At 39.9% G+C, this 144179-nt stretch overlaps 2 protein-coding genes and 1 long non-coding RNA gene across 3 annotated transcripts; all 3 read left to right on the top strand.

The window, feature by feature from the left end:
• Positions 1-35204: 35204 nt before the first annotated feature.
• Positions 35205-100538, top strand: LOC140862318 (uncharacterized). Its single transcript, XM_073265331.1, has 8 exons — positions 35205-35420; positions 35472-35764; positions 36317-36481; positions 36664-37183; positions 99212-99372; positions 99786-99867; positions 100221-100303; positions 100433-100538. The coding sequence occupies exons 1-8, from the start codon at positions 35205-35207 to the stop codon at positions 100536-100538; spliced, it is 1626 nt and encodes a 541-aa protein (XP_073121432.1).
• An 876-nt stretch (positions 100539-101414) lies between these two features.
• LOC140862317 (uncharacterized) lies at positions 101415-103880 on the top strand. Its single transcript, XM_073265330.1, has one exon. The coding sequence runs from the start codon at positions 101415-101417 to the stop codon at positions 103878-103880; it is 2466 nt and encodes an 821-aa protein (XP_073121431.1).
• A 4823-nt stretch (positions 103881-108703) lies between these two features.
• Positions 108704-109157, top strand: LOC140859843 (uncharacterized). Its single transcript, XR_012143545.1, has 3 exons — positions 108704-108806; positions 108883-108952; positions 109030-109157. It is a non-coding gene; the product is annotated as an uncharacterized lncRNA (long non-coding RNA).
• The last annotated feature ends 35022 nt before the right edge of the window (positions 109158-144179 follow it).

Raw genomic sequence — 144179 nt, 5'->3', positions numbered from 1 at the left:
GTACGAGGAGAGATTAAGATCTCCTTCCTTTTGATATGTAATTTTTGTGTCACATGAGTTAGAACGAAAGATGATTTGAATTATGACTGAAATTAGATGGATTTTCTAACGAGGATGAGATGACTTTTGATAGACGGACGGAGTGTTGATGAAGTAATCGACTAGAGTTTCTGACTTTCTCTATTTTTTGAGATACCGAATTGATTGAGATGAACGATTCAGAGTTAGATTGGAAGCAGATTCTGGACTTAGTTCCGAGATGTAAATTCTTATTGCAGTCCTATGATTCAAGCCTCGACCTTGTGATAGAATCATGTTTGATTTCGAGGACGAAATCGATTCTTAAATGGGGAGAATTGTAATGCCCCAAAATTATCTTAATGAACTTTATTTGAGATAATCAGAGATTTTAGAAGTCGAGGGCCGATTTTTTTTGATCAGGGACTATTTTGCAATTTTTGGAAATTTCAGGGACTAAAATGCAAATTGTGGATTTGTTATAACCTAGAGACTTTGACTAAGTCTCTCATTCCCTTCCATCATCCCTCCCAAGCGTCTCTCCACCATGGAAACTGCCCCATTTCATTTCTCAAGCTTTGGGATTTCCATTTTTGATCGATCCGTCCGATAGAATTGATTTCTGACTGGATATCTACGATCACAGCGACGAGTGCTCCGTTTGGAAGTAAGTATATCTTAATTCTGAGAAGTTTGAATTTTTAGACGTTGTTAGAATTGATTTATATTCGGAGAGGATGATTATGAGATAGCTGTGATAGTATATCTAAGACGATTCGAAGATCTAACGACGATCGGAATTGATATGAATTTTCTAGTTATTTTTGAAAATTGGAGTTTTAAGATGTGTTGGGATTGGATTAGAAATGATATGAATTGATTGAATTGAGTTTATTGAAATGATATATTGCTGTCTGCGTTTTCGGTTTGATCAGTTTATAGCCGTTATGCCGTCAGTTTGAGTTTTGGATATCATTTCGATGTTTTGATCGTATCGAGTTTGATTGAGCTTTTGATGTCGATATTGATCCTTATGACTTCTTCTGATAGATTGAATTGAAGTCAGCAGAGTTGTGAGATAACAGCTTTGGTCAGTTTGGAAGATTGAAGTCGGTACAATATCGATTTTCTTTTTATCGATTGAAGAAGTTGATTGAGTTTTGAATGAGTTTGATTGGATATTGACTATTATCCTTGCTATTTGATTTCAGATTGAAGTACCTTCGAAGTGAATAAGGTAAAAGACGACTTAGACTTGAATGGAATGATTAACTCTAATTAGACTGGATTCGAGGGTTCCAAAGAAATCACATACTTGCATGATTGAATGCTTATTTGAAATCATGATTGAATGCTTAGTTGAAATCATGATTGAATGCTTATTTCAATTGGTTATTGAATTTATGATTGAATGCATGAGATGACATATGCATTCATATTGAGCCGAATGATTATTCGTTTTGAATTAGACGATCTGGTGATTATAGTTGAGTGGCCTTGTAGGCGAATTACTACATGTGCGGAAATAACTCTCTATAATGCTCCGTAGTCTAGATGATTAAAATATGCCTCGTTCACCTCGAGAGGGTATTCGGTGTGATTGTTGGATATTTTAACCTCGGGATCCCAAACCGAAGAAAGAAAGAAAGAAGAATTCCATTTGATTATCTGAGTCTGATAATCCAGAAGTTTTACAGACATGCATATCATTTTAATTCAGTACTTGAATAAATTACTTGAATTATATCTGAAGTTGATATACGAGGTGAATTGATGCTGTAACGCCCCGTTTTTATCTTAAATGATTTTATTTGAGTTAATCGGAGATTTCAGAGTTCACGAGCCGATTTGATTTTGATCAGGGTCCTTTTTGCAAATTTTGGAAATTTTAGGGACTAAAACGCAAATTTAGAGTTTTATATATTATCTACACTTAGAATTCATTTGACTAAGTCTCTTATCCTTCCTCTCCTTCCCTTCCATCGGCTAAACTCCATTGAATACGCCTCTTGGAGCTTTTGAGCTACCAGAATTCAGTCTGAGCTCGATCCGGCCGTTGGAAATTATTTCTGAAGGCAGTTTAGCGATCACGGCTGCGAGAGCTTCGTTCTATCGTAAGTTTTTCTACGATCAGATACATTCTAGTTTTTTGATGTTGTTAGAATCGTTCTAGATTCGAGTATGTTGTTCTCTATAGAGTTCTGATCGTTTATTATCTGTCGGTTTTGAATTTGAGCAACGTTCGGAATTGTTATGATTTTGGAAGCCATTTTCGAAAATTATGATTTGAGATTTGTTGGGATTGCCTTGTTTTGGTTGTCTTAGCATTGTTATGAGGTAATATCAGTATTGAACTGCTGTCTGAATTTCCGGTTTGTTCAGTTTATAGCCGTTATGCCGTCGGTTTGAGTTTTGGAGATTTGAACCATTTTTGAAGTTGTTGAACTCGAATTGTAAGTTGATCTTGGTTATTGATCTTGTATTTCATCTGGACTGATTCTTTTGGAGTTTGTCAAGCCAGAGTTAACAGCGTTTTGTTCGTCAAGATTTGGACGAAGATCGGTAAAGAGTTTTCTTTGATCCGTCGTTTGTTTTTAGGTTGTATAGATGTTGATACAATCTTTTGTTAGAGCGTTTCCAGAGTTGGAGCTACTTACCTTGAAAGGTAAAAACAGTCATCGTCGCGGGATAGCATACTTGAGACAGTTGGTTCTCGAGTTTTCCCTTTCAAATCACATATTGCATCAATACTTGTTCTAGCTTGTGGAACTTGTATTTGTTGGTTGATTGAGTTTCGTTATGTGAATTTTGCTTATATTTATGCTATGCATTCATCTTGAGCCTACTTTGTTTACAGCGGGCAGAACCGCCCTTTTTGTTTTAGACGTTTGGGAACTATGATTGAGTGGCCTAGGTCGTAGTCCTTTCGCCTAGTGCTAGAATACTCATTATGGTTGCTCAAAGTCTAGAGGAGTTGGATACGTGGCACCACCTCGATTGGCAGAGTCGGTGAGTTGTTACGTGATCTCATCCTCGGGATCCCAAAAGCACAGCAGCAATCCCTCGTTTATCAGATTTGATAACCCGTTTTAAAGACATGCATTCATTACGTTAACATTGATTACTTGTTACCTTGAAAGCATGTTTATTGAATTTATTACTTGCTATGTTGCTTTTACTGGGAATATCTTTCTCATCGGTTATCCGGCTGTTGCTTTATTTTGTATGTGTACTTGACAATAGGTGGGGCAGGACCAAGTCAGCGTAGGCCTGGCTAGCAGCAAGAGGGAGAGCTAGTAGTGAGACTCGGTTTAGAAAGTTGTGTCAGCATGTCTACCTAGTTGTATTCGAACATGTTTAGATATCGAACTTCGTTTTGTTGTTGTATTGATTATGCGAGCTGTGTTTAAAGATTGTCGTTACAATCCATTACTTTTAAGTGGTTGTGTAACCCTAGAACTTCATGTATTAGTTGGAGAACTTGTGATTGCAATGCATGATATTATTTTGTGGGTTTTGGACTCAAGTTTCTAGCATGAATTCTGTTATTTTTTGCCCTGTTTCTGTCGCCGCTCGATCGGTAGAATATCACCGATCGAGCGAGGGCAAGCGTTGCAGTTCTCTGTTTTAAATTTTATGGCTCGCTCGATCCGCAAGATATTGCGGATCGAGCGAGAGCTGGTTTTCTCGGGCAGAACCTTTTAAGTTTTTGGCTCGCTCGATCGGTAAGATCTTACCAATCGAGCGGAGCACTGTTTCAAAAAAAAAAATATATATATAAATTTTTTTTGCTTTGATTATTGGATATTAGTTTGGACTAATTGGTATTTAATTACCAAGATTAGATGTTTAGAATCGAGGTCTCAAATTAAGTGGTATCAGAGAATTAAGATTCTTGGTCGAACTAGAGTGAGCGGGGTAGATCGAGTCTGCGTGTATTGGCTCCTCGCATGTGTTTGAATTATTTAAACTGCGTACTTAATTCCATGCGAGCATGCTTTATTGTTGAGAATTATTGAATTACATGGTTTTGTGATTTAAATTTATAAAGCATGATCTACTTGAGATATATCTGTTTATGTTATCGACTGGTATCCGGTATTCCAAGCAGTTGTAAGGGCACTGATTGTAGCAATTGAGATATATCTTGTCCTAACCTTTGATTATCAGATGGGTCCTCATCGAGTGATAAACAAAAACACACCGCCAGTTATTCCTACGACTGAGCAAGCTAGCACTGAAGTTGATCAGTTGGATGCTTCAGCGACTCCTATGGAAACCTTGCTGAAGAGGTTTCAGTCTTTCAAACCGCCTTTGTTGTTGGGTTCAGAAAATCCAGTTGACTGTGAGAGTTGGTTGGATGATATGGATCAGTTGATTCCATTGACTACACCGATGACCGCCGAATCAGGTTAGTAATTCATCAGCTACGTGGTGGTGCTAAGAGCTGGTGGATCATGACAAAGAAAGCAATAGAGAGTAGAGGTACGGAGGTTACTTGGACTCTTTTTAAATCTGATTTTTATAAGCGGTTTTTCCCTATCTCGTATCGTAAGGATAAGGGAGCAGAGTTTGCAAATCTGAAGCAAGGGAATCTGAACATCGAAGAGTACGTTGCCAAGTTTGATAGTCTGTTGCGTTTTGCACCGCTAATTACCGGAGATGAGGAAGCTAAGGCAGATCAGTTCATAAATGGGTTGAACCCCGACGTCTTCACGTTGTTTAACACCAACAGGCCTAACAACTTTGCGGATTCCATGAATCACGCAAAGGGAGAAGAAGCAGGCTTGTGGAGGCAAAGAGGTAATCAGGTGGCACCTCAGCAACAGAGGCAGTATCAGAACCAACCGTCTCAGTATCAGAATCAACCATCTCAGCATCAGAACCAGCAGCAGAGGTATGAAGGTGGTAGCAGTGGGGGAAACAGAAAGGATCAGTACAAGGCAAGAGGTAAACTGTTCAAAATGTAGGGGAACAGTTAATCTTGTTCCAGTGGTTCCCGATAGTTTGGTTCAGGACAGAGCTCTGGATCATCATCCTTGTACTGCAACAAGTGTGGAGGAAGACACTCACCGGATCAGTGTGTGAGAGTCTTTGGCAATTGTAACACCTATCATCAACCGGGACACTTCTCTAAGGTGTGCCCACAGCGTAACAGAGATAGAGCTCAGAGTGGGAGTTCGTCTAGACCTGCAGCTCAGCCTGAGAGGCAGTCTTCTGCAGTTCACTCTTTCCAACCTCAGCAGCAGCAAAACAGAGAGGGAGGTAGTACCAGTGCAAATCAGCCTCTGAGACAGCAAGCACGAGTCTTTGCTCTGACAGAGGATCAGGCTCAAGCAGCACCTGACGATGTTATAGCAGGTAACTGTTCGATTTTCGGTTATTCTGCTCATGTATTGATAGATACAGGTGCTTCCCATTCCTTTATCTCTGAGAAATTTGTGTTATTGCATGCTTTGCCTACTGAGTTGTTGCCTACAGTAGTAGCTGTTACTTCACCTTTGGGTGGAGGAATTGTTTCTGTCCGATTAGTCAGGAACTGCGAACTGTGTTTTGAAGGAAATTTGTTAGAATTTGACTGTATTGTACTTTGACTGTCATATTTTGATTGTATTGTCGGTATAGATGCTTTAACCAAGTACAGGGCAACAGTCGATTGTTTTCTGAAAGTTGTCAAGTTCAGACCTGAAATGGCAGACGAGTGGAAATTCTTTGGTAAGGGTTCTCGATCTAGAATTTCTTTGATTTCAGTGTTATCTATGACTCGTTTGCTACAGAAAGGTGCAGAAGGATTTTTGGTGTATGCAGTTGATGTACTGAAATCTAGCCCAGCTTTGGTAGACTTACCGGTGGTTAGAGAATTTGGTGATGTGTTTTCGGAAGATGTTCTAGGTTTGCCACCTATTCGAGAGATCGAATTCAGTATTGATTTGGTGCCAGGTACTCGACCTATTTCCAAGGCTCCATATCGTATGGCACCTATTGAACTGAGAGTGTTGAAGGAACAGCTCGAGGATTTGATTGCCAAGGGATACATTAGACCCAGTGTGTCACCTTGGGGAGCTCCTGTGCTGTTTGTGCGGAAGAAGAATGGTTCGATGCGGCTCTGTATCGACTACCGCCAATTGAATCAGGCTATAGTTAAGAACAGGTATCCTTTACCCCGAACAGATGACCTTTTTGATCAACTGCAGGGTTCTTCTATCTATTCAAAAATTGATCTGAGGTCAGGTTATCAGCAGTTGAGAGTGCGAGAGGAAGACGTTCCTAAGACCACATTCAGAACGAGGTATGGTCATTTTGAGTTTATAGTCATGCCGTTTGGTTTGACTAACGCTCCAGCTGTTTTTATGGGTTTGATGAACCGTATCTTTCAGCGTTATTTAGATGAGTTTGTCATTATCTTTATCGATGATATTCTTATCTACTCGAAGAACCGTACTGACCATGCAGAGCACTTGAGTATTGCAGATTTTGCGAGTTGAGCAGTTGTTTGCCAAGCTGCCGAAATGTGAATTCTGGTTAGATCGAGTTGTTTTCCTCGGTCATATTATTTCTAAAGATGGGATTTCTGTCGATCCCAGCAAGATCGAAGCAGTAATGAATTGGCCTAGACCAACGTCAGTATCTGAGATCCGATGCTTCATGGGTTTAACGGGTTATTATCGCAGATTCATAGAGGGTTTCTTGTCTATTGCCAAGCCAATTACCCACCTGACTCAGAAGAATGCGCCTTTTGCCTGGACATCAGATTGTGAGGCTAGCTGATATGAATCTTATGTATGAAAGACAACACGATTTCAACGAATCGCACCTCAATTCGATAACAAAAGAATTCAATAATGTTGTCCCGACTTTGAAACAAGTAACAGATTTTGGAATCTCCACCTCTAGTTGAACCTATAACTAGCAACAAAGAATTCACGATAGAAAACAATCAAAGATTCAATTAGACCTTCAAAGAAACCTGTCTTTGACAACCCAATTGAAAATCGATTGACAAACGCCACAAAGCTATCAAACTTTGATAAGTTTGATTTTGGGTAAAGCAAAAGCTTTGATAAAATTCTAAAGAGAATTTTTCTATTGAATAATCAATAATCTGAAAATCTTAGTTATTCTTAAAATAATGAATGTTGTAGTATTTATATTACAACCCAAAATATTGAAAGATAACGCAAAATAAATCAAAAAGATATCAAAAATATCTCCTAAAGTTTCCTAGTAGGAATAAAAGACCTAAAATAAACAAAGTAAATCCAAAATAATAAAAATCCCAAACACACACACAAACACCTTCGGTGCATGTAAAAGGACATGGCGCGGGCGCACTAGGGAGAGGCGCGGGCGCACCGACGTTGCACAGACAATGGCGCGGGTGCGCCGAGAGCTCGCAAAACATCGTCAATTTGGCATCCGTAAGCACGGGCGCGCGATCATGAGGCGCGGGTGCGCTTCTTCTTCGCAAAATAATGGCGCGGGCGAGAGAGTCTGGGGCATAAGCGCGCCTTGGCTTTGAGCAGGGTCTTCCATTTCTTCACTTTCTTGACCTCTTTTGACCTCAATAAGATTATAACTTCCTCCAAATTGAATATCAAGAAATCCAATGCCCTCTTGTGTCTTCAACAACAAAGATTGAAGTGCTTCCTTAAACTTCTGAGCTCGGCCTCTCATAATCGGTCCTTGTGGTATCTCCAACGGATCCTTAGTCACTTGATTAGCATGCCAGCCATCCATGATCGCATCATCCTTCCCTTCTTGAAAAGGATTTGTCCTCAAATCTTGATCATCACCTACATCAAACGGAGATAAATCAGAAACATTAAAAGTAGCACTGACATTATACTCACCTGGAAAATCTAACTTGTAAGCGTTGTCGTTGATGCGCACCAATACTTGGAACGGTCCATCGCCTCCAGCTAGGAGCTTTGAGCACCGTTTTTCAGGAAACCGCTCTTTCCTCAAATGCAACCACACCCAATCTACTGGTTCAAACACAACTCTCTTCTTTCCCTTATTTTCTTGCTTTGTATACTTCAAATTCTTTTTCTCAATGTTCGCCTTCACTTTTTCATGCAAATTTCTCACAAATTCCGCCTTTTTCTTACCATCCATGTTAACCCTTTCACTCATAGGAAAAGACATCAAATCCAACGGGGTTAAAGGATTAAAACCATACACAATTTCAAAGGGTGAAAAATTTTTAGTAGAATGCACGCTACGATTATATGCAAACTCAACAAATGGCAAACATTCTTCCCAACTCTTCAAATTTTTTTAATTATAGCATGCAACAAAGTTCATAACGTTCTATTAACAACTTCAGTTTGACCATCCGTTTGAGGATGACATGTAGTCGAAAATAGTAGTTTAGTACCAAGTTTGCACCATAATGTTTTCCAAAAGTAGCTCAAGAAACGAGTATCTCTATCAGACACAATACTCCTAGGCATTCCATGCAATCTAAAAATTTCATTAAAGAAAAATTCAGCAACATGAGAAGCATCATCAGATTTATGACAAGAAATAAAATGAGCCATCTTAGAAAATCTATCAACCACAACAAAAATTGAATCCCTCCCCTTCTTAGACCTAGGTAGTCCTAAAACAAAATCCATAGAGATATCTACCCACGGTTCACTAGGAACGGGAAGTGGAGTATACAAACCATGTGGATGTTGTTTAGACTTTGCTTTCTTACAAGTCACACATCTTTCACAAATTTTCTCAACATCATGCTTCATATGTGGCCAATAAAAATGTTCATGCAAAGTTTCATAAGTTTTAGCCACTCCAAAATGTTCCATTAAGCCACCCCCATGTGATTCCCTCACAAGTAATTCACGAATAGACGACTTAGGAATACATAACTTATCCTCCTTAAACAAATACCCATCATGCATGAAGAATTTATCTTTTGGACCATGCAAACATGACGCATATATCTCACCAAAATCAAGATCACTAGTATATAACTCTTTCACATACTCAAATCCTAAGAATTTAGAATCTAGAGTAGATAAAAGTACATACCTTCGTGATAGAGCATCCGGTACCACATTTTCCTTACCTTGCTTGTATTTGATAATGTAGGGAAAAGTTTCCACAAACGCCACCCACTTAGCATGCCTCTTGTTTAGCTTTTGTTGTCCTTTGAGATGCTTCAATGATTCATGATCCGTATGAATCACAAATTCCTTTGGCCTCAAATAGTGTTGCCATGTCTCAAGTACCCTTACCAACGCATAAAACTCCTTGTCGTAGGTAGGATAATTCAAGGACGCCCCACTAAGCTTCTCACTGAAGTAGGCAATCGGTCGCCCACCTTGCATCAAGACACCTTCAATTCCTACACCTGACGCATCACATTCAATTTCAAAAGTGTTAGTAAAATCAGGTAATACAAGTAAAGGAGCATTAATTAATTTATGCTTGACAATATTAAAAGACTTCTCTTGCTCCTCGCCCCAATGGAATGGAACGTTCTTCTTGATCACTGCAGTCATAGGTGCCGCCAAAGTACTGAAATCTTTCACAAATCTCCTATAGAAACTTGCAAGACCATGAAAACTTCGAACTTGACCAATAGAAGTAGGCGTTGGCCAATCTCGAATGGCACTTACCTTGTCCTCATCAACTCTGACACCTTGGGAACTCACAACAAAACCAAGAAACACAAGTTCTTTTGTACAAAACACACACTTCTTCAAGTTAGCATACAATTGTTCAGCTTTTAGTGTGATTAACACAATTCTCAAATGTTCGACATGCTCATCCAAATTTTTGCTATATACCAAGATATCATCAAAATATACCACAACAAATTTTTCAATATAAGCACGGAACGCATGATTCATCAATCTCATAAAAGTGCTAGGTGCATTAGTTAGTCCAAAGGGCATAACCAACCACTCATACAAGCCGTATTTGGTTTTAAAAGCAGTTTTCCACTCATCACCTTCTCTCATCCTAATTTGATGGTAACCACTTTTTAAATCAATTTTACTAAAGATGCTAGAACCATGCAACTCATCCAACATATCATCTAGTCTAGCAATAGGATGCCTATACTTGATGATAATGTTATTAATGGCCCTACAATCCACACACATTCTCCATGAACCGTCTTTCTTAGGAACTAAGAAAACAAGCACAGCACACGGTGACATGGACTCACGCACAAAACCTTTATCTAAAAGTTTACTTACCTGTCTTTGCATCTCTTTTGTTTCCTCCGGGTTGCTCCTATACGCTGGACGGTTTGGCAACGCACTTCCAGGCACAAAATCAATTTGATGTTCAATCCCCCTCAAAGTTGGTAAGCCTTGAGGCAAATCCTCCGGAAATAAATCTTCAAATTCCTGCAAAAGAGAAACAACAGTGCTCGAAAGATTTCCGGCTATATCACTTGTGTTAAGGAGAAACTCCTTATAGAAAATCAACACAAGTGGAGTATGCACATGTAAAATCTCTCGCAACTCACTCTTTTGGGCCATAAACATTTTTTTATCGGCCTCTTTCCTCTCAATTTTTTTTTCATCTTTTTTTCTCTCAATATTTTTTTCTAAGGCCATCTCACTTTTTTTTCACTCTTTTTTTCGGCATCTTCTCTCTTTTTATTTTTCAAATGGTCCTCCAACACTTGCTTTGGAGTCATAGGTAACAATACAATAGGCTCCTTTCTCAAGGTAAAAGAATAACGATTTTTAAAGCCGTCATGTATCACCTTCCTATCAAATTGCCACGGCCTACCCAACAAATTATGACAAGCTTGCATAGGCACCACATCACACAACACTTCATCTACATACTTACCAATGGAAAATGGTACTACCACCTGCTTATGCACTTTCATCTCCGAACTATCATTAAACCACTGAAATTTATAAGGTTGAGGATGTTTTATAATAGGCAAACTCAACTTTTCCACCAGCTCATAACTCACTACATTAGTGCAACTCCCACTATCAATAATAACACTACATACTTTGTTATTCACAAAGCATCTAGTATGGAATAAATTCTCCCTTTGAGTTTCTTCCTCCTCCTTTTGTTGTATATTCAACACTCTCCTGGTCACTAGCAATTCTCCAACCACCGCATCATATCCCTCTTCATCAGGATCCTCCAACGCAGGCATACTATCATATTTCTCATCCTCACTCTCCGACTCAATCTCACCACCAGAATTCATAATCATAATTTTTTATTAGGACACTGACTGGCAATATGACCAAGTCCTTGACATCTAAAACATTTAATATCCCTAGAACGAGTATTAGTAGTTTCAGGTGTACCTTTACCCACTTGTTTTGGTGCCTCCAATTTGGTGTCAAATTTTGGCTTGGATACCGACTTGTTTTCCTCCCGTTTTGCAATGTTTGGATGCCAAGAAGTCGACGATCCTCCACCGGTAGGAAGTTGACCAGCTCCTCTCCTCTTGAGCTGCTGCTCCACCTTCATGGCCATCTGCACCATCTCATCCAAATCAAAACAGTGGCAAAGCAACACTTGATATTGGATTTCTCTATTCAAACCGCACAAAAATCTTTCCATTGTAGCTTCATTATCCTCCTCAATGTTGGCCCGGATCATCGTGGTTTCCAACTCCTTGTAGTAATCCTCCACGCTTCTTGGTCCTTGCTTCAGAGTTTGTAATCGCCTGTACATGTCAATATAATAATAGTTAGGCGCAAAACGCTTCTTCATGACACGCTTCATCTCCTCCCACGTCTCAATAGGCGGCTCTCCACACCTCCTTCTAGTGGTCACTAATTGATCCCACCAGATTAATGCATAGTCTACAAACTCAACCACTGCCAACCTCACTTTCTTAAGGTCAGAATAGTGATGGCAATCAAACACAAACTCCACACGCTTCTCCCATTCCAAATACGCCTCCGGGTCAGACTTCCCATGAAACGTTGGAATTTTCATCTTAATACTACTAATATTTCCATCCTCCTTACTGCACTCCATATGTTTTCCTCGTACTGCTTCTCGCCTATGTCTACCCCCATGAACTCTTCTCTCTCCATCCCAATTCTCATCAAAACTCTCCTCATCTCCCTCAAAATTATTCCCCCTCCTATCTTTAACTTTTTTTCCACTACCACTACTCTCCTCCAATCTACTCATCCGCTCATGAAGAGGTTCCAACTCCGACCTCATCACCCTAGTAAATTGCCCCATCAATGCCTCCATTTGAACCTTGGAAATTCCTTGGTTCACACTTCACTAGCATCTTTATTAGGATTCATGGTACCTGCAAGAAAAAGGTTAGTAGTAAAATTCCTCACACAAGTTCTCATTGATCACTCCAAACGAATCACTCCAACACTCTTTTTCTTTCCACTCAATTTATGTAGGATTTTGCTTTGTGTAAAAGTGAATCAAACTCTCAAGCTCACAACTTTTAGACGCTTGAAGATCGACTCTCGAAGATTGCACAAACACAAGTAAGAAATTTTATGTACAACTTGACTCTGACTCGCTTCAAGGATGAATAAAGACAAAGAAATTGGCCACAAGTTACTTTTCTTCACTTTTTTTTTTTGACCGATTTTTTTTTTTTAAATTTATAACTTGTAGCACAAGACACGAGACTTGGATAACAAGTTTGAAGGAAACGACACAAAAATTTTATAAAGAATAGACTTAAATGAAGAACGAAGAACTCGAAGAACACGAAGAACAGAGATAGATGAAGATAGGTACTTACTTGATTCAAAACCTTGGGCTTTGATACCAAATGATATGAATCTTATGTATGAAAGGAAACACGATTTCAACGAATCGCACCTCAAATCGATAACAAAAGTATTCAATAATGTTGTCCCGACTTTGAAACAAGTAACAGATTTTGGAATCTCCACCTCTAGTTGAACCTGTAACTAGCAACAGAGAATTCACGATAGAAAATAATCAAAGATTCAATTAGACCTTCAAAGGAACCTGTCTTTGACAACCCAATTGAAAATCGATTGACAAACGCCACAAAGCTTTGAAACTTTGATAAGTTTGATTTTGGGTAAAGCAAAAGCTTTGATAAAATTCTAAAGAGAATTTTTGTATTGAATAATCAATAATATGAAAATCTTAGTTATTCTTAAAATAATGAATGTTGTAGTATTTATATTACAACCCAAAATATTGAAAGATAACGCAAAATAAATCAAAAAGATATCAAAGTTATCTTCTAAAGTTTCTTAGTAGGAATAAAAGACCTAAAATAAACAAAGTAAATCCAAAATAATAAAAATCCCAAACACACACACAAATACCTTCGGTGCATGTAAAAGGACATGGCGCGGGCGCGCTAGGGAGAGGCATGGGCGCGTCGACGTTGCGCAGACAATGGCGCGGGCGCGCCAAGAGCTTGCAAAACATCGTCAATTTGGCATCCGTAAGTGCGGGCGCGCGATCATGAGGCGCGGGCGTGCTTCTTCTTCGCAAAATAATGGCGCGGGCGTGCGAGTCTGGGGCGCGGGCGCGCCTTGGCTTCGAGCAGGGTCTTCCATTTCTTCACTTTCTTGACCTCTTTTGACCTCAATAAGATTATAACTTCCTCCAAATTGAATATCAAGAAATCCAACGCCCTCTTGTGTCTTCAACAACAAAGATTGAAGTGCTTCCTTAAACTTTTGAGCTCGGCCTCTCGTAACCGGTCCTTGTGGTATCTCCAACGGATCCTTAGTCACTTGATCAGCATGCGAGCCATCCATGATCGCATCACTAGCTTTGTTGATCTGAAGAGGAGACTGACCAGTTCTCCGATTCTTTCTATTCCGAAGGGTACTGGAGGTTTCACAGTCTATTGTGATGCTTCTAACCGAGGCTTAGGCTGCGTTCTTATGCAGCATAAGCATGTGATAGCGTATGCATCGAGGCAGCTGAAACCGCATGAGACTCGTTATCCGATTCATGATCTTGAACTAGCTGCGATTGTATTTGCTCTGAGGATCTGGCGTCACTATCTTTATGGTGAGTCTTTCGAGATCTTTTCTGATCATAAGAGTCTTAAGTACTTGTTTTCACAGGTAGAGCTGAATATGAGACAGATAAGATGGTTAGATCTGTTGAAGGATTTTGACTGCAAAATCTAGTATTATCCGGGAAATTCAAATGCAGTTGCAGATGCCTTGAGCCGAAAGCTTTGTTCTCTATCTCTTTCGACTATCGGTGTTTCTCAGTTGATCGATGATTGTTGCACTTCTGGTTTAGAGTTTGAAACAGATAGGGATACTATCAGAGTGTTTGCTATTCAAGCCGAGCCGAAGTTGTTTGTTGCAATCAGAGAAGCACAGAAGTCTGAGCCGAGCATTCAGGTTTCAGTAGAGAAAGTCAGATCGGGACATCAGTATGAATTCCAGGTTAGAGATGATGTTTTGTTGGTGAATCACCGTATTGTTGTGCCTGATATTCTGGAGTTGAGACAGCGTATTCTCCTAGAGGCTCATTGCAGTCGGTTCAGCGTTCATCCTGGAGGTCGTAAGATGTACAACGATTTGAAGATTCAGTTCTGGTGGAAGAGAATGAAGAGCGACATAGCGAGGTTTGTATCTCGGTGTTTGAACTGTCACCAAGTGAAAGCAGAGAGGAAACGACCGGGTGGTCTATTGCACAGCCTATCTGTTCCTGAATGGAAATGAGATCACATTTCTATGGATTTCGTCACAAAGCTACCACGATCCGTTCGAGGATGCGATGCCATTTGGGTAGTAATCGACCGATTGACAAAGTCTGCATGTTTTATTCCTTATAGGATGACGTATCGTCACGATCAGATGGCTGAATTGTATGTTAGCAATGTTGTGAGATTTCATGGGGTGTTGAAGTCGATCGTTTCAGACAGAGATCCTAGATTCACTTCGCACTTCTGTCATAGTCTTCAGGAGGCACTTGGTACTCGATTGCATCTAAGTACAGCTTATCATCTTGAGACGGATGGACAGTCAAAGCGGACTATTCAAACGTTAGAGGATATGCTGCGAGCGGTAGTGCTAGACTTTGGTACTAGTTGGCAGGATTCTTTGCCTCTTGTCGAGTTTTCTTACAACAACAGCTTCCAAGCGAGTATCGGTATGGTGCCTTTTGAGGCTTTGTACGGCAAGAAGTGCCGATCTCCGTTGTTTTGGGATGAATTGTCCGAGTCACCAGATTTGGGACCGGATATGCTTCGAGATATGGCAGAATAGGTTAAGGTCATTCAGTCGAGAATGAGGTCCGCTCAGGATAGACAGGCTAAGTATGCGAACGTCAGGCATAGACCTCTAAGCTTCGAGCAAGGAGACCGTGTTTTCCTTAAGATTTATCCGTTCAGAGGCACTGTTAGATTTGGAAAGAGAGGTAAGTTATCTTCGAGATTCATCGGGCCGTACGAGATTCTCGAGAAGATAGGCGATCTTGCCTACAGACTTGCACTTCCTCCGTCTTTATCTAGTATTCACGACGTTATTCACGTCTCTATGCTATAGAAGTATCATCCAGATCCTTCTCATATCCTTCAGCCTGACGAAGCCAAGTTAGACGAGACTCTGAGCTATTTTGAATGACCGATTCAGATCCTTGATCGGAAAGAAAAGAAACTCAGAACCAAGTTGATTCCGTTAGTGAAAGTGCAATGGAGCCGTCACGGTGTTGAGGAAGCGACTTGGGAGACAGAATCTGACATGAGACAGCGATTTCTGGAGTTGTTCGAATGACGTGAGTTCTTCTTACTATCTTTAGTTCTTTATTCTATCTTATGAGTTGTGGTTCTCGTTGATTTCGAGGATGAAATCTCTTCTTAGTAGGGGAAAATTGTAACGCCCCGTTTTTATCTTAAATGAGTTTATTTGAGTTAATCGGAGATTTCAGAGTTCACGAGCCGATTTGATTTTGATCATGGTCCTTTTTGCAAATTTGGGAAATTTCAGGGACTAAAACACAAATTTAGAGTTTTATATATTATCTACACTTAGAATTCATTTGACTAAGTCTCTTATCCTTCCTCTCCTTCCCATGCATCGGCTAAACTCTATTGAAGATGCCTCTTGGAGCTTTTGAGCTTCCAGAATTCAGTCCGAGCTCGATCCGGCCATTGGAAATTATTTCTGAAGGCAGTTTAGCGATCACGGCTGCGAGAGCTTCGTTTTATCGTAAGTTTTTCTACGATCAGATACATTCTTGTTTTTGGATGTTGTTAGAATCGTTTTAGATTCGAGTATGTTGTTCTCTACAGAGTTCTGATCGTTTATTATCTGTCGGTTTTGAATTTGAGCGACGTTCGGAATTGTTATGATTTTTGGAAGCCATTTTCGAAAATTGTGATTTGATATTTGTTGGGATTGCCTTGTTTTGGTTGTCTTAGCATTGTTATGAGGTTATATCAGTATTGAGTTGCTGTCTGCGTTTCCGGTTTGTTCAGTTTATAGCCGTTATGCCGTCGGTTTGAGTTTTGGAGATTTGAACCGTTTTTGAAGTTGTTGAACTCGAATTGTAAGTTGATCTTGGTTATTGATCTTGTATTTCATCTGGAGAGATTCATTTGGAGTTTTTCAAGCCAGAGTTAACAACGTTTTGTTCGTCAAGAGTTGGACGAAGATCGGTAAAGAGTTTTCTTTAAACCGTCGTTTGTTTTTAGGTTGTATAGATGTTGATACAATCTTTTGTTGTAGCGTTTTCAGAGTTGGATCTACTTACCTTGAAAGGTAAAAGCAGTCATCGTCGCGGGATAGCATACTCGGGACAGTTGGTTCTCGAGTTTTCCCTTTCAAATCACATATTGCATCAATACTTGTTCTAGCATGTGGAACTTGTATTTGTTGGTTGATTGAGTTTCGTTATGTGACTTTTGCTTATATTTATGCTATGCATTCATCTTGAGCCTACTTTGTTTACAGCGGGCAGAACCGTCCTTTTTGTTTTAGACGTTTGGGAACTATGATTGAGTGGCCTAGGTCGTAGTCCTTTCGACTAGTGCTAGCATACTCATTATGGTTGCTCAAAGTCTAGAGGAGTGGGATATGTGGCACCACCTCGATTGGGAGAGTCGGTGAGTTGTTACGTGATCTCATCCTCGGGATCCCAAAAGCATAACAGCAATCCCTCGTTTATCAGATTTGATAACCCATTTTAAAGACATGCATTCATTACGTTAACATTGATTACTTGTTACCTTGAAAGCATGTTTATTGAATTTATTACTTGCTATGTTGCTTTTACTGGGAATATCTTTCTCACCGGTTATCCGGCTGTTGCTTTGTTTTGTATGTGTACTTGGCAACAGGTGGGGCAGGACCAAGTCAGCGTAGGCCTGGCTAGCAGCAAGAGGGAGAGCTAGTAGTGAGACTCAGTTTAGAAAGTCGTGTCAGCATGTCTACCTAGTTGTATTGGAACATGTTTAGATATCGAACTTCGTTTTGTTGTTGTATTGATTATGCGAGCTGTGTTTAAATATTGTCGTTACAATCCATTACTTTTGAGTGGTTGTGTAACCCTAGAACTTCATGTATTAGTTGGAGAACTTGTGATTGTAATGCATGATATTATTTTGTGGGTTTTGGACTCAAGTTTCTAGCATGAATTCTGTTATTTTTTGCCCTGTTTCTGTCGCCGCTCGATCGGTAGAATATCACCGATCGAGCGAGGGCAAGCGTTGCAGTTCTCTGTTTTAAATTTTGTGGCTCGCTCGATCCGCAAGATCTTGCGGATCGAGCGAGGGCTGGTTTTCTCGGGCAGAACCTTTTAAGTTTTTGGCTCGCTCGATCGGTAAGATCTTACCGATCGAGCGGAGCACTGTTTCAAAAAAAAAATAAATAATTTTTTTTGCTTTGATTATTGGATATTAGTTTGGACTAATTGTTGTTTAATTACCGAGATTAGATGTTCAGAATCGAGGTCTCACAGATGCATATCATGTATGATATGTTTATTTGATATAGCATGTTGTCTCTTTTACTGGGAATTGTATTCTCACCGGATTATCTGGCTGTTGTCTTTGTTTGTATGTTTACTTGGCAACAGGTGGGGCAGGATCGAGTCAGAGACAACAAGGATAGAACGAGAATGAAGATTAGAAGTGAGACTTCGAATTAGAATTGGAAATGCATGTCAATCTAGTTTTTGTTTTGAAATCATGTTAGAATTCGAATGGGTTGTATTTGATTTTGAAGTATTGAATATTAGAACCGATTTCGATTGATGATTATTGATTATCGAAGATAGTTTGTATGTTGATTGCATGTTGTTGAATTCAGAATTGAGCATGTTAGATTGATATTAGATTGAGGCAGAGACTTGCACAAAATATTGAGGCAGAGACTTGCACAAAATGGTGCGCTCGATCCTGGATTTTTGCCGGATCGAGCGCGACACATATTATTTTCTCGGCAGAGAGTTTCAAAATACGGCGCGCTCGATCCTGGACTTTTATAGGATCGAGCGCAGCACTATTCATCAGAAAAATAATTTTTTTTTGTTATTTATTTAATGTCTTATCTTTTGGCCTTTGATTGATTATCGATAGGACTAACTCTTGATTAGATGATTAGAATCGGGGTCTCACACTCTCGGCTAGCATGTGGGTGGGGGGAGGAAAAGGATAGGTAGGAGAGATATGGTGATAGGATAGTAATAATATAACACTCCCAATGGACTAGTCAACCGACATATTGCAATCCGGTCCCTGAAACTCCAAACTCAATCAATTCAATTCCGGCTCAAATAATTCCCATCAATATAATTTTTAATAATTACTATATTCCGCTAATCACGAAATAATTAATTCCAGGGCCTTACAAACTTCCTCCTAACCCGAGTCACCACATGCTACGTTTTTCTCTCGAGCTATCCATGTTTTCTTTGGCTAGCTTCTGCCCCACCTGTTGCCATGCACACATACAAAACAAGACAACAGCCGGATAAACTCCGATGAGAATATAATTCCCAGTATAAAAGACATATACAAATAAAATCAATATCATATCGACTCGAAATATATCAAATCTTCATATCAAAATAATACTTCAAATCATTCGATTTATATAGCGCGCTTACGAGAATTGATTCATATCAAATCACTGCCAACAAGATTCGTATACGATCTTGACATGGATATCCATCTATCGTAGTTTTCTGACTCGAAAATAAGGTCCATCAAACCTTGACATTAGAATCAATTCAGTTTTCTTCATATCATATATAACTCAATAAAGATCCACTACCTGAGATGAATCCAAAACATCAAATTCTAAATCAAGAATAAAGAGTAACAAGTATGTGTTTATCGGGACAACTCAAGAAGCTTCATCCTTGAGTTTCAAAATCCCTGACTCTTGATGTCGTCTTATACCTGTTGTTCTCAAGTTTGCAATGTTCCATATTTGAACCATCAACACCACAATTCATATCAAACTTCTGTTCAAAACTTCAACTCAATATTCAAGGCTAACAAGTCACAATCCTTGTTCTTTCATCAATAGGTTTCGAAGTTGTCTTCTTAACTTGAAGTCCCATGTTTTCAATCTCAAAACATAGCATATATATCAAAGAATATGAGAAAGAACTCAAAAAATATCCACCTCAATCAACCTAGACTCAAACACTTGCCAATTCTTGACTCGACGGCGTACCGGTTAAATTTTGGCAACCGTAACTCATTGCTATCAACTCTAAACGACCAAAACTGACTTTAATGGTAATGAGATTCTCTCATAGTGAGTTCCTAGACCATCTAAAAGAGAATGAGATTCTCTCATAGTGGACTCCGCTAGGCACACCATAGTTGAATGGTGTGTCAGAGTGTCGTAATCAAACATTATGGATGTGCTTAGATCAATGATGGGATTCATTGAGTTGTTGCCTTTGTTTCGGAGCCATGCGCTTGATACTACGGAAAAGTTGTTGAACACTATGCATACTAAGGCAGGGGATAGAACACCATATGAGATATGGATGGGAAAACATCCCAAATATTCTTAATCTAAGATGTGGGGATGTCTATCTTTCGTGACGTAGACGGTGGGAGACAAATCGGATATTTGATCCACTTTATACTATTTGGTGGGATATCCAAAGAATTATCCATTGGAAACAAAAGTGTTTGTTTCAAGAAATGTCACCTTCTTAGAGAATAAGTTTCAATAAATTCCACCACCTTCTTAGAGAATCACAAAAGAGTTTGTTTCAAGAAATTCCACCTTCTTAGATAAGGAGTTTCTATTGGACAGAAAAGGTGAGATGATTGATCTCGAAGAGGTTCAAGACACACTCGCTATAGTAGAAATATAATTCAAACCCCAAAAACCAGCCAATGAGATACACGCACCAAGGAGGTTTGAGAGAACTATTAGACTGCCTACTAGATACACTCTACTTCATGAAGAAGGTAATGATGAGCCCAACCATGGATGTGATCCAAGGAACTTCAAGGAAGCAATATCTAATGCCGAATCAACTAAATGGCTTGAAGGCATGCAGTCTGAGATAGACTTAATGCATTCTAACCAAGTTTGGTCATTAGTGGACCTACCTAAGGGAATTGTTCATATAGGATGCAAATGAATCTACAAAAGAAAAATTGGAGCAGAAGGCAAGTTGCTGACCTTCAAAGAAAGATTGGTGGCAAAAGGATATACTCAAAGGCAAGTAGTTGATTATGAGGAGACCTTTTCACCGGTCTCTATGTTCAATTCCATAAGGATTCTTCTAGCCATAGCAGCATGTTATGACTATGAGATATGGAAAATTGGACTTGAAGACATCATTCCTTAATGGGACATTAAGGAAGAGATTTATATGTCTTAACCTGAAGTTTTCACATAGGTTGGAAGCGAGCATAAGCTATGCAAGCTTCAGAGATCAATATATGGTCTCAAACAAGCATCAAGAAGTTGGAATCTCGTATTTGATAGCACAATCAAAGAGTTTGGTTTTGTGAAGAATTCAAAGGAACCGTGTGTACAAGAAAGTTAGTGGGAGTGCAATGACATTCATAATTCTTTATGTTGATGATATCCTTCTCATTGGGAATGATGTAGGATTATTGCAATAAACTAAATTGTGGTTACAAAGCATGTTTTAAATGAAAGATATGGGTGAAGCATTCTATGTATTGGAAATACAAATCTATAGTGATAGATCAAATAGGATGTTGAGGCTCACCAAACTACTATATTGATACCATACTAAAGAGGTTCTATTGATGAATCCAAGAGGGAACATTTACCAGTGAGTCATGGAGTTATTCTATGCCCCAGGACTGAGGAGGAAATAAGGACAATCACATATGTTCCCTATGCGTCTACAATTGGCAGCATAATGTATGATATGATATCTGACAAGACTTGATGTAGCATATGCTCTGAGTATCATGAGCCCCTATTAGGAGAACCTCGGTTAAATGCATTGGAAAGCCGTGAAAGATATTCTTAAGTACATGAGAAGGACTAAGAATTTGTTCATGGTTTATGGGGGTGGAGAATCAAATTTGGAAGGCTACACTGATTCTAGCTTCCAAAAAGATGTGGATGATTCGAAGTCAACCTCTGGTTTTGTATACATGTTCAATGGTTGAGTTGTATCTTGGAAGAGTTCCAAGAAAGACACCATAGCGGATTCAACCACTAATGCGAAATACATCGTTGTATCCAATGTAGCAAAAGAGGCAGTTTGGATGGGGAATTTAGTCTAAGATTTGGGCATCATTTCTAGTGGAGTTGATCCAGTCTCAGTGTACTGGGAAAAACTGGTGCCATTGTGCAAGCAAAGGAGCCAAGGTCTCATCAGAGATCCAAACATACACTGATAAAATTTCACATCATTCGGGAGATTGTGGCAAGAAGAGATATATCTGTCGATAGAGTTAGCTCTGCAGATAACGTTGCTGATCCACTAACGAAACCATTGCCAGGTCCATTTTTAGAGAAGCATCACGAGGCAATGGGGAAGTTTATGGGTAGTTGGCTATAGGGCAAGTGAGAGATTGTTAGAGTAGATGTCCTGCAAGCCAATTATTGGCTAGATATTTTACTGAATCATGTGTAATAAACAATCTTTATTTTAATATAATTTATATTTTATATTTATTCTGGAATTTCTTAATCTGTATACCTGTAGTGACCCATACCCAATATAAGGTAATGAAGGGGAGATAATCGCAATTAAGAAAAAACAAGATCGGACGCAACGTTTCAAGACCAGACGCTACGATTGAGATCGGATGATCCGATCAGTGTTCGGACGTTCTGATCGTGACGTCAGGAATGAACTCAGCAAGGTGGCGTCATTGCTTAATTACGACTCATGGGACATCATGTTGGAACACGCATTCTCTGATCACACGGATGTGATACCCGGAGCAGCGGAAGTTTAAAAATTTTATTTTTCGATATGGAACGATTTCATATCGTGGGTATCAAATCCTAACGATTAAAATCTTGAAAGTAAAAATATAAATACACAATTAAATATTTTTACCTCTTCAAGCTAAGGCTTGATTATGGACTCCAATAGAATTTAATCTGCTCTTCTTGTAAATCCCGGGAACCGATGACTATCACGATCAACCTCCGGAATTAAGTCCACGAATAGAAAACTAAAACCCTCTGATTGATTGCACTAGAAATCAATCAGATGTTTTATCGAAGAGAATAAACAGATTTGATCTGTCAATTCAGAATGTATTTTTTCACAAAAATTACAGACTGAATTATCTCAAAAAGAAGCAGAGGAATTCGAAAATTCCCCTTGAAATATTATGCAGTATTTTCGAAAATTGCAAGAGTGAATGCTGTGTAATTTTCGAACACTATACATGTATTTATAGATAATTTCTAGACTAGATTAAGTTATAATTGTATTAGGACACTAACTCCTTAGGGCCCACAATCCATAACTTAAGCCCAACAAGCCAAGCCTGTTATTATAGAAATTAATATAAAATTCATCGTGACTCCGATTGATAAACTGATTTTGCCAATGTGCACAGAAACCATTTCTGCATCTTTTAAAGTCAAGATAATTTTTCTGAATCCGAATTCTGTGATTTCCAAAAATGTCCATCCCTATGTCATTTTAGGAAATTTCACTCCCTTTTAGTTAAGAAGTTCAACTTTTCTTTCATTAAATTTAACTCTTTAAATTTAACTATCTCAACGGGGTTTAGTAATCCATTACTTGTGTGACCCTCAATGGTTCAGGGATACAGCTAGCCGTGGGCTCACAACTCCTTGTGACTCGGAACAACAATTTCCGACTAACACATCGAATCATGGTAAGAGCGCCTAGCAACATCGCCCCATGATTCCCTAGGTATCACTGATAGTGCCTGCAAGAACCAGTAGATTTTGGTTAGCGTACAGTACGGTCCCTTCATCCATATATCCCGATCGAATCAACAACCATTGGTGCATCGAGAGTCGTTCGAGATTCGATAACTATGCATTACATCTTGGAGATCAAATAGTGACATCGCATGTGCTACTAGGAAACCATTTCTTAAAGCACATCATGTACTCTGGCCAGAGATTTGTCACACTAATATCTCCTCAGATCGCATAAGATATCCACACTCGCATGTATGTGGTGAATCCTTGACAAAAAAGCATCGAATCCTATATGTGTCGTAACTGTACCCAATCCCTACACTTGATGACCCCAATAGAGTCGATAAACGAGTCAAAATACAGTACTAGCATATAGAGTCTCAATGATGTTTCAAGTAGTAAGGACTAATGGTGTACAACCAAAACCGCGGACTTATCCACTCAAATAATAATAACCACTTGGAAAGTCCGAATAGAGTAGTTCGATCATTCATCATATGAATATCCATTTGCATGCTTTGAACATTTCCATGTCCATTACCAATGAAACATGGTACTTGGAATCACAAATGCTAGTCTCAATCTCGAGCGATCCTTATCCTTATTAGCGGACGGCTCAATTGACTAGGGACTGTTTAGAATATACAGTGACTATAAGATGTGTTTTATAATAGTGATCTATCTTTATTCACTATCTCATCTTACTTACACTATAATATATTCAAGGTCTTTATCAAAACAAAAATAGTATTTTACAATATAACAATATGAAGAAAGACAAAGAAAATGCCATTAATGAATGTAAATTATATTAAACAAAGATTATTTATACATACAGTCATAAAAGCCCTTAGCCACAAGTTGGCTAACCGGGCACCCACTCTTTCAATCTCCCACTTGCCCTAAAGCCAACTAGTCATACTACGTAATCCCATTGCTTCGCGATGTTTGTCAAACAATGGTCCTGGCAAGGGCTTAGTAAGTGGATCAGCGATATTGTCTGTAGAGGCCACTCTCTCGACAGTGATGTCTCCTCTTTCCACAATCTCCCGGATGATGTGGTATTTCCTCAATACGTGTTTGGATCTTTGATGAGACCTTGGTTTCTTTGCCTAAGCAATGGCACCAGTGTTGTCGCAGTACACCGGAACTGGACCAACAGCTTCAGGAATTACGCCCAACTCTTAGACGAAATTCCTCATCCAAACGGCCTCTTTAGCAGCAGCTGATACTGCAATGTAATCTGCCTCAGTGGTGGAATCCACTGTGGTGTCCTGCTTGGAACTCTTCCAAGAGACAGCACCGCCATTGAGCATGAATACAAATCCAGAGGTTGACTTCGAATCATCCACGTCGCTTTGGAAGCTAGAGTCGGTATAGCCTTCCAATTTCAATTCTCTTCCTCCATAAACCATGAATATATTCTTAGTTCTTTTCAAGTACTTAAGAATATCCTTCACGGCTTTCCAATGCATTTGACCGGGGTTGGCCTGATATCTGCTCGTGACACTCAGAGCAAAGGCTACATCCGGTCTGGTAGATATCATCCCATACATAATACTACCTATGGCTGACGCATATGGTATGTGTGTCATTTTCTCTATCTCTTCGTCAGTCTTGGGACACATAGACTTGGATAGAGAAATTCCATGACACATAGGTAGATGTCCTCTCTTGGACTCATCCATAGAAAACCTTTTTAATATGGTGTCGATGTAGGTCGCTTGAGTGAGTCCTATCATTCTCTTAGATCTATCTCTGTAGATCTGTATCCCTAGAATATAGGAGGCCTCACCCAAATCCTTCATCGAGAATCTACCTGATAACCATATCTTTGTTGACTGCAACATCCCTACGTCATTTCCAATGAGTAGGATGTCATCAACATAAAGCACTAAGAACGTCACTGCATCCTTAACTACTTTCTTGTACACGCACGGTTTCTCCGGGTTTTTGATGAAACCAAAGTCCTTTATTGTTTCATCAAATTTCTGGTTCCAACTTCTTGATGCTTGTTTGAGACCATAAATTGATCTCTGAAGCTTGCATACCTTATGCTCGCTTCCCATGGATGTGAATCCCTCGGGCTGCATCATATAGATTTCTTCCTTAATGTTTCCATTAAGAAATGCAGTCTTCACATCCATTTGTCATATCTCATAGTCATACCATGCTGCTATGGCAATAAGGATTCTTATGGACTTGAACATTGAGACTGGTGAAAAGGTTTCATCATAGTCAACTCCTTGTCTTTGAGTATAACCTTTTGCTACCAATCGTGCCTTGTAGGTTAATACCTTACCATCAGGCCCAAGTTTTCTCTTGTAGATCCATTTGCACCCTATTGGAACAATTCCATCGGGAGGATCTACTAAAGACCAAACTTGGTTTGTATGCATCGAGCCATAAATTCGAATCCGCATCAGAAATTGCTTCCTTGAAGTTTCTTGGATCACATCCAATGTCGGGTTCACTTTGATCCCCTTCAAGAAGAATACCATATCGTATAGGAGGTCTAGAAGTCCTCTCGGATCTTCTAGGAATAGGCGTGTCAATCAATGGTTCCTGAGGTGTAGGATCGTTATTTTGTATCTCGAGTTCTTCTCGAATTTCTTCGAGTTCCATTATCTTGCCTTTCTTATCAAGTAAGAACTCCTTCTCCATGAAGGTGGCATTCCTCGAAACAAACCATTTTGTTTCATTAGGATGATAGAAATAATATCCAATTGAATTCTTTGGATATCCTACAAAATAACATAAGGTGGAATGACTATCCAACTTATCTCCCACTGTCTGCTTCACGTAAGCAGGACATCCCCAAATCCTTAAGTACGAATACTTAGGAGCTTTGCCATTCCATAACTCGTATGGAGTTTTATCCACTGCTTTAGTGTGGACATTGTTCAACAACAATACCGCCGTTTCAAATGCATAGCCCCAAAATAAAGGTAGGATCTCAATGAAGCTCATCATGGATCGAACCATGTCCAACAAAGTTCGATTGCGACGCTCCAAAACACCATTTAGTTGAGGTGTCATATGAGGAGTCCACTGAGAGAGAATCCCATTCTCTTTTAGATAGCTCAAAAACTCGGTACTTAAGTATTCTTCACCTCGATCCGATCGAAGTGCTTTAATACTTCTACCTTGTTTGTTTTCTACTTCAGCATTGAATTCTTTGAACTTTTCAAATGATTCAGACTTATATTTCATTAAATATAAATACACATACCTAGAATAATCATCAGTAAAGATAATGAAGTAGGTGTGACCGAATTTAGTACCATTACTAAATGGGCCGCAAACATCCGTATGAATCAAATCCAATAGATTTTTGGATCGAACCATGTCCAACAAAGTTTGATTGCGACGCTCCGAAACACCATTTAGTTGAGGTGTCATAGGAGGAGTCCACTGAGAGAGAATCTCATTCTCTTTTAGATAGCTCAAAAACTCGGTACTTAAGTATTCTCCACTTCGATCCGATCGAAGTGCTTTAATACTTCTACCTTGTTTGTTTTCTACTTCAGCCTTGAGTTCTTTGAACTTTTCAAATGATTCAGACTTATATTCCATTAAATATAAATACCCATACTTAGAATAATCATCATTAAAGGTAGTGAAGTAGGTGTGACCGAATTTAGTAGCATTACTAAATGGGCCGCAAACATCCGTATGGATCAAATCCAACAGATTTTGACTACGCTCAGGTTTCCCTTTGAAAGGAGATTTAGTCATTTTTCCTTTTAGGCAGGACTTACAAGTAGGTAGAGAGTTAATATAAGACATATCAAACATGCCCTCTCCCACTAGCTTGTTCATCCTCCTTGAGGAAATATGACCTAGCCTAGCATGCCAAAGGTTTGCCGGGTTTTGACTATCGATTTTCCTTTTGTTTTTTGTTACCGGTTTATCAACATAATCAACTGGAACGTCTTTTAATTTTAAGTTATATAGATCATTTTTAAATTGTCCATTTCAAATCAAACATTCATTCTTGTAAATATTGCAAATCTCATTCGCAAATTTTCAAGAAATATCTTCTCTATCAAGAATAGAAAAAGAAATAATGTTTGGTACAAATAAAAACATCTCTCTCAAAATATAGCTTAAAATTGTTTTTGCAAAATTAAACAAATGTTTCCCATAGCTTTTGGATTCAACTCTGGAACCATTCCCGAGCCTTAACTGGGGTCACCCATCCTAAGCTTACGACTTCTTGTCATCATCTGCAACTCATTGCAAATGTGAGATTTACATCTGGTATCCAATACCCAAGAAATAGTATTAATTGAAACATTTATAAAATATATCCTTTGTAGTTCGTAAGTACTCGATATACATTCTTTGCAGTTGCGCTTCCAATAACCGTGTTTCTTGCAGTGATGGCAAACTTATTTAGACTTGTCCATCTTTGCATGTAACGTTTGGCCTTGAGATCATGGTCCTACCATTTCTCTAGTTCGGCCAACTTTTCCGAAGTTACATCAGCCGGGGCTGTTTTCGGAGGAGCCTTTTCTAACACTTATAAAATCTTTTCCGAGCTCAGGACAATCTTAACTTATGGAACCATTCCGTATAGTTTGCGCTAGAAAGTTTGTTTTGTTCGAGAATTGAAACATGTGGATTACGAAGATTCATCATAATGATATACTGAGATGAAACAGACAATAATTGATGATTGCTTAATTAATTTACTAAGACATAAAATATGGAGAAATTTATTTTATGAATTTTACTCCCAATATTTTAACGATTTCACTACCCTCTAGTGAAAACGGGAAACTTGTTTCCTTAGTGGGAACATGGAGTCCAATTGAAAAACTATAGTCCCGAATAATATCAGCCAACCATAATTTTCAAAAGGTAGAGCCCAATTGCTTCAAAAGAAATCCCCATGTTTTTACCTTATGTCCAATAAGGGCCCAATAATATGATGCCTTTTATTATGACATGTCAAGATAACCCATCAATATTAAGTTGTGATGGACGGTCTCCATGTGGATTTCCAATAATATGAGCCAATCCCATGGGAGTTCCACCCAACTTACAACATGTGTCGATCCAATGTACAGCTTTCCGACGAACGGGCCCCACAATAATATGAGCCGGACCGTGCCCGCGGGTAGCATCTCATACATTGATCGTTGATGGAAGGTAGTAACATTTAAATAATATTTAAATTACCTTTTATAAATCTTGATATCAATTTTAAATCATATTTAAAATGAGGGATTTTTAATTTTGAAAATTCGTCTCATCTTTTAAAGTTTGTATGCTTGCGGGATTCATACAATTTAGTCTAAATATGCATACAACAATAATATCATATATTATTTAAAGGATGATCGATCTCAATCACTAATCGACCCGTGGTTGACAATCACGAGTCTAAGTCCAATCCTAGGTTATATGCAAGTATGCAATGCAATCCTATTACATTGAGCTTCCAATTTACATTTCTTTGGTCTTTATTGTCTGCTGGGTCCACCTTTGTCTTTAAATCTTTATCTCCCACTAAGTCTAATAAATTTCGATGACAAGTAGGGGATACATATTTAAGGGTGCGAACGGGCCATAAACCAGGCCCACTTTATATTACAAATGACAATTCAAATTGGGTCATAAACCAAGCCCATTAATGAAACACAACAACAATAAAACCAAATGTAAACAACCTAACATACACCTATAATATTGGTCATGGCAATCGATCATCATTTTATCCAATAATTAATTCAATAATTAAATAATTGGATAACATGCAATGACATCATAATTAAAAAGATAAAATCAAATTTTATCTCATCCTTTCATAAGATCATATCTTATCATCAATTGTACCAAAATAATTAATTTTTATAAAATCTAATTTAACGGATAAAATTTATAAATTTTCCAAAAATTTAAATTTATCCAAAAATCAATTTTAAAAATTTCGGACTCAAACAATTTGATCCGACGCCTCGCGGACCAATTAAAAACAATTTTCGATCGGACCAAAAACTAAAATTTCAAAAAATTAAAATTCTGGAAAAAAATAAAAAATTTAATTTTCCGGGCTGCCCGGGACGTTCCCGGGATGCCCCGCCCCCACGTGGGGCAGGGCAGCCCCTTGGCTGCCCTGGGCAGCGATCTTGATGCCCTTGGGCAGCAACGATTGCTGCCCTTTTGGGCAGCGATCTCGCTGCCCCTGGGCAGCAATGATTGCTGCCCTTGATCGCTGCCCTGGGCAGCAACAATTGCTGCCCTTTTCGCTGCCCCGGGCAGCAACGATCGCTGCCCCGTTGCCCTGTTCAAATTTAATTTTCGTTTTGTTTTCCAACAACCGAGGCTAAAAATTTTGTACAATCGATTAATTTTAATCGTTTGATCAAAGATTACGACCTGGCTCTGATACCACTGTTGGAACACGCATTCTCTGATCATACGGATGTGATACCCGGAGCAGCGGAAGTTTAAAAATTTTATTTTTCGATATGAAACGATTCCATATCGTGGGTATCAAATCCTAACGATTAAAATCTTGCAAGTAAAATTATAAATACACAATTAAATATTTTTACCTCTTCAAGCTAAGGCTTGATTATGGACTTCAACAGAATTTAATCTGCTCTTCTTGTAAATCCCGGAAACCGATGACTATCACGATCAACCTCCGGAATTAAGTCCATGAATAGAAAACTAAAACCCTCTGATTGATTGCACTAGAAATCAATCAGATGTTTTATCGAAGAGAATAAACTGATTTGATCTGTCAATTCAGAATGTAATTTTTCACAAAAATTACAGACTGAATTATCTCAAAAAGGAGTAGAGGAATTCGAAAATTCCCCTTGAAATATTATGCAGTATTTTCAAAAATTGCAAGAGTGAATGCTGTGTAATTTTCGAACACTACACATGTATTTATAGATAATTTCTAGACTAGATTAAGTTATAATTGTATTAGGACACTAACTCCTTAGGGCCCACAATCCATAAATTTAGCCCAACAAGCCAAACCTATTATTATAGAAATTAATATAAAATTCATCGTGACTTCGATTGATAAACTGATTTTACCAATGTGCACATAAACCATTTCTGCATCTTTTAAAGTCAAGATAATTTTTCTGAATCCGAATTCAGTGATTTTAAAAAATGCCCATCCCTATGTCATTTTAAGAAATTCCACTCCCTTTTAGTTAAGAAGTCCAACTTCTCTTTCATTAAATTTAACTCTTTAAATTTAAATCTCAACAGGGATTAGTAATCTATTACTTGTGTGACCCTCAATGGTTCAGGGATACAACTACCCATGGGCTCACAACTCCTTGTGACTCGGAACAACAATTTCCGACTTACCCATCGAATCATGGTAAGAGCGCCTAGCAACATCTCCCCATGATTCCCTAGGTATCACTGATAGTGCCTGCAAGAACCAGTAGATTTTGGTTAGCGTACAGTACGGTCCCTTCATCCATATATCCCGATCGAATCAACAACCATTGGTGCATCGAGAGTCGTTCGAGATTCGATAACTATGCATTACATCTTGGATATTAAATAGTGACATCGCATGTGCTACTAGGAAACCACTTCTTAAAGCACATCATGTAATCTGGCCAGATATTTATCACACTAATATCTCCTCAGATCGCATAGGATATCCACACTCGCAAGTATGTGGTGAATCCTTGACAACAAAGCATCGACTCCTATATGTGTCGTAACTATACCCAATCCCGACACCTGATGACCCCAATAGAGTCGGTAAACGAGTCAAAGTACAGTACTAGCATATAGAGTCTCAATGATGTTTCAAGTAGTAAGGACTAATGGTGTACAACCAAAACCGCGGACTTATCCACTCAAATAATAATAACCACTTGGAAAGTCCGAATAGGGTAGTTCGATCATTCATCATATGAATATCCATTTGCATGCTTTGAACATCTCCATGTCCATTACCAATGAAACGTGGTACTTGGCATCACAAATGCTAGTCTCAATTTCGAGCAATCCTTATCCTTATTAGCGGACGGCTCAATTGACTAGGAACTGTTTAGAATATACAGTGACTGTAAGATGTGTTTCATAATAGTGATCTCTCTTTATTCACTATCTCATCTTACTTACACTATAGTATATTCAAGGTCTTTATCAAAACAACAATAGTATATTACAATATAACAATATGAAGAAAGACAAAGAAAATGCCATTAATGAATGTAAATTATATTAAACAAATATTGTTTATACATAGAGTCATAAAAGCCCTTAGCCACAAGTTGGCTAACCGGGCACCCTCTCTTTCACATCGAACGTTCCGATGTGTGATCAGACGCTCCGATTGGGAATAGACGCTCCGAACGTTTGATCGGACGCTCCGATCGTCGTCTATAAATATGGGGTCCGAGGGTCATTTCTAGGCGCTCACTTCACTCTTCTCTCTATTGTTCCGTAGCCTTTCTAGTTAGATCAAGGGATATCTAGGCATCATATTAGGAATCCAGAAGTAGCAGAGCGATCGCGGCGTCATAGCCGAGTTATGCCTAAGTTTTAAGGCAGTCGCCTTCAACGGACAAACAACGGACGTAGGTATAGCTTTGGCATCCTATAAATATTTAGGAGTATGGAATAGATTAGTTAAGTCTTGTATAGCTTAAATAATGATGCATGGGTATTTGAATTGTAGACACAGTATAGTGGACTTGTAGGCATGGAATCTAGACCTGTGGTGCTAAGATTTGCCTGCAGTGTTAGAAAGGTACGTAAGTACTGACCGAGATAGACGACATGATATATATGCTTATATGTTGCATGAGTATGTGTTATGTGTTTTACCATGTTTTACGGCTTTATCACATGCATGTTTTTACACTGGACTGCATCTGGTATGATGTGAGTCATGACAGTTTCCATCGGTGATGAGTTACTTCTTATGGATTCGTGTCTGGGGATGCTTAGCCTCTGGTTTTGCTATCACTAGGAGCAACCACGACGGTTGAGTAGACGCTATATTTGATAGAGGAAAACACAAGTACCCCGCAGAGTCATTCTCTTTGCACGGTACTGTGTATTTATGGCGCCCTGAGTAGACTATTTTACCCAGTATTTTAAAGTCATTTTGCATGTTGCATATTTGTTTATATATCATTGCTTCAGTACTGAGCATTGTCGCTCACACCCCTGTGTTTGGTGTTCTTGGGATTACCTTGTGGTGGGGAAGGTTTGAGGCTAGACGGTCCAGGTGATTCACAACAAGGTTGAGGTCAGTGTCTGTTGCAGCGAGAGTTAGTGGTAGGGTTTGTTACCCTAAAACTTTCTATTTGGTTGTATAAGAGTATTATACACTTTTGTTCTCGTCGGTTGTAATCTGCCGATTAGATTTGTTATATTTAAATTATCTTCTCTTTTCGCTTTAAGTATTTAATTCATACACCCATTAACTCTGATTAGGTAGTGGATTCGGGTAGGGTCTCTACATTTATTGGTATCAGAGCGTATTGAAACTGGGAATTAGTAAAACGAATTAAGACATTATCTGTTATTATTTGACAGATGATAGACTACGATGAGAGCCACTACAGTGGAGGCGGTGATCGCTGGGGCAATGAAGACGCTCGTAGGCATAGACGTGGACACCGTGAGGAGAGAAGACAAGTCAGCATGCATAGATTTATGCAGGTGAGCCATAATCCATTAGCCGATGGCGAGACACCAGAGGTTTCTGAGTACTGGCTAGAGAGTATGGAGCACTGTTTCACAGAGAGTTCTGTTGCACTGATGAAGAGAAGATGGAGACATTGGGGTTTATTCTAGAGGGACGGACAAAGAAGTGGTGGAGATCTACTTCCCCACCATTTATAGCAGCGAGAGGAGCAGCTACTTGGGCTGAGTTTCATACTACTTTCCAGAGATTGTATTTTCCTCCACCCCTTCGCCAGGAAAAAGCTAGTGAGTTAATGGGATTGCGATGGAGGTAAATGTCTATTAAGGAGTATTAGTAGAAGTTCTTCGGTCTTCTACCTTATTGCCTGCATATTGCTGACAGTTCTGTGGCCAAGTATGATCATTTCCTTCAGGGTCTGAACCCTGAGATACATCAGATGGTTGTTTTTGGTAGCGACATGACCTATGAGGGTTTAGTGGACCATTGTCATCAGGCAGAAGACAATATTCAGAGGAACAGGTCTATGATTTCTTTCGCATCCAGACCAACTAGTTCTTTGGGTCCGAGATCCCAGTCAATCAAGAAGCAGGGAGGCAGTTCTTCTTCTTCTTTCGGATCTGGCGGAGTGCAGCGTTTAAGTTGCCAGGGGATGAGCCGGTGTCGTCAGTGTAGGCGCAAGCATCCACCAGGCCCGTGTCCTAGATTGACTAGCGCGCGTTTTCAGTGTGGACAGGAGGGTCACATGAAGAGAGATTGTCCTACTCTTATGGGGGCAGCTAGTGGTTCCAGAAGTTCCTAGACGTCAATACAGCAGCCGCAACAATAGTATCAGCAGCAGAGCCAGAAGTCGCAGCCATCGTAGTGACAGAATTCTTCCCGTGGTCATTATTATCTATGGCCACGTGTTCAGGGGAAATTCTTTTCACTAAAACAGGAGCAGGCAGAGGCTGATAGTGACAGGATGATTGTAGCTACCTGTAGTTTATGTGGTTTTCCTGCATATGTTTTGATTGATACTAGTGCGTCACACTCATTCATATCAGCACGTTTTGCTAAGAGGTATAGATTTTTGTTTGTTCCCTTAGACGTGTTGTTATTGGTTTCTACTCCGATTGGTAGAGATTTTTTAGCAAAACATCTAGTGGTTGGTTGCCTTTTTGATTTTGAGGGGTATCAGCTTAGTGCTAACCTGATGATCCTAGCTATGGATGATTTCGATTGAATTATTGGGATTGATCTCCTAACTACCTATAGAGCTATAGTTGATTGCTATCAGCTGTTTGTTCAGTTTTGTCCGGTGGATGGCGAGGCGTGGTACTTCTATGGTGAGGGAGCGCGACCCCCGATGCCAGTGGTTTCTGATCTAAAATTCCAGCATGCTTTAGAGTCTTGGGGGGAAGGATACCTTATCTACGCCATCGATGCATCCTTTGAGGGACCATACATCCAGGAGATACCCGTGGTCTGCAAGTTTCTCGATGTGTTTCCGGAGGAGATTCCAGGTTTACCACCTGTGCGGGAGATCAAGTTTGGCATCGAGTTATTGCCAGGGACATCACCGATTTTCAGAGCTCCTTACCGATTGGCTCATTCAGAAATGATGGAATTGCAGAAGCAGCTTTAGGATCTTCTTGATAAGGGCTATATTCGGCCGAGTGTTTCGCAGTGGGGAGCCACAGCGCTATTTGTCAAGAAGAAGGATGGTTCGATGCATCTGTGTATAGACTATCGACAGCTCAATCAGGTGACTTTGAAGAATAAGTATCCTCTCCCGCGGATAGATGATCTGCTTGATCAGTTGCAGTGTACTTCTATTTAGTCGAAGATTGTTCTGCGGTCGGGATATCACCAATATAGGAGGATATCTCTAAGACAGCATTTTGCACATGGTATGGCCACTATGAGTTCTTGGTGATGCCATTTAGATTGATGAACGTTCCTGTTGTCTTCATGGATTTGATGAACCATATTTTCCGCAAATTTTTGGATAAGTTCGTGGTGTTGTTCATCGATGATATCCTGGTATATTCTCGCAGTGTGGACGAGCATGCTTCCCATCTCTATACTGTATTGCAGATACTAAGAAAGAGACTGTTGTACGCTAAGTTGAGCAAGTGTGATTTTTGGATCGACCGAGTTGTCTTCCTTTGTCATGTGATTTCACAAACGGTGTTTCAGTTGATCCTAGTAAGACGAAAGCCATACTGAACTGATCGTGTTCGATGACAGTTTTGGAGATTCGTATTTTTCTTGGGATGGCCGGCTACTACCGTAGATTTGTGAAGAACTTTTCTCAGATTTCTAAGCCGTTGACACAGCTGACAAAGAAAGATGTGTCTTTCGTTTGGACGTCAAAGTGCGAGGAGAGTTTTCACGAGTTGCGGCACCGTCTGACTACAGCTCTTGTATTGGCTCTACCGTCTGGATCAGGTGGCTATGTAGTTCACACCGACGATTCTCTCTAGGGTTTGGGATGTGTGTTGACACAGAGAGGTCATGTGATTGCTTATGACTCTAGGAAATTGAAGACTCACGAGGATAATTATCCCGTACATGGTCTGGATCTTGCAGCCATTGTTTTCGCTCTGAAGATATGGCATCATTACTTTTACGGTGAGAGGTTTGAGATCTTCGCTGACCATAAGAGCTTGAAGTATTGGTTCACTCAGGCTGAGTTGAACATGATGCAACAAATATGGATGGATCTGCTGAAGGACTACGATTGTGAGATCAAGTACATCCAAGCTCTTCTAATCCAGTTGCAGATTCTCTTAGCCGCAAGGTTTATGTGAGTTTCCTTCGTACCAGCTCAGTTGCAAGTGTGGTAGAGGAATGTTGTTCCTTGGGGTATGTTTTTCGTCACAAGAAGGAACGACAGGGAGTTTGCGTTACATCTATACTTGCCGAACCAGCCTTGTATACTCATATACGTGACTCTCAGGCCGTTGATCCGAAGACGTAGAAGTTAGCCCGATGGCTCAAGATGGAAATAATTATGGTTTTCTTTTGCAGAATGATGGTCTATTTTGTCTTTCCAGACGTGTGGTGGTTCCTGATGATTCCACACTACGATAGGAGATTCTGTCACAGGCTCACCATAGTAAATTTTCTGTACATCGAGGCAGCATGAAAATATACAAAGATCTACATAGAGGTTTTGGTGGAAAGGAATGAAGCGTAGTGTTTATCAGTTCGTGTCTCGATGCCTTGTATGTCAACAGGTCAAGGTAGAGTTTCGACGACCCGGTGGATTGCTCCAGAGTTTAGAGATTCCTAAGTGGAAGTGAGAGCATATGACAATGGATTTTGTCACCCACTTGCCTGTGTATTCCAGGAATTGCAATGCAATATGGGTTGTTGTGGATCGATTGTCGAAGTCCGCGCATTTTCTGCCGTATAATTGGGACTTTAATTTTGACAGGATGTCACGTCTGTATGTGCAAGAGGTTGTTCCCCTGCATGGAATTCCGTTGAGCATCGTCAGTGACCAAGATCCGAGGTTTACCTCTAGTTTTTGGGGTAGCTTCTAGCGAGCTCTTGGTAATACACTGAGTCTGAGTACAGCTTATCATCCGGAGACCGACGGACATAGTGAGTGGACTATTCGTACCCTCGAGGATATGCTTCGAGCTACAGTCATGGATTTTGGACCAGCATGGCATGATCATTTGGCATTAACAGCTACCATCGCAGTATTGGCATGGCACCATTCAAGGCTCTATATGGACATCATTGTCGTACGCCTTTGTTTTGGGACGAATTTGGCGAGCGTCAAGTCGAAGGTCCACAGATGATTCAGCAGATGACCGATGTAGTGGAGTTGATCCGCCGTAGGATTAAGGTTGCCCAAGAACGACATGAAAGCTACGCTAATACTCACCGTAGACCATTGCATTTTGAGGTAGGAGTGCATGTGTTCCTGCGAGTGTCACCTTTCCGGAAGGTGATGATATTTGGACTCAATGTCAAGTTGTCACTGAGGTTTATCCGTCCATTCGAGATTCTTGAGAAAGTTGGAGACGTGGCTTATCATCTAGATTTGCCACCTTATATTTTGGGTATCCATGATGTGTTTCATGTGTCTTTGCAGAGGCAGTACGTGGCAGACAAGTCATACATCTTGCATCCAACCGAGGTTCAATTGGATCAGGATCTGTACTATGTGGAAAGACCTCTCAGGATTCTTGATAGGAAGGACAAGGTGCTTCGCAACAAATGCATACCATTGTTTATGGTGCAGTGGAAATGCTGAGGAATAGAGGAAGAAACTTGGGAGTTGGAGAGCCGCATGCGAGCTGAGCATCCAGAGTTGTTTTGATGTTCTGTACTTCCTTTGTAAGAAAGATTTGGACTATGTTCAGTTGTAATAAGAACACTTGTGTTTATTTCTTTACTTTCGTCGGACTTAAATTTTGAGGAAGAAATTTTATAAGTGGGGGAGAATGTAGTTACTCATACCCAGTATAAGGTAATTAAGGGGAGATAATCTCAATTAAGAAAAGGCGAGATCGGACGCAACATTCCGAGTTCAGATGCTCCGATTGAGATCGGATGATCCGATCAATGTTCGGATGTTCTAATCACGATGTCAGGCATGAACTCAGAAAGGTGACATCATTGCTTATGACTGATGGGATATCAGATTTTCTGATGTGTGATCGGACGCTCCGATCGGGAACGAACACTATGAACGTGCGATCGGACGCTCCGATCGTCTTCTATAAATATGGGGTCCGAGGCTCATTTTTAGGCGCTCAATTCACTCTTATCTTTCTCGTTACGTAGCCTTTATAGTCAAATCTAGAGATATCTAGGCGTCCTATTGGGAATCCTGAAGTAGCGGAGCGATCCTGGCGTCGTAGCGGAGCTGTGCCTATGTTTTGAGGCAGTCGCCTTCAGCGGGCTAAAAATGGACGCATGTATAGATCTGGCATCCTAAAAATATTTAGAAGTATGGAATAGCTTAGGCGTGGAATCTAGACTAGTGGTGCTAGGATTTTCCCGCAGTGTTAGAAAGGTACGTAAGTACTGACTGAGATAGCCGGCATGATATATATATATATATGCTTATATGTTGCATGAGTATGTGCTATGTGTTTTACCATGTTTTATGGCTTTAGCACATGCATGTTTTTACACTGGACTGCATCTGGTATGATGTGAGTCATGACAGTTTCCATCAGTGATGAGTTACTCCTTATGTATTCGTGTCTGGGGAGGCTCAACCCCTAGTTTTTCTATCATTAGGAGCGACCACGACGGTGGAGTAGACGCTATAGTTTATAGGGGAATACACGAGTACCCCGCGGAGTCGCTCTCTTAGCAAGGTACAGTGTATTCATGGCGCCCTGAGTAGACTATTTTACCTAGTATTTTAAAGTAATTTTTCATGCTGCATATTTGTTTATATATCATTTCTTCCGTACTGAGCATTGTCGATCACACCCCTTTGTTTGGTGTTCTTGAGATTAACTTGTGGCGGGGCAGGTTTGAGGCTGGACGGTCTAGGTGATTCGCAACAGGGTTGAGGTCGGTGCCTGTTGCAGCGAGAGTTAGTGGTAGGGTTTGTTACCCTAAGACTTTAGATTTTGTTGTATACGAGTATTATAATCTTTTGTTGTCATCGGTTGTATTCTGTCGATTGGATTTTTTGTATTTAAATTATCTGCTCTTTTCTCTTTAAGTATTTATTGCATCCGCAAATTAACTCTGATTAGGTAGTGGATCCGGGTAGGGTCGCTAAAATACCCATGCAAGCTACATAGATAAAATCCTTGAGTATACCCTAGTACAATAAATATGAGGTTGTACATATTTAAGTTATTGTATATTCTAATCAAGATACTAATCAATTAAGCTGCCTAAAAGAAGGAAAAAGGTCGATTGAGCTTGAGACTAGCATTTGTGATGTTGTGTACCACATTTCATTGGTAAGGAAATAGAGATGTTCAAAATACAATATGGGTGCTCATATGATGATTTCACTGAACTACCGTCCCTAGGACTTTCCAAGTGATTATTAATTATTGATTGGTTAAGTCCCTGATTATTGTAGTACACCATTAATCTTTATGACTTGGGACAAACTAAGGATCTATATGCTAGGACTGCACTTTTACTCGTTTACCAACTCCTTGAGGGTCATCAGGTGGCGATATTGGGTGTAGTTGTGACACATGTAGGAGCCAGTGCATTGTAGTCAGGGATTCATCGCTCACTTACGAGAGTGGATATCCTATATGATCTGAAGAGATAATAGTGTGTGAAGTCTCTGGCCAGAGCAATATATGTGATTTAGCGAAAAGAGTGAAAATAGTGTCTCTATTTGAAAATGCGATGCCACAATGTATCTTTTGATTTGTTTCCTATGGTTATCGAATCTCGATCAACCCTTTATATACCAATGGTAGAAGATTTGATCGGGATATATAAGATGAAGGGACCGTACTGACTGTAACCGTAGTCGATTGGTTCTTGCAGGCACTATCAATGATAACTAGGGCATCATGGGGCGATGCTACTAGACGCTCTTACCATGTTTCGTTGGGTCCTATAAAAAATGAGTTCAGACATTTTATGATGAAAGAATTGATGCATATGATGGGATTAATTAGGGTAAGCCCGCATAAAGGATGATGTCATAAATCACAAGGAGTTGTGAACCCACGACTAGTTGTATCCCTGAAATATTAAAGGTCACACAAGTATTGATTTTATTGTTCCCTGAGATAGTCAATTGAAGTAGTTGATGTTGTGGGGACCTCGGGTTCTAATACAATCTTGTAGGGCAATTAGGAAATAAACATAATGAAAATCATCCACAATGTTCAAGCATGGAAGCACATAAACTAACAAACAATTTTTTTTTTAAATAAGAGACCCGAGCATGGCTTGCTCGAGCGCTTTCTTGTGCACTCAAGCGCTTTCTCGTGTGCTCGAGCGAGCGGCTCATGGGTTCCAACCCTCCATGGCTCGCTCGAGTGCACCAGGTGGTGCTCGAGCGAGCTGAGCTCTGCCCGCACTACTGAAAATCTGCTCTTTTGCTGTCATGTGTTCATTTCTGATACCAGCATGTATAAACAATTGTAATGAAATAGAATGAACTTTAACATCATCAAACAAACTTTAAACATGCATTCTAGATGAACAAACTACAAAACATTAGGTACAAAAGTTCAAGTTACTACATCTATACAAGTTTAAATCTAAACTCTAAACAACTAAGTTCAAAATACAAGTTTGACAGCACTTCTAGATCTTAACCCGAGTCACCACATGCTAATTTTGATCTCGAGCTATCCATGTCGAGTCTGACCATCTCCTGCCCCACCTATTTCCATGCACACATACAAAACACTGCAATAGCCGGATAACTCCGGTGAGAATATAATTCCCAGTATAAACAACATATCATGCAATATAATAAACATGAATGCAATGCAATGCATGTTTCAAAGATAGGCTATCAAATAAATCTCGGTTCTTGGGATCCCGTGGAATAAAACCTCAAACCATCCACCGACTCTCCCAATCGAGGTTGCGTCAAGTATCTCAATCCCCTGACTTTGGTGCCACTATAGTGAGTCATCTATATCTCGAATTAAATCTATCTTCCGTGCCACTCAACTATAGCCCTCCAATCGTAATCTCGCAATCGAGGTCATTCAGCCCTCTATGCTTTTCAAGGTAGAATTCAAGATGAATGCAACATAATCTGAATGCATTACATATTGTAAAAAATCTTGAACATGAAAGTCAAATAATCAATCAAAGCATCAAGTGATAACTAAATCACAAAAGACATATAAACATTCAAGAGTAAATAAGTATGTGATTTCAAAAGGGAATACTCAAAAATCATATCTATTTCGAGCGTTCTATCCCGTCTGGATTTTCTGTCAATTTATACCTTTCAATCTCAATTCTAAAAGTGCTTCAAATCTGAAAAAACATCAATAACAACATATCAAAATTCTGCACAAATTCTAAACTCAATCTCAAGTGCAAATGGCTTCCAACCTCAAGCTATTCTATTCCGATGCGAAGCTGGAAATCTCGAGCTCGGAAAACATCAATACAAGCTGCAAATGAAGTTTTTATATCAGTGAATATATCATCCTATAACTCAAGCATTTCCCAGCTCAAAAAACAATATCAAAATCTTGACAATTCTCGAACTGACGACGTAACGGCTAAAAACCGGCAACCGAAACGATATCAAATGCAATACAACAAACAGATCCAAAATAAATCAGCAACATATCAATATATTCTCGGCAAAACAAACCCCTTCAGAATTTGAAATTTTTGAAATTCACTAGAAAAATCATAATAAATCCGAATAGCATTCTTTCTTTGATCCGTCTTCGAATATACAATGAGTACTAGCTAAGCACATGTATAATCAATAATAATAAAATTACACCATCCCTTCAAAATCAAATATGATATAACATAAGAAAATATATACCAGAACTTAGCTCTCGGAGCGGTAATCGCAGATATATATTCAACTCTGAATTCTGAGGACCGAATCAAGAGAAATCGAAGCTTTAAAGGCTGAAAATGGCGTGGGAATAGTGTTCCGTTATTCTTCCCTTTCCTTAGCTACTTTCACGTGTAAATAATGATTATGCAAGTGGATGAATTGATATATTCAAGTCTAATTGCAATTTAGTCCCTGAACTTTGGCATAATTGCAATTCAGTCCCCGGACAAGAGATGTAAATAAATTTCAATCCTAAATAATTTAAGAATATTAGAATTTAATTCTAAACTCTAAATATACCAAAATTAAATATTTTTAGATTAAAATTAGATAATCCCGGGCCTTTCATTTCTCCCCCTCTAAGACATTATTTCGTCCCCAAAATCGCATGCAATCTGTATACAGATAAGATAATGAAATAATAGAAAATGGAATAACTCACATCAATGAAATAACTCTGAAAATATCTGGCTCATGTCTGATTCAGTCTCCCAAGTAGTTTCTTCAATGCCATGTCTACTCCATTGAACTTTGACCAACTGAAAATTCTTGTTTTTGAGTTTTTTTTTTTTTGCGATCAAGAATCTGTATAGGTTGCTCAAAATAGTTAAGAGTCTCGTCAAGCTCAGCTTCATCATGTCTAAGAATCTGGGAAGAATCAGGCTGATACTTTCAAAGCATAGAAATGTGAAACACATCGTGAATACCAGACAATGATGGAGGAAGTGCGAGTCGATAAGCAAGATCGCCTATCTTCTCGATAATCTCACATGGACTGATAAAACGTGGAGATAACTTTCCTCTCTTGCCAATTCTAACTGTACCTCTGAACGGATAAATCTTCAAGAATACTCTGTCTCCATATTCAAAATATAGAGGTCGTCGTCTGATATTCTCATATTTAGCTTGATTGTCTTGAGCTGTTTTCATTCTTTTCTGAATCAACTTCATTTTCTCAGTCATTTCACGGATCATATCAGGCCCAACATTTGGTACCTCTGAGATTTCATCCCAATACAAAGGTGATCTAAATTTCTTTCCATACAGTGCTTCAAATGGCGCCATCTCAATGCTTGTCTGATAGTTGTTATTATATGAAAATTCCGCAAGTGGTAATGAATATTGCCAACGAAATACAAAAATCTAGCACTAGAGCTCTAAGCATATCCTCAAGTGTCTGGATAGTCCTCTTTGACTATCCGTCTGTCTGAGGATGATATGCAGTACTCGGATGCAATTGAATAACTAGAGCTTGCTGTAAGCTATGCCAAAAGTGTGATGTAAATCTAGGGTCTCAATCTGAAATGATAGATTTAGGCACACCATGCAATCTTACCATTTCTTTGACGTAGATATCTGCCATCTGATCATGTCTATACGTCATCTTGTACGGAATAAAGCATGCTGATTTCGTCAATCTGTTGATAATCATCCAAATGTCATCACAACCTCTTGATGAACGTGGTAGTTGTATAACGAAATCCATGGAAATTTGATCCCATTTCCATTTTCGAATGGACAAACTCTTTAATATACCACCTGGCTTGTTTCTTTCAACTTTTACCTGTTGGCAATTCAAACACCGAGACACAAATTCTGTGACATCTGATTTCATCTGTTTCCACCAATACTATGTCTTCATATCATTGTACATTTTTCTGCCACCAGGATGAATACTGAATCTACTGCTATGAGCCTCTCTCATAATCTGCTGTTTCAAGTCTGAAACATCTGGTACAATGGTTTTGTTATTTACATATAAAACACTATCAGCACTGACCTGATATTCAGATTGATGCCCAGATCTAACCATCTCAATCGACTTCTGAATATTCTGATCAACTTTCTGTGTTTCTTTAATTTTTCTCAACTGTTCTGGCTCAGCTTCAATATCATAAACTCTGATAGGCTGCATATCTGTCTTAAATACTAATCTAGAAATACAACAATCTTCTACTATTTGAGATACACCTATCGTAGACAAGGATAAATAACATACCTGTTGTGACCCGTATCCAGAATTAACGATTAATGAGTATGCTAATTGTGTGATCATGTTTTGATTTATTAATACATGATTAAAGATATTTCAGATTGATTAACAAACTTTATACATGGACTCAGAATGATCAGAAATGGCCCGAAGGGTGACCTAGAACGAAAGTAACGTTGAGGAACGAACGCAACGTTCTGGCCATCTGATTTCATCCGTGATGTCAGCAAGATGATGTCATTTCTTATGACCGTGATGTGACAATCGGACGCAACGTTCATCGAACGAACACAACGATGGCTAACGGACGCAACAAACCCAGACGAACTTTCCGTTCACCGTCTATAAATAGAGGTGCCGAGGATCATTTGCAACTCGCCCCTTTCCTATCTTCTCTCTCTTTTCTTAGCCTTTTAACTTAGATTTAGGAAATTCTAGGTGTCCTATTGGGAATCCAAAAGTAGCGGAGCGATCGTGGTGCCGTAGCGGAGTTGTGCCTAAGTTTTGAGGCAGTCTCCATCAGTGGGCTGACGACGGACGCAGGTATAACTATAGTCTCCTTAAATTATTTAAGAGTATGCAATAGCTTAGTTAAGGCTTTTAGATATTATTGAATTATGCATGGGTATTTGCATTTGTAATGCCCCAAATTTATCGTAATTGAGTTTATTTGAGATAATCGGAGATTATAGAATTTAAGATCCGATTTGTTTTTGATCAGTGTCTATTTTGCAATTTTTGGAAATTTCAGGGACTAAAATGCAAATTTGAGATTTTATATAATATCTAGGCTTGGTTGACTTGTCTTCACTTCTCCATCACCTTCTCCATCTTGCCTTCCTCCATTGTTGAGCTCCAAAGCGCCTTTAAAGCTTTGTGATTTCATTTTCCGGTCGATCCGTCCATTAGAATTTATTTTCGAAGGAAGATTCGCGATCCTGGAAGCAAGAGTTTCGTTCTATCGTATGTATTTCTCCGATCAGTTATACTTCTATTTTCGGATTTTGTTAGAATCGATTGAGTTTTGGTTATGTCATTCTTGAGATAGTTCTTATCGATTATTCTCAGTCGGTTTTGAATTAGAGCGTCGTTCGGATTTGTTATGATTTTCGGAAGCATAATTCAAGAAAGTGAATTTTGAGATGTGTTGGATTTGAATTGTTTTGGATGTTTTATCATTGGTATGAGTTTTTTGCAATGCTGTACTACTATTTGTGTCTCCGATTTGATCAGTTTATAGCCGTTTTGCCGCCGGTTTGAGTTTTGGGATTTTGAACCGTTTGAATTGTTGAACTTTGGCTATTGGGTTTGTTCATCGTTGTTGATCTTCTTTTTTCCTCCGTACATATTCGTTTGAAGTTTGTTGAGCTCAGAGTTAGCAGAAGTTGAACGTCGAAGAGTTGGACGAAGAGCGGTAAAGAGTTTACCTTGAGCCTTTGTTGTTTTAGGTTGTATGGATTTTGATATAACCTCTTTTGTAGCTTATCCAAAGTTGGAGCTATTCGAATCAAAAGGTACAAGCAGTCATCGTTTAAGCGAGATAGAAAACTCGAGACAGATGGTTCTTAAGTTTCCCTTAAATCACATACTTGCATCAATACTTGATCTAGAATGTGGGACTTGTATTTTGTTGTTTGAACTTTTGTTTATGGTTTAGTTCTTGTGTTTCCATATGCATTCATCTCGAGCCTAAATCTTTGATTTCAGCTGGCTATACGGCCCTTTTTGTATATACATTTTGGGGGCTATAAAGCGAGTGGCCTGGGTGGTAGAAGTTCACCTAGATGTCAGCATACTCCTTATAGTCGCACCAAAGTCTAGAGGATGGAGACACGGGGAACCACCTCAATCGGGAGAGTCGGTGAGTTGTTACGTGATCTCATCCTCGGGATCCCAAAATCATAGCAGCAAACCCTTGATTATCAGAATTGATATCCCAGTTTTAAAGACATGAATTTCAATCGTATTAACATTGAATATGCTTCCTTTTTATCATGTTTTTGAGATATTACTTGTTATTGCATGTTATGTTGCTTTTACTGAAAATATCTTTCTCACCATAGTTATCCGACTGTTGCTTTGTTTTGTATGTGTACTTGGTAACAGGTGAGGCAGGATTGAGTCAGCGGAGACTTGGCTATCATCGAGATCAAGGAATAGAAGTGAGACTCGGTGTAGAAGTCGAATTAGCATGTCAATCTAGTTTATATTTGAATCATGTTTAGAACTCGAAATTGTTTGATGTTTGTAGTATCTAATATTCGAATATTGTGGATTGAATGTTGTAGTTGAATATATTATTTTCATCGTTATATATTGAATGAGTATTGGAGTTGATTTGGCAAGTTAAATTCTGGAATTTTTTGTTCAGAAGCTGCCACCGCTTGATCGATAGATTTTGACCGATTGAGCGAGGGAGCTGTAGCATATTCTATGTTTTTGTAAAAATCTTGCCTGCTCGATTGGTTGAACTTTACCGATCGAGCGGAGCTTGTGTTCTTCCGGGCAGCATGTTTTGAAACTTTGCTCGCTCGATCGGTTGAGTTCTACCGATCGAGCGAGGCACTGTTCCTTTAAAAAAAAATTTATTTCTTTTAATCTTGGATCTTGTATGCTTAATTATTGATTATTCCGAGATTAGATGATTAGAACCGAGGTTTCACAGCATTGTAGAGCTGATGGTAGGCTTGGAACCTAGAGTGGGAACCTAGACTGCATCTGGTATGATGTGAGTCACTGACAGTTTCCATAGGGAGCTTGAACTCATTATTGAATCGAGGCGGGGATTGCCAGTTTCCAGATGAACCAAGTGTCCTGTTTTGGATTTGAGTCAGGATTAAGAATACTCAGCCCCTGGTTTTGCTATCACTAGGAGCGACCACGACGGTGGAGTAGACGCTATAGTTGGTAGGAGAATATGGGAGCAGGAGCGGCACCGCGGATTAGCTATCCGGCACAGCCCTGCATATTCTTGGCGCCCTGAGTACAACACTGTTTTACCTTGGTTTTAAATATATTTATATGATGCATATATTTTATGTATCATTGCTTATGTATTGAGCTTAGAGCTCACATCCAGAATTTTCTGTATGTCTGGACATCCCATTCGACGGGGAAGGTGTAGGTGCAGGATTGAGCACCAGGAGCTTGGAGTAGCCAGTGACCAGTGAAGTCACCCGGATTAGCTGTAGGTTTTTACGCTTAGGATTATTTGTAATTCGATTGGGTTGTATATTGGTTTATTTAACTAGTTGTATTTTGCCGGTTTGCTTATATTTAAGTCTTTCGCAGCGATTTATTTTAAATGCATGTTTAATTATGCTCTAACTTTGATCAGGTAGTGGATCTGGTTTGGGTCGCTACATTTGTTGATATCAGAGCGGCATGCAAAGAGACTTGGGAGATAGTAATGAGATTTTTTGGGTTATACTTGAAGGATTGATGAGACATTTAAAGAGACGATGATGAGGCAATTAGGTTGCCCGAAGACTATCATCATCAGCAGGATTTATGAAGATTTGGCTTATGGAATTCTAGCAAGTGCGGATAGGAGCGATGGATCGTGTCCGAACTTTCGAAACTTCTACTCATGTGGATCCTAGCTTTAGATCGAGTAATGGATGCCAGAGGCAGTGGTATAGGATTGGTTGGGACATACTTGATGTTTGCATCTGTACAGTCCATACCAAGATGACACTAATCAGTAGATTCTCCAGTCGTAGTTGGAGAGATTGTCATAAATACCTTCACAAGGGAATTCCTTGAGTGGCTAAGGCATGACTGGGTTCGAGCGTAAGGTCATTAAATTCATGCAGTACATGATTTTATATGTATGCCTGTATCGATGCGTTCGGTAGTCACATGGAAAACTTAATTTTCAAAATCGTGAATTAGTTTCAAGAAGAACGCTGACGGTAGATCGTGAGCAAAAGAGGTCGACTGACAGGAACTAATGCAGAGCATTGCTGGTTAGCGAGCACAGATCATTTCTCCGGATGTCTTTGCAGGAGGACGGGTAGAGAGATTTGGTCATGAGTACTCTAGCATTGATGCGTGTCTCGATGAGAAGCTTCATGCTCAAGAAACGAAGATGAATGCGATGATTTTAAATACTGTATTATTGTAATTTTAAACTGTATTTCAGTTGTAATAAATCATCAGAATGTTGTATCATTTCAAGTTATTGGATGTACATTTTCATTGTATTTTGAAAACTGTATGTATTACATGGATTGTAATAAAGAAATTGTACATAACTTGAAGTAATGATACGTGTATTATTTATCCAGCAATTCGTGAATTATTGCATGAGTTTGCTAAGATTTGCATGGTTCTAGTTGATTAGTGTTCAGCTATTGTAGCTAATGGATTTTGAGTAAGCCAACTGTAACTGTTTGACTTGTGGTTAGTCTAGGCTTTTCCTAAGATTGACATAGTTAGTCAGTGGAATAAGTTAGTGCCAGTGATGAGTTGATCCATTAGAGGTCATGAGTTTGTTCTAGGTTGTTTCCTTAGAACAATATTATGATGACCTTCGTAGGTTGAGACTTCGTGATGATGGGTTTTCATCAGGATGTCAGGTCCAGTATATGCCGAGAGTTGTGGACTATGACCATGATTTAACGTGAGGAGGCGCAACCCTATGTCGATGTACCTGGGAGCCTTTCTGCTTCAGGGGATGGCGGTGGGAAGGATACTCAGTCTAGAGTTTTGGTAACAGTCATGACGAGGTATGACCTTGGATTAGATATCAGGTTTGATATCAATGTTTAGATATCATCTAGGAATTTTCAAAGATAATAGTTTGAATGTTCTGCTGTGAGAACCAGTCTTGGTGGGATTTCCTTGACGAGTGTGTACTTTGAGAAGATAGGTTTTGACCTAGGGAATACTGCTAGATGGATCAATCTAGTAGGTAGACGACTTTCTACCAGCAATGACTAGGGGTTTTCATCAGAGTGACGATTAAGGATTTCCTTGTGACAAGAGTTATCTAATATCCTGGATGGGATGTTGTTTCAAAACTTCGACTCGAATAGGAGAATTGCTCCATGATGATTGACTTCATCAGTAGTAGATTATATCAAGGGCTAAGGACTTCATCGGATCATTCGAGATGAAGGGAAGCGTGACTTATGCCAGTGTACACTTGGTGGTGATTCTAGGTGGGACATCATGGTATGCTACCACAGTCTTGAATTGTTGTACAATCTTAGCAAGGGGTATAATCTGGAGCGTGTCCGGAGTTTTTGCAAATTTTGGGATTCATTAGTCATAATTCTTGGACTCGACGAGTCGTGATGTTTATTCCGAATGTACGAGGCAATGGATAGTGAGTCCAGTGATTGCTCTAAGTACTGCCTGATGTTTTCATGGGTTGAGCGTAGGATTCCAGGAGGATGGAAATGATCTAGGTTGATAGATCACGAGCAGTTCAGGGGCTTAGTTTTTCTTGATGTTCTCCTTGGGTAAACAAGACAGCGATTATTAGTGATAAGGTGGCATGGGAATTGTGCTAATGACCACTAGTGGCTATTGGCTAACTATGTCAGAGTTAAGAAGTTTAAGTCCAGTGAACGAGATAATTGACAGTAGTAAGGCGCGATTGGTGCCAATAGACTACTAATAGCTATTGTTTGGCTATAAAGTATAGGTGTGTTGGAACCAGAGCGAGTTGGGTATTCCAAGTGTTGGGGGTAATAAACCTGTGGCAGCTGAGTAAAGACTATTGATCGAGCCACATAGCTAATCTGATTTGAGTTTCACTTTTGAGCTAAGTGTGAGACACAGTAGAATCTACGAGGTCGATGAGTTGAGCCAATCTGTGATGATCAGGGTGTAGCAATTAAAAAATACTTGGGATAGTATTTTGTCGCGTATTGCTTAAAGGGAATTGTATCTGGTACAATCTCAGAGAAGTCGGCAATTTGGGTAATTTAGAATCTCCAGGGTTGCCGAAGATGAATAATTTGGGATTGCTATAATCGGGGAAGATTGCAATTGGATTTTTATGGTCAAGTTAGGTGATAACTTGATAATGGATACAAGCAAGGGAATTGGTGGTTTCCCAGGATTATGCATTCTTGTTAAGAACAAATTGATATTGATTCCAGCAATTGCTTAGTGATAGCGATCGTATACTCGGGTTGGGTAATGGAAGGGATCAAGTTTCTGCTTTGTGTTAGAGTTGTCCACTAACAAGAAATTATGGGTGTCAACCGAACATTTCGATAAAGTTTTCTTGTGTTGAATCCGAAGAGTGTTGGAAAAGCTAATGGACATTAGCAAGGGAACATAAGTTTTCTGATCGTGTTATGTGACCTTAACTAGGATCTAGTTCTCAAGATCTAGCATGTTATGTCATTAGTCTTCCATCATGCGATGTGTGATGCTGTTGAGTTGACTGAGATAGTCTATGATCGACTTAGTAACCGACGAGGTTTGCCCTTGCAATTGAAGACTTTGCAAGATCGGGAGGATCGAATTCGTTCTTTCCAGTCAATGAGTTACATCTGTGCAGACTATTTGTCAAGGATATTGTGTTTTAGCTATGGACAATGGTCGGATGCATGATAGGTAGCTAGTTATGATGGTGTCATCAAAGACTTCGAGGTGAATTATACCAGGTGCAATGACTGTCGAGTTCCAAGACGGAATAAGAAGTGTTTCCATATGCCAGTGCACCGAGGAATGTATCAGTCGAGAATATTGGTGGGAGCTTTCCTTAGTCTTTATGTGTGCACAGTGATTGCGAGTATATATAAAAATCAAGAGGATGTCCATCGATTGGAACTCATGGGAGAATAACCTATGGTCGAGATTATGTAGATCATCAGAGATACGATGCTTGCCATTGCGGAATATGCGTATGACTTCGCAAACCAATGGTTCAAGAAATGTAGTAGCCCGTACCCTAATTGAGTAATTAAAGGATTAATTCTAATTAAATAAATTGGGTATCAGACGGATCGGAAGCTACGAAGGTATGATCGGAAGCTCCGATGAGCGATCGGAGGCACCGATAATATTACGTCAGGCATGACGTGTGGTTGGATCGGAAGCTCCGATCAGGATCGGAAGCTCCGATCACCCCTATCCGAAGTCAACAAGTGATATTTTGACACGTGGCAGATCAGGATCTTTGGAAGCTCCGATGGCAGGATCGGACGTTCCGATCGAGGTTCGGACATTCCAATCAAGGATCGGAAGTTCCGATCGTTGTCTATAAATAGAGGGCCGAGGCTTCATTTCCAATTGCCAATTCCGAGTATTTCCCTCTCCTTTCTAGTCTATTCGAGTTGTTCTAGCCTTCCGAGGCTTGACCCGGCGGTCGGTGAGGCGTTCGGTAGTCGTAGCGGAGTTGTGCCCAAGTTCTGGAGGCATCGACATCAAAGGGCTAACGACGGACGAAGGTATAGCTTTTGCTTCCTATAAATATTTAGGAGTATGCAATATCTTAATTAAGGGTTTTAGAGCGCTTTAATGATAGTAGTATCATTTGGCAGTGTAGAGCAGACTATAGGCGTGGACCTAGAGTTGGTAAAGCTTGCACTATTTTTGAGGTCCGGAAGTACTGCTCGAGATATCCTGACTGAGTATGCATGTATTATGTGACCGCATGGTTTATATGCCATTGATTTATGCTGCATTCATTTGCATCTTGTTGTATCTCTTTCGAGATGTCTGTTAGTAGAGTTGTACCCTATCCTGTTAGTGGATGGACTTCCATCGATTTGCGTCCGGCGTATCCACGGTTATCTCGGTATGGGAGCCACCTCCTGAAGAGACGGCACAGCGTGCTACATACCAGGGCCCGGTCTATCTCTGTTATCTGATCCTTGACCTCGAGTTTATAGGGAGTTCACTTTGCATGCATGTATACTCATACTCTCGTACTGAGCGTATTATGCTCACGTCTCGTACTTTGTGTTTCTGGACACCCTATTCCATGTGGCAGGTTTGCGATTGGACGAGGAGGGTGGATCCAGGAGGGGCTAGTCAGTGGTTGACCAGCTGGAGCTTCGTCTAGGTTTTATTACTGTTGTTTGGGTTGATACAGCTATTCGATTTGGTTGTATATTATTTGGATAAATTATAGATTCCTTTACTTGGGATTGTAAAACGTTTATGGTTTCCGCAGTTTTATTTCTGATATCTGTTTAATTAAATTAATTGCATGCCTAAGTTCTGTTTAGTAGGTGATCCGGGTAAGGGTCACTACATTTATGGTATCAGAGTATGCAAAAGAATTCTTGGGATTTAGTCTCATCATGAGGTATTTTTGTAGATGGCAAATCGTGATGACCAGAGTTCTCATGGCAGTATTGGTGGGCGTTGGGGTGATGCCGACCGGGAGCCTCGTCGAGAACGGCATCATCGTCATCATGACGACGAGCGTTTCACTGTGCGTCTATTCTTAGCTATGGGTCCTAAGCCCTTAGTTGGAGGTGAGTCTCCGGAGGATGCGAAGAATTGGTTAGACCGCATGGAGACGACTTTTTAGACTTTCCACTGCACCGAGGAGCAGAAGATGGAGACCCTTGGCTATCTTCTGGATGGACGTGCGCGCAGATGTTGGAGGTTTACTTCTGCACCTTTTGTTGCGGCGAGAGGAGTGGACACCTGGGCCGAGTTCCGCACAGCTTTCCAAAAGCGGTATTTTCCTCCTGCACTCCGACAGTCGAAGGCAGGCAAGCTACTGAGTCTGCGACAGGGAGCCATGTCTATTGATGAGTATCAGCAGAGGTTCTTTGATCTGCTATCCTATTGCCCCGAGATTGCTGATAGCTCAGAGATGAAGTATAATCTGTTCCTTCAGGGCCTTAACCCTGAGATCCATGACCGTGTGGCGGTTGGCGACGACATGTCCTACGAGGGTTTGGTGAGCCGTTGTCACCAGGCAGAGGACATCATTCGACGAAACAGGTCTTTCCCTCAGTCGAGGCCTGCTAGTTCTTTGGGTCCCCGTGCCCAAACTTTCAAGAAGTCTGGATCTACTTCTTCTTCCTCTGGCTCTGCTGGTGTTGTCCGTTACAGTAAGAAGGACAAGTGTGATCACTGTAGGAAGAACCATCCATCCGACATGAAAGAGTGGGTGCCCGGTGAGCCAACTTGTGGCTAAGGGCTTTGATGACTCTTTGTATAAACAATCTTTTGTTTAATATAATTTACACTTTTATTAATGGCAATGACTTTATCTTTCTTCATATTGTAATATTGTGATATACTATTGTTGTTTTGATAAAGACCTTGAATATACTATAGTGTATGTAAGATGTGGTAGAACATGGGGATGTCTATCATGAAACACATCTTATAGTCACTGTATATTCTAAACTGTTCCTAGTCGATTGAGCTGTCCGATAATAAGGATAAGGATCGCTCGAGCTTGAGACTAGCATTTGCGATGCAGAGTACCACGTTTCATTGGTAAGGAACATAGAGATGTTCGAAGCATGCAAATGGATATTCATATGATGAATGATCGAACTACCCTATCCGGACTTTCCAAGTGGTTATCACTTATTGAGTGGATATAGTCCGCGGTTTTGGTTGTACACCATTAGTCCTTACTACTTGAGACATCATTGAGACTCTATACGCTAGTACTGTGTTTTGACTCGTTTACCGACTCTATTGGGGTCATCAGGTGTCGGGATTGGGTACAGTTACAACACATATAGGAGTCGATGCTTTGTTGTCAAGGATTCACCACATACTTGCGAGTGTGGATATCCTATGCGATCTGAGGAGATATTAGTGTGACGAATCTCTGGCCAGAGTACATGATGTGATTTAAGAAATGGTTTCTTAGTAGCACATGCGATGTCACTATTTGATCTTCAAGATGCATTGCATAGTTATCGAATCTCGAGCGACTCTCGATATACCAATGGTTGTTGATTCGATCGGGATATATGGATGAAGGGACCGTACTGTACGCTAACCAAAATCTACTGGTTCTTGTAGGCACTATCAGTGATACCTAGGGAATCATGGGGCGATGTTGCTAGGCGCTCATACCATGATTCGATGGGCAAGTCGGAAATTGTTGTTCCGAGTCACAAGGAGTTGTGAGCCCACGGCTAGCTGTATCCCTGAACCATTGAGGGTCACACAGTGTAATGGATTTTTAATCCCCGTTGAGATAGTTAAATTTAAAGAGTTAAATTTAATGAACGAAGAAGTTGGACTTCTTATTTAAGAGTAGAGGAGTAAGATTTCCTAAAATGACATAGGGATGGCCATTTTTGGAAATCACTGAATTCGGATTCAGAAAAATTTATCTTGACTTTAAAAGGTGCAGAAATGGTTTCTGTGCACATTGGTGAAATCGGTTTATCAATCGGAGTCACGATGAATTTTATATTAATTTCTGAACATGCGGGCTTTGCTTGTCGGGCTTGTACTTATGACTAATGGGCCCTAAGCTGTTAGTGGCCTGCATTATAAATAAGTTATTGCAGTACAGAAATTACACACAATAGGTCACAATTTTCGAAAACCCTAAGTATTTTTCTAAAAGGTGGCCGCCCCCCTCCCTCTCTTTGTCAGAAAAATCCAGCCTGTGATTTTGAATTACAGTCTGGTTTAACGAATCAAATTCGTTAATCTCTTCGTAGAAAACTTCTGATAGATTTTCTAGTGCAATCTATCAGAGGGATTAAATCTCTATTCGTGGACCTGATTAAAGAACAGTTCATCCATCGGTTCCAGGGAGATACAACAAGAGCAGAGAAATCCGTTGGTGTCCAAAATCTCGATACGAGATTAAAGGTAAAAATTTTATAATTGTTATTTAAATTTTTACACACACGTAATTTAATCGTAAAGATTTGATACCCAATATGGAATCGTTCCATATAATAAATATTTTTAAACTTCCGCTGCACCAGGTATCAATCATGTTTGATCTGAAAGCCGCGTTCTCCAACAGTGGTATCAGAGCCAGGTTGCTCAGATCAAGCGATTAAATTAATCGATTGTACAAAAATTTTTTAGGCCTCGGTTTTTGAAACAAAATAAATATTTTAAAATAAAAATATTTTTTTTCGGGCAAAAACCCGGGCAGCGATTGGATCGCTGCCCGGCGCAGCGCTGGGCACTGCGCAGGGCAGCGCTCGGCGCTGCCCAGGGCAGCGATCGTCGCTGCCCTAGGGGCAGCCGGGCTGCCCGGCCCGGGAACGTCCCGGGCGGCCCGCGGGAAAAATTATTTTTAATTTTTTAAATTAAATTTTAATATGTTAAAATTCTATTTTTGGTCCGATCGAAAATTTTTTTGATTGGTCCACGAGGCGTCGGATCGAATTGTTCGAGTCCGAAAATTTTAAAATTGATTTTTGGATAAATTTGAATTTTTGGAAAATTTTAATATTTTATCCTTTAATTGAATTTTGAAATTAATTAATTTTTGGTACAATTGATGATAAGATATGATCTTATGGATATATTGAGTAAAATATGATTTTATGTATAAAATATGATTTTATTTGATAAAAAGATAAAATATGATTTTATATGTAAAATAAGATTTTATGTATGAGATATGATTTTATCTTTTTAAATTTAAAATGCCATTGCATGTTATCCAATAAATTAATTTTGAATTAAATGTTATTGGATAAGGATGATCGATTGCCATGACCAATTTTGTAGGTGTATGTTAGGAATTTACATTTGTTTTATTGTTGTTGGTTTTATTAATGGGCCTGGTTTATGGCCCAATATGAATGTCATATGTAATAAAAGTGGGCTTGGTTTATGGCCCGTTCCCACCCCTTAAAAATGTATCCTCTACTTGTCATTGTTATTTATTGTAAATACATTAGATTTAGTGGGAGATCAAGATTTGAAGATGGAGGTGGGCCCAGCAGACAATAAAGACAGAAGAAATGTAAATTGGAAGCAAATGTAATAGGATTGCATTGCATACTGCATATTACCTAGGATTGGACTAAGACTCGTGATTGGCAACCACGGGTCGATTAGAAATGGAATCGATCATCCTATATAATATGTGATATTACAGTTGTATGCATGTTTTAGACAAAATTGTGTGAATCCGACAAGCATACAAAATTTTAAAAATGATGAGACAAATTTTTATAATTAAAAATCCCTCATTTTAAATATGATTTAAAATTGATATCAAGATAAATAAAGGAAATTTAAATTTGTTTAAATGTTCCTACCTTCCATCAACGATCAATGTATGAGATGCTACCCGCGGATACGGTCCGGCTCATATTATTGGGGGGGCCCGTTCGTCGGAAAGCTGTACATTGGATCGACACATGTTGTAAGTTGGGTGGAACTCCCATTAGATCGGCTCATATTATTGGGGGATCCACATGGCGACCGTCCATCACAACTTAATATTGATGGGTCATCTTGACATGTCACAATAATCGGCGTCATATTATTGGGCCCTTATTGGACATGAGGTAAAAACGTGGAGGTTGCTTTGGAAGCAATTGGGCTCTACCTTTTGAAAATTATGGTTGGCTGATATTATTCGGGACTATAAGTTTGTCAATTGGACTCCATGTTCTCACTAAGAAAAACAGTTTCTCGTTTTCACTAGAGGGTAGTGAAATCGTTAAAATAGTGGGAGTGAGATTCATAAAATAAATTTCGCCTATTTTATGTCTTAGTAAATTGCTTAAACAATCACTGATATTTGTCTGTTTCTTTTCAGTATTTCATACAATGAATTCGCGTAATCCACTTTTCTCGATCCTCGAACAAAATAAGTTGACTGGCGCAAACTATACGGAATGATTCCGTAAGTTGAAGATTGTCTTGAATTCGGAGAAGATGCTCTACGTGTTAGAGAAATCTCCTCCGAAGGAAGCACCAGCTGACGTAAGTCCGGAGGAGTTAGCCAAACTTGATACATGGTGGGACCATGATATCAAGACCAAATGCTATATGCAAGCCTCGATGTCTGATGAACTCCAGAGGCGATTTGAGGACACCGTGAATGCTGCTGACATTCACGTTCAACTCAAGGAACTTTTTGGGGCTCAATCGAGGGCTGAAAGGTTCGCTACTGTAAAGGAGCTAATGACGTGTCGCATGCGTGAAGGGACTTCGGTCCGTGATCATGGGGTACGAGTGATTTGGCTCATACAGAAGTTGGTAACCCTTGATTTGGTGTTGGAGCATGAACTCAACGTGGACTTACTACTTCTGTCTCTTCCTTCTTTGTTTGACGGATTTGTGGTAAATTTCAATATGAACAAGATAGAGGCCTCCCTTGAAGAGATGGTCAATATGCTTGTGACATATGAATCCACATTAAAGAAGGATAAACCGGCTTTCTTGGTGGGCTCCTCTTCTTCTGCAAAGAAGGGGCCAAGTACGAAGGGTAAGAAACGTTCTGCCCCACCCAAGAAAATCGAACCCGAGAAGAAGTACAAGACAAAGGCTTCAAACGTGGAAAAATCCAAGGATGTTTGCCATTACTGCAAGAAGCCCGGTCATTGGAAGCGTAACTGCAAGGAATATCTAGAGCAGTTGCGAACTGCAAAGGGTATGTTCTATATTGAAATAAATGTTTCACTTAATACTACTTCTTGGGTATTGGATACCGGATGTGGATCTCACATTTGCAATGATTTGCAGGTGATAACAAGAAGTCGCAGGCTTAGGATGGGTGAGACCTAGCTGAGGCTCGGAAATGGTTCCAGAGTTGAAGCAAAAGCCGTGGGAGATGTTTATTTAATTTTGCAGAACGGTTTTAAGTTACTTTTAAGAGATGTTTTATTTGTTCCGGATTTAATTAAAAACATTATTTCTGTTTCTATGCTTGATAGAGATGGTTATTCTTGCAATTTTGTGAATGGGATTTGCAATATTTACAAGAATGAATGTTTAATTGGAAATGGACAACTTGAAAACGATCTATACAACTTAAAACTAAAAGACGTTCCAATAAATTATGTTGATAAACCGGCAACAACAAACAAAAGGAAAATCGATAGCCAAAACCCGGCAAACCTTTGGCACGCTAGGCTAGGTCATATTTCCTCAAGGAGGATGAACAAGCTAGTGGGAGAGGGCATGTTTGATATGTCTGATATTAACTCTCTACCTACTTGTGAATCCTGCCTAAAAGGAAAAATGACTAAATCTCCTTTTAAGGGGAAACCTGAGCGTAGTCAAAATCTGTTGGATTTGATCCATACAGATGTTTGTGGTCCATTTAGAGTTGGGACTCAATATGGCCACACCTACTTCATTACCTTTACTGATGATTATTCAAGATATGGGTATTTATATTTAATGAAATATAAGTCTGAAGCATTTGAAAAGTTCAAAGAATTCAAGGCTGAAGTAGAAAACAAGCTAGGTAAAAGTATTAAAGCACTTCGATCGGATCGAGGTGGAGAATACTTGAGTACCGAGTTTTTGGACTATCTGAAAGAGAATGGGATTCTCTCTCAGTGGACTCCTCCTATGACACCACAGCTGAATGGTGTATCAGAGCGTCGTAATCGAACTTTGTTGGACATGGTTCGATCCATGATGAGCTTCACTGAGCTTCCACCTTCGTTTTGGGGCTATGCGCTTGAAACGGCGGTATTGTTGTTGAACAACGTCCACACTAAAGCAGTGGACAAAACACCATACGAGTTATGGAATGGCAAAGCTCCTAAGTATTCATACTTGAGGATTTGGGGATGTCCTGCTTACGTGAAGCGGACAGTGGGAGATAAGTTGGATAGTAGATCCAGCTTATGTTATTTTGTAGGGTATCCGAAGAATTCAATCGGATATTATTTCTATTATCCTGCTGAAACAAAGGTGTTTGTTTCAAGGAATGCCACCTTCTTGGAGAAGGAGTTCTTATTGGATAAGAAAGGCGAGATGATGGAACTCGAAGAAATTCGAGAAGAACCCGAAATACAAAATAACGATCCTACACCTCAGGAACCATTGCTGGACACGCCTGCACCTAGAAGATCCGAGAGGACTTCTAGACCTCCTATTCGATATGGTCTTCTTCTTGAAGGGGATCAAGATGAACCCGATGTTGGATGTGATCCAAGAAACTTCAAGGAAGCAATTTCTGATGTGGATTCAAATTTATGGCTTGAAGCTATGCAGTCGGAAATAGATTCGATGCATACAAACCAAGTTTGGTCTTTAGTAGATCCTCCCGATGGAATTGTTCCAATAGGGTGTAAATGGATCTACAAGAGAAAGCTTGGGCCTGATGGTAAGGTATTGACCTACAAGGCGCGATTGGTGGCAAAAGGTTATACTCAAAGACAAGGAGTTGACTATGATGAAACCTTTTCACCAGTTGCAATGTTCAAGTCCATAAGAATCCTTATTGCCATAGCTGCATGGTATGACTATGAGATATGGCAAATGGATGTGAAGACTGCTTTTCTTAATGGAGACATTAAGGAAGAAATCTATATGAAGCAGCCTGAGGGGTTCACATCCATGGGAAGCGAGCATAAGGTATGCAAGCTTCAGAGATCAATTTATGGTCTAAAACAAGCATCAAGAAGTTGGAACCAAAAATTTGATGAAACAATAAAAGATTTTGGTTTCATCAAGAATCCGGAGGAACCATGCGTGTACAAGAAAGTAGTTAAGGATGCTGTGACATTCTTAGTACTTTATGTTGATGACATCCTACTCATTGGAAATGATGTAGGGATGTTGCAGTCAACAAAAATATGGTTATCAGGTAGATTCTCGATGAAGGATTTGGGTGAGGCATCCTATATTCTTGGGATACAGATCTATAGAGATAGATCTAAGAGAATGATAGGACTCACTCAATCAACCTACATCGACACCATATTGAAACGGTTTTCAATGGATGGGTCCAAGAGAGGACATCTACCCATGTGTCATGGAGTTTCTCTATCCAAGTCTATGTGTCCCAAGACTGATGAAGAGATAGAGAAAATGACACATGTACCATATGCATCAGCCATAGGTAGTATCATGTATGGGATGATATCTACCAGACCGGATGTAGCATTTGCTCTGAGTGTCACGAGCAGATATCAAGCTAATCCTGGTCAAATGCATTGGAAAGCCGTGAAGGACATTCTTAAGTACTTACGAAGGACTAAGAATATGTTCATGGTATATGGAGGAAGAGAACTAAAATTGGAAGGCTATACCGACTCTAGCTTCCAAAGTGACGTGGATGACTCGAAGTCAACCTCTGGATTTGTGTTCATGCTCAATGGCGGTGCTGTCTCTTGGAAGAGTTCCAAGCAGGACACCACAGCGGATTCCACCACTGAGGCTGAATACATTGCAGCATCAGCTGCTGCTAAAGAGGCCGTTTGGATGAGGAATTTCGTCCAAGAGTTGGGCGTCATTCCTGAAGTTGTTGGTCCAGTCCCGGTGTACTGTGACAACACGGGTGCCGTTGCTCAGGCAAAGGAACCAAGGTCTCATCAAAGATCCAAACACGTACTGAGGAAATACCACATCATCCGGGAGATTGTGGAAAGAGGAGACATCACTGTCGAAAGAGTGGCCTCTGCAGACAATATCGCTGATCCACTTACTAAGCCCTTGCCAGGACCATTATTTGACAAACATCGCGAAGCAATGGGTCTATGTAGTATGACTAGTTGGCTATAGGGCAAGTGGGAGATTGAAAGAGTGGGTGCCAGGTGAGCCAACTTGTGGCTAAGGGCTTTGATGACTCTTTGTATAAACAATCTTTTGTTTAATATAATTTACACTTTTATTAATGGCAATGACTTTATCTTTCTTCATATTGTAATATTGTGATATACTATTGTTGTTTTGATAAAGACCTTGAATATACTATAGTGTATGTAAGATGTGGTAGAACATGGGGATGTCTATCATGAAACACATCTTATAGTCACTGTATATTCTAAACTGTTCCTAGTCGATTGAGCCGTCCGATAATAAGGATAAGGATCGCTCGAGCTTGAGACTAGCATTTGCGATGCAGAGTACCACGTTTCATTGGTAAGGAACATAGAGATGTTCGAAGCATGCAAATGGATATTCATATGATGAATGATCGAACTACCCTATCCGGACTTTCCAAGTGGTTATCACTTATCGAGTGGATATAGTCCGCGGTTTTGGTTGTACACCATTAGTCCTTACTACTTGAGACATCATTGAGACTCTATATGCTAGTACTGTGTTTTGACTCGTTTACCGACTCTATTGGGGTCATCAGGTGTCGGGATTGGGTACAATTACAACACATATAGGAGTCGATGCTTTGTTGTCAAGGATTCACCACATACTTGCGAGTGTGGATATCCTATGCGATCTGAGGAGATATTAGTGTGACGAATCTCTGGCCAGAGTACATGATGTGATTTAAGAAATGGTTTCTTAGTAGCACATGCGATGTCACTATTTGATCTTCAAGATGCATTGCATAGTTATCGAATCTCGAGCGACTCTCGATATACCAATGGTTGTTGATTCGATCGGGATATATGGATGAAGGGACCGTACTGTACGCTAACCAAAATCTACTGGTTCTTGTAGGCACTATCAGTGATACCTAGGGAATCATGGGGCGATGTTGCTAGGCGCTCATACCATGATTCGATGGGCAAGTCGGAAATTGTTGTTCCGAGTCACAAGGAGTTGTGAGCCCACGGCTAGCTGTATCCCTGAACCATTGAGGGTCACACAGTGTAATGGATTTTTAATCCCCGTTGAGATAGTTAAATTTAAAGAGTTAAATTTAATGAACGAAGAAGTTGGACTTCTTATTTAAGAGTAGAGGAGTAAGATTTTCTAAAATGACATAGGGATGGCCATTTTTGGAAATCACTGAATTCGGATTCAGAAAAATTTATCTTGACTTTAAAAGGTGCAGAAATGGTTTCTGTGCACATTGGTGAAATCGGTTTATCAATCGGAGTCACGATGAATTTTATATTAATTTCTGAACATGCGGGCTTTGCTTGTCGGGCTTGTACTTATGACTAATGGGCCCTAAACTGTTAGTGGCCTGCATTATAAATAAGTTATTGCAGTACAGAAATTACACACAATAGGTCACAATTTTCGAAAACCCTAAGTATTTTTCTAAAAGGTGGCCGCCCCCTCCCTCTCTCTGTAAGAAAAATCCAGCCTGTGATTTTGAATTACAGTCTGGTTTAACGAATCAAATTCGTTAATTTCTTCGTAGAAAACTTCTGATAGATTTTCTAGTGCAATCTATCAGAGGGATTAAATCTCTATTCGTGTACCTGATTAAAGAACAATTCATCCATCGGTTCCAGGGATATACAACAAGAGCAGAGAAATCTGTTGGTGTCCAAAATCTCGATACGAGATTAAAGGTAAAAATTTTATAATTGTTATTTAAATTTTTACACACACGTAATTTAATCGTAAAGATTTGATACCCAATATGGAATCGTTCCATATAATAAATATTTTTAAACTTCCGCTGCACCGGGTATCAATCTTGTTTGATCTGAAAGTCGCGTTCTCCAACACGACAAGTGCCGTAGAGCTTCTGGAGCTTGTTTCCGTTGTGGAGAGACTGGTCATATCCGGAGAGATTGTCCACTATCTGGGGGAGGCGATTCTGGATCTGGTTCAGGATCTGGTTCTCAGGCCACCGTACAGCAGAGGTCGCAGGGACAGCCTGCTGGGAGTTCTCATTGGAGGCCACGAGCTTCTGGCCAGGTGTTTGCCCTGAGACATGATCAGGCAGTGGAGGAGAATGAGAAAGTCATCGCAGGTACATTTCTGCTTTATGGTATACCTGCTCTTGTACTTATTGACACTGGTGCATCTCATTCCTTCATTTCTGAACGTTTTGTTAAGAGGCATAAGTTACCATGCATTGCACTAGACGTAGTGATGTCTGTTTCTACTCCGACGAGCCAATCTGCTTTGGCTAAGCGTCTAGTGATGGGTCGCCCTTTAGAGTTTGAGGGTAAAATTTTGATTGCGAATCTCATGGTCCTGGCGATGGACGACTTTGATTGCATTCTGGGAATAGATATGTTGACTACCTATCGAGCTTCAGTGGACTGCTATCAGAGATTAGTACGCTTTCATCCGGAGGGGAGTGAGAGCTGGTTTTTCTATGGTGAGGGAGCACGAACTCTGATGCCTTTGGTATCAGCTTTGAGAGCCTGTCGAGCTCTAGAGTCTGGCGGGGAAGGCTACCTTATCTATGCAGTTGATTTGTCCGCTGAGAGCATTGGGATAGAGAGCATTCCTGTTGTGGATGAATTTCTAGATGTATTTCCTGATGAGATTCCGGGTTTTCCTCCTATTAGAAAAGTCGAGTTTGGCATAGAGTTGATGCTGGGTACTTTGCCTATTTCTAGAGCACCGTATCGTCTGGCTCCGTCAGAGATGCGTGAGTTGAAGAATCAGCTACAGGATCTTTTGGACAAGGGGTACATTCATCCTAGTGTATCTCCTTGGGGAGCTCCTGTTCCCTTTGTAAAGAAGAAGGATGGGTCGATGCGGTTGTGCATTGACTATCGGCAGCTGAATCGAGTCACTGTGAAGAACAAGTATCCGTTGCCTCGTATTGATGACTTGTTTGATCAGCTGCAGGGCACGTCAGTTTACTCCAAGATTGACTTGAGATCTGGGTATCATCAGTTGAGAGTCCGTGATTAGGACGTAGCCAAGACTGCATTCCGTACTCGCTATGGGCATTACGAGTTCCTAGAGATGCCATTTGGTTTGACTAATGCGCCGGCTATATTCATGGATCTGATGAACCGTGTCTTCAGGGAGTATTTGGACAAGTTTGTCATAGTCTTCATTGACGACATCTTGGTGTATTCGTGTAATACGGAAGAGCATGTTTCTCACTTGCGGTTGGTACTACAGACTCTTCGAGATGAGCAGTTGTACGCCAAGCTGAGCAAGTGTGAGTTTTGGATGGATAGAGTGGTCTTTCTTGGCCATATCATATCCAGGGAGGGGATTTCTGTTGATCCAAGCAAGATTGAAGCGGTACTTAATTGGTCGCGTCCGACGACAGTTGATGAGATCCGTAGTTTTCTGGGTCCAGCAGGGTATTATCGTCGCTTCATTCTGAACTTCTCTCAGTTAGCTCGACCGTTGACGCAGCTTACCCGCAAGGGTGTGGATTTCGAGTGGTCCTCCGAGTGTGAAGAGAATTTTTGTGAGTTTCTACGGCGGTTGACTTCTGCGCCGGTGTTGGCATTACCGTTAGGAACTGGAGGGTATGTGGTTTACACGGATGCTTCTCTTCAGGGGTTAGGTTGTGTCCTAACTCAGAATGGGCATGTGATCGCATACGCTTCTAGACATCTGAAGCTTCACGAGGACAACTATCCAGTCCATGATTTGGAATTGGCAGCCATTGTGTTCGCTTTGAAGATCTGGCATCATTATCTGTATGGCGAGAAATTTGAGATCTTCACCGACCATAAGAGTCTCAAGTATTTGTTCACTCAGGCGGAGTTGAACATGAGGCAGAGACGTTGGATGGACTTGCTTAAGGACTATGATTGCGAGATAAAGTACCATGCGGGAGCTGCTAATCTCACCGCTGATGCTTTGAGTCGCAAGGTGCGACTATCCGCACTTCAGACTTATTCGATGTCTAGTGCGATTAGTGACTGTTGTACTTCGGGTTATACCTTCAAGCATAAGAAAGGTATGCGAGCATCCAGATGTTTGCGATATTATCTGAGCCAACTTTGTATTCGCGGATCCGAGATGCTCAGATGTCTGATTCAAAGACCCAGCATTTAGCTCGTCTAGCTAACGAGGGTAGCTCGTCTGGATTTCATTATCAGTCGGATGGCTTTCTGTGTTTGTCTGGTAGGCTTGTGATTCCGCAGGATGAAGAGTTGCGAGAGGAGATTTTGTCTCAGGCACATCGCACTAAGTTGAGTATTCATCCTGGGAGCAACAAGATGTACAAGGATCTACGTACTCGTTTCTGGTGGAAGGGGATGAAACGCAGTGTTTATCAGTTTGTTTCGAGATGTTTGGTGTGTCAACAGGTCAAGGCAGAGCACCGACGACCTGGAGGATTGCTTCACAGTCTGCCTATTCCTGAATGGAAATGGGAGTTTATCACAATGGACTTTGTGACCCATTTGCCGGTATCCCCGAGGAACTGTGATGCTATCTGGGTTGTGGTGGACCGACTCACCAAGTCAGCGCATTTCATTGCCTATAGCCAAGAGTACTCTGTGGATCGCATGGCACGGAGGTACATTCAGGATATCGTTCGACTTCATGGAGTGCCTGTGAGCATTGTCAGCGATCGGGACCCCAGGTTCACTTCTAGATTTTGGGGGAGTGTTCAGCGTGTGATGGGTACTACTCTCAGTTTGAGTACTGCCTATCATCCGGAGACTGACGGTCAGTCAGAGCGCACTATCCGTACTTTAGAGGATATGCTTAGAGCGTGCGTCATGGATTTTGGTTCAGCCTGGCAGGATCATTTGTCGTTGATCGAGTTCGCGTACAACAATAGCTATCATACTAGTAGTGGGATGGCACCTTTTGAGGCGTTGTACGGGCGATGTTGTCGTACTCCACTCTTCTGGGAAGAAGTGGGGGAGAGACAGGCTGAGGGACCGGAATTTATCCAGCAGGCGATATACATTGTTGATCAGATCAAGAAACGGATTAAGACTGCACAGGATCGTCAGGCCAGCTATGCTAATATCAAGCGTAGACCTTTGCAGTTCGATGTCGGGGAGAAAGTGTTTCTGAGAGTGTCACCTTTCCGCAAGATTCTTAGATTTGGCCTTAAGGGTAAGTTGTCTCCCAGGTTTATCGGACCGTTTGAGATCTTGGAGAGCATTGGAGATTTGGCTTATTGACTAGCTTTGCCACCGCATCTATCCAGTATTCATGACGTGTTCCACGTATCTCTGTTGCGACGGTATGTGGCGGATGAATCTCATATTCTGCAGCGGTCTGAGGTTCAGGTGAACAAGGATTTGACCTATGTTGAGAAACCTATTCGTATCCTGGATTATAAGGATAAGGTTTTACGGAACAAAGTCATTCATTTTGTTTTAGTTCAGTGGCAGCGTCGAGGCACTGAGGAAGCTACTTGGGAGCTTGAGGACAGGATGCGTGAAGACCATCCTGAGTTGTTTTGATTTTATTCTTTAAGTTGTATTTAGTTGCAAACTCTGTAAACGTTTGATTTGAATAAAGAATGTTTCTGATTTCTGTATTGCATTCGGTACTTAAGATCTGATTTCGAGGACTAAATATCTTAAGTGGGGGAGAATGTAGTAGCCCGTACCCTAATTGAGTAATTAAAGGATTAATGCTAATTAAATAAATTGGGTATCAGACGGATCGGAAGCTCCGAAGGCACGATCGGAAGTTCCAAACAGGATCGGAAGCTCCGATGAGCGATCGAAGGCACCGATAATATTACATCAGGCATGACGTGTGGTTGGATCGGAAGCTCCGATCAGGATCGGGAGCTCCGATCACCCCTATCCGGAGTCAACAAGTGATATTTTGACACGTGGCATATCAGGATCTTCGAAAGCTCCGATGGCATGATCGGACGTTCCGATCGAGGTTTGGACATTCCGATCAAGGATCGGAAGTTCCGATCGTTGTCTATAAATAGAGGGCCGAGGCTTCATTTCCAATTGCCAATTCTGAGTATTTCCCTCTCCTTTCTAGTCTATTCGAGTTGTTCTAGCCTTCCTAGGCTTGACCCGACGGCCAGCGAGGCGTTCGGTAGTCGTAGCGGAGTTGTGCCCAAGTTCTGGAGGCATCAACATCAAAGGGCTAACGACGGACGAAGGTATAGCTTTTGCTTCCTATAAATATTTAGGAGTATGCAATAGCTTAATTAAGGCTTTTAGAGCACTTTAATGATAGTAGTATCATTTGGCAGTGTAGAGCAGACTATAGGCGTGGACCTAGAGTTGGTAGAGTTTGCACTATTTTTGAGGTACGGAAGTACTGTTCGAGATATCCTGACTGATTATGCATGTATTATGTGACCGCATGGTTTATATGTCATTGATTTATGCTGCATTCATTTGCATCTTGCTGTATCTCTTTCGAGATGTCTGTTAGTAGGGTTGTACCCTATCCTGTTAGTGGATGGACTTCTATCGATTTGGGTCCGGCGTATCCACGGTTATCTTGGTATGGGAGCCACCTCCTGAAACGACGGCACAGCGTGCTACATACCAGGGCCCGTTCTGTCTCTGTTATCTGATCCTTGACCTCGAGTTTATAGGGAGTTCACTTTGCATGCATGTATACTCATACTCTCGTATTGAGCGTTTTATGCTCACGTCTCGTACTCTGTGTTTCTGGACACCCTATTCCATGGGGCAGGTTTGCGATTGGACGAGGAGGGTGGATCCAGGAGGGGCTAGTCAGTGGTTGACCAGCTGGAGCTTCGTCTAGGTTTTATTACTGTTGTTCGGGTTGATACAGCTATTCGATTTTGTTGTATATTATTTGGATAAATTACAGATTCCTTTACTTGGGATTGTATAAAGTTTATGGTTTCCGCAATTTTATTTCTGATATCTGTTTAATTAAGTTAATTGCATGCCTAAGTTCTGTTTAGTAGGTGATCCGGGTAAGGGTCACTACAAGAAAGGATTTTGTGGCTTGATTGTCATGTGTTGAGAGTTCTTTTAAGACACAGTATTGAGTATACTAAGAAACTTTAACTGTGGTTAGTACTAGACTGGATAGTCTGAGTTCCCAGTAATTGCTTTGGGAAGCTTGTTTTGCTTCGCAGTAGCATGGGAAAGATAATCAGTCTAGGGAATCATGTTAAGCAGTTATGTTGTAGTATGACTTTGTGTCAACTAAATTCTCTTGAGGAGAAATTCAGGATTTACTGTGTCAGCACATTGTGGGTAATGGTGTTTCCTGGCTAGAGGTGTTATTCACCAAGAGCTTTTGGAATCTTTAGATAGTTAGGTTTAGTTAGTGATTCGACGAATGTCATAAGCCAGTCAGGTTATGACTTGGTCTTAGTCAGTCTAAGACTTTTTCTTGGGATGATGATCTCGATCGAGAGGGTATTTGTATCTTTCGTGATCAGAGATATCGTGGTCAAAATGGAATATATATCAGTGTTGTGATACATTAGTGCCAGAGGAGTTCGACTGTCGACAAGTAGCGCAGTAATATTCAATTGGGAGAATGCTAATGCGGTTCTGCATTAATGGAGCTTACATGAATTTAGACAAGAGTATGAGTGTGTCAGAGTTTATTCGACCAGACGCGCAATAACGATTTTTAATACATTCTCGAGGTTTTACCCTTGATTTTTAGGACGAAATCTTTTAAGGGGGGAGAATGTAGTGACCCGTATCCGTAATTAAAGATTAATGAGTATGTTAATCGTGTGATCATGTTTTGATTTATTAATACATTATTAAAGAGATTTCATATGGATTAACGAACTTCAAACATGGACTCAGAATGATCGAAAATGACCCGAAGGGTGACCTAGAATGGAAGCAACGTTGAGAAACGGACACAAAGTTCTGGCCATATAATGTCATCCGTGATGTCAGCAAGATGACTTCATTGCTTACGACCGTGATGTGACAATCGGACGCAACATTCATCGAACGGACGCAACGATGGCTAACGGATGCAACGAACCCAAACGGACATTCCGTTTGTCGTCTATAAATAGAGGTGCCGAGGCTCATTTTCAACTCGCCCCTCTCCTCTCTTCTCTCTCTTTTCTTACCCTTTTAACTTAGATCTAGGAAATTCTATGAGTCCTATTTGGAATCCGGAAATAGCGGAGCGATTTCGGTGCCGTAGCGGAGCTGTGCCTAAGTTTTGAGGCAGTCGCCATTAATGGGCTGACGACGGACTGACCGGCTAAATCGGTATGATAAATATCTACTAGCAAGCGCACTAGGTCAAGTAATAGTAAAGTGGACAAAGAAGTCCAAGTATCGATCCCACAGGAACCATAGTCAAATCTCAAGAATTAATTATTTCACTTAATTTAGACAAAATCATAAAAGGGGGATTTACTTAATTTAATTAAACTAGAAATAAGAAATAAAATAGCTGAAAGATAAATTTAAATAAAAGAGACAACCAAGACACACGTAGGTACCAAACAAATCATGTAACATGTAGTCGATTCAAGACTCAGATTTAATCTTAATTCACGGGAATTCTCCTATCTTGTTCCAAGGACTATTTCTAGAACAATCAAACCTATTCAAATATTGACGGATTAATCTTTCATAATTCTAATCAAATTTGAATGCATGACGAACTGTGAAAATTCAGTTTACACCCAAACCGCATAATGAAATCGAATTCTATTTCAAGTAGGTTTTACAATATGTTGAATATCAAAGTGTTAAAAATCGAATCCTCCTCTGTTGAATTGGAATCAATTAACATGCAAGAAAATAACTGGCCAGGAAATTCACAAGACAAATATAAATTCGATAATCAATAAAATAAAATAAAGTCTGAAAATCTAAAATATACAAATCAAGTTTTCTACATGAATTTGTTCGGCCCAATCATGTCGTCTTGGTTGAAAATAAACTACTCAATAATTAAAACTATAAATAAAAATAAAAAGAAGAAAAGAAATGAGAAATCTTCTCTTCCACGCCTTGTAGCCGCATCCCTTGCGTTGTCTTCCTTCTGAAACTTCGGAACCCTTAAAATAAATTAAGATTTTCTATTTATAGTGCCCGGATCCTGTACCAATTTGTTTCCTTCACGAAATATAATTCTCAAAATATTTTTGACATCGGAACACGCGCGCGCACCTGAAAGGGTCCTCGCACGCGCGCAGTTCTTCAAAATAGTGCTTTAACTTCTCTCGCACGCGCGCGAGATAAGAGCTTCCCCGCGCGCGATCTACTCTCGAATCTTTTGAATTTTGTTATGCGCACGCGCGATGTATAACTTTCGCTCGCGCGCGTTTTATTTTTCTTCATTGCAGCGCGATTGCGCAACACATAGCATGGTTCACCTTGCTTCTTCTTGCGCGTTAGCACAACTCCTTCCACTAATCTCATGCTTGTTTTCACCATCTGTAGCGCTATTGCGCTTGATTTCTCCCGTTTGCACTACATGTTGTGCGTTTGCACTACATTTTGTGCAAACAGTTCTTTAGCGCTTGAGTTTTTTTCTTTTCTTTTCTTTTCTTTTCTCTTCTCTTCAAAACTTTTTTAATTTTCATTTTTCCTACAAATAGAACCCAAAGAATGAAATGCACACAATATCAATAAAACACATAAAAACACACAAAAATAATATGAATGCAGACAAAATAAAAATAAACATATCACGAACTAATGCATACAAAATATACTTATCAGCACCCCCATACATAAATCTTGCTCGCCTTCGAGCAAGAAATGAAAAAACAATATGCACACAAGAACATAAGTAAGGACGATTCATGAGAGTGCACATCCTCCGAGAATTTTAATCCCAAAATAAAATCACCGACATGCTCTCAAATTTTCATAATACACATTTGGTTTAACATGAACGTGTGTGTGTGAAATTTCATTCCAGTTTCATACAACTTAGACCGAATTCGTTTCAAAACTACTTAGCGACCTATGACAAACTAGTGCAAGTTTCACTCTTCAAGTGCTCATTCCTTCCAACGACCTCTAGACTAAACCCACCTCCCTTGAGATAATGAATTACACACGTCCGGATTTTGCACCCGGTATTAAATTAGCCCCAATAATTACCCGCAAACTTAGCTATAACTAAAATAGGATTCAAAAAATTTTCTATATTTTTTTATTTTTTCTAATCCCCTCGTCTATAGCACGGATGGAGCATCAACCCCATTTTACCCGCATACTTAGCCATGAATTTAATCTTTTAGGATTTCAATCCTTTCCAGGCCCAGATGGAGTTGTAATTTTTTTTTCTAGGTGCGCCCAAGATCATAAGTGTAAACTAGAGCCTCATCAAAATTAATAGAACACAATCAAGATCCACAAACCACCTATTGACGTGCAATGGTCAAACAGACAGAAACTTAATCAAATCTTTCGTTACACTCCACTGGTCTAACACAAGTGCTTATAAATATTCACGGTTTAACCTACAGTTTCTCATGTCCATTGAAGAGAAATTTTTTTCAAAAATTCCAATTTTTTTTTCCAAATAAACTTCATAATAATTGGCTATTATGACTCATCCTACTCATGCAAGACAAAACAAACAACAACAAAAACAAAACATAATGATATGCATGAATACGAGCTATATGCAATGAAATAAACCAAATGAATGCAAAACACAATGATCAACGAACAATGAAATAATCTAGTCTACCCCCCATACTTATCCAAATCATTTCCATCCATGCTTCAGAAATAATGAACAAAATGCAAACAAACATACAAATGCAAGACGAACAAAAAACACAAACAAAAACAATATTCCCCTGGTTTTCGATTGTAGTGACCCTTACCCGGATCACCTACTAAACAGAACTTAGGCATGCAATTAACTTAATAAAACAGATATCAGAATAAAACTGCGGAAGCCAATAACATTATACAATCCCAAGTAAAGGAATCTGTTGAAAGAGTGGGTGCCCAGTGAGCCAACTTGTGGCTATGGGCTTTGATGACTCTTTGTACAAACGATCTTTTGTTTAATATAATTTACACTTTTATTAATGGCAATGACTTTATCTTTCTTCATATTGTTATATTGTGATATATTATTGTTGTTTTGATAAAGACCTTGAATATACTATAGTGTATGTAAGATGTGGTAGAACATGGGGATGTCTATCATGAAATACATCTTATAGTCACTGTATATTCTAAACTGTTCCTAGTCGATTGAGCCGTCCGATAATAAGGATAAGGATCGCTCGAGTTTGAGACTAGCATTTGCGATGCGGAGTACCACGTTTCATTGGTAGGGAACATGGAGATGTTCGAAGCATGCAAATGGATATTCATAGAATGAATAATCGAACTACCCTATCCGGACTTTCCAAGTGGTTATCACTTATCGAGTGGATAAAGTCCGCGGTTTTGGTTGTACACCATTAGTCCTTACTACTTGAAACATCATGGAGACTCTATATGCTAGTACTGTGCTTTGACTCGTTTACCGACTCTATGGGGGTCATCAGGTGTCGGGATTGGGTACAGTTACAACACATATAGGAGTCGATGCATTGTTGTCAAGGATTCACCACATACTTGCGAGTGTGGATATCCTATGCGATCTGAGGAGATATTAGTGTGACGAATCTCTGGCCAGAGTACTTGATGTGATTTAAGAAATGGTTTCTTAGTAGCACATGCGATGTCACTAATTTGATCTTCAAGATGTATTGCATAGTTATCGAATCTTGAGCGACTCTCGATATACCAATGGTTGTTGATTCGATCGGGATATATGGATGAAGGGACCGTACTGTACGCGAACCAAAATCTACTGGTTCTTGTAGGCACTATCAGTGATACCTAGGGAATCATGGGGCGATGTTGCTAGGCGCTTTACCATGATTCGTTGGGCAAGTCAGAAATCTTTGTTCCGAGTCACAAGGAGTTGTGAGCCCACGGCTAGCTGTATCCCTGAACCATTGAGGGTCACACAGTGTAATGGAGTTTTAATCCCCGTTGAGATAGTTAAATTTAAAGAGTTAAATTTAATGAATAAAGAAGTTGGACTTCTTAAATAAGAGTAAGGGAGTAGGATTTCCTAAAATGACATAGGGATGTACATTTTTGGAAACCACTGAATTCGGATTCAGGAAAATTTATCTTGACTTTAAAATGTGCAGAAATGGTTTCTGTGCACATTGGTAAAATCGGTTTATCAATCGGAGTCACGATGAATTTTATATTAATTTCTGAACATGCGGGCTTTGCTTGTCGGGCCTCAACTTATGACTAATGGGCCCTAAGGTGTTAGTGGCCTGCATTATAAATAAGTTATTGCAGTACAGAAATTACACACAACAGGTCATAATTTGAGACAGGTTTTTTCGAAAACCCTAGCCTCCTCTCTCTCAAATCGGCCGCCCCCCTCCCTTCTCTGCGTGAGAAATTCCGGTCTGTGATTTTGAATTGCAGTCTGGAATAGCGAATCAAATTCGTTTATTCTTTTCGTAGAAAACTTCTGATAGATTTTCTAGTGCAATCTATCAGAGGGATTAAACCTCCATTCGTGGACCTGATTGAAGGACAGAATATTCATCAGTTCCAGGGAGATACAAGAAGCGCAGAGAAATCTGTGTGGTGTCCAATAATCTCGCTTCGAGATTGAAGGTAAAAATTACATAACAGTTATTTAATTTTTACAAACACAAATAATTTAATCGTAAACGGTTGATACCCACACTATGGAATTGTTCCATAATAAAATTTTTAAACTTCCGCTGCACCGGGTATCAATCGTGATTGATCTGAACGCCAGTTTTCCAACAGTGGTATCAGAGCCAGGTTGCTCAGATCAAACGATTAAATTAATCGATTGTACAAAAATTTTTGAGTCTTGGTTTTTTAAAACAAAATAAATATTTTAAATAAAAAAAAAAAATTTTTCGGGCAAAACCTGGGCAGCGATTGGATCGCTGCCCCGAGCGGCGCATGGCGCCGCCCAAAGGGGGCGCACAGCGCTGCCCACGGCGGCGCACGTCGCCGCCCACGGCGGCGCACGTCGCCGCCCACGGCGGCGCACGTCGCCGCCAGGGCAGCGCTCGGCGCTGCCCAGCGCACGGCGCCGCCCAGGGCAGCGCTGGGCGGCGCTAGGCGCCGCCAGGGCAGCGATTGTCGCTGCCCTAAAGGGGCAGTCGGGCTGCCCCGGCCCGCGCCCACGGGTGCGGGCCGGCCCGGGAGTGTCCCGGGCGGCCCGCGGGAAAAATTAATTTTTTATTTAAATTAATTTTAATGTGTTAAAATTTTATTTTTGGTCCGGTCAAAAATTGTTTTTGATTGTTCACGAGGCATCGGATCGAATTGTTCGAGTCCGAAAATTTTAAAATTGATTTTTGGATAAATTTGAATTTTTGGAAAATTTTAATATTTTATCCTTAAATTGAATTTTGAAATCAATTATTTTTGGTACAATTGATGATAAGATTTGATCTTATGTATATATTAAGTAAAATATGATTTTATCTATAAAATTAGATTCTGTAGATAAAATATAATTTTATTTAATAAAAGGTAAAATATGATTTTATATGTAAAATATGATTTTATATATAAAATATGATTTTATCCTGTTTAAATTTAAATTGCCATATGCATGATATCCAATAAATTAATTTTGAATTAAATGTTATTGGATAAGGATGATCGATTGCCATGACCAATTTTGTAGGTGTATGTTAGGAATTTACATTTGTTTTATTGTTGTTGGTTTTATTAATGGCCTGGTTTATGGCCCAATATGAATGTCATATGTAATAAAAGTGGGCTTGGTTTATGGCCCGTTCCCACCCCTAAAATGTATCTCCTACTTGTCATTGCTATTTATTGTAAATACATTAGATTTAGTAGGAGATCAAGATTTGAAAATGGTGGGCCCAGCAGAAAATAAAAACGAAGAAATGTAAATTGGAAGCTAATGTAATAGGATTGCATTGCATACTGCATATTACCTAGGATTGGACTAAGACTCGTGATTGGCAACCACGAGTCAATTAGAAATGGAATCGATCATCCTATATATAATATATGATATTATGATTGTATGCATGTTTTAGACATAATTGCGTGAATCCGGCAAGCATGCAATAATTTGAAATTGATGAGACAAATTTTTTTATAATTAAAAATCCCTCATTTTAAATATGATTTAAAATTGATATCAAGATAAATAAAGGAAATTTAAATTTGTTTAAATGTTCCTACCTTCCATCAACGGTCAATGTATGTGATGCTACCCGCGGATACGGTCCGGCTCATATTATTGGGGAGGCCCGTCCGTCGGAAAGCTGTACATTAGATCGACACATGTTGTAAGTTGGGTGGAACTCCCATGGGATCGGCTCATATTATTGGGGGATCCACATGGCGACCGTCCATCACAACTTAATATTGATGGGTCATCTTGACATGTCACTTTAAACGGCGTCATATTATTGGGCCCTTATTGGACATGAGGTAAATACATGGGGGTTGCTTTGGAAGCAATTGGGCTCTACCTTTTGAGAATTATGGTTGGCTGATATTATTCGGGACCATAAGTTTGTCAATTGGACTCCATGTTCTCACTAAGGAAAAAGTTTCCCGTTTTCACTAGAGGGTAGTGAAATCGTTAAAATAGTGGGAGTGAGATTCATAAAATTAAATTCGCCTATTTTATGTCTTAGTAAATTGCTTAAACAATCATTGATATATGTCTGTTTTTCTTTTCAGTATTTCATACAATGAATTCGCGTAATCCATTATTCTCGATCCTCGAACAAAACAAGTTAACTGGCGCAAACTATATGGAATGGTTCCGGAAGTTGAAGATTGTCTTGACTTCGGAGAAGATGCTCTACGTGTTAGAGAAATCACCTCCGAAGGAAGCACCAGCTGACGTAAGTCCGGAGGAATTGGCCAAACTTGATGCATGGTGGGACCATGACATCAAGACCAAATGCTATATGCAAGCCTCGATGTCTGATGAACTCCAGAGGCGATTTGAGGACACCGTGAATGCTGCTGACATTCACGCTCAACTCAAGGAACTTTTTGGGGCTCAATCGAGGGCTGAAAGGTTCGCAACTGTTAAGGAGCTGATGACGTGTCGCATGCGTGAAGGGACTTCGGTCCGTGATCATGGGGTACGAGTGATTTGGCTCATACAAAAGTTAGCGACCCTTGATTTGGTGTTGGAGCATGAACTCAACGTGGATTTACTGCTTCTGTCTCTTCCTTCTTCGTTTGACGGATTTGTGGTAAATTTTAATATGAACAAGATAGAGGCCACCCTTGAAGAGATGGTCAATATGCTTGTGACATATGAATCCACACTTAAGAAGGATAAGCCAGCTTTCTTGGTGGGCTCCTCATCTTCTGCTAAGAAGGGGCCAAGTATGAAGGGCAAGAAACGTTCTGCCCCACCCAAGAAAGTCGAGCCCGAGAAGAAGCACAAGACAAAGGCTTCAAACAATGGAAAATCCAAGGATGTTTGCCATTACTGCAAGAAGCCCGATCATTGGAAGCGCAACTGCAAGGAATATCTAGAGCAGTTGGGAACTGCAAAGGGTATGTTCTATATTGAAATAAACATTTCACTTAATACTACTTCTTGGGTATTGGATACCGGATGTGGATCTCACATTTGCAATGATTTGCAGGTGATGACAAGAAGTCGCAGGCTTAGAATGGGTGAGACCCAGCTGAGGCTCGGGAATGGTTCCAGAGTTGAAGCTACAGCCATTGGAGATGTTTGTTTAATTTTGCAGAACGGTTTTAAGTTATTTTTAAGAGATGTTTTATTTGTTCCGGATTTAATTAAAAACATTATTTCTGTTTCTATGCTAGATAGAGATGGTTATTCTTGCAATTTTGTGAATGAGATTTGCAATATTTACAAGAATGAATGTTTGATTGGAAATGGACAACTTGAAAACGATCTATACAACTTAAAACTAAAAGACGTTCCAATAAATTATATTGATAAACCGGCGACAACAAACAAAAGGAAAATCGATAGTCAAAACCCGGCGAACCTTTGGCATGCTAGGCTAGGTCATATTTCCTCAAGGAGGATGAACAAGCTAGTGGGAGAGGGCATGTTTGATATGTCTGATATTAACTCTCTACCTACTTGTGAATCCTGTCTAAAAAGGAAAATGACTAAATCTCCTTTTAAGGGGAAGCCTGAGCGTAGTCAAAATCTGTTGGATTTGATCCATATAGATGTTTGTGGACCATTTAGAGTTGGGACTCAATATGGCCACACCTACTTCATTACCTTTACTGACGATTATTCAAGGTATGGGTATTTATATTTAATGAAATATAAGTCTGAAGCATTTGAAAAGTTCAAAGAATTCAAGGCTGAAGTAGAAAACAAGCTAGGTAAAAGTATTAAAGCACTTCGATCGGATCGAGGCGGAGAATACTTAAGTACCGAGTTTTTGGACTATCTAAAAGAGAATGGGATTCTCTCTCAGTGGACTCCTCCTATGACACCACAGCTGAATGGTGTATCGGAGCGTCGTAATCGAACTTTGTTGGACATGGTTCGATCCATGATGAGCTTCACTGAGCTTCCACCTTCGTTTTGGGGCTATGAGCTTGAAACGGCGGTATTGTTGTTGAACAACGTTCACACTAAAGCAGTGGACAAAACACCATACGAGTTATGGAATGGCAAAGCTCCTAAGTATTCGTACTTCAGGATTTGGGGATGTCCTGCTTACGTGAAGCGGACAGTGGGAGATAAGTTGGATAGTCGATCCAGCTTATGTTATTTTGTAGGGTATCCGAAGAATTCAATCGGATATTATTTCTATTATCCTGCTGAAACCAAGGTGTTTGTTTCTAGGAATGCCACCTTCTTGGAGAAGGAGTTCTTATTGGATAAGAAAGGCGAGATGATGGAACTCGAAGAAGTTCGAGAAGAACCCGAAATACAAAATAACGATCCTACGCCTCAGGAACCATTACTGGACACGCCTGAACCTAGAAGATCCGAGAGGACTTCTAGACCTCCTGTTCGATATGGTCTTCTTCTTGAAGGGGATCAAGATGAACCCGACATTGGATGTGATCCAAGAAACTTCAAGGAAGCAATTTCTGATGCGGATTCAAATTTATGGCTTGAAGCTATGCAGTCTGAATTGGATTCAATGCATACAAACCAAGTTTGGTCTTTAGTAGATCCTCCTGATGGAATTGTTCCAATAGGGTGTAAATGGATCTACAAGAGAAAGCTTGGGCCTGATGGTAAGGTATTGACCTACAAGGCGCGATTGGTGGCGAAAGGTTACACTCAAAGACAAGGAGTTGACTATGATGAAACCTTTTCACCAGTTGCAATGTTCAAGTCCATAAGAATCTTTATTGCCATAGCTGCATGGTATGACTATGAGATATGGCAAATGGATGTGAAGACTGCTTTTCTTAATGGAGACATTAAGGAAGAAATCTATATGAAGCAGCCAGAGGGGTTCACATCCATGGGAAGCGAGCATAAGGTATGCAAGCTTCAGAGATCAATTTATGGTCTAAAACAAGCATCAAGAAGTTGGAACCAGAAATTTGATGAAACAATAAAAGATTTTGGTTTCATCAAGAACCCGGAGGAACCGTGCGTGTACAAGAAAGTAGTTAAGGATGTTGTGACATTCTTAGTACTTTATGTTGATGACATCCTACTCATTGGAAATGATGTAGGGATGTTACAGTCAACAAAGATATGGTTATCAGGTAGATTCTCGATGAAGGATTTGGGTGAGGCATCCTACATTCTTGGGATACAGATCTATAGAGATAGATCTAAGAGAATGATAGGACTCACTCAATCAACCTACATCGACACCATATTGAAACGGTTTTCAATGGATGGGTCCAAGATAGGACATCTACCCATGTGTCATGGAGTTTCTTTATCCAAGTCTATGTGTCCCAAGACTGATGCAGAGATAGAGAATATGACACATGTACCATATGCGTCAGCTATAGGTAGTATCATGTATGGGATGATATCTACCAGACCGGATGTAGCATTTGCTCTGAGTGTCACGAGCAGATATCAGGCTAATCCTGGTCAAATGCATTGGAAAGCCGTGAAGGACATTCTTAAGTACTTACGAAGGACTAAGAATATGTTCATGGTATATGGAGGACGAGATCTGAAATTGGAAGGCTATACCGACTCTAGCTTCCAAAGTGACGTGGATGACTCGAAGTCAACCTCTGGATTTGTGTTCATGCTCAATGGCGGTGCTGTCTCTTGGAAGAGTTCCAAGCAGGACACCACAGCGGATTCCACCACTGAGGCTGAATACATTGCAGCATCAGCTGCTGCTAAAGAGGCCGTTTGGATGAGGAAGTTCGTCCAAGAGTTGGGCGTCATTCCTGAATTTGTTGGTCCAGTCCCGGTGTACTGTGACAACACGGGTGCCGTTGCTCAAGCAAAGGAACCAAGGTCTCATCAAAGATCCAAACACGTACTGAGGAAATACCACATCATCCGGGAGATTGTGGAAAGAGGAGACATCACTGTCGAACGAGTGGCCTCTGCAGACAATATCGCTGATCCGCTTACTAAGCCCTTGCCAGGACCATTGTTTGACAAACATCGCGAAGCAATGGGTCTACGTAGTATGACTAGTTGGCTATAGGGCAAGTGGGAGATTGAAAGAGTGGGTGCCCAGTGAGCCAACTTGTGGCTATGGGCTTTGATGACTCTTTGTACAAACGATCTTTTGTTTAATATAATTTACACTTTTTTTAATGGCAATGACTTTATCTTTCTTCATATTGTTATATTGTGATATACTATTTTTGTTTTGATAAAGACCTTGAATATACTATAGTGTATGTAAGATGTGATAGAACATGGGGATGTCTATCATGAAATACATCTTATAGTCACTGTATATTCTAAACTGTTCCTAGTCGATTGAGCCGTCCGATAATAAGGATAAGGATCGCTCGAGTTTGAGACTAGCATTTGCGATGCGGAGTACCACGTTTCATTGGTAGGGAACATGGAGATGTTCGAAGCATGCAAATGGATATTCATAGAATGAATAATCGAACTACCCTATCCGGACTTTCCAAGTGGTTATCACTTATCGAGTGGATAAAGTCCGCGGTTTTGGTTGTACACCATTAGTCCTTACTACTTGAAACATCATGGAGACTCTATATGCTAGTACTGTGCTTTGACTCGTTTACCGACTCTATGGGGGTCATCAGGTGTCGGGATTGGGTACAGTTACAACACATATAGGAGTCGATGCATTGTTGTCAAGGATTCACCACATACTTGCGAGTGTGGATATCCTATGCGATCTGAGGAGATATTAGTGTGACGAATCTCTGGCCAGAGTACTTGATGTGATTTAAGAAATGGTTTCTTAGTAGCACATGCGATGTCACTAATTTGATCTTCAAGATGTATTGCATAGTTATCGAATCTTGAGCGACTCTCGATATACCAATGGTTGTTGATTCGATCGGGATATATGGATGAAGGGACCGTACTGTACGCGAACCAAAATCTACTGGTTCTTGTAGGCACTATCAGTGATACCTAGGGAATCATGGGGCGATGTTGCTAGGCGCTTTACCATGATTCGTTGGGCAAGTCGGAAATCGTTGTTCCGAGTCACAAGGAGTTGTGAGCCCACGGCTAGCTGTATCCCTGAACCATTGAGGGTCACACAGTGTAATGGAGTTTTAATCCCCGTTGAGATAGTTAAATTTAAAGAGTTAAATTTAATGAATAAAGAAGTTGGACTTCTTAAATAAGAGTAAGGGAGTAGGATTTCCTAAAATGACATAGGGATGTACATTTTTGGAAACCACTGAATTCGGATTCAGGAAAATTTATCTTGACTTTAAAATGTGCAGAAATGGTTTCTGTGCACATTGGTAAAATCGGTTTATCAATCGGAGTCACGATGAATTTTATATTAATTTCTGAACATGCGGGCTTTGCTTGTCGGGCCTCAACTTATGACTAATGGGCCCTAAGGTGTTAGTGGCCTGCATTATAAATAAGTTATTGCAGTACAGAAATTACACACAACAGGTCATAATTTGAGACAGGTTTTTTTGAAAACCCTAGCCTCCTCTCTCTCAAATCGGCCGCCCCCCTCCCTTCTCTGCGTGAGAAATTCCGGTCTGTGATTTTGAATTGCAGTCTGGAATAGCGAATCAAATTCGTTTATTCTTTTCGTAGAAAACTTCTGATAGATTTTCTAGTGCAATCTATCAGAGGGATTAAACCTCCATTCGTGGACCTGATTGAAGGACAGAATATTCATCAGTTCCAGGGAGATACAAGAAGCGCAGAGAAATCTGTGTGGTGTCCAATAATCTCGCTTCGAGATTGAAGGTAAAAATTACATAACAGTTATTTAATTTTTACACACACAAATAATTTAATCGTAAACGGTTGATACCCACACTATGGAATTGTTCCATAATAAAATTTTTAAACTTCCGCTGCACCGGGTATCAATCGTGATTGATCTGAACGCCAGTTTTCCAACATCTGTAAGTATCCAATAATATACAACCAAATCGAATAGCTGCATAAACCCAAAACAACAGTAATAAAACCTGGACGAAGCTCCAGCTGGCCAACCACTGACTAGCCCCTCCTGGATCCACCCTCCTCGTCCAATCGCAAACCTGCCCCATGGAATAGGGTGTCCAGAAAATACAGAGTACGAGACGTGAGCATAAAACGCTCAGTGCGAGAGTATGAGTATACATGCATGCAAAGTGAACTCCCTATAGACTCGAGGTCAAGGATCAGATAACAGAGACAGACCGGGCCCTGGTATGTAGCACGCTGTGCCGTCGCTTCAGGAGGTGGCTCCCATACCGAGATAACCGTGGAAACACCGGACCCAAATCGATGGAAGTCCATCCACTAACAGGATAGGGTACAACCCTACTAACAGACATCTCGAAGGAGATACAGCAAGATGCAAATGAATGCAGCATAATATCATGGCATATAAATCATGCGGTCACATAATACATGCATACTCAGTCAGGGTATCTCGAACAGTACTTTCGTACCTCAAATACCAGGTAGGCACTACCAGCTCTAAGTCCAAGCCTAAAGTCCGCCTACACAGCGAAATGATACTACTATCATTATAGCGCCCTAAAAGCCTTAACTAAGCTATTGCATACTCCTAAATATTTATAGGAAGCAAAATCTATACCTTCGTCCGTCGTTAGCCCTTTGATGTCGATGCCTCCAGAACTTGGGCACAACTCCGCTACGACTACCGAACGCCTCTCCGACCTCCGGACCAAGCCTAAGAAGACTAGAACAGCTCGAATATGACTAGAAATAGAAAGGAAATCCGGAATTGGCAAGGAGAAATGAAACCTCGGCCTTCTATTTATAGACAACGATCGGAGCCTCCGATCCTCGATCGGAACGTCCGAACCTCGATCGAAACGTCCGAACCTCGATCGGAACGTCCGATCCTGCCATCGGAGCTTCCGAAGATCCTGATCTGCCACGTGTCAAAATATCACTTGTTGACTCCAGATAGGGGTGATCGGAGCCTCCGGTCCTGATCGGAGCTTCCGATCCAGCCACACGTCATGGATGACGTAATATCATCGGTGCCTCCGATCCTCATCGGAGCTTCCGATCCCGATTGGAGCTTCCGATCGTCCCTTCGGAGCTTCCGATCCGTCCAATCCCCAATTTATTTAATTAGCATTAATCCTTTAATTACTCAAATTAGGGTTCGGGCTACTACATTCTCCCCCACTTAAGATATTTCGTCCTCGAAATCAGATCTTAAGTACCGAATGCAAATACATAAATCAGAAACATTCTTTATTCAAACAAACGTTTACAGAGTTTGCAACTGAATACAACTTAAAGAATGAAATCAAAACAACTCAGGATGGTCTTTACACATCCTATCCTCAAGCTCCCAAGTAGCTTCCTCAGTGCCTCGGCGCTGCCACTGAACTAAAACCAAAGGAATGACTTTGTTTCGTAAAACCTTATCCTTAAAATCAAGGATGCAAAGAGGTTTCTCAACATAAGTCAAATCCTTGCCTACCTAAACCTCAGACCGCTGCAGAATATGAGATTCATCCGCCACATACCGTCGCAACAGAGATACGTGGAACACGTCGTGAATGCTGGATAGATGCGGTGGCAAAGCTAGTCGATAAGCCAAATCGCCAATGCTCTCTAAGACCTCAAACGGACCGATAAATCTGGGAGACAACTTGCCTTTAAGGCCAAATCTGAGAATCTTGCGGAAAGGTGACACTCTCAGAAACACTTTCTCCCCGACCTCGAACTGCAAAGGCCTACGCTTGATATTAGCATAACTGGCCTGACGATCCTGTGCAGTCTTAATCCGTTTCTTGATCTGATCAACAATGTCTATCGCCTGCTGGATAAACTCCGGTACTTCAGCCTGTCTCTCCCCCACTTCTTCCCAGAAGAGTGGAGTACGACAACGTCGCCCATACAACGCTTCAAAAGGTGCCATCCCAATACTAGTGTGATAGCTGTTGTTGTAAGCGAACTCGATCAACGGAAAATGATCCTGCCAGGCTGAACCAAAATCCAAGACGCACGCTCTAAGCATATCCTCTAACGTACGGATAGTGCGCTCTGACTGACCATCAGTCTCTGGATGATAGGCTGTACTCAAACTGAGAGTAGTACCCATCGCACGCTGAACACTCCCCCAGAATCTAGAAGTAAACCTGGGGTCCCGATCGCTGACAATGCTCACAGGCACTCCATGAAGTCGAACGATCTCCTGAATGTACATCCGTGCCATGCGATCCACATTGTACTCCCGGCTATAGGCAATGAAATGCGCTGACTTGGTGAGTCGGTCCACCACAACCCAGATAGCATCACAGTTCCTCGGGGATACCGGCAAATGGGTCACAAAGTCCATAGTGATAAACTCCCATTTCCATTCAGGAATAGGCAGACTGTGAAGCAATCCTCCAGGTCGTCGGTGCTCTGCCTTGACCTGTTGACACACCAAACATCTGGAAACAAACTGATAAACACTGCGTTTCATTCCCTTCCACCAGAAACGAGTACGTAGATCCTTGTACATCTTGTTGCTCCCAAGATGAATACTCAACTTAGTGCGATGTGCCTGAGACAAAATCTCCTCTCGCAACTCTTCATCCTATGGAATCACAAGCCTACCAGACAAACACAGAAAGCCATCTGACTGATAATGAAATCCAGACGAGCTACCCTCGTTAGCTAGACGAGCTAAACGCTGGGTCTTCGAATCAGACATCTGAGCATCTCGGATCCGCGAGTACAAGGCTGGCTCAGATAATATCGCAAACATCTGGATACTCTGCATACCTTTCTTATGCTTGAAGGTATAACCTGAAGTACAACAGTCACTGATCGCACTAGACATCGAACAAGTCTGAAGTGTGGATAGTCGCACCTTGCGACTCAAAGCATCAGCGGTGAGATTAGCAGCTCCCGGATGGTACTTAATCTCGCAATCATAGTCCTTAAGCAAGTCCATCCAACGTCTCTGTCTCATGTTCAATTCTGCTTGAGTGAACAAATACTTGAGACTCTTATGGTCGGTGAAGATCTCAAATTTCTCGCCATAAAGATAATGACGCCAGATCTTCAAAGCGAACACAATGGCTGCCAATTCCAAATCATGGACTGGGTAGTTGTCCTCGTGAAGCTTCAGCTGTCTAGAAGCGTATGCGATCACATGCCCATTCTGAGTCAGGACACACCCTAACCCCTGAAGAGAAGCATCCGTGTAAAGTACATACCCTCCAGATCCTGACGGTAATGCTAACACCGGCGCAGAAGTCAACCGCCGTCGAAGCTCACGGAAATTCTCTTCACACTCGGAGGACCACTCAAAATCCACACCCTTGCGGGTAAGCTGCGTCAACGGTCGAGCTAACTGAGAGAAGTTCAGAATGAAGCGACGATAATACCCTGCTAGACCCAGAAAACTACGGATCTCAGCAACTGTCGTCGGACGCGACCAATTAAGTACCGCTTCAATCTTGCTTGGATCAACAGAAATCCCCTCCCTGGATATGATATGGCCAAGAAAGACCACTCTATCCATCTAGAACTCACACTTGCTCAGCTTGGCGTACAATTGCTCATCTCGAAGAGTCTGTAGTACCAACCGCAAGTGAGAAACATGCTCTTCCGTATTACGCGAATACACCAAGATGTCGTCAATGAAGACCACGACAAACTTGTCCAAATACTCCCTGAAGACACGGTTCATCAAATCCATGAATATAGCCGGCGCATTGGTCAAACCAAATGGCATCACTAGGAACTCGTAATGCCCATAGCGAGTACGGAATGCAGTCTTGGCTACGTCCTGATCACGGACTCTCAACTGATGATACCCAGATCTCAAGTCAATCTTGGAGTAAATTGATGTGCCCTGCAGCTGATCAAACAAGTCATCAATGCGAGGCAACGAATACTTGTTCTTCACAGTCACTCGATTCAGCTGCAGATAGTCAATGCACAGCCGCATCGACCCATCCTTCTTCTTCACGAAGAGTACAGGAGCTCCCCAAGGAGATACACTAGGACGAATGTACCCCTTGTCCAAAAGATCCTGTAGCTGATTCTTCAACTCACGCATCTCTGATGGAGCCAGACGATACGGTGCTCTAGAAATAGGCGAAGTACCCGGCATCAACTCTATGCCAAACTCGACTTCCCTAGCAGGAGGAAAACCCGGAATCTCATCAGGAAACACATCTGGAAATTCATCCACAACAGGAATGCTCTCTATCCCAATACTCTCAGCGGCAACTGCATAGATAAGGTAGCCTTCCCCGCCAGACTCTAGAGCTCGACAGGCTCTCAAAGCTGATACCAAAGGCATCGGGGGTCGCGCTCCCTCACCATAGAAAAACCAACTCTCACTCCCTTCCGGATGAAAGCGTACTAATCTCTGATAGCAGTCCACTGAAGCTCGATAGGTAGTTAGCACATCTATTCCCAGAATGCAATCAAAGTCGTCCATCGCCAGGACCATGAGATTCGCCAACAGAACGTTCCCTTTGAACTCTAAAGGGCAACCCATCACTAGACGCTTAGCCAAAGCAGATTGGCCCGTCGGAGTAGAAACAGACATCACTACGTCTAGTGCAATGCATGGTAACTTATGCCTCTTAACAAAACGTGCAGAAATGAAGGAATGAGATGCACCAGTGTCAATAAGTACAAGAGCAGGTATACCATAAAGCATAAATGTACCTGCGATGACTTTCTCATTCTCCTCCACAGCCTGATCATGTCTCAGGGCAAACACCTGGCCAGAAGCTCGTGGCCTCAAATGAGAACTCCCAGCAGACTGTCCCTGTGACCTCTGATGTACGGTAGCCTGAGAACCCGATCCTGAACCAGAACCAGAACCACCTCCCCCAGACAGTGGACAATCCCTCCGGATATGACCAGTCTCTCCACAACGGAAACAAGCTCCAGAAGCTCTACGGCACTTGTCGGATGGATGGTTCTTCCCACAGTGATCACACTTGTCCTTCTTACCGAAACGGACAACACCTCCAGAACCAGAGGAAGAAGAAGATCCAGACTTCTTGAAAGTTTGGGCACGGGGACCTAAAGAACTAGCAGGTCTCGACTGAGAGAAAGACCTGTTCCACCGAATGCTGTCCTTTACCTGATGACAACGGCTCACCAAACCCTCGTAGGACATGTCGTCACCAACCGCCACACGGTCATGGATCTCAGGGTTAAGGCCCTGAAGGAACAGATTATATACTTCATCTCTGAGCTATCAGTAATCTCGGGGCAATAGGATAGCAGATCAAAGAACCTCTGCTGATACTCATCGATAGACATGGCTCCCTGTCGCAGACTCAGTAGCTCGCCTGCCTTCGACTGACGGAGTGCAGGAGGAAAATACCGCTTTTGGAAAGCTGTGCGAAACTCGGCCCAGGTGGCCACTCCTCTCGCCGCAACAACAGGTGCAGAAGTAAACCTCCACCACCTGCGCGCACGCCCATCCAGAAGATAGCCAAGGGTCTCCACCTTCTGCTCATCAGTGCATTGGAAAGTCTAAAAAGTCGTTTCCATGCGGTCTAACCAGTTCTCCGCATCCTCCGGAGACTCACCTCCAACTAAGGGCTTAGGACCCATAGCTAAGAATCGACGCACAGTGAAACGCTCATCGTCATGGTGACGATGACGCCGTTCTCGACGAGGCTCCCGGTCGGCATCACCCCAACGCCCACCAACACTGCCATGAGAACTCTGGTCGTCACGATTTGACATCTACAAAAATACCTCAAGATGAGACTAAATCCCAAGAAATCTTTTGCATGCTCTGATACCATAAATGTAGTGACCCTTACCCGGATCACCTACTAAACAGAACTTAGGCATGCAATTAACTTAATAAAACAGATATCAGAATAAAACTGCGGAAGCCAATAACATTATACAATCCCAAGTAAAGGAATCTGTAAGTATCCAATAATATACAACCAAATCGAATAGCTGTATAAACCCAAAACAACAGTAATAAAACCTAGACGAAGCTCCAGCTGGCCAACCACTGACTAGCCCCTCCTGGATCCACCCTCCTCGTCCAATCGCAAACCTGCCCCATGGAATAGGGTGTCCAGAAAATACAGAGTACGAGACGTGAGCATAAAATGCTCAGTGCGAGAGTATGAGTATACATGCATGCAAAGTGAACACCCTATAGACTCGAGGTCAAGGATCAGATAACAGAGACAGACCGGGCCCTGGTATGTAGCACGCTGTGCCGTCGCTTCAGGAGATGGCTCCCATATCGAGATAACCGTGGAAACACCGGACCCAAATCGATGGAAGTCCATCCACTAACAGGATAGGGTACAACCCTACTAAAAGACATCTCGAAGGAGATACAGCAAGATGCAAATGAATGCAGCATAATATCATGGCATATAAATCATGCGGTCACATAATACATGCATACTCAGTCAGGATATCTCGAACAGTACTTTCGTACCTCAAATACCAGGTAGGCACTACCAGCTCTAAGTCCAAGCCTAAAGTCCGCCTACACAGCGAAATGATACTACTATCATTATAGCGCCCTAAAAGCCTTAACTAAGCTATTGCATACTACTAAATATTTATAGGAAGCAAAAGCTATACCTTCGTCCGTCGTTAGCCCTTTGATGTCGATGCCTCCAGAACTTGGGCACAACTCCGCTACGACTACCGAACGCCTCTCCGACCTCCGGACCAAGCCTAAGAAGACTAGAACAGCTCGAATATGACTAGAAATAGAAAGGAAATCCGGAATTGGCAAGGAGAAATGAAACCTCGGCCTTCTATTTATAGACAACGATCGGAGCCTCCGATCCTCGATCGGAACGTCCGAACCTCGATCGGAACGTCCGATCCTGCCATCGGAGCTTCCGAAGATCCTGATCTGCCACGTGTCAAAATATCACTTGTTGACTCCAGATAGGGGTGATCGGAGCCTCCGGTCCTGATCGGAGCTTCCGATCCAGCCACACGTCATGGATGACGTAATATCATCGGTGCCTCCGATCCTCATCGGAGCTTCCGATCCCTATCGGAGCTTCCGATCGTCCCTTCGGAGCTTCCGATCCGTCCAATCCCCAATTTATTTAATTAGCATTAATCCTTTAATTACTCAATTAGGGTTCGGGCTACTACATCGATTCTTTCTCTTCCTCCATAGCAACTTCACTTATCGGGGCAATATACTGCACATATAAAGGCGACAGGTAAGGGGGTGGATTACAAAATAAAATAATAAAAAAACAATAAATAAAAAAAATGAAAAGAGAACACTGGGTTGCCTCTCAGTCAGTGCTAAAATTATAGTCTATAGCCCGACTATGCAGAAGCCACCATCAAAGAGCGACTGCCGCCCATAGTAAGAATCATACGACTCTACGTATGGGTCTAGATTTCCTTCGCCCTCAAGCTTGGCATGATATAGACTTTGTAAGCTCGTCCGTCCAACAAAACTTGGTCTTAAAATTTTCTTTTGGAATGAGACTCCGAATCTAGGCTGAAGCTCATAGAGGATGGAATATGCTGGAGGTGGCGTCAATGGAAAGAAAGAATCTTCTAATGGTGTACATGGAATAACCATTGACGAGGTAAAATATGTAGCCTTGCATGTTTCTTCCTCCTCCATTGTCACTTTTGATTCATCCTCACAAGAAGATTCCTCAAAAATTATTTCCTCATGCTCTGGCTCAATTACTTCACTCTCTTGGTAGATCTCAGAAACTGGTTCTCTATGAAGCGCAATCTGTTCATCCAAAAGACTCAAAAATTTGATGCGGCTTTCGAAGAACTGGTTTGTCTCTTCCTGCCTTTTCACAAAATTCTCCAACTGAGCCACATGATCCTCAAAATACCCTACACACTCTTCTTGATGCTCCGGTGGTTGGTTCGCAAAATTTGTGGAGTTGAATTCTGGAGGATATTTGTGACTCCAACCTTGCAATGATGGATCACAATGCCAATGGTAGTCGAAATCTGCCATATCATTTAACAAGTGCATAGCACTGTCTTCATCTCTTTTGAACAGGTGACTGCCAGTGGCCAAAGCTCCATAATTCACCCAACTTCTTGTAGTCTCATCCAAACCACCATAAAAAATCTGAGTGAGCGTGTCGTTCGAAAATTGATGATATTGAAATCTGTTCGCCAATTCATTGAATCTCCCCCAAGCAGCATAGAAAGGCTCTGAGTATTGTTGGCCAAATATTGTGAATACCCGTTGATTATCCATCTCCAAATATATCACAAGTAAGAAAAATTAAAATTAAAATTAAGAAATAAATAAATGCAGAAAAAAAAAATTGTCTAGTCTCAAACAAATAATCTATCTTAATATTAACTAAACAGTTCCTGGCAACGGCGCCAAAAACTTGACCAGCTAAATCTGTGTGATAAATATCTACTGGCAAGCGCACCAGATCAAATAATAGTAAAGTGGACAAAGAAGTCCAAGTATCGATCCCACAGGGACTGTAGTCAATTCTAAAAAAATAATTATTTTACTTAATCTAGATAAAATCATAAAGGGATATTTACGTAATTTAATTAAACTAGAAATAAGAAATAAAATAGTTGAAAGATAAATTTAAATAAAAGAGACAACCAAGACACATGTATGTTCTAAACAAATCATGTAACATGTAGTCGATTCAAGACTCAGATTTAATATTAATTCACAGGAATTCTCCTATCTTGTTCAAAGTACTATTTCTAGAACAGTCAAACCTTTTCAAATATTAACGGATTAATCTTTCATAATTCTAATCAAATTTAAATGTATAACGAACTGTGAAAATTCAGTTTACACCCAAACTGCATAATGAAACCGAATTTTATTTCTAGTCGGTTTTACAATATGTTGAATATCAAAGTGATAAAAATTGAAACCTCCTCTGTCGAATTGGAATCAATTAACATGCAAGCAAATAACTGGCCAAGAAATTCACAAGACAAATATAAATTCGATAATCAATAAAATAAAATCATGTCTGAAAATCTCAAATAAACAATTCATGTTTTCTACATGAATTTGTTCGGCCCAATCACGCCGTCATGGTTGAAAATAAAATACTCAATAATTAAAACTATAAATAAAAATAAAAATAAGAAAATAAAAGAGAAATCTTCTCTTCCACGCCTTGTAGCCACCTCCCTTGCGTTTTCTGCCTTTTGGAACTTCGGAACCCTTAAAATTAATTAAAATTTTCTATTTATAGTTCCCGGATCCCGTACCAATTTGTTTCCTTCACGAAATATAATTCTCAAAATATTTTTGAGGTTGGAACACGCGCGCGCGCCTGAAAGGGTCCTCACGCGTGCGCAGTTCTTCAAAACTGTTCTTTATCTTCTCTCGCGCGCGCAAGATAAGAGCTCGCCCGCGCGCGATCTGCTCTCGAATCTCTGGAATTTTTTTACGTGCACGCGCGATGTATAACTCTCGCTCGCGCGCGTTCTATTTTTCTTCATTGCAGCGCGATTGTGCAACATATAGCGCGGTTCACCTTGCTTCTTCTTGCGCATTAGCACAACTCCTTCCGCTAATCTCATTCTTGTTTGCACCATCTATAGCGCTATTGCGCTTGATTTCTCCCGTTTGCACTATATGTTGTGCTTTTGCACTGCATGTTGTGCAAACAATTCTTTAGCGCTTGAGTTCTTTTCTTTTATTTTCTTTTCTTTTCTTTTCTTTTCCCTTCTCTTCAAAACTCTTTTAGTTTTCATTTTTCCTATAAATAGAACCCGGATAATGAAATGCACACAAATTAAATAAAACACATAAAAACAATCAAAAACAATATGAATGCACACAAAATAAAAATAAACATATCACGAACTAATGCATACAAAATGTACTTATCACGGACGCAAGTATATCTATGGTCTCCTTAAATTATTTAGGAGTATGCAATAGATTAGTTAAAGCTTTTAGAGCTTATTGAATGATGCATGGGTATTTGCATTTTAGAGCTTATGATAGGATTGGAACCTAGAGTGGGACTGCTAGGAACTACCTGTAATAAGGTTAGTAAGTACTGACTGAGATGGCCAGCATGATATATATTATATGTGTTGCATGAGTATGTACTACTTGTTTTATATGTTTTATGGCTTTAACACATGCATGTTTTTATGGTAGTCTACATCTGGTATGATGTGAGTCACTGACAGTTTCCATGGGGAGCTTGAACTCATCATGGACTCGAGGTGGGGATTTACAGTTTCCATATGAACCAAGTGTCATGTTTTGTATTCGATTCAGGATTGGGGAGACTCAGCCAATGGTTTTTCTATCACTAGGAGCGACCACGATGTTGGAGTAGACGCTATAGTTGGTAGGAGAATATGGGAGCGTCACCGCGGATTAGCTATCCGGCACAGCCCTACATATTCTTGGCACCCAGAGTACACTGTTTTACCTTGGTTTTAAATACATTTATGTGATGCATATATTTTATATATCATTGCTTATGTATTGAGCATAGAGCTCACGTCCAGTATTTTCTGTATGTCTGGACACCCCATTCGACGGGGCAGGTGTAGGAGCAGGATTGAGCACCAGGAGCTTGGAGTAGCCAGTGACCAGTGAAGTCAGCAGAATTAGCTGTAGGTCTTTACACTTAGGATTATTTGTAATTCGATTGGGTTGTATATTGGTTTATTTAACCAATTTTATTCTGCCGGTTTGCTTATATTTAAGTCTTTTGCAGCGATTTATTTTAAATGCATGCTTAATTATGATCTAACTCTGATCAGGTAGTGGATCCGGGTTGGGTCGCTACAATACCTTTTTTCTCAAGGCATCTGCAGCTGCATTAGATTTTCCTGGATAGTATTTAATCTCGCAATCAAAATCTTTCAACAAATATAGCCATCTTTGTTGCCTCATATTCAATTTTGACTGCGAAAACAGATATTTCAAACTTTTGTGATCAGAATAGATTTCAAACTTTTCACCGTAAAGATAATGTATCCAGATCTTCAATGCAAACACAATGGATGCCAATTCAAGATCATGAATTGTATATCTATCTTGTGTGGCGTCAGCTGTCTCGAGGCATAAGCAATAACATGGCCCCTGTGCATGAGCACACATCCTAGTCCCCTGTGAGAACCATCATAATATACAACAAAACCACAAGTACCTGAAGGAATGGTCAACACAGGTGTACTGGTTAATCTCTTCTTCAACTCAAGAAAACTAACTTCACAAGCCTCTGTCCAGACATACGGCATATTCTTCTGAGTCAACTAAGTAATAGGCTTGGCAATGCTGGAGAAATCTCTGATAAATCTGCGATAATAGCCTGCTAAGACCATAAAACTCCGTATTTCTGGAACTGATGTAGGTTTAGGCCAATTGATCACAACCTCTACCTCGCTTGGATCGACTAAAATCCCATCACCTAAAATGACATGCCCAAGAAAAACAACTCTATCTAGCCAAAATTCACATTTAGATAGATTGACATATAATTTCTCAGTTCTCAAAGTCTGTAAAATGATTCTAAGATTTTCAGCATGATCATTAAAATTCTTAGAGTAGATCAAAATATCATCGATAAAGATAATAACAAAGTCATCCAAATATTTCTAAAACACTGTAACGCCCCAAATTAGCCTAATTGAGATTATAGGAGTTTATTATTGATAATCAGATATTGGGAAATTCGAGGGTTGAATCGATATTTAATCGGGATTGAATTGCAAATTTTTGAGGAATTCAGGGACCAAAGTGCAATCTCCCTAATTTTAACTATGTCTTGGATATTTATAAGAGGAATAGGCGTGTGAGTCATCATCTTCTCCTTCTCCTTTTCTCCTTTGGCCGATCCAACATAGCCATGCCCCTTTGAGTTTTCTAATTCAAGTTTTTGCTTGATCTGTCCAATAGAGTTTCAATCTGAAGGTATATTCGCGATCAAAACTGCGAGAGCTCCGTTGTACCGTAAGTTTTTATTCGATCAGTTGTTCTTCGTTTTTTGGATGTCGTTGAAATCGAATGATTTTCGGATATATCGTTCTTGAGCTAGCATAGAACGTGTATTTAAAGACGGATCGGAAAAAGAACGACGTTCGAAATTGTTATGATTTTTGGAAACATAATTCAAAAATGGGGTTTAAGATATTGTTGGATTTTGAATTTTTTGATGGATTATTGGTGTTAGAAGTTGAATTGGATCGTAATATTGATGTCTGTGGTTTTTGGGTTAACCGTTTTATAGCCGTTATGCCACCGATTTGAGATTTCAGAATTCAAGAGTTTGATTAAGTTTTTGGGCTTGATTTGAATTGGATTGTTTGATATTGAGCTCTTTTGTATCTCCGAACAGATATAGTTGAAGATCGTGGAGTTCAGAGTTTGTAGAATCCGAAGCATCGCAGAATTGATCGAGATTTGGTAAAGAGTTTACCTTAATCGTTGAATTACGATTTAATGGAATTTTGATTCGAAATTCTTGTTCTTGTAGCTTGTCCAGATTTCAGCTACATCGAATCGTAAAAAAAGGTAAAAGACGACGTCGAATGGAAAATTTGATGAATACTCGAGTTTAGATTGATTCACGAGTCCCTAAATCACATACATGAATGATTACATGTTTGGTTGAATAAAGGCATTGAGTTGAATTTCTTAAATGTATTACAATTACCATATGCATACATATTGAGCCAATGATTTTTTCACTGTTCGAATTATACGATTTGGGGATTATAGTTGAGGGTCATTGGTAGTTGAGAAGAACTCCAATGACCCGACCAACTCTCTATAGATGCTCCAAAGTCTAGAGGAGCGAGATATGTCGCATTCACCTCGATTGGGAGAGTCGGTGAGATCGCGGCGATATATCTTGACCTCGGGATCCCAATTTACAAAACAAAATTCCTTTGATTATCTTATTAGGTAATCTCGTAACTCAAAGACATGCATTGCATTTTACTGCATTTTGAATTGCATCGTTGTTTTATATATATCATGATTTGATATATTATGTGGAATTATATGTTATGTCTCTTTTTGTAAGGCCCGCAAATATTAAATTATTAATTATGAAATTTGAGAATTAAATTCCATATTATGGGATAATATTGATTCGAGAAGTTATGGAAATGATAGATTTAATTTCCGAGCCGAAAATATTTAATTTGAAAATTTACGGATTTTGAGAATTAAATTTCGAGAATTATTCAATTAAAAGAATAAATATTTGATTTGAATATTTATGGAATTTCAGATTAAATTCCATGTTTCGGGAATTAAAGAAGATTAATTTTGAAGATAAAACCCGATCAGGGACTGAGATGCAAATATTGAAGTTTGAAGGGCTAAAGTGCAAAAGGCCAGGATTGTTTAATTAATCCGATTTTAGTTCATTTTAATCCGAGTATATTTAATTTGGGAATATTTAGAGTTTCTATTTTAATTCTAATATTCTTAAATTATTTTGGATTGAAATTGAATTAAAAAAAAGGCCGAGGACTAAACTGCAATTTTTCAAGTTTCAAGGGCAAAATTGCAATTACTGAATACATATCCGATTTTAATTATATTATTCAGCATGAATACGTGTATTTGTAAGAACACATTCAGAATATTGAACAGAGGAGAGCCAAGAGCCGAGAGTTCTTCATTTTTCTTTAGCTTTCGAAAGTTCAAATCGTCGTAACTTTTGATTCGATTGTCCGATTTCAATTTCGAAAGATGTTCTGGAATCCTTGCGATGAGGGCTTCGATTTCGTGTAAGTATTATGATGTGTTTGATAGATTTCGAAATCAGTTATGAGCAGAGATCAGAACTTGATGTTAGTTTTGTGTTCGTGCATGTTTATTCATTCCGATATTGAAACCGAATTGACGAAAGACTATCGTTTGTATTAGCTATGATTTCCAGCAGATGTTTTGAGTTGTATAGACTTTGATATTGCTGGTATGATGATTATGATGGCATTATATAGCTGATATATGATGTACGAATGATTGGAATAGTTAGAATTGGTTTCGATATTTTGTCGGTTACCGATTTTCAGTTGCTACGCCGTCGATTCGTGTTTTTGGACCGTTTTGATAGCCTATAACTGAGATAAGATATTCATCTAGATGTTATTGATGATATAGCAATTTATTTCTCAGTTTCAGACTACATTTGAAGGCTAACGACTCAAGACTCCGACTTCAAACCAAAGAAGATGAAGTGAGGTTTGAAATGAATTGTATTGAAGAGATATTGATGATTTTGAATTGATATTGAAATGATTGAATATAATGAAGATTGATATGAATGTTTTTATGCTATGTTTCAGATTTGAAGCGTTCAAAACAGAAAAAATACGAAGGTATAATGATGACATCGAGAGTCAGGAATTTTGAAACTCAAGAACGATTCTTCTTGAGTTGTTCCGCCAAAATCACATACGTATTTATTGTTTTGATTGTTTTTAATGTTGTCGATCCATCCCAGGTAGTGGATATTTGATTTTGAGTCGATGTGATTATGATACGAGAATGATACGAATTGATTCTATGCCGAGGTCGGAGGACGACCTTATTTTCGAATTCGGAATGATTTCGATAGATGGATATCCATATCAAGATAGGTTACGAATCTTGATGGCAACGATGATATATGAATCAATTCTTGATCGATCGATTGAAGCGTTAATTACTCTATTTGGTGAGTCGAGTTAAATAGAGTCGATATGATTTATTTAACGTTTTTGATATGTTGCTTATACTGAGATGATTTCTCACCGGAGTTTATCCGGGTTTTGCTTTGTTTTGTATGTGTGCATGACAACAGTTGGGGCAGGAGCTAGTCTAAGACGACATTGATAGCTCGGAAGAGAGATGTAGCAAGTATGGACTCGGGTTTAGCGGAATTTGTGGTCCTAAGATGTTGTCAAGCATGTTAGAAACTATACTAATTGATCATGTTTGAAGAATACTAGTTGAATCTCTTGTCTTGTATAGTTCTTTCATGTTTTAATTTATGAGATGAATGTATTAACTTTGGACTCATGTATGCTAGTTCATAGATGTATTTCCATGTTCTAAACTTTATAGAAGTATTTATAATTAATTTTGACAGTACCAGATCAAGAGCAGATTTTTATTTTTCGAACAGAGTTGCGCAGGATCGATCCTGTGAGTTGGTAGGATCGATCCTGGCACAATGGGATTCTGGACAGAAACTTTGATTAAGGTCCAGGATCGATCCTGGGAGTTCACAGGATCGATCCTGACCAAGATTTTAAAAAAAAAAAAAATTTGTGCTCTTGGTTTATTACTCTTAATTGTTTGATTAATTGTTTAATTAATCATTGTTTGCCCTAAGACGAGATTAGCAACCCGAGGTCCCCACACTTTTACTGGGAATTGGATTCTCACCGGATTTATTCGGCTGTTGTCTTGTCTTTCTTTGTATGTGTGCTTGGCAACAGGTGGGACAGGTTCGAGTCAGAGGCAGCATGACTTGAACGAGTTGGGAATGATAGAGTAAGGACTTGGTGTTTTAGAAGTCGAATTTGTTATTCAAACTGTTTGTATTTTGTATTGTTAAACCTAGAACCAAAGCATGTTCTTCTAGTTTGAATAACTCTAGAACTTCTTGTATGCTATTTTTCTGAATTGGGATATCAATGCATGTTATATTATGTTTGGAGTTGTATTTGGAATTTGAGTTGAGTTTTGGAAGTGAGAGAAAATCCTGGAATTTTGTCCCAGAACCTGTCTCGCCCGAGCGCATGAATTGCTCGCTCGAGCGAGTGAATTTTTTTTTGAGACAGGGCCTGTCTCGCTCGAGCGCATGATATTGCCGCTCAAGCGAGCTACCCTGTGATTTCGGCAGGATTTTGCTCACTCGAGCGCAGCTAGCGTGCGCTCGAGCGAGGCCCCTTTTAAAAAAAATATTTGCAGCATGATGTATTTATGATTAGATGATTAGAACCGAGGTCCTCAAAAACACCCTATTCATCAATCCCATAAATACTGTCGGAGCATTTGTTAAACCAAAATGAATGACTATAAATTCATATTGACCATACCTTGTTCTGAATGCATTTTTAGTGATATCTTCATCTCTAACCCTCAATTGATGATATCCAGATCTCATATCGATCTTGGAATAGATAGCTGAACCCAGCAACTGATCAAAAAAATCATCTATTCTGGGCAATGGGTATTTGTTCTTTACTGTTGCCTTGTTCAATTGACGATTATCAATACACACTACAAGAAAAATGCACAAACACAACCCCTAAAAGACAACGCTTTTAGTGAAAAGTGTTGTAATTTTTTGAAAGACAACGCTTTTTACTAAAAGCGTTGTCGTTATATGTTTTTTATTTAAGAAAGACAACGCTTTATTTACAAAGCGTTGTGGAATAGCATTTTTTTGGGGTCAAAGACAACGCTTTTAAAAGCGTTGTCTATTAGCATTTTTTTTTCATGTATAACAACCCTTTTTAAATAGTGTTGTAGAAAATGTATTATTTTTATTTAAAATAAATCATTAAATAAATCATATTAACCAGATCCGATCCCCAAATCAAAAGCTTCCCGATTCCTTCTCTTCTCGCGTCTGATCCCTAGCCTTTCTCCTTTTCTCTCTTTCAATTGAAAATCCCATGTCAATTTTTGCTCGATTCTTAGACGAATTTTGAAGTGATCTCCGACAAGCCTTCTCCAGGAGCTCTAAATTTGCAATCGATTTCATCGGCTTATTTTATTTCTTGAGGGAACAACCTCCAAGAGTCGCGAAGCCACGGCGAAGGCGACTTTACCGCCACGGCTATGGCCTGCTAATCCCAGCTTCTTCAAGTCTGGATTCACCTGGGGTGGGAGGAAATGGACTAATTTCCTTCCAACTTGGGTTTATATGCGTATACCCACACGGGACTCACCTCCAAGAGTCGCGAATCCTACGCAAGTGCTGGCAAGAATTTGGTGAGTAGAATGCCTTCTATCTGTTTGAGAATTTTACTCTTGTCGCATTTTCATGGTTTCCTCAAAGTATGCGGAAGCCTGTGTTTTTAATTTTTTTCATTTCCACTTTTCTGTTCTTTTATGGAATCTTTTAAGGATCTCTGGCATTATTTTTTCAGGTCGATCTTTAATTGCCAATAGGAAGGGGAAACTCAAGCTGGGCAGAGGAAAATGATTCCAACGACATAGATTTGAGGCCTCGCAGTATTCTCTAGATTTTTTTGATTCCCTTCCTACCAATTTCGTGGTAAATGTGAATGGATTAGAAAGCCATGCCATAGCAGAGTAGCGACAGAGTTTGGAAAGTAATCCACTTCTTGGTTAGGTTGGTGATTTACATAAGGATTTGTACTTGTGATGTTGTGTAGTAAATGTAATTACTGGAGTTCTTCATCTGAATGATGCATGAATATCTTGTGATTTATGAGCTGTGAAATAACTTGTTTTCTTTCAGTTTTAATCTTCACCAATTGGGATGATATTATGAATAATAATATGATCGTATAACCTTTCAGATTGGTTAATATACTTCATCTTTGGTATGAGTGTATTACATATTGGCATATCCCAAGTTATGATCAGATATGATTGAACTTGCATTTTACGATGCTAAGTTATTTTGGGGATTAGTCTATGCTACCCTATGTATCACAAGCTGTTGAACTTGTTAAAACATGTCTATTTCTTGTATAATTTATGTTTAGAACTCATAAATCCGATAGAAAAGTGGTTGTCCTAAGATATAGGTGTTGAAATTGATAAAACTTTGATTTTCATTGTCAAGAAAAATCACTTTTTACTTGATGTTATATGAGAGGTCCTAATGATTTTATCGCACTTTGATCGGCTTGAATCTGGGAGAAGCTCGATCAGTGTGCATACTGCTCCAGATTTTATGGCTTTCAACTAAGATTTTTTCGAAGTTTCCAACACTTGAAGCAGCACTTGCAGAGCACAAGGACTTGTTGTTGTACAGTTCTCGTCCGATAAAATCTCTTAACAGTGACTTGTAAAAGTCAACCCAAAATCCTGTACTACGTAATTCCATTCATATTCAGCTCTTCCCAGCTTCTGAAACGTCAAAATCACGCAGAATCTTGCTTCCTCGCTGCCCATTTGAAGCATGATCGCCATAGATTTCATGCATTTGGGTTTCGTTAGAAGCTGGGGAATTCTTTCATCTTCTTCCGACAACAGAACTGATGAAGAACGCCAAAAGCCTCTTCACAATCTCTAAACGACACGAAATCCAAATTATCGACTAAAATCTGCACAATAATCTTCACAAGAACATCAACTCCTAGCGATCTCTCTTGAAATCCTCCTTCACCTGATCCTATCTCATTTCAACGACATACCTTAGTTTCCTCAAATAAGTCACCTTAAATAAATTATTTAAATTGAAAACATAAATGTGACTTCTTTTTGGAATTTTTCAATCTGACTTATCACTTTAACTGTTGATTCTTTTTCTTTATGATGTCCACTCATTTATATCCATGATTTTCTGTATGAATTCTTGTCTCAAAACCATATTCTTTTTCTGCAGAAAAATCATATTTATACATCAGGAGCTTCATGTACTAATATTGCCGTAATCAGAGGAGCTCTTCGTGCTAAAAAACCAGAGCTGCTCACTGTCATATTGCCGCAGAATTTGAAAAAGCAACCCCCAGAAAGTCAAGAGTTACTGAATCTGCATTTTCTTTGGTAAGAATTGAGGATTTATTGTCATTGGAATTATCAAAACCACAAGGTTTGCTGTAGCTAAAGTTTCATATAGATTTTTTGTTTAAAATATATGTTCCCACTATGCAAAATATCAATCTACTGCTCTAAGATGCCTTCATATGTCTCAGATTCTTCACCCTTTCATGAGTTTATGTGCCTAGAAAGATGGTCTAGGAAAACTTGTACAACAGATGATAATGATGCAATGATTTATGGATTTCCAGGTACAAAATGTGATTAAAAATCAAATTTATGGTCATAAAAATCAAAGTTCTTGACTCATTTTCTTCTCCTGGAACCTGGTCAATTATTTTTTGTCAAAATGTGATTAAAAATAAAATTTATGGTCATAAAAATCAAATTTTTGGTGCGAATGTTGACGTTTATCTCAGTCCTCTCGACAATTCTGACCATTTCGTAGACTCTCCGTACATTAGTGTTCAAACGATGGAGAATCAAATTAAAGAACTAGAGGTTTGGATTTCTCTTGATGGAAGTTTCCTCTTTATTGCTTGCTTTAACATCTGATTTATTTTTTTTAAATTGGATCGTACATGTAGGTCAATGAATTGAATTGATGTTTGCGTTTTGATTTTTACATATCTTCGATATAGTTTTTCTTCTGCTGCTTTGAGTTGAAAATCTTTCTGCATACATTTTCAATATTCGTTGTCGCTCGCTTTTCAGCCTTTCTAATTCTTCTTTCTAATTACATTTCCTCATATTTTCATCTAGCTGCGTGATATATATAGCAAGCATATGCTATCGAAATGAACTGTGGAGGTAAAGATCACTCGACATTTCTCACATTTGTTTCCCCGTTATAGCGTCAAGGTTCTTCAGTGGCTTCTGAAGTCGAATTAGAAAGGCTGAAATACGAGCGACAACGATCTGCTGAAATGATTCGGAAGTAGGAGAGAATGTACAAGGAGCTACATAAAGTTTGTGTCGAAATGATTGTCGATGGTGGTCTCACTGAAGGTGCCAGAATTTCCTCCGATATGAACTGATTTTTTCTGTCAACTTTGTTAATATTTAGGTACGTATCGATCATAGTTTTGTGTTTACCAACTCAAATGTTCCAAGTTCACCATTATCTTGAATCGCTTTATCTCATTTTTGGAGGGCATGGTGGCACATTTTAGAGTTCTTTACACAATTAATGGTTTTATTCCGGGGGTGTATTTTTGGTTGATGTAAAAATATTTCTTTCGAAGCTGCCTCTGATAATACTTAGCTGTCTGAGATTCAGATTTCTACAAGAACTTGTAGACAATTTCTTATTTGCGTGCTTGATTAGTATTCATCATCTGAGAGAACATGCTAGAAGGTGTGGCATCAAAGCATATTAGAAGTTTCCATCTTTTGGGTACACCTGAGAATTACTCTTTTCATTTTCCACCAAAAGTGTACTCCATGAAAATGAGTGATCCATGACCATGCAAATTTATGGTCATAAAAATCAAAGTTGCTGACCATTAAACTGACTATTAAAATTATTTTTTAATTCTTTATTTTTTAGTTTAAATGTGGATGCTTATTTATTTTCTGGTTCCTGCTGACATGATAAAAACCGTAGAATATATTATGCCTGAACATGCAAGGCAACTATTTTAAATTGGCATAACAGCCTTTTTGTTTTTTTTTTGGTGATGATCTTTGAGTTATACCTCATTTTTCTCACCAAATTACTACCAACTCCAGCTGATGGCTATTCTAGTTAATGTTTGGCTAACCTATGTAATTATTTGTTTTCTATTTAAATGAATATGCTGCTCAATTGGTGAAACAGAAGATGGATTATTTGTTTTGCGTTCCCTGAAATTGCCAATGATATGTATAAAAATCAGAATCAGAAAATACTAAAGCTCTTTAAGAAGTTCCCTGAAATTGCCAATGATGTGCTTTGCGTCCCCTGAAATTGACAAAGAATGGATGCCAAAGTCTTGGTTATCATCAGCTTGAAAATATACATATTAACATTATATCTTTTATTCTCTATAGTGTTACTTACTAAAAGAATGGACAAAGAATGGATGTCAAAGTCTCGGTTATCAAGGGAATATGAGCATGGAGTAGAGTATTTCTTGAAATTTGCAATAAAAAATGCCGAGGATCGGGAAGCAATATCTTGTCCATGTACAAAATGTGGTAATCTGAAGAAGAAAAAGGTAGAGACTATAAGGGCACACATGTATTCTAATGGTATAGATTTGACATATCATACTTGGATATGGTATGGTGAAAGGTCTGTGATGAAGAACTCAAATAATGATCGTGATCAAGAAAGGGAAGATGTACCAAAGTTTGACGCCGAGGAACCAATAGATATGGTACATGCTGCATTTGATAGTTATGCTGAGAATCCAACCACATTTAAAAATCTACTTGAAGATGCTGAGAAACCTTTATATCCTAGATGCAGTAAATTTACAAGGTTATCTGCAGTTGTAAAATTATTCAACTTGAAAGCCAAATATAGTTGGAGTGACAAAAGTTGCACTGACCTACTCAATTTGTTAGGAGAAATGCTTCCAGATGACAACGAATTGCCTTTATCTTTCTACGATGCAAAGAAAAGCTTGTGTGCATTAGGGATTACTTATGAGAAAATCCATGCTTGCCCTAATGATTGCATCTTATACCGGAAGGAGTATGAGGATATGAACAGTTGTCCTACTTGTGGGATGTCAAGGTGGAAGATGGGCCAAAAAGATACGATAAAGGAAGGAGTTCCTGCAAAGGTTCTATGGTACTTCCCTCCAATTCCGAAATTTGTACGAATGTTTCGGAATAAGGAGTTTTCCAAGGAGCTGACTTGGCATGCTGATAAAAGACTTAATGACGGATACTTACGCCATCCAGCTGATTCACCTTCTTGTAAATTAGTAGATCACAAGTGGCCAAATTTTGCTGCTGATTCAAGAAATCTTAGATTGGCCATTTCAGCTGACGGGATCAATCCCCATGGTATGATGAGTTCTACATATAGTTGTTGGACAGTTTTAATGATCACTTACAATCTTCCCCCGTGGTTGTGTATGAAGAGAAAATTTATGATGCTCACAATGTTGATTTCTCGTCCCAAACAACCAGGAAATGATATCGATGTTTACTTAGCACCTCTAATCGATGACTTGAAATTCCTATGGGATACAGGTGTTGAAGCATATGATGCATATAGACAAGAAACCTTCTTGCTCAGAGCTGTCTTGCTGTGGACCATCAATGACTTTCCTGCATATGGAAACATGTCAGGATGTATTGTGAAAGGATATCACGCATGTCCGATTTGTGGTGAAGAAACATATTCAACAAGGTTGAAACATAGCAGGAAAATGTCGTACACAGGCCATAGAAGGTTTCTACCTGCAAATCATCCTTATCGAAGGCAAAGAAAGGCATTTAATGGGTACCAAGAGTTAAACCCTGCACCCAAACCATTGAGTGGCGATGAAGTGTTAAAAAAAGTCGATGGAATTCATTGTCATTGGGGAAAAATGAGAAAGAAGATTCAGTCCACGAAAGATGATGTAAAACCATCCTTCAAAAAGAAATCAATTTTCTTTGAACTTGAGTATTGGAAACATCTATATGTTAGACATGTTCTTGATGTGATGCATATAGAAAAGAACGTCTGTGAAAGTCTTCTCGGTACGTTGCTTGACATTCCGGGAAAAACAAAGGATGGAATTGCAGCTAGATTAGACCTTGCTGAAATGAATTTGAGGACAGATTTGGCTCCAGTGATGGGGGAGAAGAAATCTTTTCTGCCAGCAGCATGTTATACACTTACAAAAGATGAGAAAAGAAAGATTTTGAATTCTTTGTGTGGAATGCAATTACCTACATGTTACTCATCCAACATTAAAAACTTTGTTTCGATGAAGGACTTGAAACTTGTTGGCCTTAAGTCACACGACTACCACACTTTAATGCAGCAATTACTTCCAGTGGCCATACGTGGTGTCTTGCCCAAACATGTCAGAGACTCTATCACTCGTTTGTGCTTCTTCTTCAATGAGCTATGTAATAAAGTGATGGATCCCTCAAAGTGGGATGAGCTGCAGAGAGAGATTGTGATCATATTGTGTTTACTTGAAAAGTATTTTCCACCTTCGTTTTTTGACATAATGATTCATTTAACAGTTCATATTGTGCGAGAGGTGAAATTATGTGGCCCAGTTTGGTATAGGTACATGTATCCCTTTGAAAGATACATGAAGATTTTGAAAGGTTATGTGCGAAATCGCAATAGACCGGAAGGTTTCATGGCTGAATGTTATATTGATGAAGAGGCGGTTGAATTTTGCTCAGACTATCTTGGTAGTTTGCACACAATTGGGATCCCTACAAGTCATCGACAAATAGAACTTACTAAACCTTTGTCGGCTGCAATTGTGCAATCCATTGCTGAGGATGAGTTGCAACAAGCACATCGTTATGTATTGGAAAATGATGTTGACACTGATCGCTATATTGAGTAATTTCTTTCACTTACTAATATGTTCATTAAGTTTTCTTAAATCTACATGTTTGCTTACTTGTAATAATAATTTGAATAGGGAACACATGGCATATTTGAATGCAAGATTTCCACAAAGGGCTAAGTCCAAGAGGTGGTTACAGGATGAGCATAACCGAACGTTTAGTACCTGGTTGATTGATCGTGTGAGTTCATTTATTATCACAATTGGCGTACATTTATTATCATGACTGTGCATAAATAATAAGTTATCACATAAATAATATAGGTTGCACGTGTTGATGATCATTCCACTTATCAAGTATCCGAAAGATTAAAGTGGATGGCGCGTGGACCTTCCAAGCAAGTCTTAAAGTACTCTAGTTATTTGATTGATGGGGTTACTTATGCTACAAGAGAGCGTGATGATATGCGAGTTGTTCAAAACTCCGGAGTCAGCTTAGTTGCAAACACAATGCAAGTTTCTAGTGCAAAGGATAAACATCCTATCGTGTCAGATATGGTTTTTTATGGAGTAATACAAGAAATATGGGTGGTTGATTACCACAAATTTCAAATTCCGATGTTTAAATGTAATTGGGTGGAGAATAGTAATGGTATCAAGGTAGATGATCTTGGATTCACGTTGGTCAACCTCCATAGAATTGGATACAAATCTGATTCATTTATTTTAGCGAGCCAAGCGAAGCAAGTTTTTTACATTGAAGCTCCTGAAGATCCTTTATGGAGTGTTTTACTTGCGACTCCAAGTAGGGAGTACTTTGAATACACAAAGGGTGAAGAGTTGGAAGAAACTGCAATGCATTATCAGTCTTCTAGCAGAGGGTTAGCACCAATGGATATTGATGTTGCAGATGACAATGAACCATGCATTCGTGAAGACTGTGATGGGATTTGGGTTGAAAATAATTAAGTACTTAAGTGTCACATTTGAGATGAGTTTGTAAAAAATTTACATTGAGATGTTATTTACGCTTTGAAGATGCTTGTTTGACATTGTTAGTTATGATCAGATATTTTTTGACATTCAGTAATCGAACAATGGCAAATTAGTAGTTCTTGGATATTGAGAGTACTTCTATCTTACATGAATTGTTCTTATTTTTTGTTGTTGCCTATATTTCTTTCTTATTTCTAGACAATGCATTTATTTGTGATTACATAATGCATAAAAGTTTACAGGAAAGAGTTCGACAACTAGCGAATACTTATCAGTGCTTGTATTTGCTGTAGGTTTTGGCTTCTGAAAAGCTGTTGGAGAACAAATATAAAGTTGCCCAACGAAGCAAAGCAGTTCCTGATTAGCGTCTGCTGTTTCAAAGTTTTTTCTGCTTTTTTGGGGCTAAATCTGGTTTGAACTAGCGAATACTTATCAGTGCTTGTATTTATATATATTTTAATTAATTTAACGGTTTAATTCATCTTTAATTTCTGTCCACTGTCTTTGATTTGAAAACAGGCCATCGACAAAGTTCCTTTACTCCCAGGTTTTCTTGAGCTCGTAGGGATAGTGTATTCATCTGTGAGTATCTTTATTTTTGTGAATGGCTTATCTCTGTCGTTTATATCAGTAATGTTGCATACTCGTTGGTTTTCCCTAAATTAATGTAATTTTGGTTTTTTTTTCTTTTAATGTGGATATCCATATATCCTTCGGGACAAGCCCTTAGATGATTGGCAAGGCCCCACAGTAATACTTTGTATATGCATGGATCGATGACAGCTGAGTGGAGATAAGTTGAGCAGGGAAATGTCCCAGCTTATCTCTGTAGTTTTAATATAAGAGATTTAACATTTGTATAACACTACCTTCAAACTCACACATTTTGCGTGTTTGTGAAATATTGAATAAAGTTTAACACATTAAATTTAAATATTCTTATATTGATTGATATCTAGGTATGCCAATAATAAATAACAAAATATAGTATAGCAAACCGATGGGTACAATTCAAACTAAAAAACAAGATTAAATTTTGTTCAGCTGCGTGCATGCATGCTTTCATTTATATTACTGCTATACATTTAGTATTCATCTGTGAGTATCTTTTTCATCTTATATTGATGTTAAATCTATCTGTTATGTGCCATTCGTCTCATAGATTCTATTAACTTCAGTCTTGTTAAAACTTTTTGTTAGAATCACTCACTTTGCTAATGGCAGATTAAATTTTTTGCAGAATCAGATTAGTGAAGTTGGTTCTGCCCTCTACAATTGCAAACAATAAATATTAGTGAAAGAAGCAAAAATGGGAAAGGGTAAAGAGAAATTAGAATATGCTGCCACTATTTCAGACGCAAAGTTGGGCAAGGGTAAAGAAAAAGTAGAATATGCTACCACTAGAGAGAGTTGGTGTGGTAACACTGGGTTGGATTCTGCTGACACTGACACCACTAGAACTCCTAGAGGTCGCACAAAAATGGATAGTCTTGCAATACAAAGAGTTAAAGGAATTAAAAAGGATGTTGCATTCAACAAACTGGGACAGCCAGTTGGAGAAGCTGCTATTGGAATGTAGAGTTACATTGGCGTGGTTGCACGGGAAAAGGTCAAGATTTCTTACAAGACATGGAAGCAAGTTCCAATAGATGTTAAAGAATTGATATGGGATTCGGTTAATGTAAGTAATTTATCATGTATTAAAATATAGGATATATTTAATATTATTATGTTATTAATTTCTAATGTATTCTCGCTTTTGTTATTTGTAGTTGTCATATAATGTTGACGCAAAGTGGAAGAAGGGTTGTTTGAGATCAGCAAACATGAAGTGGCGTCAATACAAAGCCCATCTTACGCAGACGTTTATTTTAGGCAAGCTTGATAAACCTGAGGTGTTGTATGAGCCACCTGCTGGTCATGGTATACCAAAAGATGATTGGAGTGCGTTTGTCATCAGTCGTATGTCTGGAGACTTCATTGTAAGATTCTTTATTATTTTATAATTTGTACATAATCAACCAAAAGTCATTCTTTAACTATTATTCAAATTTGACTTGTCGCATATTTGAAATGACTAGAAACTAAGTGAGCAACAAAAAGATAGAAGAAAACAAAACATATACCCTCATTGGCTTTCACGCAAGGGATATGCACGATTTGCGTCTGAAATAGTAAGTATTTCTTTACAAACCATCAAAATTATTCACATACAATTTATTCACATGTGTTATTGTATTTTTCTTCCTTGTAGGCGGCTGAATTAGGTGACGATGATGACATTAACAGGGCTATTATGTGGAAGAAAGGACGAGCCAACAAATCAGGAGACTTTGAAGGGGAGGATTTGACGCAAAGAGTACAAAAGATTGTAAGTGAATTCACATTTTAGAAAATCAGCATGTTTTTTGAAATGACAATTGTTTTAGTAATTATTCTTTTAATTTGCATGACAGGATGATTATATCCAACAAAAAAGAGATGGTGTGCTGAGAATTGAAGGGACAAAAGAGGATATCCTTACAAAAGCACTTGAGACCAAAGAATATGATGGGCGTGTGAGGGGGATTGGAGGTCATGTCACTCCAACCTTATATTTCAATGCTGGCAGAACATTGAAGAGCAGTGGAGTTCCCACAGATGTACTCGTGGAGCATGAAAGGAAGTTGATGGAAGCAAATAGAATAATTTCAGAACAAGGTGCACGCTTACAAAGACTTGAGGAAATGATGCATAACATAGGTGCACGCGACCTTTTAATGGATGACAAAGGCAGTTGCTCAGTGAAAAATCAAGTTAACCAAGCCAAGATGGAAGACAATGATTATGAAGACGTGCTGATTTTGAGCAAAGCCGATGCTTTACAGGTATGACAATAGTTTGAGTCATATTAAATAGATGTAATAAAACTTATTGGCATGTCTATTTGTCTTTTTTAGGGTAAATCAGCTGCATTAACTTTGGAATCTAGCACAAATATTGTTTCTTATGGTACAATTATTTGTGTTGATCCTCAAAAGTTTCTTCATGGGGTTCCATTACCAAAGAATTGCTACCGAGTCTCTATTGATGTAGTAGTTGATAAATCAGCGCCTTTGCCATTTCCTATTGCAAATGAATGTGAAGTTGTGGGCGATGCTCTTGGAACCCATGTGGCTTGGCCACAACACTTGATAGTGGAGCAAGATAAGGTATATGTGATATTGCAACTTTATTCATTATTCAACCTATCTAACTTGTATGTATTTACAATTAATAGAAGCCTCGAAAGAAGGATTTGGCACCACCCAAAGAGAAACATGTTGTGTCACCTTCTGTCCCACTATCACTACATATGATGTATTGTTATAGCAAGCATGCTTTGGGTGAAGGAAGATTTATATCAATGCGTTTAGATCGTGAGGTGTTCGATGATGATTGTGTAATTTTTTGCACTGTGAGGACATTGATGGTTTGTATCATGTTGGGCCAATATCAGGAAATTGTGTAATTGCCTATATATGGTAAGTTTTTTGGGTTTTAAGCTAAGTAATACATCAACTTCATATTTTTGCTTACATTCATTTTTATTTTATTATATTTACAATGAAAGGTATCTTTACAAAAAAATGTTGGAAGATAACAAGGAAGGAAAATTCAGATTTGTGAATCCACACAGAATCTCGGATATGGGAGAAACTACACACGACAAAAAGAGTAAGCTTGAAAGGTTGAACCAAAGGGCGAGTGCTTTAGCAGATAGACTGAGTGGTGCATCGGTTGATCAACTAGTTTTGGCGCCATGTAATATCGGGTAAGTAAAAATTTAAATATCAATTTGGTTGCTTTATTTCGATTATTTATTGAATTAGAAGCACTAATTATGTTTTTTTTGCGTAGCTGTCATTGGATTCTCACTGTTATTCAACCATACAAGGATGTTATTTATGTGTTGGATTCCTTAAGTCACCGCATTCGTGATGATGATTGGAAATATGTAGTGGATATGTGAGTTTATATTTATTTATTTTTATCAAATATTTATTTCACTCATACAAAAACTCATATATCAAGTATATTGAAGGGCCTTGCGATTGTTTAACTCAAACAAAGGAAGGAAGGGTAGAAAGAATGCTATGTGGGTAGTAGTACAGGTATGCATAATTTATGTTTAATATATTATGTTTAAATATCTAAATTTGTCACCAAAAATTTTTCTCTACTACCATAGGGTCCTCGGCAGCCAGATGCAAAACAATGTGGTCTTTATGTGATGAGATATATGAGACAAATTATTCAAGAAGTTGAGAATATCGAGAACGTTTCACTACGATCAATAGTAATCTTTCTTAACTCAAATAATTACAACTAAATTGTTTTAAATTTGCAAAGTTATTGTTATATGATTTTTTATTAACATAATATATGTGACAGCTCTCAAAAGGTGAGTACTCGTTAGAAGAAATTAAAGAGGTGCTTTCAGAGTTGACAGAATGTATACAAGAACACGTTTATGAATAGGTATGCACATGTATTTTGTGTCTTGAATAATGCAACAACTATCATAATGCATGGATGAATTGAATTAATTAAAGCCTCGAGTGCATGGAGTACATGCGTGAATTTGGTGGTTTGGGCACATGCAACTACTGTCCATATTTTTTTTTCAAGCAGACAGTAGGCGAGGCCTTCTGAAACTGGTTCGAATGTGTGTTGTTTACATATTTTCATGCTTTTTTTTCCTTTTCGTCTGTGATTCCCTTAGCGGTTCCTAGTGCGATATTCTACCTATACTCCCAATTCAAATGCTTCCCACATTGCTCCTCAGAGGTGAATAGAAACTTGTCTAAAGAACTGTTTCTCATAAACTCATATACTAATAGCCTATGCCTCCCTTCTGATCAGAATCCTATCAATCTCATCACATTCAACTGGTGGGTTCTACCGATCGTCGCCACCTCCATTCTGAACTGTTTCTCGCCTTGCTCGATCCCCTCCAACTTCTTGACTGCCATAACAGTTCTATTAGCAAGAACCCCTGCTATCCATTTGATCGATTAAGTAAAAATTCATATAATTAGTTGCTGCGCATGCATGATATAATTAATGTTCCAGACAGTAGGCGAGGCCTGCAGCAGGCTTATCTTATCTTTTGAATCATCATTGATTTTCTTCTTGTTCTTGGTCATGATTGACTAAAGGGTCCAATAATATTCCCAATAATAAAAATGAAAGCAGCCCATGTTATGAGGTTTACATTTGTTAGTCTATTTTCTGTTTCATGATTGACTAAAGGGTCCAATAATGTTGAATGAGAGGATTCAACAGGCTAAGGCACGCTGCAGACAGGCAATTCTTGTTGCCAATTCCTTTTGAGCTTTCTTGCTTGTAGGATATATGGTGAAGATCATCAAAATGCATTAAGCTTTTACCATGGTAGAAGAAAAAAAATATCAATCGACAGTAGTTTAAGCTTTATACAAACACAGAAGATCGAATGAAATCTAATGCCAAACGGTGGTTACTTTACGATTGTGTTGATGTTATCTCATTGGGTGTGAAATCTAACGTCAAATGGTGGTTAGTCTATTTTCTGTTTCATGATGTTTGATATGCTTCCACTGTGTTGTCATTTATAAATTTATGGTTAGATTTATATGGTTTGATATGATGTTATATTTAACATGTGTTATCTAATGTTGTATTTCAGAAGTCTGGTTCTTACTGGTGGCAGAGATCGTCTGGTTCTTACTGGTGGCGGAGATCGTCGCTAACTGTGGTCGCATTCAGAAAAATTGTCAATGCAAACAATCTTTCCTGTTGCCTATGAGTTTGAGTCACAATCTGGCTTCCTCCAGGTTTAGATTTTTGTTGTGGCTGAAATGAATGCACTGCAGAAGACTTCCTGTCAGCCTGAGGTATTGATCTAGATTCACTGGCACCAGTTGCTCTGTCTGTTTCTCTTTGAGGGCATACCTTGGCATAGTGACCGGTTTGGTGACATATATTACAGCTTCTAGAAACTCCTCTACACTGATCTGTTGCATGCCTACCACCACACTTGCTACACTAATTCTTGGACAACGCAAAACTCTGACCTAAACCAAACTTTCTCTGGCCACTAGAACTAGATGAACTATTGCCAGATTTCCTAAATTGCTTACCTTTAGGCCAAAATCTCAAATCCTTTCTGCCACTGCTTCAACCCTCAAATCTGAGATATGGTTGTTGAGACGGTGGCGGATTCTGTGGCAATGGCAATGGTACTGGCTGTTGAGATGGATGTGGAATGAACGGTCCTCCTCTCTGTCTCAATAAACCAGCCTCTGCTCATTTTGATCTGTTCAAAGCATCAAAAAAGGTATTGGGTTGTCCACTGTTAACCAAAGTGAAAACATCTGGATTCAAGCCATTAATAAATTGATCCTCCATGGCTTTATCGTTAACTGCTATATGTGGGGAAAATTTCAACAGACTAGCAAATTTGGCCACATATTCTTCTATATTCAACTGACCCTGCTTCAAACTCGCAAATTCTTCCCCTTTGTCTTTTCTGTAGGAAACTAGAAAGAAACGTTGATATAATTCAGTTTTAAATATAGACCAGGTGATAGTCGTACCTCGATGTTCCAAAGCTTTCTTTGTAGTAATCCACAAACTTTTGGCAACTTCATGAAGTTGATGTAATACCAGTTTAATTCGACGATCATCTGAATAATAAAGTGAGTCAAATAGTTGTTCAATATTTTCTAACCAGTTCTCACAGTCAACTGAATTCTCTATCCCTTTATGTGTTGGCGGTTTGAATGACTGAAACCTCTTCAGTAAGGTTTCCATGGGTGTAGCTGTGACATCCATCAGATCAGAAGATGTACTACCCTGGGCATTTTTAGGTTCTGCCACTGTCTGTGGTACATTCGGCTGTTCTGGCTGAGGAATAGGCACTTTCTATCTAGTAATCGGTGCTTTACAGGGAGACATATCTGATTGTCAAACAGATTAGCGCATAAACAATATCATATACAACATGTTATTCCCATCCTTCTCAGATTAGCATTCTCATGCTTTCTCATGAGAATTCAGGTTCTGATCAAGGATTAATTTGGAATAATATCTCATGAAAGCATGCATTGGAAATTAAGGCACATAATCATGCAATCATATAATTCTTGCCATAATAAAACATGCTCGCATATAATGCACATAATCACAGATAGTATTCAATCTCAGCCATATAAATCAATCAGACAAACTCAATCTACCCCGCTCATAAACTTCTATCTCAGTCCAGAACCTATGCTCTGATACCACCTGTTGTGGGTACCTCAGATGCTAATCTAATCTTGCAAGGCAATTAAGAATTAAAAATAATGAAAATCATCCACAATGTTCAAGCATGGAAGCACAGAAACTAACAATAAAAAAAAATTTAATAAGAGACCCGAGCATGGCTCTCTCGAGCGCATGCTCGCGCACTCGAGCAAGCGGCTCACTGGTTGCAGCCCTCCATGGCTCGCTCGAGCGCACCAGGCGGTGCTCAAGTGAGCTGAGCTATGCCCGGACTACTGAAAATCTGCTCTTTTTGCAGTCATGTTTTCATTTTTGAAACCAACATGTATAAACAACTGTAATGACATAGAATGAACTTGAGCATCATCAAAAAAACTCTAAACATGCATTCTAGATGAACAAACTACCACACTTTAGGTACAAAATTTCAAGTTACTACATCTATACAAGTTTAAATCTAAACTCTAAACAACTAAGTTCAAAATACAAGTTTGACAGCAATTCTAGATCTTAACCTGAGTCACCACATTCTAATTTCGATCTCGAGCTATCCATGTCGAGTCTAACCAACTCCTGCCCTACCTATTGACGTGCACACATACAAAACACAGCAACTGATCACTCCGGTGAGAATATAATTTCCAGTATAAACAACATTCATGCAATATAATAAACATGAATGCAATGCAATGCATGTTTCAAAGATAGGCTATCAAATCTGATATCAAATAAATCTTGGTTCTTGGGATCCTGGGGAATAAAACCTAAAACCATCCACCGATTCTCCTAATCAAGGTGGCGTCAAGTATCTTAGTCCCCTTAAATTTTTTGCAACTATAGTGAGTCATCTAGCTCTGGAAGTAAATCTATCTTCCGTGCCACTCAACTATAGCCCTCTAAACGTCATCTCGCAATCTAAGTCATTCAGCCCTCTATGCTTTTCAAGGTAGAGTTCAAGATGAAGGCAACATAATCTGAATGCATTACATACTGTAAAACATCTTGAACATGAAAGTCAAATAATCAATCAAATCATCAAGTGATAACTAAATCACAAAAGGCATATAAACATCCAAGAGCAAATAAGTATGTGATTTCAAAAGGGAATACTCGAAAATCATATCTATTTCGAGCGTTCTATCCCGTGTGGATTTTTTGTCAATTTATACCTTTCAATATTGATTCTGAAAGTGCTTAAAATCTGAAAATACATCAATAACAACATATCATAATTTTGCTCAAATTCTCAACTCAATCTCAAGTGCAAATGGCTTCCAACCTCAAGCTATTCTATTCCGATGCGAAGCTGGAAATCTCGAGCTCGGCAAACGTCAATACAAGCTGAAAATTAAGTGTTTATATCAAGGAATATCATCCTATAACTCAAGCATTTCTCAGCTCAAACAACAATATCAAAATCTTGAAAATTCTAGAACCGGCGACGTAACGGCTAAAAACCGCAACCGAAACGATATCAAATGCAATACAACAAGCAGATCCATAATAAATCAGCAACATATCAATATATTCTCGGCCAAAAACAACCCCTTCAGAACTGGAAATTTTTTAAATTCACTAGAAAAATAATAATAAATTCGAATAGCATTCTTTCTTCGATTCGTCTTTGAATATACAATCAGTACTAGCTCAAGAACATGTATATTCAATAATAATAAAATTCCATCATCTCTTCAAAATTCAACTATGATAGAACTTAAGAAAATATATACCAGAACGTAGCTCTCGGAGCGGTAATCGCAGATATATATTCAACTCTGAATTCTGATGGTCGGATCAAGAGAAATCGAAGCTTTAAAGGCTGAAAATGGCGTGGGAATAGTGTTCCATTCTTCTTCCCTTTCCTTAGCTGCTTTAACGTGTAAATAATGAGTATGCAAGTGGATGAATTGATATATTCAGGTCTAATTGCAGTTTAGTCCCTGAACTTTGGCATAATTACAATTCAGTCCCTTGACAAGCGATTTAATTCAATTTCAATCCTAAATAATTTAAAAATATTAGAATTTAATTTTAAACTCTAAACATTCCCAAATTAAATATTCTTGAATTAAAATTAAATAATCTCGTGCCTTGTAGATGTAATGTATGAAAATTCACAAATCAAGTCACGAGATATTTTAGAAAATTGTTATGAAAAGTTATATGTTTAAATGTAAGATTATGAGATTTTATGTAAAATTTTAGTTTTGAAGTTTTTTTTTTCAGTTATGGGTTTAATTACGAAGACCAAGGGAGTCGAGACTAGCCTACAAAAGAAGTTAAAGTAATTTTAAGTCAAGTGTGTTTAATTACACAAATTTTTATTTTAAAGTTTCAAATATGTAATTTTTGCAGATTTTATTTTAAATCTGAGCTTGGCATTAAATTTTAAAATTTTAGAGGGAGTCGTGAGTATTTTATGTTATCGGACCAACTTTCGGCCCAAGAGTTTACAACACACTTGAGCATCAAAATCACTTTCTCTCTTCTCTCATTCTTCATGAAGCCGCCTCCCACCCCTAACCCTCACTTTCAAAATATGCACACTGTTGAAGAAGATTCATCGTTTGTCATTCGTGTGAAGGCTAGATCATCCCCAACATCAGGATTTTTCCACACACATGAAATAAAGGCAAGTTTTAAACGCTTTTGAAATCATCATTCGAGAATATATGTATATTGATATGAAAAACATGTATGTTGATGTGTATGTAATGTATATTGCATTGATTGTATGAGATTTTGAAGAGTGTGATGTAAAATTGTGAAACGTGAACCATTCTTAAAGTTTAGTATAAAGGTTTTTGAGGTTTGATGAGAAAATATGTGTAAATCGGAGAATTTTTGGTGTGTGAATTTTGAATGATAAATTTTGATGCAAATCTTTTGAAGATGGTTGTCTTGATTGAATATTTTTGAGTATTGTAATTATGTTCAAAATTTTCAATGAGTGAGTGAGTTTGATTGGATTGGAATCGAAAAGGATCAAAAAGGGACCAAAATCTCGAAGACCCATGGTTTTTTGCAGCAGACAGGGCTGAGGCTCCATTAGAGGCGCCTAGTGTGACGACCCGAGTTCTAATCTCTCATTAATCAAATTTTCGTAATTAATATTCAAATAATCAAAGACTAAACAAAATAATAAAAAAAAATTTTAAAAAAAAATTTGAGCACCTCGCTCGATCGGTGAAAAGCTGCCGATCGAGCGAGCACTTTGGCCCAATTCTCGGGTGCAATCAAAATATGGCCTCGCTCGATCCGTGACATTTCACCGATCGAGCAAGCCACAATCACCAAAACTTCTGTTCCTGCAACAATGGCCTCGCTCGATCCATGACATTTCACCGATCGAGCGAGCCCATTCCAGAAAAACAGCAGAAAATAAATTGCTGTCAAATGAGTTCCTTTCCTTCATTTTATTTTCATCTAGCTTCAGTTCACACATGGTCTAATCAAAATCAACAACTAACATGCATTCCAACATGCTATACAATTGATGGAACTAGATCATAACAAGGCCTTACAATCAAAATAATAAAGGCTCACAAAACATGCAAGAAGCATTGCTATACAATAAAGATTAAGCTACATCATGTGGTCTTAAGGATTTACACATCATCTCAAATCCTATATACATCAACAAGACAACAAATTATTAACCAACAAGTCTTGGTACAAGTAGCTATACATGACCATGTTTATGAAACTCAACACTATCATTGACAGCTCACACAAACCATCTAAAACTCGGATCATCACGCTATTCTCCTCATCCCTTGTTCTTCAAGTTCTCTTTTGCCCTGATCCACTCCCGCCTATTGCCATGACACATACAACACAACAATAGCCGGATAACTCCGGTGAGAAATAGATTTCCCAGTAAAAGCAACAAAACATGCATAATAAAGCATATATCAAATTCATGATATAAACGTAAATACAATGCATGTTTTAAAACAAGGTTCTCTAGTTCATCGTTTGGGATCCCGAGAAGAAGATATCATAAATAACCACCGACTCTCCCGATCGAGGTGGGGCTACTTATCTTGCTTCTCTAGACTTTGAAGCCATTATATATGTAAATCAGAAGCTAGGCTAAGTCAACTACCCAGGCCGTACATATATAATCCCTCAAATCGTCTATTCGAACGTTTCCGTTCATTTCAAAATCAAGGAACAAGTCTTACAAGATGAATGCAACATATATCAACAAAATAGCATTTATTAACATCAAGACTCATTCAAATATTCATTTAAAAGCATATAAAAGCAAATAAGCACATAAGTATGTGATTTAAGGAACTCGATACATACCATCTCGAGTTATAATCCCAATCGAATCCTAGTTCACTTTTACCTTTCAAATGAGATGTTTAAGGTGTCTTCTATCTTGTCAAAATCTTGTTCTTTCTTCTATCGGTTTCGAAGTCGGAATTATCAAGTTGATGTGCCCTGTTTATGAACTGAAATCATAGCATAACAACCAAGAAAACATCAGCTAATACTCAGCTCAATAGCAGCTCAAGCAAAGGATAGCAAAACACTACAAATCAAAAGTTTCGACGGCATATCGGTATCATTCGGCAATTCCGAACTCAACTAAGTCATTCTAACAATCATATCGGCTGTATATCAACTCAAAATCAACATATCAGCAAGCATATAAGTCGAATAATAGCTGGGAAATCATAAGAACTAATCCAACAATCCATTCTTCAACCCAACTTCAACAAAACACAACATATAAGTTCAACACATCAATTCATATCAACTTCTGATCTCTGTAAATTTCGAATTCCCAAACCCTGATGAACTAAGAGAAAACTTACATCAAATTAAAGGTCTCGTTGCAAGGATTCCAGAACATCTTTCGGAATCGAATTCGGATAACCGGATCAAAAGATACGGTGATTTGAAGATAAAGAATGAAACATGGAAGTTCTTTGTTTCTTGCTCTCGGTTTCTTCCTTTTCCTTTTCTGAATAATCTGATGGAAATGGACTTGAATCACATGTGCATACTAGGAAAAATAACAAGTGTCCAATAAAATTTCCAATAATTGCACTTAGGCCCCTCAAGTCTTCAATAATTGCAATCCAGTCCTCAATTTCTCAATTCATTCAATTTCAATCCTAAATAATTTAAGAATATTAGAATTTAAATCAAAACTCCAATTATTCCCAAATTAAATATTCTCGGATTAAAATTAAATAATTCCGAGCGTTACAATTCTCCCCCACTAAGACATGATTTCGTCCTCAAAATCTCAAGTACTATCAGCACATAAGATATATCAGATAATAGAAAACAAAAGGAGAACTCACATCATTGAAACATCTCTGGAAATCGTTGTCGCATATCTAATTCCGTCTCCCAAGTAGCTTCTTCCATACCATGACGACTCCACTGGACTTTCACAAGTGGAATAGTCTTCGTTCGAAGTTTCTTGTCCTTACGATCAAGAATCTGAATTGGCTTCTCGAAATAACTCAAGGTTTCGTCGAGTTCAGCCTCATCAGACTGAAGCACATGAGATTCATCCGCAAGGTATTTTCGAAGCATCGATACATGAAAGACATCATGTATTCCAGATAAAGCCGAAGGAAGAGCTAATCGATAGGCGAGATTGACTATTTTCTCAAGAACTTCATAAGGACCAATGTAGCGTGGAGACAACTTCCCTCGCTTGCCAAATCTGACAGTGCCTCTGAATGGAGAAATCTTCGGAAACACCATATCCCCCTGTTCAAAAGACAAAGGTCGACGTCGAACATTGGCATACTTTGCTTGTGTAGTAACCCGCATTTCTGATTAGTGATTAAATGAGTAATTAATCACGTGATCATGTTTAGATTAAGTAAAACATGATTAAGTAAGTTCCTGTTGGGATAACGGACTTCAGAAATGGATTCAGAGCACTCGAAGTAGTTGAATTGGTTCAGCAGGACCGGACGGTCCGATGAGGAGTTCGGACGATCCGAAGTGGATCGGAAGCTCCGTGCCAGGATCGGAAGCTCCGATCGAGATCGGAAGCTCCATCGGCAAGATCAAAAGCTCCGATCTGACTCGGTGAACACGTCATCGCTTACATCAGCAAGGTGACATCATGGCTGACGTAATATTGAGCGATCGGACGCTCCAAAGGTGCGATCGGAGGTTCCGATCGTGATCGGATGTTCCGAATAGGGATCGGAGGTTTCGATCGCCGTCTATAAATAAGGGGTCCGAGCCCTCATTCTGTGCACCGATTTTCCCTCCTTTCCTCTGGTTTTCGAACCTTCTTACTTAGATCTACGGAGTTCTAGGAATCCTATTGGGAATCCGAAAGTTGCCTAGCGATCCCGGCATCGTAGCGGAGGTGTGCCTAAGTTTTGAGGCGATTCTACACCAGCGGGATGACAACGGACGAAGGTATAATTTGGCTTCCTAAAAATATTTAGGAGTATGCAATAGCTTAGTTAAGGCTTTTAGAGCTTAATTGTTGATGCATGGATATTTGCATTGTAGTAGCTAGTAGACTGGACTAGTAGGCTTGGAGTCTAGACCAGCAGAGCTAAGTTTGACCAGCAGTGTTAGAGGTACGTAAGTACTGACCGAGATAGCCGGCATGATATATTTGCTTATATGTTGCATGAGTATGTGCTATATGTTTTATCATGTTTTAGCATGTTTTACCGCCTTAGCAGATACATGATTTTACGTGTGACTGCATCCAGAGAGATGTGAGTCATTGACAGTCTCCATAGGGAACGATGATCTCATTATGGACTCGAGTCAGGTATGACAATTTCCATATGGGACTCGTATCCTGTTTTGGATTCGGGTCAGGATGGGGTTGGCTCAGCCCTGATATGGAATATATGAGTACCCCGCGGAGTAGCTCTCTAGCCGGTACTGTATATTCTCGGCGCCATGAGCAAGTGTTTTTACTTGAGTTTTAAATCATCTGTGTGCGCATATTTGTATTTATATCATTGCTTCGTATTGAGCGTTCTAGCTCACGCCCCTGTGTTTGGGTATTGTGTACCTTGTGGCGGGGCAGGTTTGAGGCTGGACGGTTCAGGCGGCTCCCAGCAGGATTGAGCTTCGGAGAGTCCAAGGTAGTAGAGGGTAGGGATTTATTTATCCTGAACCTTCGATTTGGTTGTATAAAAAGTATTTATACACTTGTGATAGCGTCAGTTGTATTCTGCCGATTGGATTTGTTGTATTTTAATTATCCGCTCTTTACGCTTAAAGCTTTTATTGCGTGCGCTTTTCTATAACTCTGATTAGATAGTGGATCCGAGTTGGGTCACTACATTTTTGGTATCAGAGCGACGCATTGCACTGGGAATATCGTAAAGCGGATTAAGTAATTATCTGTTCTTATGTAACAGATGGCAGATTACGACGAAAGTCACGGTATCATAGACGGCGGTCGTTGGGGTGATCCAGATGATCTTAGACGTCGGGGACAGCCCGAGGAGCGCAGGCGAGTCAGCATGCGTAGGTTTAAGGAAGTTAGCCCGAAACCTTTGACGGGTGGGGAGACAGCTGAAGAGGCGGAGGATTGGATGGAGAGGATGGAGCAGTGCTTCCAGGAGTTCCGTTGCATGGCTGAGGATAGGATAGAGATTCTTGCCTTTGTCCTTTAGGGCAAAGCGAGGAAGTGGTGGAGATCTACTTCCGCACCGTTCATAGTAGCAAGAGGTGTAGCTACTTGGGTGGAGTTCCGTACTGCTTATCAGAGATTTTATTTTCCTCCAGCTCTTCGTCAGGCAAAAGCCAGCGAGTTGTTGAATTTGCGGCAGGGGACGATGACGATCGAGGAGTACCAGCAGAAGTTTTTTGATCTGCTACCCTTTTGTCCTCATATTGCCGATAGTTCTATGGCGAAGTTTGATCATTTCCTTCAGGGTTTGAATCCTGACATTCATCGTATGGTTGCTGTGGGCGATGATGGGACTTACAAGGATTTGGTGGACCGTTGTCGCCAGGCCAAGGACAGTATTCGGAGGAACAGGGGACTTTATTCTTCTTCCAGGCCAGCAAGCTCTAGTCCTTTGGGTCCGAAAGGATAGTCCTTCAAGAAGCCAGGAGTTACTTCTTCTTCTTCCTCTGGATCTGGTGGAGTGCATAACTTTGGTGGCCAAAGGCCGAAACGTTGCCGTCAGTGCCGACGCAGACATCCGCCAGGGTAGTGTGGTCGATCGACCACTGCATGTTTCCAGTGTGGCCAGGAGGGTCACATGAAGAGAGATTTTCCTATGCTGATTGGGGCAGCGAGTGGTTCTGGAGGTTCTCAGGCATATGTTCAGCCACCTCAGTACCAGCAGCCACCTTTCCAGTAGCAGTATTCGCAGCAGCGCCAGCATCCACAGCAGTCTCAGAGACAACCTACTCAGACTCCTTCTCGGGGTCATTCTTTGTTGAGGCCACGTGCCCAGGGTCAGGTCTTTGCGCTTAACCAGGATCAGGCAGAGGCTGACAGCGATCGGATGATTGCAGGTATCTGTAGTTTATGTGGTTTTCCTGCATATGTTTTAATTGATACCGGTGCTGTTGGAAAACTGGCGGTCAGATCAATCACGATTGATACCCGGTGCAGCGGAAGTTTAAAAATTTTTATCATGGAACAATTCCATGGTGTGGGTATCAACCATTCAACGATTAAATTATTGTGTGTGTAAAATTCAAATAACAATTAATTAAATTTTACCTTCAATCTCGAAGCGAGATTATTGGACACCACACAGATTTCTCTGCGCTTCTTGTATCTCCCAGGAACTGATGAACTCCTTCAATCAGGTCCACGAATGAGGTTTAAATCCCTCTGACAGATTGCACTAGAAAATCTATCAGAAGTTTTTCTGCGAAGAGATTAAACGAATCTGATTCGTTATTCCTGACTGCAATTCAAAATCACAGACCGAAATTTTCTCTGACAGAGTGGGAGTGTTCGGCCGAAACTTTATGAGAGAGGGGCTAGGGTTCGAAATTTTTTTCTCTAAAAAATAATGACCTGTTGTGTGTAATTTCTGTACTGCAATAACTTATTTATAATGCAGGCCACTAACACCTTAGGGCCCATTAGTCATAAGCTAGGGCCCGACAAGCAAAGCCCGCACGTTCAGAAATTAATATAAAATTCATCGTGACTCCGATTGATGAACCGATTTCACCAATGTGCACAGAAACCATTTCTGCACATTTTAAAGTCAAAATAAATTTTCCTGAATCCGAATTCAGTGGTTTCCAAAAATGTCCATCCCTATGTCATTTTAGGAAATCCTACTCCCTTACTCTTATTTAAGAAGTCCAACTCCTTAGTTCATTAAATTTAACTCTTTAAATTTAACTATCTCAACGGGGATTAAAACTCCATTACACTGTGTGACCCTCAATGGTTCAGGGATACAGCTAGCCGTGGGCTCACAACTCCTTGTGACTCGGAACAACACTTTCCGACTTGCCCAACGAATCAAGGTAAAGCGCCTAGCAACATCGCCCCATGATTCCCTAGGTATCACTGATAGTGCCTACAAGAACCAGTAGATTTTGGTTAGCGTACAGTACGGTCCCTTCATCCATATATCCCGATCGAATCAACAACCATTGGTATATCGAGAGTCGCTCAAGATTCGATAACTATGCAATACATCTTGAAGATCAAATTAGTGACATCGCATGTGCTACTAAGAAACCATTTCTTAAATCACATCAAGTACTCTGGCCAGAGATTTGTCACACTAATATCTCCTCAGATCGCATAGGATATCCACACTCGCAAGTATGTGGTGAATCCTTGACAACAATGCATTGACTCCTATATGTGTCGTAACTGTACCCAATCTCGACACCTGATGACCCCCATAGAGTTGTTAAACGAGTCAAAGCACAGCACTAGCATATAGAGTCTCCATGATGTTTCAAGTCGTAAGGACTAATGGTGTACAACCAAAACCGCGGACTTTATCCACTCGATAAGTGATAACCACTTGGAAAGTCCGGATAGGGTAGTTCGATTATTCATCCTATGAATATCCATTTGCATGCTTCGAACATCTCCATGTTCCCTACCAATGAAACGTGGTACTCCGCATCGCAAATGCTAGTCTCAAACTCGAGCGATCCTTATCCTTATTATCGGACGGCTCAATCGACTAGGAACGGTTTTAGAATATACAGTGACTATAAGATGTATTTCATGATAGACATCCCCATGTTCTACCACATCTTACATACACTATAGTATATTCAAGGTCTTTATCAAAACAACAATAGTATATCACAATATAACAATATGAAGTAATATAAAGTCATTGCCATTAATAAAAGTGTAAATAATATTAAACAAAAGATTGTTTATACAAAGAGTCATCAAAGCCCATAGCCACACAGTTGGCTCACTGGGCACCTACTCTTACAGGTGCATCGCATTCTTTTGTCTCAGCATGTTTCGCTAAGAAGTATAAGTTGCCATATATTCCTCTACACGTGTTATTAGTGGTTTCTACTCCTATGGGGAGCGAGGTTTTAGCCAAGCGTCTAGTTGTGGGTTGTGTTTTGGATTTCGAGGGACATCAGCTTAGTGCTAACCTAATGATTCTAGCGATGGAGGATTTTGATTGCATCATTGGGATTGATCTATTGACTACCTACCGAGCGATAGTGGATTGCTATCAGGGGTTTGTCCAGTTTCATCCAGAGGATGACGAGTCATGGTATTTCTATGGTGAGGGAGCGCGACCCCCGATGCCAGTGGTTTCAGCTCTGAAGGCCCGGCGTGCATTAGAGTCTGGCGGGGAAGGCTACCTTATCTACGCCATTGACGCTTCCTTAGGAGGGCCAGATATCCAAGAGATACCAGTGGTTCGTGACTTTCCAGATGTGTTTCCGGAAGAGATTCCAGGTTTGCCACCAGTAAGGGAGATTGAGTTTTTCATTGAGTTAGTGCCAGGGACTGCACCGATTTCCAGGACTCCTTACCGATTGGAACCGTCAGAAATGAAAGAGTTGCAAAAGCAATTGCAAGATCTTCTTGATAAGGGTTATATTCGACCTAGTGTTTCGCCTTGGGGAGCCCCAGTACTGTTTGTCAAGAAGAAGTATGGTTCGATGCGATTGTGTATTGACTACCGTCAATTGAATCAAGCGACAGTGAAGAATAAGTATCCTCTTTCGCGGATAGATGATCTCTTTGATCAGTTGCAGGGTACTTCTGTCTATTCAAAGATTGATCTTTGGTCTGGGTATCATCAGTTGCGAGTTCGACAAGAGGACTTTCCTAAGACAGCATTTCGTACGCGGTATGTGCACTATGAGTTTCTAGTGATGCTGTTTGGTTTGACGAATGCTCCAGCTATTTTTATGGATCTGATGAACCGAGTTTTCCGTGACTTTTTGGATAAGTTCGTGGTGGTGTTCATCGATGACATTTTGGTGTATTCTCGCAGCATGGATGAGCATGCCTACCATCTCCATACTGTACTGCAGGTCTTGAGGGAGATACAGCTGTACGCGAAGCTGAGTAAGTGTGAATTCTGGATTGACCGAGTTGTGTTCCTTGGCCATGTCATTTCTCAGGAGGGCATATCTGTGGATCCTAGTAAGACAGAGGCTATTTTGAATTGGTCGCGTCCGACTACAGCTTATGAGATTCATAGTTTCCTTGGTTTAGCAGGATACTATCGTCGTTTTGTGGATAATTTCTCTCAGATAGCTAAGCCATTGACTCAGTTGACGAAGAAAGACGTTTCTTTCGTTTGGTCTGATGCTTGTGAAGATAGTTTTTGTGAGTTGAGACGTCGTCTGACGACAGCTCCAGTTCTTGCCTTACCGTCTGGATCAGGTTGTTTTGTAGTCTTCACTGATGCTTCTCTTCAGGGTTTGGGATGTGTGTTGACTCAGAATGGCCACGTGATTGCCTATGCCTCCAGATAGTTAAAGACTCACGAGGAGAACTATCCCGTACATGATTTAGAGTTTGCAGCCATTGTCTTTGCTCTTAAGATATGGCGTCATTATTTGTACGGAGAACGATTCGAGATCTTCACCGATCATAAGAGTTTGAAGTATCTGTTCACTCAGGCTGAGTTGAACATGCGGCAGCGTCGTTGGATGGATCTGTTGAAGGATTACGACTGTGAGATCAAGTACCATCCAGGTTCTTCAAATCCCGTTGCTGATGCACTTAGTCGCAAAGTTTATGTGAGTTCCCTTCGTACCAGTTCGATTTCGAAGGTAGTGGAGGAGTGTTGTTCTTTGGGATTTACATTCCGTCATAAGAAAGAACAACAAGGGATTCGTGTCTCTTCTGTGCTTGCAGAGCCAGTGCTATACAGACGAATCCGGGAAGCTAAGAATTCTGATCTGAAGACTCAGAAGTTGGCCCGGCTGGCTGAAGGTGATAATACTTCTGGTTTTCATCTGCAAGGAGACGGTTTGTTGTGTCTTTCTTGTCGAGTTGTGGTACCCGAGGATTCTACTTTGAGGGATGAGATCTTATCGCAAGCTCACCGCAGTCGATTTTCTGTACATCCAGGCAGCATGAAGATGTATAAGGATCTTTGCACTTGATTTTGGTGGAAAGGGATGAAGCGCAGCGTTTATAAGTTTGTGTCCCGATGCCTTGTGTATCAACAAGTCAAGGCAGAGTTTAGACAACCCAGAAGGTTACTTCACAGCTTAGAGATTCCTGAATGGAAGTGGGAGCATATGACGATGGACTTTGTCACCCACTTGCCTATGTCTTCCAGGAATTGTGATGCTATTTGGGTTGTCGTGGATCAGTTGTCGAAGTCAGCGCATTTTCTTCCCTATAACCGCGATTACACCTTTGATAGGATGACACAATTGTATGTGCGGGAGATTGTGCGATTGCATGGGATTCCATTGAGCATTGTCAGTGATAGAGATCCGAGATTCACCTCGAGATTTTGGGGTAGTTTCCAGCGAGCCCTTGGTACTAATTTGAGCTTGAGTACGGCTTATCATCCAGAGACGGACGGACAGTCGGAGCGTACTATTCGCACTCTAGAGGATATGCTTTGCGCGGCGGTGATGGATTTTGGTCCAGCGTGGCATGACCATTTACCCTTGGTGGAGTTCGCCTACAATAATAGTTTCCACCGCAGCATTGGAATGGCACCATTTGAGGCTCTTTATGGACGCCGTTGTCTTAAACCTTTGTTTTGGGATGAGGTTGGCGAGCGTCAGGTTGAGGGTCCTCAGATGATTCAGCAGATGATTGATGCAGTAGAGTTGATCCGACGCAGGGTTAAGGCAGCCCAGGATCAACAGGCTAGCTATGCGAATACTCACCGCAGGCCACTTCATTTTGAGGTAGGGGAATATGTTTTCTTGCGTGTGTCACCTTTTCGGAAGGTGATGAGTTTTGGTCGCAAGGGTAAGTTGTCACCAAGATTTATTGGTCCTTTTGAGATTCTCGAGAAGGTTGGGGATGTTGCTTAACGTCTGGCCTTGCCACCCGATCTTTCAGAGATCCACGATGTGTTCCACGTATCCTTGTAAAGACAGTATGTGGTAGACGAGTCGCATATTTTGCATCCGACCGAGGTAAAAGTGGATCGAGATCTATCATATGTAGAGAAACCCCTACGGATTCTTGACAGGAAGGACAAGATACTTCATAACAAGCGTATACCGTTGGTGATGGTACAGTGGCAACACAGAGGTACAGAGGAAGCCACTTGGGAGTTGGAGAGCCAGATGTTAGCCGAGCACCCCGAGTTATTTTGAAATTTTGTACTTCTTTGTATCAAGTTTATACTTTTTCAGTTGTAATAAAGGACATTGGTTAGCTATTTATGTTTTTCCTCTAAGACTTAAATTTCGAGGACAAAATTTCTTAAGTGGGGGAGAATGTAGTAACTCGCATTTCTGATTAGTGATTAAATGAGTAATTAATCACGTGATCATGTTTAGATTAAGTAAAACATGATTAAGTAAGTTTCTGTTGGGATAACGGACTTCAAAAATGGATTCAGAGCACTCGAACTAGTTGAATTGGTTCAGCAGGACCGGACGATCCGATGAGAAGTTCGAACGATCCGAAAGGGATCGGAAGCTCCGTGCCAGGATCGGAAGCTCCGATCTAACTCGGTGAACACATTATCGCTTATGTCAGCAAGGTGACATCATGGCTGACGTAATATTGAGCAATCGGACGCTCCGAAGGTGCGATCGGAGGTTCCGATCGTGATCGAACATTCCGAACAGGGATCGGAGGTTCCGATCGCCGTCTATAAATAAGGGGTCCGAGCCCTCATTCTGTGCACTGATTTTCCCTCCTTTCCTCTGGTTTTCGAACCTTCTTACTTAGATCTACGGAGTTCTAGGCATCCTATTGGGAATCCGGAAGTTGCCTAGCGATCTCGGTGTCGTAGCGGAGGCGTGCCTAAGTTTTGAGGCGATTCTACACCAGCGGGCTGACGACGGACGAAGGTATAATTTGGCTTCCTAAAAATATTTAGGAGTATACAATAGCTTAGTTAAGGCTTTTAGAGCTTAATTGTTGATGCATGGATATTTGCATTGTAGTAGCTAGTAGACTGGACTAGTAGGCTTGGAGTCTAGACCAGCAGAGCTAAGTTTGACCAGCAGTGTTAGAGGTACGTAAGTACTGACCGAGATAGCCGGCATGATATATTTGCTTATATGTTGCATGAGTATGTGCTATATGTTTTATCATGTTTTAGCATGTTTTACCGCCTTAGAACATACATGATTTTACGTGTGACTGCATCCAGAGAGATGTGAGTCATTGACAGTCTCCATAGGGAACGATGATCTCATTATGGACTCGAGTCAGGTATGACAGTTTCCATATGGGACTCATATCCTGTTTTGGATTCGGGTCAGGATGGGGTTGGCTCAGCCCTGATATGGAATATACGAGTACCCCGCGGAGTAGCTCTCTAGCCGGTACTGTATATTCTCGGCGCCATGAGCAAGTGTTTTCACTTGAGTTTTAAATCATCTGTGTGCGCATATTTGTATTTATATCATTGCTTCGTATTGAGCGTTCTAGCTCACGCCCCTGTGTTTGGGTATTGTGTACCTTGTGGCGGGGCAGGTTTGAGGCTGGACGGTTCAGGAGGCTCCCAGCAGGATTGAGCTTTGGAGAGTCCAAGGTAGTAGAGGGTAGGGATTTATTTGCCCTGAACCTTCTATTTGGTTGTATAAACAGTATTTATACCCTAGTGATAGCATCGGTTGTATTCTGCCGATTGGATTTGTTGTATTTTAATTATCCGCTCTTTACGCTTAAAGCTTTTATTGCGTGCGCTTTTCTATAACTCTGATTAGATAGTGGATCCGGGTTGGGTCACTACAGCTTGTCTTTCTTGAGTTGTCTTCATTCTTTTCTGAATAAGCTTCACTTGTTCAGTCATATCTCGAATCATATCAGGTCCAGTATCAGGTACTTCAGAAATATCATCCCAGTACAGAGGAGATCGACACTTTCTTCCATATAAAGCTTCAAACGGAGCCATTTCAATACTCGATTGATAGCTGTTGTTGTACGAAATTTCACAAAGTGGTAGTGATTCTTGCCAACTAGTGCCAAAATCATGCACTATAGCTCTCAACATGTCCTCCAAAATCTGAATGGTACGCTCAGATTGTCCCTCAGTCTGTGGATGATAGGCTGTGCTCAAGTGTAACTGAGTACCCAAAGCACTCTGTAAACTGTGCCAGAAGTGAGATGTAAATCGAGGATCACGATCTGATACAATAGACTTCGGCACTCAATGCAATCTAACAACGTCTCGGATATAAAGCTCTACCATCTGATCGTGTCTATATGTCATACGATAAGGTATAAAACACGGTGATTTCACCAATCTATCGATAATCACCCAGATAGCATCACAATCTCTAGAAGATCGAGGTAACTTCGACACAAAGTCCATGGAAATATGATCTCATTTCCATTCAGGCACTGATAAACTCTGTAACAAACCAGACGGTTTCTTCCTTTCAGCCTTCACCTGTTGGCAATTAAGACATCGATACACAAAATCAGTGATATCAGACTTCATTGGTTTCCACCAATATCGAGTCTTCAAATCGTTATACATCTTCCTACCTCCAGGATGAATACTATAACGACTACAATGCGCCTCTTTCAGTAGTTGTTGTCGCATATCAGAAATATCAGGCACTACCAGGCAATTGTTTACATACAAAATATCATCTCAAACCTGGTATTCAGACACATGCCCTCGCTGCATCAAAACACATCCCAATCCTCGATGAGATGCATCACAATAAACAGTGAAACCACCAGTACCTGAATGAATCGTCAAGACTGGTGCACTGGTCAATCGTTGTTTCAACTCAATAAAATTGGATTCACAGGCTTCAGACCAGATAAATGGAGCATTCTTCTGAGTCAACTGAGTAATCGGCTTCCAATACTGGAAAAATCTTTAATAAATCGACGATAATACCCAGCCAAACCCATGAAACTACGTATCTCAGGAACAGATGTTGGTCTCAACCAACTGATCACTGCCTTGACTTTACTTGGATCAACAGCTATACCATCTCCAGATATAATATGTCCAAGAAATACAACCTGTTTCAGCCAAAACTCACATTTCGACAGTTTAGCATACAGTTTCTCAGATCTCAGAGTCTTCAACACGGTTCTAAAATGCTCAGAATGATCAATCAAATTCTTCGAATATATCAAAATATCATCAATAAAAATTATCACGAAGTCATCAAGATATTTCTGAAAAATACGATTCATCAAAGCCATAAACACAGCTGGAGCATTTGTCAGACCAAACGACATAACTATAAACTCATAATGGTCATACCTGGTTCTGAACGCAGTTTTCGGAATATCAGAATCCCTAACTCTCAGCTGATGGTATCCAAATCTCAGATCGATCTTGGAATACACAGAAGAACCCTGCAACTGGTCAATAAATCATCAATACGAGGCAAAGGATATTTGTTCTTTACCGTTTCCTTGTTCAGTTGCCGGTAATCAATACACAATCTCATTGAACCGTCTTTCTTTCTGACAAACAGTACTGGAGCTCCCCAAGGAGAAACACTGTGTCGAATGTATCCCTTGGCCAGTAAATCTTCTAACTGATCTTTCAACTCTTTCAATTCCACTGGTGCCATTCGATAAGGTGCTTTAGAAATCGGTGCAGTACCTGGCATCAGTTCTATGTTGAAATCAATCTCACGATACGGAGGTAATCCTGGAATTTCATCGGGGAAAACATCCGCAAATTCACTAACCACTGGCAAATCAGCAGGTTCGGGCTAGTTTTCAAAACATCAACTGCATATACAATAAATCTCTCCGCTCCTTTCCGCAAAAGTCGGGTCATTGATAATACAGAAATCAGAGGAATCTTAGCACGAGAACCCTTACCATAGAATTTCCATTCTTCAGCCATCTTCGGTTTGAATCTCACTATCTTCTGGAAACAATCTACGGTAGCTCTGTACTTGTTTAGCATATCAATCCCGATAATGCAGTCAAAATCAGACAAACAAAGCACAAAACAATCTATCTCGATCTCATTACCATCATACTGTAACAAACAATTCTTAACCGTCTGAATAGATATAAGACCTCTCCCCAAAGAAGAAGAAACAGATACTAAAACAGGTAATGTTTCAACAGGCAAAGCATGTAAGGATGCAAATCGTGCAGATATAAACGTATGGGATGCACCTGTATCTATCAATACATATGCGGGATAACCATAAAGAGAACAGTTACCTGCAATCACGTCATCTGGTGCTCCCTGTGCCTGTTCCTCCGTCAGTGAAAAGACATGAGCCTGTTGTCTCTGTGGCTGACTGCCTGTCTGATTTCCTCCTGGCCTTGACTGTTGCTGTGGATGTGGTGGTAGAAAGGAATGAACAGAAGAGGCTTGCCTCGTAGGTTGAGCCACTGATCGTCATGACTCTGCACCTCGTGACTGTCCAGAACCACTCTGAGGACATACCCTCGCAAAATGGCCCGTCTGATGGCATATATGGCACCTCCCAGATACACCTCGGCACTGATCGGTTGGATGACCTCCACCACAACTGTTACAAAACACTACTGTCTTCTATTTCGTGCCACTGGAACTCGAAGAAATGCTCCCTGAATTTTTAAACTATTTTCCTTGAGCTTGCAAATATCCTTTCTTGCCACTTCTACTACCACCACTTTCAAATCGAGGAGGTTGTGAACTTGGAGCTGGGGATTGAGGCTGTCTCGGAGGATGAGCGATATACAAAGCTCCTCGCTGTTGTATCAAACCAGCTTCTGCTCCTTTGGCACTGTTCAAAGCATCAGTAAAATTATTCGATCGCCTTGTGTTCACCAAAGTAAAGACCTCCGGAGTCAGTGTTGGAAAACGCGGCTCTTCAGATCAATCACGATTGATACCCGGTGCAGCGAAAGTTTAAAATTTTATTATGGAACAATTCCATAGTGTGGGTATCAACCGTTCAACGATTAAATTATAAGTGTGTGTAAAATTAAATAACAATTATTAAATTTTACCTTCAATCTCGAAGCGAGATTATTGGACACCACACAGATTTCTCTGCGCTTCTTGTATCTCCCAGGAACTGATGAACTCCTTCTATCAGGTCCACGAATAGAGGTTTAATCCCTCTGATAGATTGCACTAGAAAATCTATCAGAAGTTTTCTGCGAAGAGAATAAACGAATTTGATTCGCTATTCCTGACTGCAATTCAAAATTACAGACCGGAAAATTCTCTGACAGAGAGGGAGGGGTCGGCCGAATAGTTATGAGAGAGAGCTAGGGTTTTTTTTCGATTTCTGTCTCTCAAATTAATGACCAGTTGTGTGTAATTTCTGTACTGCAATAACTTATTTATAATGCAGGCCACTAACACCTTAGGGCCCATTAGTCATAAGTTGAGGCCCGACAAGCAAAGCCCGCATGTTCAGAAATTAATATAAAATTCATCGTGACTCCGATTGATAAACCGATTTTACCAATGTGCACAGAAACCATTTCTGCACATTTTATAGTCAAGATAAATTTTCCTGAATCCGAATTCAGTGGTTTCCAAAAATGTCCATCCCTATGTCATTTTAGGAAATCCTACTCCCTTACTCTTATTTAAGAAGTCCAACTTCTTTATTCATTAAATTTAACTCTTTAAATTTAACTATCTCAACGGGGATTAAAACTCCATTACACTGTGTGACCCTCAATGGTTCAGGGATACAGCTAGCCGTGGGCTCACAACTCCTTGTGACTCGGAACAACGATTTCCGACTTGCCCAACGAATCATGGTAAAGCGCCTAGCAACATCGCCCCATGATTCCCTAGGTATCACTGATAGTGCCTACAAGAACCAGTAGATTTTGGTTCGCGTACAGTACGGTCCCTTCATCCATATATCCCGATCGAATCAACAACCATTGGTATATCGAGAGTCGCTCAAGATTCGATAACTATGCAATACATCTTGAAGATCAAATTAGTGACATCGCATGTGCTACTAAGAAACCATTTCTTAAATCACATCAAGTACTCTGGCCAGAGATTCGTCACACTAATATCTCCTCAGATCGCATAGGATATCCACACTCGCAAGTATGTGGTGAATCCTTGACAACAATGCATCGACTCCTATATGTGTTGTAACTGTACCCAATCCCGACACCTGATGACCCCCATAGAGTCGGTAAACGAGTCAAAGCACAGTACTAGCATATAGAGTCTCCATGATGTTTCAAGTAGTAAGGACTAATGGTGTACAACCAAAACCGCGGACTTTATCCACTCGATAAGTGATAACCACTTGGAAAGTCCGGATAGGGTAGTTCGATAATTCATCCTATGAATATCCATTTGCATGTTTCGAACATCTCCATGTTCCCTACCAATGAAACGTGGTACTCCGCATCGCAAATGCTAGTCTCAAACTCGAGCGATCCTTATCCTTATTATCGGACGGCTCAATCGACTAGGAACAGTTTAGAATATACAGTGACTATAAGATGTATTTCATGATAGACATCCCCATGTTCTACCACATCTTACATACACTATAGTATATTCAAGGTCTTTATCAAAACAACAATAGTATATCACAATATAACAATATGAAGAAAGATAAAGTCATTGCCATTAATAAAAGTGTAAATTTCATTAAACAAAAGATCGTTTGTACAAAGAGTCATCAAAGCCCATAGCCATAAGTTGGCTCACTGGGCACCCACTCTTTCAATCTCCCACTTGCCCTATAGCCAACTAGTCATACTACGTAGACCCATTGCTTCGCGATGTTTGTCAAACAATGGTCCTGGCAAGGGCTTAGTAAGCGGATCAGCGATATTGTCTGCAGAGGTCACTCGTTCGACAGTGATGTCTCCTCTTTCCACAATCTCCCGGATGATGTGGTATTTCCTCAGTACGTGTTTGGATCTTTGATGAGACCTTGGTTCCTTTGCTTGAGCAACGGCACCCGTGTTGTCACAGTACACCGGGACTGGACCAACAAATTCAGGAATGACGCCCAACTCTTGGACGAACTTCCTCATCCAAACGGCCTCTTTAGCAGCAGCTGATGCTGCAATGTATTCAGCCTCAGTGGTGGAATCCGCTGTGGTGTCCTGCTTGGAACTCTTCCAAGAGACAGCACCGCCATTGAGCATGAACACAAATCCAGAGGTTGACTTCGAGTCATCCACGTCACTTTGGAAGCTAGAGTCGGTATAGCCTTCCAATTTCAGATCTCGTCCTCCATATACCATGAACATATTCTTAGTCCTTCGTAAGTACTTAAGAATGTCCTTCACGGCTTTCCAATGCATTTGACCGGGATTAGCTTGATATCTGCTCGTGACACTCAGAGCAAATGCTACATCCGGTCTGGTAGATATCATCCCATACATGATACTACCTATAGCTGACGCATATGGTACATGTGTCATATTCTCTATCTCTTCATCAGTCTTGGGACACATAGACTTGGATAGAGAAACTCCATGACACATGGGTAGATGTCCTCTCTTGGACCCATCCATTGAAAACTGTTTCAATATGGTGTCGATGTAGGTTGATTGAGTGAGTCCTATCATTCTCTTAGATCTATCTCTATAGATCTGTATCCCAAGAATGTAGGATGCCTCACCCAAATCCTTCATCGAGAATCTACCTGATAACCATATCTTTGTTGACTGTAACATCCCTACATCATTCCCAATGAGTAGGATGTCATCAACATAAAGTACTAAGAATGTCACAGCATCCTTAACTACTTTCTTGTACACGCACGGTTCCTCCGGGTTCTTGATGAAACCAAAATCTTTTATTGTTTCATCAAATTTCTGGTTCCAACTTCTTGATGCTTGTTTTAGACCATAAATTGATCTCTGAAGCTTGCATACCTTATGCTCGCTTCCCATGGATGTGAACCCCTCTGGCTGCTTCATATAGATTTCTTCCTTAATGTCTCCATTAAGAAAAGCAGTCTTCACATCCATTTGCCATATCTCATAGTCATACCATGCAGCTATGGCAATAAGGATTCTTATGGACTTGAACATTGCAACTGGTGAAAAGGTTTTATCATAGTCAACTCCTTGTCTTTGAGTATAACCTTTCGCCACCAATCGCGCCTTGTAGGTCAATACCTTACCATCAGGCCCAAGCTTTCTCTTGTAGATCCATTTACACCCTATTGGAACAATTCCATCAGGAGGATCTACTAAAGACCAAACTTGGTTTGTATGCATTGAATCCAATTCAGACTGCATAGCTTCAAGCCATAAATTTGAATCCGCATCAGAAATTGCTTCCTTGAAGTTTCTTGGATCACATCCAATGTCGGGTTCATCTTGATCCCCTTCAAGAAGAAGACCATATCGAACAGGAGGTCTAGAAGTCCTCTCGGATCTTCTAGGTTCAGGCGTGTCCAGTAATGGTTCCTGAGGCGTAGGATCGTTATTTTGTATTTCGGGTTCTTCTCGAACTTCTTCGAGTTCCATCATCTCGCCTTTCTTATCCAATAAGAACTCCTTCTCCAAGAAGGTGGCATTCCTAGAAACAAACACTTTTGTTTCAGCAGGATAATAGAAATAATATCCGATTGAATTCTTCGGATACCCTACAAAATAACATAAGCTGGATCGACTATCCAACTTATCTCCCACTGTCCGCTTCACGTAAGCAGGACATCCCCAAATCCTCAAGTACGAATACTTAGGAGCTTTGCCATTCCATAACTCGTATGGTGTTTTGTCCACTGCTTTAGTGTGGACGTTGTTCAACAACAATACCGCCGTTTCAAGCGCATAGCCCCAAAACGAAGGTGGAAGCTCAGTGAAGCTCATCATGGATCGAACCATGTCCAACAAAGTTCGATTACGACGCTCCGATACACCATTCAGCTGTGGTGTCATAGGAGGAGTCCACTGAGAGAGAATCCCATTCTCTTTTAGATAGTCCAAAAACTCGGTACTTAAGTATTCTCCACCTCGATCCGATCGAAGTGCTTTAATACTTTTACCTAGCTTGTTTTCTACTTCAGCCTTGAATTCTTTGAACTTTTCAAATGCTTCAGACTTATATTTCATTAAATATAAATACCCATACCTTGAATAATCGTCAGTAAAGGTAATGAAGTAGGTGTGGCCATATTGAGTCCCAACTCTAAATGGTCCACAAACATCTGTATGGATCAAATCCAACAGATTTTGACTACGCTCAGGTTTCCCCTTAAAAGGAGATTTAGTCATTTTCCCTTTTAGGCAGGATTCACAAGTAGGTAGAGAGTTAATATCAGACATATCAAACATGCCCTCTCCCACTAGCTTGTTCATCCTCCTTGAGGAAATATGACCTAGTCTAGCGTGCCAAAGGTTTGCCGGGTTTTGACTATCGATTTTCCTTTTGTTTGTTGTCGCCGGTTTATCAATATAATTTATTGGAACGTCTTTTAGTTTTAAGTTGTATAGATCGTTTTCAAGTTGTCCATTTCCAATCAAACATTCATTCTTGTAAATATTGCAAATCCCATTCACAAAATTGCAAGAATAACCATCTCTATCTAGCATAGAAACAGAAATAATGTTTTTAATTAAATCCGGAACATATAAAACATCTCTCAAAAAACTTAAAATTGTTCTGCAAAAATGTCTCCTATAGCTTTGGATTTATCTCTGGAACCATTCCCGAGCCTTGACTGGGTATCACCCATCCTTAGCCTATTACTTCTTGTCATCATTTGCAACTCATTGCAAATATGAGATCTACATCTGGTATCCAATACCCAAGAAGTAGTATTAAGAAAAACATTTTAATGTAAAACATACCCTTTGCAGTTCGCAACTGCTTGAGGTATTCCTTGCAGTTACGTTTCCAATGACCGGGTTTCTTGCAGTGATGGCAAACTTGTTTAGACTTGTCCAATTTTGCATGTAACATTTGGCCTTGAGATCATGGTCCAACCATTTCTCTAGTTCGGCCAACCTTTCGGTAGTTACATCAGCCGGGGCTGTTTTCGGAGAAGCCTTTTCTAACACTTTAGAAAATCTTTTCCGAACTTAGGACAATCTTAACTTATGGAATCATTCTGTATTGTTTGCGCCAGTAAGTTTGTTTTGTTGGAGAATAGAAACATGTGGATTACTGAGATGAAACAGACAATTATCGATGATTGTTTAAGAAATTTACTAAGACATAAAATAGGCGAATTTAATTTTATGAATCTCACTCCCACTATTTTAACGATTTCACTACCCTCTAGTGAAAACGGGAAACTTTTTCCTTAGTGAGAACATGGAGTCCAATTGACAAACTTATGGTCCCGAATAATATCAGCCAACCATAATTCTCAAAAGGTAGAGCCCAATTGCTTCCAAAGCAACCCCCATGTATTTACCTCATGTCCAATAAGGGCCCAATAATATGACGCCGTTTATAGTGACATGTCAAGATGACCCATCAATATTAAGTTGTGATGGACGGTCGCCATGTGGATCCCCCAATAATATGAGCCGATCCCATGGGAGTTCCACCCAACTTACAACATTTGTCGATCCAATGTACAGCTTTCCGACGGACGGGCCCCCCCAATAATATGAGCCGGACCGTATCCGCGGGTAGCATCACATACATTGACCGTTGATGGAAGGTAGGAACATTTAAACAAATTTAAATTTCCTTTATTTATCTTGATATCAATTTTAAATCATATTTAAAATGAGGGATTTTTAATTATAAAAATTTGTCTCATCAATTTTTCAAATTATTGCATGCTTGCCGGATTCACGCAATTATGTCTAAAACATGCATACAATCATAATATCATATATTATATAGGATGATCGATTCCATTTCTAATTGACCCGTGGTTGCCAATCACGAGTCTTAGTCCAATCCTAGGTAATATGCAGTATGCAATGCAATCCTATTACATTAGCTTCCAATTTACATTTCTTCGTCTTTATTGTCTGCTGGGCCCACCATCTTCAAATCTTGATCTCCCACTAAATCTAATGTATTTACAATAAATAAAAATGACAAGCAGGGGATACATTTTTAGGGGTGGGAACGGGCCATAAACCAAGCCCACTTTTATTACATATGACATTCATATCGGGCCATAAACCAGGCCCATTAATAAAACCAACAACAATAAAAACAAATGTAAATTCCTAACATACACCTACAAAATTGGTCATGGCAATCGATCATCCTTATCCAATAATATTTAATTCAAAATTAATTTATTGGATAACATGCAGTGGCATTTCAAATTTAAACAGGATAAAATCATATTTTATATATAAAATCTCATTTTACATATAAAATCATATTTTATCTCTTTATCAAATAAAATCATATTTTATCTACAAAATCCAATTTTATAGATAAAATCATATTTTACTTAATATATTCATAAGATCAAATCTTATCATCAATTGTACCAAAAATAATTGATTTCAAAATTCAATTTAAGGATAAAATATTAAAATTTTCCAAAAATTCAAATTTATCCAAAAATCAATTTTAAAGTTTACGGACTCGAACAATTCGATCCGAAATCTCGTGAACCAATCAAAAACAATTTTTGACCGGACCAAAAATAAAATTTTAACACATTAAAATTAATTTTAAAATAAAAAATTTAATTTTTCCCGCGGGCCGCCCGGGACACTCCCGGGCCGGCCCGCACCCGTGGGCGCGGGCCGGGGCAGCCCGGCTGCCCCTTTAGGGCAGCAACAGTTGCTGCCCTGGCGGCGCCTGGCGCCGCCGCTGGGCGGCGCCGTGCGGCGCCGTGCGCCGCCCTGGGCAGCAACAATTGCTGCCCCACCGGGCAGCGATCCAATCGCTGCCCGGGTTTTGCCCCGAAAAATATTTTTTTTTTTTTATTTAAAAATATTTATTTTGTTTCAAAAACCGAGACTCAAAAATTTTTGTACAATCGATTAATTTAATCGTTTGATCTGAGCAACCTGGCTCTGATACCACTGTTGGAAAACGCGGCTCTTCAGATCAATCACGATTGATACCCGGTGCAGCGGAAGTTTAAAATTTTATTATGGAACAATTCCATAGTGTGGGTATCAACCGTTCAACGATTAAATTATAAGTGTGTGTAAAATTAAATAACAATTATTAAATTTTACCTTCAATCTCGAAGCGAGATTATTGGACACCACACAGATTTCTCTGCGCTTCTTGTATCTCCCAGGAACTGATGAACTCCTTCTATCAGGTCCACGAATAGAGGTTTAATCCCTCTGATAGATTGCACTAGAAAATCTATCAGAAGTTTTCTGCGAAGAGAATAAACGAATTTGATTCGCTATTCCTGACTGCAATTCAAAATTACAGACCGGAAAATTCTCTGACAGAGAGGGAGGGGTCGGCCGAATAGTTATGAGAGAGAGCTAGGGTTTTTTTTCGATTTTTGTCTCTCAAATTAATGACCAGTTGTGTGTAATTTCTGTACTGCAATAACTTATTTATAATGCAGGCCACTAACACCTTAGGGCCCATTAGTCATAAGTTGAGGCCCGACAAGCAAAGCCCGCATGTTCAGAAATTAATATAAAATTCATCGTGACTCCGATTGATAAACCGATTTTACCAATGTGCACAGAAACCATTTCTGCACATTTTATAGTCAAGATAAATTTTCCTGAATCCGAATTCAGTGGTTTCCAAAAATGTCCATCCCTATGTCATTTTAGGAAATCCTACTCCCTTACTCTTATTTAAGAAGTCCAACTTCTTTATTCATTAAATTTAACTCTTTAAATTTAACTATCTCAACGGGGATTAAAACTCCATTACACTGTGTGACCCTCAATGGTTCAGGGATACAGCTAGCCGTGGGCTCACAACTCCTTGTGACTCGGAACAACGATTTCCGACTTGCCCAACGAATCATGGTAAAGCGCCTAGCAACATCGCCCCATGATTCCCTAGGTATCACTGATAGTGCCTACAAGAACCAGTAGATTTTGGTTCGCGTACAGTACGGTCCCTTCATCCATATATCCCGATCGAATCAACAACCATTGGTATATCGAGAGTCGCTCAAGATTCGATAACTATGCAATACATCTTGAAGATCAAATTAGTGACATCGCATGTGCTACTAAGAAACCATTTCTTAAATCACATCAAGTACTCTGGCCAGAGATTCGTCACACTAATATCTGTAAGAGTGGGTGCCCAGTGAGCCAACTGTGTGGCTATGGGCTTTGATGACTCTTTGTATGAACAATCTTTTGTTTAATATTATTTACACTTTTATGGCAATGACTTTATATTACTTCATATTGTTATATTATGATATACTATTGTTGTTTTGATAAAGACCTTGAATATACTATAGTGTATGTAAGATGTGGTAGAACATGGAGATGTCTATCATGAAATACATCTTATAGTCACTGTATGTTCTAAAACCGTTCCTAGTCGATTGAGCCGTCCGATAATAAGGATAAGGATCGCTCGAGTTTGAGACTAGCATTTGCGATGCGGAGTACCACGTTTCATTGGTAGGGAACATGGAGATGTTCGAAGCATGCAAATGGATATTCATAGGATGAATAATCGAACTACCCTATCCGGACTTTCCAAGTGGTTATCACTTATCGAGTGGATTAAGTCCGCGGTTTTGGTTGTACACCATTAGTCCTTACGACTTGAAACATCATGGAGACTCTATATGCTAGTGCTGTGCTTTGACTCGTTTACCGACTCTATGGGGGTCATCAGGTGTCGAGATTGGGTACAGTTACGACACATATAGGAGTCAATGCATTGTTGTCAAGGATTCACCACTTACTTGCGAGTATGGATATCCTATGCGATCTGAGGAGATATTAGTGTGACAAATCTCTGGCCAGAGTACTTGATGTGATTTAAGAAATGGTTTCTTAGTAGCACATGCGATGTCACTAATTTGATCTTCAAGATGTATTGCATAGTTATCGAATCTTGAGCGACTCTCGATATACCAATGGTTGTTGATTCGATCGGGATATATGGATGAAGGGACCGTACTGTACGCTAACCAAAATCTACTGGTTCTTGTAGGCACTATCAGTGATACCTAGGGAATCATGGGGCGATGTTGCTAGGCGCTATACCATGATTCGTTGGGCAAGTCGGAAAGTGTTGTTCCGAGTCACAAGGAGTTGTGAGCCCACGGCTAGCTGTATCCCTGAACCATTGAGGGTCACACAGTGTAATGGAGTTTTAATCCCCGTTGAGATAGTTAAATTTAAAGAGTTAAATTTAATGAACTAAGGAGTTGGACTTCTTAAATAAGAGTAAGGGAGTAGGATTTCCTAAAATGACATAGGGATGGACATTTTTGGAAACCACTGAATTCGGATTCAGGAAAATTTATTTTGACTTTAAAATGTGCAGAAATGGTTTCTGTGCACATTGGTGAAATCAGTTCATCAATCGGAGTCACGATGAATTTTATATTAATTTCTGAATGAGCGGGCTTTGCTTGTCGGGCCCCAGCTTATGACTAATGGGCCCTAAGGTGTTAGTGGCCTGCATTATAAATAAGTTATTTCAGTACAGAAATTACACACAACAGGTCATAATTTTTGAGACAGGATTTTCGAAACCCTAGCCCCTCTCAAAAACGTTTTCGGCCGCCTCTCCCTCCCTCTGCCCGAGAAAATTCCGGTCTGTGATTTTGAATCGCAGTAAGGAATAACGAATCAAATTCGTGTATTCTCTTCGCAGAAAACTTCTGATAGATTTTCTAGTGCAATCTATCAGAGGGATTAAACCTCTGTTCGTGGACCTGATTGAAGGCGTTCATCGGTTCCAGGGAGAGACAACAAGAGCAGAATTGTTCTGTTGGTGTCCATTAATCTCGTTGCGAGATTTGAGGTAAAATTTATTTAACTGTTATTTAAATTTTACACACACAATAATTTAATCGTTGAACGGTTGATACCCACACTATGGAATTGTTCCATAACAAAATTTTTAAACTTCCGCTGCACCGGGTATCAATCGTGATTGATCAGAGAGCCGCGTTTTCCAACAGTGGTATCAGAGCCAGGTTGCTCAGATCAAACGATTAAATTAATCAATTGTACAAAATTTTTGAGTCTCGGTTTTTGAAACAAAATAAATATTTTTAAATAAAAAAAAAATTTTTCGGGGCAAAACCCGGGCAGCGATTGGATCGCTGCCCGGTGGGGCAGCAATTGTTGCTGCCCCGGGCGGCGCACGGCGCCGCCCAAGGCGGCGACCGTCGCCGCCCAGGGCGGCGCACGGCTCCGCCCAGGGCAGCGCTGGGCGCTGCGCAGGGCGGCGCTCGGCGCCGCCCAGGGGCGGCGCACGGCGCTGCCCTAAGGGGGCAGCCGGTCTGCCCCCGGCCCGCGCCCCGGGTGCGGGCCGGCCCGGGAGTGTCCCGGGCGGCCCGCGGGAAAAATTATATTTTATTAATTTTAATATTTAAAATTTTATTTTTGGTCCGGTCAAAAATTGTTTTTGATTGGTTCACGAGATTTCGGAACGAATTGTTCGAGTCCGTAAATTTTAAAATTGATTTTGGATAAATTTGAATTTTTGGAAAATTTTAATATTTTATCCGTAAATTGAATTTTGAAATCAATTATTTTGGTACAATTGATGATAAGATATGATCTTATGATATATTAAGTAAAATATGATTTTATTTGTAAAATTGGATTTTATAGATAAAATATGATTTTATTTGATATAGAGATAAAATATGATTTTATATGTGAAATGAGATTTTATATATAAAATATGATTTTATCTTGTTTAAATTTGAATTGCCACAGCATGTTATCCAATAAATTAATTTTGAATTAAATGTTATTGGATAAGGATGATCGATTGCCATGACCAATTTTGTAGGTGTATGTTAGGAATTTACATTTTGTCTTTATTATTGTTGGTTTTATTAATGGGCCTGGTTTATGGCCCGATATGAATGTCATATGTAATAAAAGTGGGCTTGGTTTATAGCCCGTTCCCACCCCCTAAAAATGTATCCCCTACTTGTCATTGTTATTTATTGTAAATACATTAGATTTAGTGGGAGATCAAGATTTGAAGATGGTGGGCCCAGCAGACAATGAAGACTGAAGAAATGTAAATTGGAAGCATATGTAATAGGATTGCATTTGCATACTGCATATTACCTAGGATTGGACTAAGACCTGTGATTGGCAACCACGGGTCAATTAGAAATGGAATCGATCATCCTATATAATATGTGATATTATGATTGTATGCATGTTTAGACATAAATTGCGTGAATCCGGCAATGCATGCAATAAATTAAATATGATGAGACAAATATTTTTATAAAATCCCTCATTTTAAATATGATTTAAAATTTATATCAAGATAAATAAAGGAAATTTAAATATTGTTTAAATGTTCCTACCTTCCATCAACGGTCAATGTATGTGATGCTACCCGCGGATACGGTCCGGCTCATATTATTGGGGGGGCCCGTCCGTCGGAAAGCTGTACATTGGATCGACAAATGTTGTAAGTTGGGTGGAACTCCCATGGGATCGGCTAATATTATTGGGGGATCCACATGGCGACCGTCCATCACAACTTAATATTGATGGGTCATCTTGACATGTCACTTTAAACGGCGTCATATTATTGGGCCCTTATTGGACATGAGGTAAACACATGGGGGTTGCTTTGGAAGCAATTGGGCTCTACCTTTTGAGAATTATGGTTGGCTGATATTATTCGGGACCATAAGTTTGTCAATTGGACTCCATGTTCTCACTAAGGAAAAAGTTTCCCGTTTTCACTAGAGGGTGGTGAAATCGTTAAAATAGTGGGAGTGAGATTCATAAAATTAAATTCGCCTATTTTATGTCTTAGTAAATTGTTAAACAATCATTGATATATGTCTGTTTTCCTTTTCAGTATTTCATACAATGAATTCGCGAAATCCTTTATTCTCGATCCTCGAACAAAACAAGCTGACTGGCGCCAACTATACGGAATGGTTCCGGAAGTTGAAGATTGTCTTAACTTCGGAGAAAATGCTCTACGTGTTAGAGAAAGCACCTCCGAAGGAAGCACCAGCTGACATAAGTCCGGAGGAATTGGCCAAACTTGATGCATGGTGTGACCATGACATCAAGACCAAATGCTATATGCAAGCCTCGATGTCTGATGAACTCCAGAGGCGATTTGAGGACACGGTGAATGCTGCTGACATTCACGCGCAACTCAAGGAACTTTTTGGGGCTCAGTCGAGGGCTGAAAGGTTCTCTACTGTTAAGGAGTTGATGACGTGCCGCATGCGTGAAGGGACTTCGGTCCGTGATCATGGGGTACGAGTGATTTGGCTCATACAGAAGTTAGCGACCCTTGATTTGGTGTTGGAGCATGAACTCAATGTGGACTTGCTGCTTCTATCTCTTCCTTCTTCATTTGATGGATTCGTGATAAATTTTAATATGAACAAGATAGAGGCCACCCTTGAAGAGATGGTCAATATGCTCGTTACATATGAATCCACACTTAAGAAGGATAAGCCAGCTTTCTTGGTGGGCTCCTCATCTTCTGCTAAGAAGGGACCAAGTATGAAGGGCAAGAAACGTTCTGCCCCACCCAAGAAAGTGGAACCCGAGAAGAAGCAAAAGACAAAGGCTTCAAACAATGGAAAATCCAAGGATGTTTGCCATTACTGCAAGAAGCCGGGTCATTGGAAGCGCAACTGCAAGGAGTATCTTGAGCAGTTAGGAACTGCAAAGGGTATGTTCTATATCGAAATAAACATGTCACTTAATACAACTTCTTGGGTATTGGATACCGGATGTGGATCTCACATTTGCAATGATTTGCAGGTGATGACAAGAAGTCGCAGGCTTAGAATGGGTGAGACCCAGCTGAGACTCGGGAATGGTTCCAGAGTTGAAGCTACGGCCATTGGAGATGTCTGTTTGATTTTGCAGAATGGTTTTAAATTATTGTTGAGAGATGTTTTATTTGTGCCAGATTTAATTAAAAACATTATTTCTATTTCTATGCTTGATAGAGATGGTTATTCTTGTAATTTTGTGAATGGGATTTGCAATATTTACAAGAATGAATGTTTAATTGGAAATGGACAACTTGAAAACGATCTATACAATTTAAAACTAAAAGACGTTCCAGTGAATTGTATTGACAAACCGGCGACAACAAACAAAAGGAAAATCGATAGTCAAAACCCGGCAAACCTTTGGCACGCTAGACTAGGTCATATTTCCTCAAGGAGGATGAACAAGCTAGTGGGAGAGGGCATGTTTGATATGTCTGATATTAACTCTCTACCTACTTGTGAATCCTGCCTAAAAGGAAAAATGACTAAATCTCCTTTTAAGGGGAAACCTGAGCGTAGTCAGAATCTGTTGGATTTGATCCATACAGATGTTTGTGGTCCATTTAGAGTAGGGACTCAACATGGCCACACCTACTTCATTACCTTTACTGATGATTATTCAAGGTATGGGTATTTATATTTAATGAAATATAAGTCTGAAGCATTTGAAAAGTTCAAAGAATTCAAGGCTGAAGTAGAAAACAA

This window comes from Henckelia pumila, chromosome 4 (assembly GCF_033568475.1).
Source record: "Henckelia pumila isolate YLH828 chromosome 4, ASM3356847v2, whole genome shotgun sequence".
NCBI classification, from domain to species: Eukaryota; Viridiplantae; Streptophyta; class Magnoliopsida; order Lamiales; family Gesneriaceae; genus Henckelia; species Henckelia pumila.
The sequence above is the reverse complement of the archived record's forward strand: the minus strand, read 5'-3'. Positions and strand labels throughout refer to the sequence as shown.

What these genes read in the sequence shown, in the direction of transcription:
- LOC140862317 (XM_073265330.1), top strand. Translation starts at nt 101,415, where the DNA reads ATGGACAAAGAATGGATGTCAAAGTCTCGGTTATCAAGGGAATATGAG.
- LOC140862318 (XM_073265331.1), top strand. Translation starts at nt 35,205, where the DNA reads ATGACAGTTTTGGAGATTCGTATTTTTCTTGGGATGGCCGGCTACTAC. An exon ending in TTCTTGATAGGAAGGACAAG is followed by an intron (nt 37,184 to 99,211) that starts GTGCTTCGCAAC and finishes CTTTTTCTGCAG; the next exon opens with AAAAATCATATTTATACATC. An exon ending in TCTGCTGAAATGATTCGGAA is followed by an intron (nt 100,304 to 100,432) that starts GTAGGAGAGAAT and finishes GTTAATATTTAG; the next exon opens with GTACGTATCGATCATAGTTT.